Here is a 132,739-nt window from a genome sequence, read left to right on the forward strand (position 1 = left end):
AACTTTTGTGCGGTGTTTCCCTCGCGATAGCACCAAATTTGCGAGAGGAACAAAAAAATAACCCAATCTCGTACTATCGCAGCCGTTCCGAAGCATTAGCAAACACAATCACGCGCATAGTGATAGAAACGTCCTCGCATGGGAAGCAACAGTAAATAGGATGGATCAATTTATTTCTGGAAACTCACTGCGAGACGGTTTGTCAGATGTGTGATTTGCTTATCTTGCACAATTTCTTCAGTTTCTCTGCATTTCGGCTGCCGGTCGGTGTGGTGTCACCCAACCGGTTGGAAAGATCCGGTTCTACCATCCTGTTTTGCAGATTTGTGTCAACTGGACGACGAAAAAAATGTTCCTTGTCATCGCCGATTCTAATCCGAAAGCAGTTCTTTGGCTTTATTTTTGGATTCTGCAAACTTCTGCCGGGTGCTGTTAGCCCAAAACACTCAAACGCGTGACTAAGGCTTTACGAGCGCTGCATGATCGTAAAGTAGATCAATGACCTGTTTGGAAATGAGACGGTCGAGAATTCAGTTTCAGCACAAGAGCACAAGAGCAGCATTCATCATCAACGATTGTTAGCTTATAGATAATTATTCATTATTTATTCTCCTGAGATGACTGTAATAACATAGCTTATAGTCAATGAAATTTGTTTAAAACCTCATCACATACCATCGAAATCGGCAAAACATTTTGCAAACATTTAAATATGATTGACTAGAATTAATCATGCCTCGGGAGGGAAACGAGTTTTCGGAGTGGAACTTGTTTTCGGATCTTATTAAGGCATACGAAGGACAATCGATGCAGCTAGTCGGAGGCGAAATTGTGTGTGTTTTTTTTTTGTGTGATAACATAATATTTACGAACATAAACATGAACTGAATAGAATGCAATCAATTCTATTTTACTACACAGTCGTCCAAACCTTTTTTCCCCCAAATAATACTAGCCTGGTAAAGAAAACCGAAACATTTCGCAACATAAAATTAACACATGAGACGTGGGAACCGCTAGCTAGGACCAGGCGGACAAATTAAAATATTGCCTTCAAGCTACCCGTTCCAACCAACGGCTTGATCCAGCTTGGCAGTCCAGCGGTTGATGAAAGGCAGTGAATTTGAATTTTATCCATTACATCCGGTGAAACAAGCTTGATTGAAATGGTCGAACAATGTTGGAAATGTTTCTTTTTGCGACTCTCAAACCCGGTCAAAGCTCAATCAATCGTCCACCAACGGAAAATCGTTAATTATCACCCGTGTCCCCACAGTGCACCGCAAAAGGAAATGGTTTTAGAGATTCCTAAAATAAATCGTTTATCAGCAAGATAGCGCCAGGTTTTTTTCGCATTATTTACATTTTAATGTGCTTACCTTGATATTAAAGATAGACATCGGTTTATAAGCGGCCCAGTTTTCTGTTTGTGCACAACGGCTATTGCTGTGCGAATTAGCAACACGATCACATTTACTTGTCACACAAAGCGTAACCGATCGCGCATGATCCGCAAACAGAACGAATGCAGTCTAAACTGCTAGATTAAAGTTTGATTCCCCACAGGTGGTAAAGCTTCCCACCAGCACACCGGAGAAGAAAACAACCACCAGACAAAACCATCAACGTCCTTCACCTGCAAGGCGTGGAGAATTAATTTTGGGATTATGATACCAGCTCCCGCGCGGTACGTCACAGACAACGCGTTCGGCCCTTTCCCAACGCGGTACGTCATGCTGCGCTTTTCTTCACCACCACCGTTGCAACCGTGAATTTTTTTGGTTGTCCCCCCTGAGGGAGAGGGGTTGTTATTTCGGCTCCATCTCCCGCTTCTAGGCATGAGAGATTTTAATTAAGACATTGGGCAACTAAGAGCCGTTAGAGTTTGGCCCGAACGGCTCCGGTGCACTCGCGCCACCCACCGGACAGTTCGTGCGCGGGGTTCGATATGAGGTGGCATTTTCAATTTCATTAAACCCCACCAACCTGCATCCATCATATCACGTATCACTGATCTTGCGCGAGATTCGTAATCGTTTCGGGAATACAAATTGCTGCTAATGAATCGTGTTTTTTTGCGTTGTTTCTGAAATGCGTGAGGGGTTTTCCGTTACACGTGCAGCTATTCTTGGGTGGCCTTAGGAATGACCCTCCGGTGCATTGGCGTCACCAATCAATCGTTGGATTAAGACAAAAGGCCGATGCTTTAATGTGGCCTTCTGGGTGCTATTTTAGTAAAAAAAAAACGTGACATGTTACGCACAATGAGTGATATCTCATTTCAAGTGAGTGATTCTTTATCGGTCACAATCACAAATTAATTTATTTATTTCAATGATTTGATCGTGTAACGACGCTTCCATTGCGCAAGCACCAACCTCAATGAACATCTGTGGAATGAGGAAGACACTCAATTCTCGAGACTGTTGAACTTCAAAGCTCGTCGGAACAAGTAGCAGGAAGCGCAACATAATTGAGCCACAATCGAAATAATCCATCATGAGACACCGGCGTCCATTGCCGCGACGCATCTGAATAAACTCATTAGCGTCCTCTGCGTCCTTCTACCCTTGCGATGGTGGCACGCAGTGCCTTAACTCGCTTACGGTCGCGTAATCTGAAATCAAATCATAATTTATCACGAAATGCCACTTCCATGCCCAGTCTACCCAGGCCGAACAAGGTCGCGCCTCGGTCTCGTACAGGCCGAAACAGAACTCGAGAAGACTGTGTGTTGTGTGGCTGTTCTACTTCTTCAATCAGATTGTCACGCGTCTCATCATTCTGCGAATACTTAACCGCGTCGCAGTGGAGCTTCGCATCCGCGGCAAGCGCACTGAAGAGGCTCCTTTTGCAGGAAAATCCCCAAAGGGTGAGGTGAGCGATCCTACACAGCAGTACCTTCAGCGTCAGACAAAAAATAGAAGCGGACGTTCAATAATTCCATGCGTGCCTGTTATGATGACATTTAGATTCACGGTTAAGAGGCGGAGTAGCTCTGGTACGCCGTCGTCCAACGGTTGGTAGCGGTGGTTAAAGCTGCCTGGATGTGGTAAACACCTTCTTTAAAAGCTATTCCGACACCATCGCACCCATTCCGGTACCAATTGCTCCCTTCTGTCCCAAGTGACACTGTCCCAAAAAACCTGTGACGACAAACGGTGCGATGACTTGCCGTGGCCATTGCGATGGCTGTGGGCGAAGAAGGCAAAACAAAACAAAAAAAAAACAACCATATGACCGACAGCAAAAGGAAACCGGAGGCTACGCAGACAAAAATGCCAAATTGAACGATTAGAGATGGCAAAGTGATCAATCATAATGATAATGCATTATACATTCATGATTCTTCCTCACACTCACGCCAACTGCGATCGGTGGTTAACGTCGCCTTCTGGAGGTCATCAGTGATCCGCCTTCTTCTCCACTGGCCATCCTGCTGCTCTCAAGCTACACATGGTCCGAAAGGCTTTTTCGATTGTTTCTGTCTACTTTACCTTCCCGCCTTACCTTCACGCTAGGCAGAATCTGATCTGCAGGATATAATCTTCAAGGAATCGCATGAAAAGTTCACCGCGACAAGCGACGCTCAAGTGTCTAGCGACTTTGGTGCTTATGGCCATTCTAAGCTGCTATGTGAGTCACTGTCATACGGTGGGGAAACACTTTGCGTTCATCTGCTAAAGGCTCTCCACTGTCAAGGGTGACGGTGACCACGGTGGAAGTCCCAGTGACGGTCTGCCTTTCCCAAAGCACTCATGAACAAAAGTCACTGAACTGTCCATCCAACGCATTTGCAGCTTCATCGTTAAAATAAACCAACAAGTTTCGTCCACCGAATGCTATACACACGCTAAGAACCCTTACCGAGAGTCTCCACGGAAAGAGTTCCCGCAATTCTTTTCCTTTTCGCTTATCTCATTTGCCCTCCAGCACACCGTTCGCGATCATTTGTAAAGTCGAACGTGTGGGAAGTACCCGAATTAATTGGTTCGCACACGTTGCCTGCTACTGGTATATTAATCTCAAAGAAGAAAAATATCTCCATGACGGAGGAAATGCAGAAACTCGCCTTAAGCGTTGAGCTCCAGCTTTGGGCAGAATTGTAATTTTTCAGTTTTTGGAAGAAGTTTGAGGCGCATATTAAAACGTCTTCTACTACATGCGTTCCAGGAACTCAGCACGTTCGTCAAACGTTGCTTGAAACCCATATTTTCATTGCAAATCGAATCAGTTCTGGAACTTTCAAAACATTCGCCATTAAAACGTCCACGAAATTTATAGCTCCCATTAAACATTTGCTAGTCACAACAAGTCCGTTTTGTCCGGTTCTTTTGCGCTCCTTTGTTTTGATCATCATCTCCATGAGTCATCCCTTTCCGGACCGCTCGTCGAATTCGCAATCGTCAAAAACAGACGATACCAACGGCATAATTTACAACCGTTTTGTCGAATTATACATCACCGCCGATTTTGTTTGATTGACCTTGTTTACCCCCGCTGCGGTGTAGTTTAGCGGTGAAACTAAAAATAAAACCAGAATCCTTTTTAGAACGCCTACGGCACTTTCGTCATCGACCGGACGGTTTAAACCAGTTTCGTTCTTCCATGTGGATGTCTTCTTGCTTCACACAGTCGCAGGAAGACGCAGCATAACTTCACCGCCGATCGTGAACTCGGTCCTCTTGTTTCGGGTCGCCATGCTTCGCCTTCTGTACGCACGAATACTGAACGTTAGATCCGGTTCGGAGTTCCGCCAAGCGTTCCAGATATGGGCACCGGTACTCTGGCTTGGTTCTGGTTTTGTAGTGCTTAACGTCCTCTCGATCCTCTTCATGTGCGAGCGGATGCTTCACATCAACGATGACGTCATGCTATGGCGCTACCGATGGCTTAGACCAAGCGTAACAATTTGTAGCTGGGAACTTCGCAATCAAGAGCTGGTGGTTTTATTACATTGAATCAACATTAAATGTTTAACTCCCCTTTTAAATTATTTTTAGTGGCAGGTCGTCTAGAATATCATTAAATCAGCAAGATAAAGCACCTCCCAAACTCTGAGCACCTGTGACTCCAAGTAAATATTCCTCTTCCAGAATCTCATTTCCATTTAAGGCCAGAAGACACAACTCAACTCTCTGTTGTTGTCAATCAACAAAACGTTGCAGCTGTTGTTTTTTGCAGTATTGGTCACATTTCATCATTTTTTCTCATAAATTTCGTACAATGATTTCTCTTCTTCACGTGTATCAGTTGCTACTTTCTTCAACTTTTTTAATGTTCTTTTGGTAACTTCGTGGCAGTTTATTTAATACGTGTGAATAAATACTGTCCATTTGCTGTCCAAGTTTCTGTATTTAAGTACGATCTTCCAGCAGCAGTCAATACGCGAGATATTAATCCTGTTTGGAGCTCAGATGACCTAAAAATATGAATAAAATTTGATAACTCTGGAGCATACTGGGCATTTGTTAACACTTTCTACTCGTGGTGAAAGCTAACATGAAAAGTATGATGGATGACAGGAAAGAACTCTTTAGCCTTTTTTTTCACGTTGCGGATAATTATATCTTTATTTGTTTGATGAATTCCTTTCAACGTATAGCAATTTTTAAACTTAATTATGTATGTATTTTAGTTATTTATTAATCCACAATTATGTCCCTTTAGCAATACGGCCTGGCCGTTCTTATTGAATAAAAAAAAAAAATTATGTCCCTTTTAGAAGACCCGTTCTATTCTTCATCAAATTCATATTCTGACAGCACTTAAGAACATCAACCAACTTTTCGCATTAATTGAAAATCATACCGTCAGCACTCAACCATCACTTTGCTGCTGTAAACCGTCGCGAAAGCTTCCTCAACGCGTAATGAATATTAAATTCAAAATAAAACGATATTAATTACTGTCAAGTGATGCGACCGGTCCCAGTATCTCTTCGGTGCGTTTAGCGCTTCTACGAATACCCTTCGCCCAAACCATTCGGCAAGGACCTAGCCGATGGACCTGTCCGAATCGATGGTAATTTACGTTTTTCAGCAAGCTGCAAAACGCAAAACGATTATCCGCACAAGACTTCTAACGCTTCTTCTTCCACTTTAAACGATCGACGATGCGTGTCGGCACACACATCCGTCCGAAATATGGCCATCCACAAAACCGCAACTGACACCGGTTGTAACTTGGCCGAAGCGGTTAGATTTATTGCCTAATTAATAAATAATAATCGTTGCGGCTGGTAGTGCACTTTGTCCCTTTGGTTGCCTGCCGGCAGTCCATGGAATGCAAGAACTGTAATAAGCAGCAATCGCCGATCACACTCGCAAGTGTGGCTCGGTTCCATCGGTATTTCAATTAAAGCTGCAGACAATTTTTGGTTAACCGTTGGTGCTATCGGATCGCTCACTGCGTACCACGAGGACCACCAGCCATGCGATGCGAATCTCGACGACAAAATGATTCTTGTTTGCGGTACATCGACGCTGGGCAAGCACCACGGATGATTTATGCACTGTGTTGACACCGGACTGGTCACGCTGTTTATCAAAGAAAGCAATCCACGGTTGGACGCACCACTGTTCGAGTTCCCATGAGAACACCTCGCCTTAGAAGACACCCCAAAATGAACACCCCGTGCCGGATCTTCTTGCCAGCGTCGGCGCTGGACATTCCTACTGTCGGCGTAAGGACACCACACCAAGGGAATGCTTATTTATGACCTACACGATCCTCGGACGGTGTTCGATGACTATCAGCCTCGATCGACGTTCCTGACGCCCGGCAAACGATGGTCCGATGATGAAACGACCAAACGGTGCGAGTCGAGTTGAGTATTCAATTTTTAGTACCGTCTGCCGCCATCGATCCGGTGGCGCCACCAACTTCATCGCCGGACAACCCAACCGGCCGGACTGCGGTCGAAACTTTCATGCAATCAACGGCTCGGTGTACTCAGTAGGTCAGTAAAACAGTCTTCAACAGCGGAAAAAGAAGGTGACAGTTTCGCCCCGCGTGAACTATCCGTATGATTAAATATTTAGCACTTGTCGGGTATTGAGAATACGGATTCGCATTTCGTTTGGTACGCTGTCACATTTTGCATACTGTGCGTCCTTCTTCAAGCTGGAGCTGCCCGCCTGTAGGTCAGTTCTTGTAGGTCGAAGAAGCGCATAGAAAACTACACCTTACGCGCTACAATGAAGTCACCTGGAGGCTCTCGGTGGGACATACGATTGAAATGTCAAATGAAGTACTGCAGCGTCAGAACTTTACAATAAAACCTTGTTCAATAGGTTTGCCGTCTGTGCGGTATTTGTGTAGTGCGCTATAATCGTGTTTTATGTCGCTTTATTGATCGTGAATGCAAATGTCTATTGCCACGCTAATGTCCATAATATTGTAACGAAACGATCAAACCCGCTATTGATCAAGACGATCAAGTATTATTGTTTGGAAATTTATTTCAGTGACTGTAGATAAGATTTGATATTCATTTGATGGCTTCAACTGATGTTTGCAATGCATAATAACAATTCTGAATAATATTGAATGCACATAGTTCTGTATTGTTGCTTCACATCTAACTGAAAGACGCTGCTATTTCATCACAATTAAAACTCCATTTGTGTGGGTCTCACATTATTTCTAGCCTCAAAGCGAGTAATTTAATAGCGAACCGATTTGTAGGACAGACCATTAACGCGCCCAGGTGAGGTGTTGCTCCGTTGCAACACGCTTGCATTACTCATGCACCAAATCGAGGATGCATTCAATAGAAATCGATCCAATCGAGGATGTTGATGAGCTGACGCGCGGCTGCCTAGAAACTTATCTTCCGCTCACGAGCGCATATTGTCACATGCGCGTGTGGACACGGTTACGTTTTCTGCAAGGGCTGCACGGATCCATGCCGCTAAGCAGTTTCGTCACCGCGGAATTAACCGACTGGCCGTTCAACCGATTGCCCCACACTAGTTGTGCGATTTCGCACCTATCCTCGGCCAGCGCCAAAACGCGACCGCTTTGCCAGCCACCGGAATGCACCATAAAGCGTGCCGTTTTACTGCCTTGACCCGACAGGAGGGCGTCCCCCGTTATCGCTCGGGACAAGATATTTAACCTGTTGCACCATCCAAAGCAGAGGGGAGACCGATTGAAGCATCATACCTTCAACGTGCCATCCGCTCGTTGGTGCTGACCTCTTAATGTAACACTTTCTGCTGTCGATGTCACTTTGGGCTTCCATGATCGAGCGAGGGTTCGCCGCCTGGCTGCTACGGGTCGGCACGAATCTTTCTCTTTCCCGCCGTCGTACAGGGGATGGTAGCTATCTCCGCCGCCGTCCGTAACAAAACGGATTGGCTTGGATTATGATAGACAATGCGAGGGAGATAAGACGGCTAAACGGACCTCATCCATCGGTGACATCCCCGGGGGGTGTTGATTTCACGCTGATCGTGAAACCGACCGGTCCTTATCGTCCGCTTGTGGCTTACTCCCGTATGGGGGTCCGTATGCTATGATTACAAATGTTGATGCTTTAACGCTAAAAGCATCCCGAATCGTTCCGTTCGTACATAGAAAAAAAGAAACACACACAAACACAAACAAAAACCCCCAAACCTCAAACGGGTGACGATGGAGAAATTTGAATTTTTGATTGATTCATTTAATTAGATTATTGGCAACCGGCCTAATGATCGAAACCGAAACCCGAACAGGCAGATTCCCCCTGGTGCCGGTGCCGAGAAGTTCCTGCCTGTTTTATCACTGTCAGGTTAAACCTTTTCCAGGGAACCAAAAAAAAAAAACAAAACAAAACGCGTGCGGATACTAAAAGTTCCCCATCAGGATTCATCCATTCCCGCTCGATCAATCGATCGTTTGCTCAGGACCCGTTGACTCTGTACCGTATCACACCCATTGTATAACGTGACTTTTGGAGGCTTCATCTTCCACAGCGCGTTACAATAACCGTTTCATCAAGAGGAACTGGGCAGCTCGGGACCGTGTGGCAAAGCGGGCTGAGGCGAATGCCGACGTTACAAAAAAAAGCAGCTCAAACACCCCTAACGAAACGTATCGGAATGTGCAGTCAGCTGATTTTGCGAAGCCTCATCCCTCTTTTGGGGGCATCCTCCCGAATATCGACAGCTTATTCATCTTCCCCTTCCCGTGGGCTATGCGCGCGCTGATAGATTTTGTTTTCTGGTGGCCGTGTTTTGCTTTAACGACTTTGACGCCATGTCAACGCGCCGAGGCGAGCGAACCACGACGTTGTTATGTTGACCGTACGCCCTCGCCACTTCTTGCATGGTTTTCTTCCATTTTTTTGCCATTCACATTTTACACAGTATTTTTTTTTTTCTAACAACACGGTACAGCATCTTGTCTGCTTCATCGCGCGTGTTTGAGTACCGACTGCCATCACTGCCCTTTACGAGTGATACGAACAAATCTCACTAATTTGCTAGAGGTTAGAGATCAAATTTATGTTTTAATTATAAACATTCTCCTCACCCTCCGCTCCACCATCGATCACTATCTTCGAACGTTTGTTTGATTTGCGTATTTCGAAGCGAAGCTCCCTCCGGGTGATCCACACTTGCGTAGCCATCGCAATACAGCACCACAAATCCATGTCGCATCAGCTTGTCATGCCGGCATGTGTGCAAATAATAGCTTTGTCCCCCTCGCAACCACCACCGCCCCACGTGTTAAGGGTGAAAGATGAACCTTTTGGGGGGGGGTGGGGAGTTTTCTTTCTTCATCTTCAAACACATTGGTAAACGGTTAAGTTGTCATTTCTTTCGCGGCCAGTGCGCAATCGTACGCGCCATTACACTTGCGTTTGAACATGGTTTGTAGGTGCGGAATGAGATGCGGTTCGAAAAAAAAAACCGAGGGTCACTTGGAATGCCAATTGCTGGCCGCGGATCGATTTTTGGTTGTTACCCGGGCACAAAAGGTGGCACACGCTGTCGTATAACAACCGGCGCGAATTGAACGATCACTTTCAGTTTTGTTTGCGTAGTCAAATGCGTACGCCAAGTACACAAATTTCAAGGTAGATCTTGTTTGGCGAACGAGCTGCAAATACCTTCATCCTATTCTGTGTTTGTGCTTGCTTTGCAATGAGCTACGCGCGTAGGACGACACTCCAAATCTCATTTGATCGAGTTAAATAGATTCAGAGAACCGTTCTCCATTTGGTCCATGTGCTTCTGCGTTATAATTGCTATATTTTATAAACACTCAACTTCACACTTAGTGACTGATTTTTTTTACAATTACACACTTTTACACCTTTCAAACACCATGTAGAAAATGTCCCACTCCCTCAACAACACGCGCGAACTCCAGAATAACTACACCAATGAACGAATCCATACAACCTCGTGAACGATGTAGAGAGATAAGAGTGCTGCTTCATCAATAAATGTCAAAACTAAATGCAGTTCCAACCTTCTCGGCTACTCTATTTCTCAATCTCTGACTGCTCGTAATGAAGATCCTACAGAATTCCTCATGTCTGAAGCAAGACTCTAAAACATTCATCACACCTGAACATATTATTATACGCGGCGTCAATGGCTACTGTGCTTAACGAGGAATTGCCACCACTGGAAAAAAAATCCGTTAGCCACTTTTTACAAAACCTAATGTGCCCAAGGTCATCCACCGACTAGCGAGTCGTAACCAACAAAACTCACTGGCAATTATTGCTCGATAACTCATGTCACTGGATACTATAGCCACGTGAAAACGCATGGGAAACTCATGAATGGCTGGCTTTGCTGTGCGTAGCTAAATATTTCCCAGGCTTATACTCTTCCTCGTGTGATGTCTTTTTTTTCTGTTACCTTCGCGTACATACGCCGAATAATCACATATTAAAAGCGAATCGCAAACACTCCCACCGTGTTAGCGAGTGTTACCAGTTTAGATCGCTATTAAACGAACACTTCGGAATTTAGACCGCGCATAATGCTCACATGATGTGGAGCCGAAATGAGCGACAATATGCAACAATGAAGCATGTAAAAAATGCAGCTACATAATCTACATGTGTATCGAACCACACGCTCCAACGTACGATACACATTTGGAGGCGTTGGAGCAAAACAAAAACTCCAACAAGCTTCTGAGGAAGGGAACTATTTTTGCGAGCGATGCAAATTACACCCGTTTGCTCACACGTGTACATCAAACATGCACGCAACAGGGCAATTGCATTCTCACGAATCGAATGATAAAAAGTTCTCCCACATGGGAAAGAGCGTGAAGCGATCGGCAAGATGTGAGTTTTATCGATTGGAGAAATAATGGAAGCATTTGAGATGAGACTGATTGAATATTTCGTACAAGTTTCTTCGATTTTTCTCTAATACACGTGAAACTTAAGATAAATTCTTGTATTAAAAAGAAACAGTTTCAGCTACTGCCTACACTGACCATTGTCGTTTTCCCTTTTCATTTCACCAACACACTCTATGCGAAACAAACCTCGCTTGATAATAGACACATACCACTATCAATCATAGTCCTACCAGCACCGAATCCCGCCAAAGTCTACGGTGCCTCCAAACGATGACGCTTCACCTTCGGCTGGACCTCCAAAGACGAATCTATTGAGGTGCTACCAACCGATGAGCCGTCAGTCGGAATCCGGTGGCTTCATCTTATCCTTTGACCACCCACTGGGGCTCCCACAGCGCACACACACACACACAACGCCCCACAATAAGTGCCAATGGTCATAGTCAAAAGTCAAAGCAATTTCAATTCGGCAAGAAGTGCCACTCAGAAAACATTCCTAATTGGGAAGGTTCGTCGCCTGTGCGCTCCGCGAGAAGTCTATTGTTTCCGCCATGAGCTCAAAGTACGAAAACATTCCTTCGCAAAGCAAATCGTAAAATTTCAAATCCTCTCGTGTATTCAATGCGTTCAAGTGAAGGTAAAGGAAAAACACGAAGCGACTACAATCGGGGTCTTCGCTTGGAATGTGGCGAAGAAGAACGGCAAAGATTGAAAAAAAATATTGACACAAACACATACGCCAGCGGGAACGTTCGAACAGATGAGACAAACATACTGCAGCTCCCTCCAAAAAAAAATCACCAAAGATTAATGCAAACAAATCGAATTCCGATTGACTTCGAGTGGAACCTATTAATCATTACGGTTTTGTGCTAAATATCATAGCGAGCGCAAGCTGAATAGATCATGACTGAAGATGTCCGGCGAGGCACCTGGACTAATCGAACTGTACACCACGTGGGCAAGCGGATCTCTGGCACTGTTTCATTCATGGTGAGTGATTGACAAGGCTGAAAAAATAGTCCCACAAGGCTTTAGTTTTACATACGCTTCAGGAAATCGATATATCTTGCCAATAACTTAAATTTAAAGCTAGTTTTTTGTTGTTTAAGTCAATACTTTGCTGATCGATACTCGAAACAAGGTACTTAACATTCTCTATTTATTAGAAGATTAATGCAAATAGTTTCGCTAACCGCGAAGAACGCTTTATTTTAGTATCTTCATATTCATTCCAATGCAATCCCCGCACAGCACCGACATTCTCTTTAATTATTGTCCACCAAACCCCAATGGACAAGGAACAAACAAACCGCAAACAGGCATCCTTGTTCGCCATCTTCAGATTGAAGTTTAATTGCTTCTCAACTGTCAACGAACGAAGCTATCAACGAGAACCACTTCCTGACAATCTTGTAAAGTCTTTCGGCATCCGACACACGAAACACTGGTCTGTTATGTGACGGTTTTTGCAGTGACCCTGTCACACCAGAGTCAGAAGCAATCATATTGATGAGTCTCCTATCGGACGCTTCTGTGCTTGTGCGCTCGTAAAAGCGACACGATTTGGAGCATCATGCGGCAAGGCCGAGTAGGAAATCGATCACATCATTTGTTTTGAAAAATGGCCATTCAACATAGATTGCAGATCGTGAACGATTAGATCAAAACGAGCGAAATACATGCTGCATACCGTATCAAGGCTTCGTGAAGGCACCGGATACCAATTCGACAGGTTAAATCGCTACATGGGTCCACGCAAAGAAGACGTTAAAATCAGCAATCCCAGCAGGCACGCATCGTCGACAGGAACTATTCGACTAATTGGATGCATGGATAATGGATAATGGTCACTGTGCTGAGCTGAGCTCGATAATCAATATCTCAATGGTTAAGAATATTGTACCGATCGATCACAGCGGGACGCTTGAGTCGCGGTAAGGTCACTCCAACCCTTGTGGAGCATTCCTGCGGAGACTCTTAATGACGTTGAAAGTCACTGCCATGGTACTTAAAGCTCTACTGACCTACTCCCTCAGTAAAGACGACGGTGTTCTACACTGACAGGCCATCTACTGGAAACGCCTTGTACTAAGTGAAGAGTAACCGACATCCAACCCTACCAGTACGGCAGAAGAAGGACGCTTTTTCTGGTCTTCTGCCTGGTGGTTGCTGTATTTTTTTTTATTATTATTTATTATTTCACAGCAACGATCACCCCCTCCGAGTTAACGGACGGTTAGCTTCTGGCCTTTCGAAGCTTCCCCCGATGATCGCTTAGCACTGCAATTAGCGTAATCTTCAATCGAAACATCTCAAACGAACGAGACTGACCGGCACTCTGTGGATGCTGATGCTGCTGATTATGCCCTTCGGATCCAACAAACTGACAAGGTCCCTAGTGCAAGAAGCAGCAGCCACAGTTAAACAATATCGACCCCTTGCGTCTCGTTTCCATCCCGGTAGCATACGGCGATAATAATTTTGGTGACCACCACCATCATTATCTGAACGCTGCTGGTCGAAAACGCACCGAAATGAACGCGACAGAAGCAATAGAAATGTTTTCGACCACCGATCGAGCGCGAGATCGTACGTCGATGGTCAGCATCGGCTGGTTGTCGTTCACGCATCAATTATATTATCGATCGGATTCGATTCCCACTCGGCAATGAAGAGCTTCGGCAAGCAAAAACACATTCTACGATTATTTTTTTACATTTTTGTTTAGCTCCAAAGGGTTTGCTTAAGGGCAGCTTACCAATAACCTTTCATCTGCCTCATCTTCGGTTTGCCGTTGCTCGTTGTTTCTATCAATCCCTTCGCAGGAGACGAGTTTTGAACCTGATCGTTTGGATGTCTTGCCGCTTCTATTCACAACCTGCTCGATTAGTAACGAATTAGGACAAAAAGGCCCTTTCACGACCCACAATCGTCCGCGTCCATAGTGATCGAGGCGTGAAGGTCAACCTGATTTTTTGAACATAAACAAACGCTGCACCGAACAAATTGGGAACAAGCGTGCAGATGATCGACGGTTTAGTATGAGTACATTCTGCACCCAACGCTGACAACGATGGTTAGTGTTGAAGATTTTAATTGCAACTCGAATGGGTCTGCATGGTTTTACTTTGATGCTTCTCACCGTCCCAGTCCTATGGTGGGTTTCGTTTTTTTTATACTTTTCACTCATATTTCGACAGCATTAATGAGCGGCCGGATCGATTCAAACCTCGTGGAGTGTTTGGAAGCAACGTGCACGTATGCCACAAGGAAAACCACCAGCAATTAGGGTTAGGACTAATCGTATGTGGAAGAAAACTGCTTTTTTGTCGGCATATTTACCGTGCACAAGTATGATGTGTGCATGGGATTAGTTACTATTAGGAGTTACTAATTACTGCCATTTATTGAAGAAATATAAAGAATGTCTCTTGGTGAAGCAGGATAGATAACATTCCTATCATTCATTCGTCGAGTATGCATAGACGATTTACGACGAGTTTTGCAATTCAATAATAATGTACATTACGCAACCTTAGTGCTATGTATTGGGAGATCTACAAAGTATCTAAGTATTAGTATTTTTTTGCAAATCCAAGAATAAATGATAATGTGAAGGTAGTGTTATGCTTATTGAATCTTTGAAGAAGAATCATTCATGTAAATGTTCAGTGAAGAATCATTCAAATTAGACGCAGACTCTTAATGAATTCATGAATCCTCAAAGATTCGACAATCATAAAGAGTCCACAAGTCTTGGATGACTCACGAATCTTATGATTTATTAATCTTAGATGATTTATTAATTTTTGAAAAAAATATTCACATTCTTCATCAGTATCCCATCATAGTCCCATCTGGATTTATGAATCCGAATCAATTTCATCCAACACCATCTGAAGATGCAAGGCTTCAATCTGAACTGGGGTGTGATTCTAAATTGATAATTTCTCTAACCTCAGAAGCTCAAAATACACTTCACCTTTTCAGATCCCACCAAATATAAAACAAAGCCTAGCTGACGTTTACCCAAGGTTCGTAAAGGTCACTTAATTCGTGTTGACGTTTATTCTAGGTCGAATGCTCCAATCTTCGAGCACGTACGAGTAATACGTATCTGATTCTCATTATTACGCGCATTATTAATCAGAAATTGATTAATCTCGTTTCGTTTCTCGAGCTTTGCAGAAATCAACACTCGATTAAAGCTATTCAAAACACTTTTTCTTCTAGTTCTTCTAGTTGTACGAAAAACAGCCAATCGACTCAACGATTTAACTAATAACGTACTTTATTACTTGTGTAACCTTACTCTTTACTACTTTACCGTTCAATTTTGCCCTCTATTTCTGTGTCACACATTTTCGGCAGGGTACGTTTGAACCCAAACGAACAGTCACCCGTTCAAACTGTTAATCAATGAGCTCGTGATATTTCTGACCAAATTACCTTTTTTCCCCGCGCAAAGGTCAAACCCATGCCCCGGTACGATAGCAATCCTTTCTTTTCGCTAATGTCGCAAAAATAATCCAATATCGCCCACTCGTATTGGTTTGGTGGTTGGCAAAACCGTGCTGATTAGTTTTTATTCCCGCCGTCTGGGTCGTATATTTTTCAACCGCACGTCAGCTCGAGCCGGGATCATTTTGTTAGTCCCCGTCCCGGGAGGCACACTGTTTTACTTCATTCCTTGATTGCGCCTATTGTTTGAACCACGATCGCATTTGCAGCGAGTGGCGAAATGGGTTTCGCTCAAAGCAGCAACTGTTGGAACGTATTTCCATCCCCAATTTCCAATCACTATTGGCGTGTTCCTAATGTATGCATGCAAAGCGTACTAGGTAGATCTTTAACTGATCGCCCTGAAGAAAAATGAACTCCAAGCGTGTGTCACTTCAGCACGACACTCTTCGGCAAGCGTGGTTGGAGAAGCCGAAACGAAGCTCCTTGAAAATAAAAGCAATCACGTTCCCAGCCATCCACAAGGAACCGGGGGCAGTGTAGGTCAGTAGTTCTGCTATGCCTTGGGTAGCTGCTAAGGTTCGGTTGGTTAAGGAGCACTCGAACCGCGCATCTCCGACACGGCGTCAACGGCGACAGCACTAATGTAGGCAATTTCCGGGCCCACATAATAACCGTCACGGTCTTCAATTAAAAGCCGATATTTTACCTCATTTGCATTAATTTATGACGCATGTTTTGCGAACACTCTCACCGTAGGCGAAGCGCCAAGAAAAATGGACGCGATCAGAACCAAACCGGTACAGCACTGGGTCGCTGCAGATCTTGCAAGGAGGAACAACAACAACAAAAACCCTCCTCGTAGAAACATTGTATGATGAGGAGAAAAAAGAAACATTATCCCTCTACAATAACACCACACGACGAATTCTGGCCGATGCGTCCTTCAACGTACTTCAACGCAACAATCGGAGGCGACCAACATGACGCTTCTCGTTTCATGCGCACTGGCAACACTGATGATTTATGGACGCCGGTGGGAAAGTAGTTTTTCATTTGACACGCGATCATTTCCTTCGGCACTTTGCCCGTTTCGTCAGGACACTCCCCGGTTTGGAATGCTTCCATGCGCCATGTTTTATGGCATTGTGGCAGATTGGATTATAACCACACAACTCACGTGCTGCCGTACAACATTTCCCCAACACAACATTTCTCGCCGAGAAAGAAACCTTTTTCTCGGCGAGAAAAGAACCCGCAAACTTGGAGGGGGGAGAAAAAAATATCAACACGCACTCGCGACCATGCAGTGCGCGAAGAAGCGTAATTTATTTGTGCTACCTTTACGAGACCGTGCACCGCGCAAGGATGTACTGGCAGCTTCACCAGCAAGGTCACCCACAAACACACACACACAAGAATCAATCGATTACCGGTGCGGCCACGGGGGCCACAACTAATGGCAGATGGGTACTGCCCGGTACCGTACACTTTGCCGAGCTGGAAAGCGATATTTTCGACATAAAAATCGCCCGTGCCAGCCAGGCAAGAGTGTCCTTCTTCAGTGCCATCCCGTGGACGCAGCCTGAAAGTACTGATTTTATTATTAAATTACACGACCAGGGGCGGCTGGGACCGAACGATTCGGGCAGGGTCGACTCCCCGCACGCTCATCCGATCGTCAGCCGAAACACATTAAATGCTAATAAAGTAATTTATCGGAAAACTATTCCCCTTTCGCCGCCGCCGTGCGATCTTCGCGCCAGTGTGAAGGTCGGCTAGGGGTTTCGTTGCATAACATCCCTTTGGGGTGGTTTTGCAGACCCTTAAGCGAGCTGTATGGAGCTATAATCCAACTCGCGCTTTAAACCTTCGACTCATCGAGTTCGTCGTTCGATTTGTGTCGGAGTGTGAGCGTATGCTTCCATCCCCTTGCGAAGAACCGTGTGGTTTTATTTCATTTTGTACAGAAACATTTTTACGAGCCCTTTTCATAGACCAGAGAACCTACAGCTTGGGCTACATCGGGTCGAATAGACATTGGATGTACCTGTAGACGCGATTCATCTCGATATTTATGGTTACCGTTGGCTGACAAGTACACTGACATGGACGACATGCGCCGTGCGCAATGTCTACTTTGCTGCAAACAGTGATGCATTTAGTTGTACGCGCATTTCTTTGTATTTAAAACTCCTTTCCCATCGCGGGCAGAATAGGTCATTCCGTATACATCATGGGTTTATGGGGCGCAAGCATTAAATAATTTTTACGACCCCAGCAAATAAGCTCACTCGCAAGGTAGTTTTTAAAATTTATTTAAATACGCTTAATCCCCGGCACTTCGTCGTTGTATATGATATACCTGTTCGATGAAGAAAAAAATATGCCACAAAAAATAATACACACGCACGCTGAACTTTTACTTGGTGCGTTATTTTATGAATATTACTTCACTAGTGACAAATTTTTGCTATCTCAATCATCAGCCAATCATTTGCCGAGAGAAATGGCGAGTTTAAGTGGCGCTTTTTTTTGTATTGTCTTGTTCTTTTTACTTAGTTTCAAGAGTTTACTTTATTAGGCATCGAGTCCAACGCATGGACGTACCACCCATGCGCGGAAGAAACCGAGAACCGCCAGACGATCGAAACACGCTCGATCGGGTGACCGCGTACGAACGTGTGTAAAATTATGAAATTGCATCATATCCATAAAATAACTCACTTAACACCGCGCCACCACCCTCGGCGCACAGGGTGAAAAAGAACACGCACACACACCGTATCCTTGCGCACCATCACCGGCATCGTTCTCGGTGCCGCCGATTGCCGCTCCTAGCGTTGCAAAGGGGTGTATTAAAATTTATAATCTGCGAACAGGACAGGCGCACGTACGTAGCGGGCAGCAGCAAGATGCAGGAAGTTGGTCAGTGGTACATCGGAAGGGTTTCGTCGCTTTTGGAGGTTAAATCTCGTCGAGCGGTCCGGGCAACGGGCAGCCAACGGCGGTAAGGACAACGATGACATCGCGAAACGATGCGTGAAATAATAATTGATGAGCCACGATCGAGCGCGCGCGCGCCATCGAGAACCTTACGAGGCGAAAACATTCCTTTCGTTCGTGTAACGTCGAATGTTGAGTACCTTGTCACGATCCGTAGCGATTGATAAACAGAAACCGCTACCTTTGCCCGGCTGCTGTCGATGAAGTCATTCATTCAAAATCAGATCGTTTCACAACAACAATTGAGCCATAATTCATCGGCTGAGATCATGCCGACGTAGTCGCCTAATTGAATACGCACATCTGGTAAAAGTGCATCAACTGCGAGGGGTATTTCGCGACCCCCTTGCTGAAACTTGCCCAGTGTGTGCGGGTGTAACGGCACCAACCTCAAGAACGTTCGTTTGCCTCCGTTGTAATGGCCGGTAACGCCTCCTGATAGTCGGCAGTCCTTGTAATCGATACGGACACGCGTGGCATTGGAAGATGTGCATCAGTTAATCATCATCAATGCCTTCCCGTTTTCTTTGTGCAGTAATAAGGTTATGCAGATCGCAGCTTCGGCTAAGAAACAGAAGAAAACCAAGGGACTTTAACGCTCGCCGAATGGGACGACATTGGCGATTGTAGGTGAAGATGGATTAGGTGCAGTGCGTGGTATAATCGATCGTGGCGGTAATCGGATCCAAGATCTAAGAGAATGGTCTTTGGATGCCTGGAATTCTAACAGGCCCGTCGGCAGATAGGCAATTACTTATTTGTTAATGCATACTATTACCGATGCTCACCCAGACCTTGCGCGATGATATTTCGCGACAATGTGTTCATTTAAGTATGGCTACTGCCTAGAGGAAATGAATGTCTGGTTACGCGTTCTGAATAGTAAATATAGTAATCTCGGTCAATTTGCATGTTGAAGCTGAATCGCGGTCAAGATCGTAACCTAGTAGACACATATATATATATTTTTTGTATCGAGTTCTTCCTACTCTTGTACGAATTTCTTGGATGAATTTCTTGGTTGAAACTTCAAGAATCAAGATGTTGCATTCTTATGCAATCACCACCCTAATATACGCCTCTCCGAATCAACAATTTTATGATGAAATTCTTTTTAACTACCCTGCATTAACACTTCATCTTAGGCAGAGGTAAAAATTTCATTTAATAGCTTGTTAATTTGACATCGACGACGCGTATCGCTTCTAATCATGCCTAACGATACTGAGCGGCAATATCGTACCCTCGGGTACCTAGGCTAAGCGACGATGTGGACATCCACGGTAGCAAAATTTTGTAACTCATCCCAGCCTACCCGATTGCCAATACCGATCGGCGTCGCCACTTCACCGTTCCACAAGAAGAAAGCAACGTGACCCCACCGAAACCCCGAAAGGTGGTTGAGTGTTCTTTTTTTTTGCTGTAAACAAATCCTCCAAACGACACTAATTTGTTTGTTTACCGCGCTCTTCATCATCGTGCGTTTGGCGCGTGAGCATTTGCCAGTTTCAGGACACTCCTGGTGCCCCCGGGTGCTTGACATCGAGTACTTTTGCGCACGGTGAAGATGATGTCGACCAGGTTTGTGGTGGATGCTTTCTACCAAACCGTGTTGCGCTTACACCGGCCCCGTGGAAGGTGTAATGGCATGTTTGTGTGTATGCCTATTGCATCACTTACAAAACCTCTTACGAGGCGTGTTTTTAACGAAGCTTAACATGCACATTCACAGGCAGGAAAAAAAATGGACGTCGTAGTAGGTCGAAGTTTTTGCAAAATTATAAGGCACGCGTGCACTATCTGTGTGCTGGCGAAGAACCACTCTGAAGGCGTGTGGCGTTTGCAAAACACTAAAAGGTATCTAAACGGATGATAACGGCAGGTGGGGAGAGAGAGAGAGGGAGATGGCCAGTTCGTTGCATTGCGATCTTCCTTCGTATCAGGATTGCTATCATTAGACTCGCCTGCTGCACTTACCTGTTTGATTCATCGGTTTTAATTACAGCACTAACGCACAAGTTTCCTCCCTAGCACCTTACGCAAAATCAGTACCTCCAGTGACAAAGGATTTCAACGAGCGAAAGATGTGCGCAAGACGCAACTGAACCGTGGATCGTTGAGGATTATCAAAGCATCAGATGTGCATCCTATCAGCTATCGTGATTTTGTCTCATTCCATTACACTGACGAACGCTTTTGCGGCCTGTCGAAAAAAAACCCGATGCTTCTTGGCTCAAACGAAAGACTTGCGCGGTTGCATAGGACACGAACCCGCCTTACATAGCTGGGTACGAGTCCCGGGGGTTAAGATGATGGGCAAGCATCATGAATGATGTCGGGTTTCGGGTTTTAAGATGGTACAAAACGGGGAAAAACGAGGTGGCAATGGGTTGCGGGAAGGCGTCCTCACACACGAACGTGCACATGCACGACACCATTGATGGTGACCCGCGCGGATCGATGAAAAGTTGGTCAAACACAGTGCGCGGGAGTTAGTGATGTTCGGGAATTTACATAATCGCTACCGCAAACGAAAGCCGTACAGCCGCTTGTCAGCGACATGTCGTTTGCAGTCCTGGCTGCCAATGTTCAGCTAATCCGAGCTTGCTTCTCATGCAACCGTCGCTCCATCTCTCCAGGGAGAAGATCCTCTTTATCCGGACTAGGTCGTTGATGTGCGGATCAGATGCGCTGAGCTTGGTAATTGTTGATTGCTCGACGTGCAACTATTTCCCCCATGCAATGGAATTCCAGAATGTACAGTGTCCATAGCGCCTCAACCCAACCAAGGAGAAATGGGATACTGAAGCGGCCTGTCGGGACGTGCGATCGAGAGCGGTGATCGTGATGAGTAACACTTTTGTGCATGTGTACAATTAGAGTCCCCGGTTGCACGTGCGCGATACTCGTGCCTTTCCATCATTAAACACCTTCCAATCAGGTGTGTTTAATCGGTCAGTTTTGTGTTTTGTGAGCACGGACGTTGTTTCATTTATTATACGTTCATATTGCATCCATTTTGCAACATTTTAAAGTCCACTGCCCTCATCTCGTTGCATCTCACCCAATCCGAGGCACCTCCTAAACCGTTTATTATGCAACGGTGCAAGCAATATTGAGTAATATTGCAGCGCATACACGGGTGCTAAAGCTTCTGCTACTTTCTCGTGCAATGGATGACTCTCGCCATTCGTTATCTCCTTGCCTTTTACGCTTCGTTCCTTGGTGGTTCAGCACCTCGGGAAGGTTACTATCGAGGATGGGACACTCCATTTTACCGCCCGAATAGCGAACACCGAAAAGTGTGTGCTCCTGTGCCAAAAGGAACGGTAGTGTTGAGTGAAAAATTTGCATTCCTTTCGCTCCTTAACAGGCGAAAAGAGAAGGTGAGAAAAACGCAGGGTGTCCAACCGTGTTTTGTTGCTCCTTCCAACTCCAACAGCTGGAAATAATCTTCACAAAACCACGGTGGGTGGACGCGAGCTTTCAATCGGTTCCTCGCGCGCTCGGTCTATCACCACGAACGATCTCTGCTCAACGATTTCGCGCCCGTTAATAGCAGGCATTTTTGGCCAGCCAGCATTCCCGTTCCTTACCACATGCGGTAACGCATGAAGCAAAACTGCAGTAATGCACCACACTTTTGGCATTGTTTTCCAGCGATCGCAAAAAGAAACACGCTTACTTTCTCACTTGCATACGTCCGGTACGCGAACGAGTCTGAACCGCAAGGAGTGTACCCAAGTGAACCCATATCTACGGAACCACGGCGTTTCATCGCGTTAATGAGGGCGCACACATTCGCCGTTGGCTAACGAATTCGTAAATGATCGCAAAAAATTACAATCATATGTTGACCTCGGCAAGGTTTTTCTATACTGCCACAATCTACTTGCCTTGACGTCTATCGGTGGCTATCATCTTTTAGGCTGGAGCAAAACAATGAACACCATAAAAAGGAACCCCAAAAGCAACGGTAGCCTCAAGGGAAAGCTTTATGTTCTTTTAAAGCGTTGGATAAAATCAGCGAATGGCATTGAAAATGTTTGCGGAACAAATCACACATTAACAGCCCGGTTTTTTTTAGTTTAAATAATGTAAAGCAATAGCTTACAGTAATAGTTGATCGCGTAAAATGATTTAATCCATCCTTTAAAGTATCTTTTTGCTGAGGTTTTATAGCCCTACTGTGCTCCATCCAGAGCTTTCCTAATCAAAGCTAACGCTTTGCTGCACAAAAACAAAACCTTCCGAAAAATCGTTACGCCTGACATCGGGAGGAAAGGCAGAGAGTATTTGCAAATTTAAAAAAATAATCAGCCTGTCATTGACGCCGACACAAACAAAAAAACAGTGTATCTGTAACCGTTTGTGAAGATATGGAGCAATAGAATGAGTGTAACTTTAATTAAAAGCTCACCATCCATAAGCCCACAGCTCAAGGTTCAAGTTCAACATAAACGAGCAACGAGGTGTGTAAAACCTTTGTCCCGGGAATGGTCCGGGACCGGGTGCCGGAGGGCGGAAAAATGCCTTCGATGCCATTGTGGGTGGGAATTTTATGTTTCATCTTTGGTGAAATCCATTCATCGCATGCACGGCAGCATCGTCGCATCGCTTGCATCATCGAGAAGCACGACGGTAGCGTCTTCGTTGCGTGTGATGTGGCCTTCGTTCGGGTTTTGTGTGTGTACTGGTAGCACATGCAACCGTGTAACTAGGGCAGTAGGATCCGCTCGTGAAGAAATTGTTGTACAGTTTCGGGATAGGAGATTTTATTAATATTTTTTTTAAACATTTCTTTTACATACTTTAATGGAACTTTATAGTAGTAAACAATTTTATAATCGTATTTATATATTACTGTTTCGTTTGTTGTGTACCACTGGAAAAGAAAGAAGCTCGTGGAGATCCCTCTCAGTTAACCTATTTAGCAATGGCGCCATCTTTCGGCAAAGTAACTGAACTGTCAAATGAACAGGTAGTGTCAAAGTTTTGACGATTATTGATGGCTGTTTAGGAATGTATTTATATAATTCTGACCTTTTTCTCCTAATGTAATCAAATTAAATTATTCATATGGGTTAAATATATAATAAGTCTCGAAAAAAAATTAAAATAAACCTGCTAACCCTATAATAAGCCCGTCATTTGTTTGTTGTAGCGTGGCTATAATAACCCCTTTTGCTTTTATATCCCTTCACTAACCTGCTAAAGCGTAAGATCACCTCGATTTAACGATAGCTCACCGGACCTGGCACAATATAACATCTTAAAAAAGAACCATATCGCCATACAGTGCCATCTTCACGAGCCGTTTAATGCTGTATTTATTTTTTATGAGCATTAATAAAACGTTTGCTTTTCGTTTCTCACCCTATCAAACCCCCCAAAAATGGTTCCCGCCAATAAAAACCTCCCAAACATGGTGGACCCTTCACCCGCAACGCAAAAAAAGGGCCTCCACCTTCGCAGGTTGTTATTACGACAATTTCGGGAAATGCGCCACCATAGATCATCCGAACCATCGGCCGGTTCCTCGGCACAAGTGTGAACAATACAGCCATCATAATAAGTGAGCGTGAAGGAAACAAGTGCCAGATCCACCTCCACCACGACCCAATGACCCATTGAACCTTTTTCGGACGGGGCGGGGGGGGAGTGTACATTCATAACTTTCCCTTGCTCGTCCACCCTGAGGACACCGATAATTTACCCGGCGCCCAATTAGTTAGGCACTGTTACTAAACGCACCAGTCATTGCGTCTGGGAATGTCCGCCCATGATGATTGGGCGGCCCTGTTGATGCTACCTGAAGGGCAATCTTCCAAACACTGGGGGTGCTTTCGGTGTACGACAGGCACGCCACGATTGTGTGAGGGTTAGCCACCAAAAATATACACACACACACATATACCCACCCTGGAGCTAGTCAGATCAACAACGGTGGACGTAAAGCTGCATACAGTTGACCGTTTCCTCTGTCTCCCGTCATGTCGCATCAGTCGTTCGCTTAGGCTAAAGCTTTTCGAATCGAAAACACCACTAAATGACAGCCACTGGGACGGATAGTGCGGTTCGGTCGCCGATGGCGCATATGAATATGTAAATCGGATCGTTTAAAGGATTATTAAAAGCGAATGTGTTTGCTCGCGAGCGAATTTCACCATTCGTTTGATTAAATTTTATGCTCCCTTCGGTTGCTCGCCGTACCGTGCCGCACGAAAACCGTGCGGATCGGACGTTTGTATCAGTTGAATCAAATGCGTGGCGTGTTAGAATTGCTATTAATAGTGCGTCGATTATCATCTTCGGACGCACAAAAAACGCGGCACACGCTATACTTAGAATCAATATCGCCCCGGATGCGATAAAACTGTGGCTTACATCGAAGGACGAGCTTAAGGATTACTTATCGCATGTTACCTATTTCCATAACCATGTGCGCTGTTGGTTCGTTGTCTTCGTCCACCCGGGGTGTGCTGGATGATAATTTTTCTCGCCCTCATTGCCATTCAAAGGCAACCATTTAGCGAAACACCAGCCCGTAACAGGCAGGCTTTCCTTTTTGCCAGCTAATATGGTCACCTTTGAAGAAAAACACATCACAAACAACAAAGTGTGCCGGACCTGTGAGGGACCAGAGCTTAGTGTCATTAAAACAAAAAAACTCTAATCCCTGTCTACCGCTTGACAGACCACCCGATGATGGACGTAATCGTAATCCATCGATAGGAAAATTAACAGCAAACATCTGCAAACGATTCCGACTTCGTTCGGTCGCTATTGCTTCCCTCCTCATCTGCCCAGGCGCCAGTCGAACTGCCCAAAACACTTCGGCTTGCGTAATGGGTTGAGCGAATTTTCCAGGATTACAACCATCGCGGCCACCCACATAACCGAGGCTCTTTTTTTAACGGTGGCTTTCAAAGTCCAGGGGTGACTTTTATTGCCGCGTCTTCCTCCCTACACTCCGAGCTCACTTCAAAGGTGATAATGGCGATGGGACGTCGAACATAATGGTGATAATGGGGAGCATAATAACGATGATCGATTGGTGCTTTGTTTTGATGTCCCAACGGATCGTGATCGATTTTGGCGTTAGCCTCAGGGTGTTGGATGTTGAGCCGGTTGTTCGATCACTATAAATTGAGTAGAGTAGAAGGTAAAGACGAAACAGAAAACATTATTGATCATGGTGGAGAAAATGGAATCGCGCTTCGTTCAGTTACTGCTTCTAGTACTGAAGAACGTTTCCCAACAGTTTAATCAAAGGGAATAGTATCTGATCTGACTAGTAACTCAAAGCAAACCCATTTTAATGAATGAATTTAAAAAAATGGACTTCAAATTGAAGTCTTCTTCTGGAAAAAAAGATTCTTTCTTCGAAGTTTTCCAAAATAAACTTTTCTAACTTCTAAACTAAATAAATCGCAACAATGTCCAGGTACTTCTTCTCCATTTGCCAGATTTTTTGGGACAGTCAAGAGGAACGATGAAGTAACTTTGACAGAATTATAGTCACACTTACAAAAACAAAAAAACAGATTTCAAATTCCAGATCAGTTATTTCCAGTGGATGCAAAGTACCTAACGATGTATTCACAATTCCTAAGAGATCCTCAGAGATCCTCAGAGTTTCATGGATCTCTCGGCAAACAAGATTTTAGAATTATTTTTAACTTTTTGCATGTGAAATAGGACTATTATGAAACAAAACTATAGACGATCTCCAGCAGAAAAAATAGTGTTAGAGAATATCATCAATGATTCCATCCGAATATAAATTAGAATCTTAATGGAATTATGTATTAAAGGGACATGCACTATGGTTGTTCATAATTGATTCAAAGCGATTAAAATGTTTCACTTTTCATGAAAAATAGCATCCAATTCAAATGGATCAGCAAAGCTTAAGCACCTTCGTACCAAAACGCACCCTCAATCGATCAACCAATATCGAACCTTATCAAGCGAATTGACCAACGTTAACCAGAGCATCCCTTTAGCGGTTGCAATATCTCAAACAACCACAGCACAGTCTCATGTTCGAACCGATAGGGTTAATGCTGAAATCATTTAAATTTACATTTATCTTCAAACTCCCTTAACTAACACGCGTACGGTTCGGCTTGGTTCGCGCGGTATCGTATCGGTTTTGTCGAACTGAGCAGAAATAAATTATGAGATAACTGCCAGACAAAGCGACGATAATGATCGACCCGCCATTAATCTAATTTATTTTTTATGTAAATATTTATTTTCATTCTCTTTCAAATTCGAGCCTCCTGTCCGGTGTGATATGGAGGAAATGTTAACAAGAAAACAACACAACAAAAAAACTTGGTAAGAAATAACATTGCTTTCCTTGAGGTGATGGCGCGCGCAGCTGCGCATATAAACCAGAGTTCGGGTTTTTTAACAACCTTGACACAATTTTCATGAAATAATGTAACTGGTGAGAGAAGCAAAAATTATAATCCTATATAAACTGACCATTTAAATCATGTATTCGTGTTGATAGCCTGGTGACAATTGGATCGAACGGCATAGTTTCAATGTTGTCCCGCCCTCGGTGTTCATTCTATTCTCCAAATAATTTGCTAAATTTGGGTCAAATTTCAAAGCCACCCGGCCGCCCACATTCCATACAACACCCGGCGCCATTCTTGTGCCACCGAAAGGCCCTTTAGCGCCGCTCCGTCCCGGGTTTTTTTATTTTGTGTACGGCCGACCGCGTGTCAAACACCTTTGCCGTATAGATTTCGGATGAAAAATGATCGCACACACAACACCAAGCGAGCCCAAATTCCAAATCTGCATTCGACACACCGACGTGCCCTTACTGCCCTTTTAGGACTGCCCTGGAATGCACTCCGTACCGTTCGGTTGGGGGTATTTCTATTTTCTTTCCATCTATCCACATCGTGTAACACATTCCAAAAGGGTTCAAAACCGGACGAGCTAGAGGATGAGTCCAGTCGTCGGATTGGTCGTAATTAATAGCGCCGACAAAAAAAAAGCCCGAATGGCATCCGTTGAAGGTCACGTTTAGTAATATCACAAAGGTTTGGAAAACTACATCAACCCGATATGTTAGCGGAATCGCTACATACTTCTTCAATGTGGTTTTCCCCACCCATCTCCGGCCTGATTTTGGAGCTTCCATAGCGGGGAGTTCAAAATCAATCACCTTCAAAACGCAGAAAAAGAAACAAGAAACTCCGACAGCCACTCCGAACCTCTGGGAACCGGCAGAACTGGCGCCATCTTTCGTCAGCTGGTTCGTCGGAGTTTTGGAGCCGTGAAGTGGCGAAGATGCACCGTACCTTTGACAGTTCGGCTAAGCTGTAGCGACAGGCCAGAAATTAACCACAGCCACCTCGCGTCCCCCCCTTTTATGTTCATGCGGCTAATACAAACATGAATTGGCTCGCACGCGCCTTTGGGTACGATTGCGCTGCGAACATTAATTATGCTGTTGGGTCGGGGCAAGGGACAAGGTAAAAAAAACCATATGCATCATCCATCCAGCGACTCATCGTAGGGATTTTCATCCCCTACTTTCCTGTTTCTATTGACACTCCCTCCTCCTCCCGCGCCACCCGTTCTGGTGGTGGGACAAAAGCGGGTGGATTTAATGTTGCGACTGAGCGCTTGCGTAAACACGTGCGTTCCTTCGGGGGAGCCTTTTGCAGTTGAATTGGTGCGTGATCGAACGATGATCATCTGCTTTCATCCCCTGCTCTTTCTTCGCTCTTCGTTCCCCTGCACAAACCCTGTTTTCTTCCTTTTTTTATTTATGATGTGCGACAGCAGTGCAAAAGGCCCCACGGCAGTAACCTGTTCCCGCCAGACATGGCCACTTGTTACCACACACAGCCACACGGGCAAGTGCCGCCAGTATCAACAATCAAACACGATTGGATTCCGGCTCAAGGGTTCGCGATGGTGGCGAGAAACATATTTCGTTAGGATGCATCTTTATCGCAACCGCGTTGACAAACGTGGAATGCAGCGGCAGATGAAATGCATCGTATAATATGTGCTCCCCCTTAAGGGTAGTAGCTGCAGGGTGAAGTTTTACTACCATTTTACACGCCGTTAATATTGTTTCCCGAATTTATTGATATTGATTGAAATTGGTCCACCTATGTCAGGGTGGGAGGGCTCTGGTCCAGCCGTCTTGTGAAGATAAACGAAATATTTTCCCTTATCTTATGGCTTTTGCTTTCGTCAATCGGAATGAAATGGTTTTCCATAAACCTTATTTATGTGTGCCGCCAACTACCTACTTTATGGGTGAGGATTATGGCACCGAAATGGGTGGATCAGTCGGCGACGAATGGGTTGCATTTGGAATCTGCATTTAAATCAATCAAATAAAGCTTTACAATCAAAATGTTCACGGGCGCTGTTTGATTGACTGAATTTAAATATTTGTTTAGCTTTAGTTAATATTTAGTTTGTATTTATTTTATTTTAAAATTTAGGTTTTATATATTTTCCTAGCTTAGCTGGAGTAGTTCATTTCTTCACAGGAGTAATTCAACTATTGACCTAAACCTTACCAAACTTTAAAAGCATCTTCTTCCATACTGACAATCCATCTCACTCTAGTTTCCGCTTTGGAAAGCGTTTCCAAACGCTCCGCAACATCCTGGAAGCACTTGGCCATGATTTATGATGATTAATGAACCGCGACCGTTCGCTAATGCCCGAATCATACTCTCCAAGCGCCCGTAATCTCCGGACGGGGTGAAACATAATTTTGCACATAGCTCAAGGTTGTCTGCCGCATGACAAAAACCATCCTCTGCATTAGCGGGCGAATCGAAAAGGGAAATCATTAGGCATCGCACTCCCCATTTGCACGGTAGCTGGCAGACAGAAGCTGTCAAAACCTGCCCATGGCCGGAAGTATTGAATTTCCGCCGTGTTTGATTAATTTCGGCTACGGGTATGATGTGGATAGATTTTTTTTTCCATTATCAATTGCTGTCACATTTATTCACGAAATTGTTTTATCTGTCATCAAAACATTGTCCGGCATCTGGTCGGTTTACAAAAAAATGTATTTGCCTTCTATACTCTACACTCTTAAGAGGAGATTTACAGTCTACATGTTGGAATGCAGATGTCTTTGATGTCTTTGGTTTCTCAAATATGTCCGAATGCCCAATCAGAATTCTATATACCAACAAAGATTGGAGTATCCGCCCAAAGAACAAACTCAACTCCATGTTACAATTCGTATATCTTCAATGTCTAAATGCGTTTTCCTCAAATAAACATCTTCTTAAGAGGTAATCAGAATTTCTCAAGTCCCAAGAACCGATTGACCTCAAATGCGCATCAGGAGTTCTTTACACCCTTCTCTAGATACTCTTCTGGGTATAAGTTCTCATGAACTTGTGATACTTCTGGCGAAATACTGGAAAATTCTCAACCTCAGTTCAACTTCAATAAAAAATTTTAACTTCTCTATTAACTTCTCCTCTTAAGAATATTTTTTCTTTCCTCTCGAGGTCTCTCTCTCTCTCTTTCCCTATGCCTCTGTAATTCGTATTGAGAGTTCTTTACAGCAAACTCTAGGAATTCCCAGGAACTTGTGATACAACTTTCGACATGAATAATTCTCAACCTAAGTTCAAATTCAATAAAATTTTTGATCTTCTCCTTGTACATCTCCTCTGAAGGTTCATTTATTCTTTTCTCGCCCAATAATGTTAAATTGATATCTGGCCTGAAAATTGAAAAAAGTTTTCTCAATATATTGAAAACAGTTTATTACAACCTTTAGTGAGTAATTGAGCTTAAAAGCATGTTTCCCACCCTTATTATTTCATAAGCATAGATTGCTATATCAAATTTCTCGATCATCGGATTACAACGCGATTGCATGATCATGCGATCGGATGGAATGTTTCTCGAACGCGAAAATCTCCCGCGACAACACGCTGAAATATCTCCCCACCCATTCCAGTCAACAACGGCCTCCAGGTAATATCACCCTGTACGCCTCACCAATGAGGGTGATCACCCCCGAAGAGTGAGTCTCAGGTTGCGCGAAGAACTTTATCCGAAACGTGATTCCCCTCAAACACTCACACCCGTGGAGCATCAGGCCAAAACCTGAAACTCCCGAAAAAACAAAACAAAATAAAACCTGATTGTAAACCGTGCCTCAACCGTGCTGCTTGTATTACGCCTGCCGAGTGCGAGAAGCCGAAGATATCCGATCATTTTACGCTGCTTTGTTTTGGCGCTGTAGAATGTGGACGAAAATGTGTTTGTGCAGGACCCAAGGCGTTTTCACATTTAAGCTATCAATAATATCTGTTTATTTGGTATCCCCGTACAGCCTCCCATTTTGGGAAGTCATTTCTTCCTGTTCCCGCAAAGAGTCCACCATTGAACACCTCTTACTGGTTTCGTATGATAATTTGCACCATCAGCGGCAGCTGGAATGGCGTGCGGATAACTGGGAGCAAAATATCCGCTCACCGACGCGTCGGCTAAACCGCGCATCAACCGCACGTCACGTTCGCTGCCCAGCGTCTGAAGATGACACCGCGGCGTCGGGTTTGTTTGACAAGCTTGGCCTAATTTGTTTGACCAATCAACAATTATGCAATCAAAATCGTTCAAACCCGCCCGGACGCGACCGCCAGTTCCTTCCAAACCCGACAGAGAATTCCTTTTCCCGCCTGTCGCCCAACCGGGTAGGTGACGTCCCGGCGCCGAAACTGAAGCGCGATAGTTGCAGGAAAGCAGAGGAAAAAACGCCTCAAACGAATCGTTAACATATTTGCATACATGCATTTAGCGCGTGGTAGTTTTTTTTCTGCTGAGTTTTCACTCGCCGGAACAAGATAAAGCTCCCCGAAAACTTCAAGTCATACTCACACCGTGTTCGGGGCATGATCGAGACTCCTGAAGCAAAGTGCATTTTGATGGTGACATAAAGGCGAAATGCAAAATTTACTATCAGCAATTGGGCGCGGGAGAGGAAAAAGAAAGTTGCCCCACATTAGCTCCAAATTTAAGCTCAGCAAGTCATTAAGATTCTATCTGTTCGCCTCCGAATCGAAAGGAAGTTTTACACCTTTCGCTCGTATCGGCAAAAGGGTTTCTCTACGACCGGGTTCATAACTTATTTACCCCTTAAATGTACTCGAAATAAATTCGCAATATTTAGTGATATTATTTAATTACCCTAACTTTGGGGCGTTGCTGGGCAATTACATCCCAATTCTCCCACAACCAGCAAGCAAAACGTGTCCAAATCAATCGTTTTATTGTGGATTGGCAAAATAAAGCGTTTTATGCACTTGGGATACTGTGCCAACTTTACGATCGTATCGTTTAAAAACGTTCAACTTAAGCATCTCTTTCCTTTGGTCTGCTCGGCTTTATTCACTCTCCTTTTCCATTTATGACCCATCCACATTTGATTGCCCTACGAAACGGCGACGTCGTTTCCTGTTGTGAGTTCCAAGCAAAAGGCACAACAAAAAATTCGCAATCACTTACCACCAACAACTCCAACGCTTCACCGCGCCAGAGTGCATTAAATTTGCAAAACCTATCAATTCGCGATGGATGTCACGCTAATTGCCCGTAAGTGAGTGTACGCCAGCCGGACCGGGAGCTTACGGTTGGAGTTCTGGTTTGAGGGTTTTTTTTTTTGGTTTCCCGCCCGACCCATTTCCGACGGTGTGAACGATCGTCAATCTTCCACGATGCACCCCGAACCGATGGTGGGCAGATTAATGAGAGCATCGGCTGCGCTGTTGCGTACAGCGAATGAATCACCCTCAAAAGAGCTGGTGTATGGCATAAGGCAGAAACCCCAAATAAGGGCTTCAGGTGCTTTCTGCTTCGTTTATCGGCTTTCAGGCTTTCTGAAGTGTTGTGATCGCATTTCCGTCCACTGCCGTGCGCTGCCGATAAGCTCGGACAAGTCGGAAAGACAAATGAATGATAAGGCGTTGGACATAAAATCCATTTTTTCGGCGCTACAATGTTGGAAAACAGGACGCAAAAGTCTTTCAACTGCTTTAAATACCACCAAACAGCTTCTATGTGAATAAAAAAAATGAATACCTTTAAAACTGTCAAAATAAAACCCAATTTCCTCGTTCGCACTGGAACCCGATGCAAGTTTGCAAACAAAATTAACACACTTACCAGCGAGCAGTTGAATCACTAACGATTTGACAGGTGACACAACAACGAAGCAAACGTCAAAGACGCCCCAAATAGCTTTAGCCGAATGCTCCCGGACCGGGGCACAATTGCGTACACAATCGCACACAATAAGTTATCCCGTGCGAAACCGTTTGTCACAGCACAACCTGCCCCTCATCAGAAGCTTCATAATTAGGCAGCAGGGCAGCAACATTTCGCACCACTGCCGGACGGCATCAGAACCAGCGCTAAGGGAAGGTGTGACGGTTTTTAGATCTGCGCATGGTGCAGAAATGAATTATGCCACGAAACATCGGCAAACTTTATGAACAAAAGCGTAACCCACCAGCAGGTTGGTTTGAAATTTAGAATTTAAATTTACTGTTTGATTTACGTGCCGGATAAGTGGACTGTTGGGGTTTTGTTTTCGCGCACGCGCAGTTCCCAAAGTCACCCGCTAACGTGTTTGCCATTTGCGGGTAGCTTCCTTGTGCGCGTGGTGTCTAAAATATGACAACATATCTTTTGTTTTTTTTGCATTGTGGTGCTCGCGTTGAGTGCAATTTATATTTCATCTCGTTCCAAAATTTATTATGACAAACGTTGGCTTTATGGTGCTTGAAAGGCTCAAACGATTCATCAACAGGCGTGGATCGTGATGTTTATCTGTTTTTCCCCTTCTTTTTGTAAGATACATACATTTATTAAGTCGTCTTTTATATTGTTTTATTTTCATCTGCATGCCTGTGATAACATAATTCGTTCAAATTTAATTGAATTACTTATGATTCACTAACATTCTTCTTCTAGAAATGGGAGCTTTTATATTCAAGTTGAATAATAACGCTACTACCTTGAGAAGAACCCAACACTGTTTTGTGTTTTGTAGCCCTATACAACGTTAGCTATGCCCTATACAACGTTAGCATTTAATTTGCAATGGCCACTACTAAAACTGTGTGTCAATTGCTTCCAGGCTTTGTTCAAATTACATGCATCTGGTGATGTGCTTAATAAATCTTTTGGGAAGCGTCATTAATATGAATCTTTTGTAAAGAGTCATTGGGGTCAAGAATCGAATATTAAGGGTTTCATAAAGCCTCAATGATTTATAAATCCAAACAAAAACATAAATCCTTAAATATTCATGACACGTCAAAGACTCATGAATCCTCAAATGAATCCTTAATGAAACATGATTTTAGTATTCTTTTTTCTTAAATAAGATTTTGGTCATGTCATGAATCTTGAAGGATTAATTTATATTGAGAATTTATGAATCTTTGGAATAGAGATTCTGATTGATTCATTCAGTTCAAAGATTCCTTCAGATTCACCCAACTACACATCCGTTACATCGAACCGAAGTAGTTTAACAAATTAAAATCTTTTCGTATTCACCCGTCATGGTCGATCTCTTATCATTTCTTCTATCTGAAGAAAGGTCAGAATGCCAAGTAGTAATCATGTCCTGGCTACCGCGGTAGTTGACATCACCGTATAGTACAGCAGAACCAACATGGAATAAGATTTGATAGAAAATTTCGTGAAAAAACTAAAACAAAAGCATGGTGATAGCTTATCAGCCCGATAGGGCTTATCGCGATTTATCCGGGATGCTTATTGAACATAGGAGTCGAGCAAACTCTTCCGCATGTAATCATCTTTAATATGTTTTTTCATCGTAGTTTTTTTATCATGATCTCTCAAGATTCTCGAAGTACCTCTTGAATAATAAAGGAATTAATGTCATATAAATAATAGAACGCCCTTTAAGAAATATCGTGTGTTCAAGAAGCTCCAAAAGACTCCTCCAAAGTCGCGGCATCTAACGGTAGTAGTGTAGTTGTGACGTTTCTTTAATAGCAACTTTGTGATGAACAACATTTGAAATAGTACACTCACGAGTTTTATCGCAAATATTGCCGAATTCATCGACGATAATGTAGTTCAACAGATCCCCATATAATCCCCAGCTATCTAAAAATGCCCAACAGTGCCGGGAAGATGGCTCAAGATTTTTTAACTAAGGTTGGGCATCTGGACATAAAACATCGCGAATGGCTTGCGACACGAAAACACATCAGTAAACTGCAACTTCAATTTGCATTTTGGTCGATTACGCAATATACAACCTTAATCGACAACGATACCTTTTCTAATCAACTAGCTACATGCATAATGCTGAGCTCAATATCGTTTTTAAACTATTTTACCAAACTTCATTAAAATTCCAATAGTTCCCGAATAGCTCTCATTACTTTAATAGCTTTCCGAATGAAAATTTACTGCCTATCTTTGCGCATCTGACCCACCCAAGTGATGCAGTGATGCAGCAGCGGACAGTGCAGCGAACCTCCGCGAGATCTATCGTATCACCTTTGACCTAATGGACTAATCGCCATATCGAATAAATTCAGTAGTTCGACGGGAGTCACCTTTCACGCGGCGATACTATCCTTCCATCGCCAAGATTGTCCGATACCGCTGTTGCGACAAGAGATTTCGTTTCATTCATCTTCGCGGATGTCTCCGTCGGCTCGGTGCTAGTGTGTCGTCCGAGCTCTTCGCCTCGTGGGTACAGTAGTACGGTACGAATTCTTCGATACGCGCTGAGCTGCGTTCGGTGGGCAGGCAGACCGATCGCTTCCAGAATGGTAGATTTATCTGCAAACCACCTCAATGACCGTAAATATTCGCCTACTGGTGTGGGTCTTGTGAGCCCCCGGGGACAGTAACGCTGAATTATTGAGATGATTAACCACCTCGAAGGGGCACAGTAATGCTGGAGGTACCGAAAGTTTGAAATTGAGCTTCGGTCCAACCATCGAGGTGTGAAGAAATTGCAAGCCGTCTTAGTATCCGAGGGTTCTCTAATACCAAGATGCAATATGGATCGTTAAGTTTGGTACAATATTGCATTATGAACTTAGCAGAATGATGAAGTCTCAATAAACAATTTCAAAAGGCTGTGGTAGAATTTCAATTTCGTATATTGGACGAGTAATGGATTGGGAAAAGGTTAAAGAAGTGCTTTATATGACGCTTTCTACAGTTAGTTGTCTAAAACGAACCAAAGCTAGTGTTCGCTCTTGGTTCATTTGGAGGAAAGATTTGCAGATATAGGATAGACTCGCTGCCTTAATCGATTCGTTCTTAATTCCATAGTTTTGATGAAAGAAACCCCATTTGAGACTCTCTTCATAACGAGCACTCCTACCTGCTGCTCACCTACAGACCACCTCGTAGCACCGGATCGTGATTCAGTGATCATCTCTCGCATCCTGCACCGTTATGTTTCGGCACATGGTTGAAAGATGGGTTAAAGTGACCGCACCACCAACCCGTCAGCCCGTCAGCAAACGTTCGCCGAAACGGTCCACCTCGATCGAAACGCATCTTCGTGATGTGATGTCGCGGTTTTAATTGATTCTCTGACATTATATCCGCGCGATAAGCGATAAATTTTTATATAATCAGCACTTATAAACGATGACTTTTATTGATGAAATCGCTGTCGCCACACGTTGCCGTTGTCTCCTGAACCCGGGTGGAAGGGCAAAACACCGGGAAGCGGCGCAACAGCTTCTGATCATGAGCATTCGATGCTTATCACCGGTCGCATGAAAAGCACCTTGCGCGATGCTTCTGTGTAGACTATGCAGCATGCTCCTTTGCAAAATGAGCCAATGAAATGTGTTTGATTAGAAGCATTCAAAAACCAAGCATGTCAGGGAAAGAATTATACATTTATTCATTTAATTCAATAACAAATGGATCTTTTTTACATTTCTACAATTTTTAATGCCACATTTGAGTAGTTCCAGAAGATGTGCAATGTGAATTAAAGTTAGGTTCCTTTTTAATCCTAATTGAAAGATAGAAACCCCCTACGTGCTATTTAAACGAAAACATCGCCATGTGAGCCAGCAGCGTGGGCGATGTTAATTCGACATATTTTTGTAGTGGAACGAAATCAATTCGTGTTTAATTCGAAATTGAGAAAATTTAATCAAATCGATTGTGAGTTTTTCACAAACGATTGCCTAATTTTGCTAAATTTTAAGAAATGTGTATGTTTTCATAACATCGCAAAATATCGCCAACGCATGACCGAAGGTTCGACCAAGTGCATCAGTTTGACAGCCCAAACATTGGAAAAAAGCAAGTAAAGAAATTCGTTTGCCGCCTGTTTGTGTGCGGGTTGTTTCTCGCACTTAAAACGTTTATTTTGCAGTGAAATAAAATCGGATTTGTATTAAATACGCCTAAAATATACTCATCCGGTGCTCTGCCACGTTTTGGTTTGTGGTCTTGTTAAGTGTACAAACGATGGCCGATGGTAAGTGTTTGGGAATCGTTTCCGAACGACGTAAACCGGTATTGTGAGGTTAGGAATCGTGAATCAACAAACGCTTTGCTTTCACGGTGCTTGCAATTTTCTTTTTTCCCCCAAGCAACACCCGACGATCTGTGGACACCGTACAAATGCTTGCTGAACAACGTTGAAAATTATCTACTCCCATCGAGCGATTTCACCGATACGTCCCATGCCGCCAGCTTGGAAGCGTTGCTCCGAAAGCACAAGCAAAATTTCATTTCACTGTTGAAAAATCCACCCAAAAATGCGAAATGTCGCGAAGCGATCAAACAGGGCATTACCGAGGGTATTACGCTGCCCGAGTTTGGCCACACAATCCTGTCCAAAGAGCTGGTCGACGAAAGTATCATCATATCGGACATGTTCGACATGAACGAGTATGTGGCGCTAGAGCTGCTGTGCACCTCCCAGCAGCAAACCATAAACCATCCGGGTTTGACGCGTGGACTGGTGGCGGTGTTGCTGTACTACGATGGACGGAAATCACTCGTGGCCAGCCTGAAACAACTGCTTAAATCGCGTGCCGGCGTGTCTTGGTGCACGGATGCACCGCCCGAGGTGACGCAAATTGTGACCAGCTACACTGACGGTTTGGTTGCGGACGGTCTGCTCGAACGCATCATCGATTTGCTGCAGGAGCTGGACATTACGAAGGAGCTCGACATTCTGACGACAAATCGTGCGCTTGGTCCGCCTCGGCACCATCGACAAGTGTTGGATTTGTTCGAGGAAATAAGGTTCTTGCTGGCCCAGTGCATCTACTATTACGCCGCGCAGTCCGGCTTGCCGCGAAACGCAACGATGAAGTTGGTGCAGTATTTACGCAGCTACAAGTGCACCGAATCGAGCGGTGGAATCGATGATGTTACGGTGACATTACAGATGGGATTACTATACGCACTGGATTTAAGTGTACTACAGCGTAGGGAAGATGGCGAAGAGTTGGTCAGAAAGCTGCCCATGATCAAAGACGACCTTTACATCGATTTCCTCATGGATGCACTTTCGACCGGTTGGGAAAACGATGGCCTACATGCGTTGACACTATTCGCGTTCGGCCTGTCGATTGCCACACTTCGGCTGGCGCCTCAAACGCTCGTGCAAGATGCATCGAAAATGATCGATCAAGACGAACTGCTCGTCAACGGTGCCCTCCAGGGAAAGGTTTTCGATTTCATGTACTACACGTTCCTCGAAAGTGAACTCATATTCGATACGGAGTTCTTCTACCGCCGTCTGCATACGCTGTTTGCCGATTTCATCGAACTGATGCACTCGAAGGTGACGGAACTACGGGGCCGAGCTGATGAGACGGCACGTACGGTGCAGGTTTACCAGCAGCAAGGCATCGAACCACCGACGAATCTCTGTCGGAACTTTGAAATGTTGCTGCTGTCGGTGGGAAAACTCTACGCAAACGATCGTCAGCATTTGAACCTCAGCATGGATTACTGGGGACCGACCGAGTCCGCCCATAGCTTCCCGGGACACCGGATCTCGTCACGATCGGTGTGCTTGTTTAAGTTCATCCGGCTAGCGGGTGAATTGCTGCCACCAACGCTGTTCATTCCCTACCTCAAAATGCTGTCCGGGCTAAGCTGCAACCTGCAAGCGGCACGTAGTGCGTTCAACCTCCTGAAGCAGGGCAGTGCCTATTCCGGTAGCAGTACAGTTTCGTGGGACCACTTTTTTAACTCTCTTAGCGAGTATTACTTCAATCTCCGACAAGAGCAGAATCCACAATCCGAGACGGTGTACCGGAATCGAATGATTTGTCGAAGCATTAGTCCACAGGAACTGCTCGGACTGCAGGCCGTTCTGCAGGTAGTGCAATCGGTCGCCCGTCACGACGAACTGTCCCGCATTGCTCTGTGCGAAAGCGACAAATGGGCACCATTGAACGTGCTGGTGGGGCTCATCAGCTGTTCCGTTCCGATTCAGCTAAAAGCGGAAATTGTCCGTACGCTAGCCGCATTGGCGGGAAGCTTGGAGAATGCTATCAAGCTTTGGCACAATCTAGAAGATTCGCAGATCATCAACACGGTACCGTCGACGAGTAATTTTAAAACGCGTGGTGTAATATCCGAGCTGGAGGAAGTCGAAAGCCGCAACGAAACTTTCCCACTTACGCAAGCCATGCTAGATTTGCTCGCTGCGCTGATGAGCACTGCCATTCCGGACGACCTCGGCGAAGGTTCGCGTGCTCCCGGCATCCATCCATACCTTTCGTACGTGGTGAATACCGTCCTGTTACGACTGTTCAGCAGGAATTACAAGGACGGTGCGGAGAAATGGCAACTAGCTCAAAAGTCTCTCCAGATTGTGCATATGTTTGTAGACAGCTTTCACTTCAATCCAGCTAATGCAAACCTGATGAAGGAGCTAAAAGAAGGACGAACACCTCCGGCGTACCGTATTATGCTGCAGCTGAACACAAAATCGGACTTGCTGCGTTTCATACTTCACATCGTCGATGAGTCAATTGTGTGTTTCGATTCCTACACACCGTTCCCCGGCAAAGGTGCCCTCGAGGCCGCTTCCCTGCTTTGTCTGCAAATCATAGAAAAAGCACTGAACCTGCAGGAAGAGTTCTTCAATATGCACCTTAGCACACCCAGCCCGGTGAATCTGAACGGCATCAACAAGTTGCTGCTCGGTGTGAATCCACGCAGCGGTACGGCCAATCACATGCTGAACATTATGAAGCACATTACCTACAGCACGTGGCTGCCGGAGAACAGTCTGGTAGCGTTACGCATCCTTTCCATCATTATGACCCTACCGGACGTTAATCAGCTCATTCTCGGACTGGTCACACAGACGGACGAGCTGAAGAACGAAATAAGGCAAGGGTTCGTCGAGTGTTTGGAGGCGGATTTAAATGTCACGGAAGAAGCGGAACCATTGCCACTGATGGAACAGACGAACGAGGCGGCATTGATACTAGGTGGCGGAGCAATGGAAGAGGAAATGTCAACCAAATCTTCCACCACGGAAACCTTCATAACTACGAGCATTAAGACTGCTGTAATACAAATAATTCAGGAGTGCTTACAGCAACCGATTGTTCCGAATCTGGCCCACTATCTGTTAGGGTTTGATCTTGGAAAGGATCTGCATCTGACCAGTCTGCAGCAACCGGGTATAATGAATTTCCCAAGCCATTGCTCGAAAACGCTCATCACTTTGCTCGATCGGCATTTAGAGGTAAGTTGTATTTTGAAGAAACTATATATGACAGCAGTATCAATTAACATTCCACATTAATTATTTGTAGCACATCAAAAGCGGTAATGTACTTTCGACCAGCTACAACAAGCTAATGGAGTACGCGTATCGATTGTTGTACCAAATTTGTCGCAACTACCACACGTCGGAGGTGTTTCTGCGCTTTCTGCGCTCTTGCAACGATTTCCTCTGTCGGCACACTGCATCACTGCCTTTTCCGGATGCGAAAAATCCCTTCCTGCTGAACCAGATGACGTTCCTGTTGAAGTCGATCGTAATCGAGCTGAAACTAACGAGTGAACGAAGTCAGGCGACCCAGTTTGAAACGATTTGTAAAATACTGCTCAAAATTATAAACTCTCCATCGGTCGAACCGGTAACGACGGGTCTGGGTGATTACTACACCAACACGAATATGAGCTTCTCGATTAATGGTACGGCCGACCTTTCAACGACTGCGATCGCCGCCACAAAGGAGTCCAGTGAAACGGCCAAACGATTGCTGTGCATCTTGCTCGATTGTGTCGATTTCACCATCAAGCAGCTGGAGGAACCCACGTGGAACTATTTCAACGTGACGGTCCTTCATGAGTTGCTGCAAAGCTGCGAAATGCCCGCGTCCCAGACGACCCGGATGCGGCTGATCGATACGCGAAAATTGCATGACATTCTGCGCGATGAGCTCGATTCAGTACAGACGATCGCTACCGGCCAGCGGGCGCATGTTGTGCAGGAAGTGAAAACGATCTTAAAATACGCGCTGGATATGAACACACAGCGCAGCCTCTGCTCGTCCACGATAAAGTTCCTGGAGGCATGGGGTCAGGTGGCGGAGGTGCTTGTTTGCGTTACCCCCACCATGATCATGTCACTCGACACGAAGCAGATTATCATCACGGAAATCTTGCAGATCATGCTCAGCAAAGCGGTCCCGAAACAGATCATCCCGGAGCTGGCAAACATTGCTTCCTCGACCATCTCGCTGTTGATGGTGAATTTGAGAAGCTGCTTCCTGCTTAAATCGGAACAGATGTCGCTGCACATGATATCGGAAAGGCATCAGAATGGTAGCATGAATGGGTCGAGTCTCACGACGGTCGGTGCGAGAAATGGTCTAAACGGTGAAGCGAACAATAGTGCACAGAACCGGCAGGATGGTGGTACGTACGTCTATCTGGAGCGTGCCAACGCGCTTAGCTTGAAGTTTATCCTGAAAAACATTCTCGACTGGTTGCTGATCAGTAGCGATGGATCGCCACAGTTGAAGATGAATCTGTACGTAGCCCTGCTGAACTACTTGTACATCATCAAGGGCAATCGGGACAGTTTGGAGCGCAGCCAGAAGCTGGAGAACGATAAGGAAGAGATGGGATCGTTCCTAAACCAAACCATCAGCAATGCGGGACGGAAACCGTTCGGCACGGAAACGGAAGATTACAAACACTTGACAATGATTATGGACATCTTCAACTCGTTCGGTGATAATCTGATCGATGTCATATGTCAAGATTGTACGACCGGGCATGATATCTGTAAAATGTTAGCAATGTCCTGTCTCGACATGCTGCTCAGTATGGATGCATCGATCGACATCGTGGAGTTTATCGCTCGGCACGGATATCTGTCGCACATCATCAACAGTTTGCTGAAGCGGGACAGTGATCTGTGCCGAATTCTGCAGACCAATCCCAACACCTTCCGGGCGCTGTATGTTTACGAGTCGAAGATGGCACTACTGACGCGTTTTGCTCGGTGCCAGATCGGTGCCCGCATGCTGCTGGAGGAACACATCCTGGGTGTGTTGGGCAGCATGAAGGTGTACGATCTTCATCCAGATGTTCAAATCCTGAGTGGTGGCAACATCCAGCAGCAGTCGTACGCTTCCGCTATGGCCGTAGCAGCTGCAGCTGCATCGGCCTCGTTGTCCTCCTCTTTCATCCCACCGGTTGAAGCCCGGTTCCAGCAGATCCTATTTCCCGCGCTGAACCTCTGCGACGCTATCCTATCGACGCTGGGACACGAAAACAATTCCGCCCTCAGCCAGATCATACACTTCTTCCTTTCCCACAGTGATATGATTGAAACGGTGCTGCGAGCAGGGTCGCCGAGTATGAATTTGGGTCTGCTGAAAGAACTCGCCGGTATAACGAACCTGATCGCACGATCAGCAAATCAGGAAATTTACGAACTAACCGATCCGAACGCTAATCAAGCCTTCGGTATGCAGCTGTACCGGATGCAGAAGTTCATGTTGGCCCTGCTGCCCCGATTCATCGTATCGGAGCAGAATCTGAAAGAGTTACATCAGAGCAGTATGATCCTGCATCCGTACGGTAGCGGTGGCATGGGTATTAGTAGCAGCGTTAATTTTGGCAGTGCGCTCAACAACAACACCGCGAGTGGACACGATCATAAGCAACGCAGCCAGTACGTGAAATACTTCCTCGAGGTAGCGGCTAATCTTGCCCTGTACACGCGCAACTGCATCTCGAATCATGTGGTTGATCATCGGACGATTAATGTACTGTTTTCGCCACACTACAATCCGGACGGCTCGACAGCAGCGGGTACTGCTGGTTTAACACCAACAAAAGCGACCGCACCCACATCGTTGGCATTGATGCGCCAGGAAACGTTCCGTTCGGCTACGGAGACATCCTCGTCGGATGTACCACACAGTCTGTACGTGGTTATTACTCAGCTTCGTTGTACGGTGGACTTTTATCACAAAGAGCGAAGTGTGCTGGAAAGTCTACAGCAGCAACGCAACTCACTGCCAAGTATCGACTTAGATAAAAATAGTAAGTATGCAAGAGAACGGCACGTAGGCAAGATTTTGTTAATCGGAAAACCATTTATCCTGCTGCAGTTCAATTACAATACAATTTGCTGACCGAGCGTGTAAATGGGAAGCAGGAAGAATTGCAGCGCAGTGTTTTCATTATCGAACACTACCTGTATATTCTGTGGGCACATCTGGACTTCTTCATGTTGCGCGTTTTGCCCGTGAATAATCGCGTCGGAAGCTCAACATTTACGGGACACAGTAAGTCGCACAAAACTCTGGAACATGTATGCAAAAGCTCGTGCTAAAATAAACAATTCTCTTCCTTTTCTTAGACTTCCAATCCGACCAAACCGATTCCAGCTGGCGGGTGTCTAACGAAGACATCATCGCATTGAAAAAGACACTTATCGGTGTGTTTAACGAAACGTTCTGCAAACAGCTGATCGAGATGGAACAGAAACAATCCGAGAAGGGTTTTGTGGTATCATTTATTAGACGAATTAAACAATCCATACAGTTTGTGCCAGTAAAGTGAGCAGTGGGATGTTGGTATAGTGTTTAAAATGACCATTTGATAAAGTTTATTTCTTTCACGCTAATAGCCGCTAATAAGAATCGCCTCAATTAGCGAAAATGTATGTGCATAAGTAAATAAAATTAGGAGTAATAATGGAAGAAACGCGCACTGGTTCTCATTAACGCCATAGTTTTAATCCCCATAGAGCTGGAGTGTGTCGCCTGGTCGCCATCGCTCTCGATTTGATTGGCGTTGAGTGACTAACAAATTATATGCTGTTATGTGGCGGACGAATCAATATCAGCAATGTTCCGTAATTTTAACCCATTCTACCCAGGAATTGATTTTAATACATAAAATCTCTGTAAAAAAGAAGATACTGGGAAGGATTTTGGCTTCGTGCGTTTGGAAGGGAAATAGAGTAGGCACAACAATAACGAGGTGTATTATTTACTTATTACGGGAAAGGGAATTAGATTCGCCAGGCTTCAATGGTTAAATACGAACGACCCAACCCGTAACGTTATTTTAAGTCGTCGACATAGACAGCGGAAATGGGGTGAGTGTGTAGATGCAGTGATGGATTTAAAGCATCGTTTTTGCAACCATTATAGTACACGAACAACATGAAATACAGCAAATTCTATCCCTTCTAAAAAATGTTTTAACGGCAAAATTTGAATCGCACCACATCTAAATCGTCACGCGCGAACTCCGAACCCGCCAGTATAAACGCTGTCAAATTCCAAACACACGCCCAACTGTCAACGCCAAAAGCGACTCTTCTTTTATTGTGGAATAGGTTTCCCCGTTTCGCGCTGCATTTGGTTCGGTTCGCGAAGAAAAACGCACGGAATATACGCGTGCGAGTGCAGGAACTAGATCACGAAATCGCCCTCTCAGCTAGTAACGCACGGACCAAAGCGATTAAGCCTTCGGAAAGTCAAAGCGCTCTTTCAAATTGATTGGTTTAATCTACGGTAAAGCAGCCAGAAAAGGGGAAGGAGGGAAGACAACAACAAAAAATCCCGTGACCGTGAACGGCCGTGATCCATTCCGTTTCATTGTCCATAGAACACGCTTTAAAACACGTAAAATTCATAGCTCATCCATTCGTCGTTACAGTCCGGTTCGTACAATTGCGTTTTTGACGGGGTTGCAAGCGATGCGCTGAGTGATTCGCCAGTGTTTTCCACTTGAACGCAACGTTGAAAAGGTGAACAAGTGCTTGGGCTCAAATCACAGCAACCTGTTTTTCTCCCCGTTCCTCATCCACTTACCACCCCCACCACTCCCTTTGGTAGGACGGGGTTGAGGCGACTGGCGGGTGCCAGCGGGAAGTGCGAAATCCCATCGATAGTGAAAATGATAGTGAGCGCAATGATGCTGCCCGTGTTTTCCACTGTCCGCTGCCGTAATACCGTTGTCGACACCCCGACCGTGCACCATCGTTACCGATGAACCGGGCGGAAAAGCGCTCGAAGGAAAGCTCGTGGTTGAACGATAGCATCCTCGCTCGGTCGCGGTTGCATCGACGTCGCCTTTCGTAGTCACCGTTGTACTCATCGTAGCAGTCGTGGTGCCTGGTGTGGTTGTTTCGAGCGTGTGGAAAAGCCGAAAAGTGAAAAGAAAAAACGTCGGCGGTTCATCTGTGTCGAAGGTGGTGATGGCAGCATAAAGCAATACATGGTTCGTGTGCCCGTGCCGATGCAGGCGGTGTGCTGTGAGAAGTGCAGTGAGTAAAATAGAGAAATCCCCTTTTTCTGCGAAACACAGCCGAAAGCGCAACGAAGCAACGTGAAAGAAGGGGCCACATAATTTTTGGGGAGAAAATCAACACCACACGCCACACAAGAGCGGTCTCATTCGGGTTTGCGGCAACTATGCAGTGCCTAACGGGGCGTCCGGATTTCCACCGTGGGCACCATCACCATCGACCACAACAACAGGTAGGTTGGGGGTGGGATAAGGGTGCCATTTTTTTCCTTCCCGGCCTGAGAAAGAGCTATCACTCGTTGATGATGGTACAAACTGGTTCGAATTAAACGCAACCTTTTTTCCCGTTTATCCTTTCTTCGCCAAAACATCAACATTCGCTATCACCGTAGGTAAGCTAGAGCAAAGGCATGTGAGAACATATTTAGACACGATGCACACACACAGGCATGCCCGTACAACAGGACACATCATTCCCGGGGCGTAAAAGAAATTTCCACATCATTGCGAATTGTGCAAGAGAGATACATATTGCGGTGCGGATTCTGTCAACTCTCTGGCAACATCGCAGAACCCTGACATCGGTTGCCACACAGCAACCGGTGCGGTCGTTATAGTGCTCCGTCCTTTCGTCGTTCCATGCCGCACTCACTTCGACGGACCCCGGGTGGTGTTTAATTAAAGGGTGATGTGAGATTACTCCACACCTGCCACCGGTATAGACCCAGCCGACCTCATTTAGCATATTACCGAACGCGGGTGGTAGTGGAAGGCCGGAAGGTCGCCGCAGCATCAGCGCAACGGTCCATAACTTCTTCAGTGTGCGAGTGTATATACGTATTGCGGGCGTTGTGTTGTGAGCTTTTTCTTATCTTTCCAAAGCTCGAGAAGAAATCTTATGAGTCAACTTCTTAGATTGTCAGCTATTATAAATGCGCTAGCTAGAACTGTATGCTGTAAAAAAACTGATAGCTAGTACTTAGTTCCATTACGACAAGTAGGAAGTTATGTTCCGCCTGTGATTCACCTTCCAGCACTTCCTGTCAGTGGCTGGGTGCCATTGTTTCAGTAAAAAAAAAACCGGTGGAGACAACATGTGCATGATAAGTTAGAACGGTTACCATAATCAGACATCGGAACGCGTAAAGGCCCAGCCCGGCTGTGTGTTTACATAATCCCCACATCGATGACGGGCGGAGAATATTCGGAACCATTCGATGATTAGCACATTTTTCGGTCCGGTGGACTGGCCTACTGTTGCTGTCAAGGCAGGGTGGGGAGGGGGGGGAGGGTTTGGGAAATGTTCCGACAAAGAAACGCGTTATAATTTTTCGTTCTCGCTGTTCATGGACTTTGAATCGCTACCACCCGGGGGTTTCACTGCAGTGGTTCGTTTCGTAAAACACAATTCAATAACTAGAGTACTGTTTACCAAACATTAAGTGTAATGTTATTTGTTTACATGCTGATAAAATTTGTTTTTTATTTGTATTTGATTACAATTGTTTAACTTAGATTAACATCTAAGCTGTTGGAGTTCTGCAAGGGCATGACACGGTCCCCCCAATCGAGAGTTTAACTTAGACTAAGCTTGTTGATGAGTCATTTATTGTTATAAGAGTTATCGCCTTGTTTTGATTTCTGTGTGTAGCAGAAGTTCATTCCTATTAGTCTTCAATTTATTAAAACACTACAAAACAACAATAAACTTCATTTCTTTCTTCTTGGTTTAACGACCTACATTCCTCTTATGGTCAGTTTGACTTAGACTTAGAGAACGTAGACGGCTAGTCATGACCAAGACCTTCGATGTATTAAATCGAATGCCGAAGAACGAGACTAGCGTCGGGTAAATCTGATTCGGATTCATCAATCTGAATAAACCTTTGAACTGGATGAATGAATCAGAATCTCAATTCCAAAGATTCATGACTCCTCTAAGCTTCATGAATCATCCAAGATTAATGATCTCGAAGGAACCTGTCCGCTATGTTTAGGGCTGATGATTCATTAATCCTTTGAGAGTCGTTTCCTGACTCGAATAACTCATCGTTAAAGATTCATATGAATAACTCCTCTCAAAAGATTAATTAAGCACAACACTGGACAAGACCATGATGTCACCTGCATAAACTGTCCTCTTCCTCAGGGAAGATTTAAACTCAGAAGCTGGAAATTTTTCAATAAGTTTATTAACAACTAGCTTAATTGTTCGATCGATTAAACCGTTAATGTTGAGATTTTTTGTCGGCCGTTCATCAGTCGAAGGATTTAAACTTGTAAGGACCCCAGTCTTGCCCGATAAGAATAGAAATTATACCCAAAAAAAACAGTAAAACTGAGAGTAACGCTTATCATAATAGAACGATAGAACTGAACAGATAGAACGCTCAAAATCATTATGAAAAAATGTATTTTAATCTCCTTCTTCTTTTTTACCGGCATAACAACCTCATGAGATCTAGGGGACTGCCATTTCAGGCCATTTCTCTGGCTTGGCTAACCCGTAGCCCGATTGGTAGTCCTGCGCTACTGTTCTGGAAGCGATTTTGGACTGGCCCTGTCGTGTGAAGATCGGAGCCCCCCCTAAAATACACCACCCACCCGCTGTCCACACGTTAGATTAAAGTACAGGCAGTCCCCGAGATACGCGGTTTTTGGAAGTTTGACAGCTGAGTTAGTTTATAGCACAAAATCTAAGCAAAAAGGTGTAAAATTAGTCTAAAATACCTTCTTTTGTCATATAAAACATATGATTTAAATTTATTTTAAAATATTTTTTTCAAAAACTTGCCTAATTTGCTGATTACATTAGGTGCAGAGAAGGAAGACAACTATCCAATTTTGAAGCATAAACAATTTTAATCCCGGATTCGACTTAAGCGTAAATTTGAGATATGTGATTTTTTCACGGGTTATAACGATCCGCTATAATAGTGTTACTCGGATACTGCCTGTATTCAACAAATGCTGAACCTTCTAGGTCATGCCGCGATATTCCAAAAAGCGGATTTCTCCGAGACACTTTATCTCCTCAGGAAAAAAACCCTGCATAAGATTCTGCGGCTTTCCTTCGTGTATTACTTATCACACAATGTAAATCTTCCGTATCAGCCCGGAACAAGCAGTTGAAGTAGCAGCAACCTTAAGCAAAGACACATGATAACAGTAAACGGAACAGTAGACGGTGTTGCATTTTTATTGGACCATCGTGCAGCTCGGTCGGTTCGAGCCGGAGAGCGCAGATAAGCGCCACGAGGGAATCCTACTTCTACCACGGGTACGGGAGCATATCGCACCGCATCATTTTACTCCCCGGTATTTACTTCCTCGAGTGCGATACCTCCACGCGATAATTAAATCTTGTCTGGCTGGGAAACTTCTGGCCTAGTCGGGCTGCCCGAACCTGATGTTTACCCTGTCCGGGGTGTCTATCTTGCCCACAAGCCAGAAACATCTGACAGTACCTTTATTATTTTTTGGAACGAAATAGTACGTAAACTCCACTCGTTCCTCGTGTCGGGGCACGTTGCACTCGTTGCGCGAATGTCCCGTCTGGAGCAACAGCGCACAAACATCTCCCAAAGATATGTATTCCGAACAGGAAAAAAAAAAACATTTCCGAGGGCCGGTAAAAGATCCGACCGTGCCGGGCAGTGTTAATTAAGTTTATCCAAAGTTGAGACAACACGTACACGGTGGCATCCGTTGATGGCATTCCGCAATTTGCTCACCACCAGAAAAAATTAAACCGCACTACTTGTTGAGTACTTGCCACCGAGCGCGAGTGCGCTGAGTGGTGTGTCGTTTGACGGGCTGTCGAAACCGTCTCACCGGACAGACATCATCCGTCACACATCGAGCAGCACGTCACTCGGACATGCAGGACCTAATTAAAGGACACTCGCTTAGGAAAATACAAATAAATGAAATCACCACCGGTCGCCTTTTGGAGTTGCGGGCGTGTGTGTCTGAGCTTGTTTCGTCAATTGGCCCTTCGTGACTTTCCGGACGTCGTGATGGGACTGCGGCCGAAAAGGGGGGGGGGGGGGGGGGGGGGAAACTGTGTAATCATTTTATTTTACACAGACCACCACCCGGTCTCAGTTACAACCTTCTGCATCGCGGAGACCATCAAACTATCATCGGGGGCACCAGGTGTATCTTCCTGCCAACCGAAAAGAGAGTAGTTTGGAGTGGTAATAGAAGTGTGAGCTGCTGAGAAGAGGGGGAGAATAAAGCAGGAAACATTGTACGGGCGACGGTTTGGCGGGCTCCAGTTCAATTACCCAGACCGCTCGAACTGACGCACTGCGGGGAAAGAAAATTGGACGGCCACAATGCGCGCTCGTCTACTAAGTGGGAAATTCTAACGTCCTGAAATTTCATCACGGGCTACGGGGAGGATCTTGGTGGGGCGGGGAGGGTGGCAGGGTGTAACATGCAATCTTTAGTTGTTTTGTCCACACGGTGTTTAGATTGCTTTTCCCTGCTCAATTGAGGAAAGCCTTTCGTGTTTGGGCAAATCCTTGGGCATGGATGAAAGCCGCCTGTCCCAAAATGGAAAAAAAAGAAAACCTTTACTGCACCTGACACGCGCCCGTTTGTGTGTCCGCCTTTGGATTACATCAAGCAAAACCGGCCAGCCAGCTCCCTTCCGCCCATCGAACCTTCGATGTCCTGTGGTTTCCTGTGGTGGATTTGTTTTTTTTTTCGGTGAAATCCTTGCTTCCCCTTGCCCATGACCACTGACACCGGTCTGCGTTTGAAGGTAGCCGCTGAAGGGCACAACCCGACTATCCCCGAGCCCTGCAGAAGGCAAAGGTGTCCGGTGTGGTAGCATTATGGAACGTTACATAATCCTTTCGCTTCAATCGATACGGTTTCGGTTGCCTTTTTCGTTGTAATGGGATGCCTCACGCTGGGCCTGGCTCTGTTCTACCTGCCCCTCCCTCCGGCAGCCGGATATCGGATTCTTGCCGGATTGTTGTGACATCTTCGGTGTGTATGTGTGTGTGTGGTTTTGAGGTGGAAGTGAACCAACGGACGGTTTTCGTGCTCTACTGTGCCGCAGTTCATGTACAATATCCCTTCCATCCCCCCCCCCCCCCCCCCTCCCACCACCCACCCCCCACCCTTTTTGTGGCACAACAGTTTCTATTTTGTGATTCATTGTCGGCGAACTTCATTGGAAAAGTTTCACAAATCTTTTGTCATTTTATTTGCGTTTTTGGCTGGTTTTGAAGAAAGAAGAGGTCTGCAAATAGACGAAACCGCGTCTGTGCTACTGCCAGAGGCACCTTTAAGCAATAGCCCACATAGTGATGGGAAAGTTTCAATTTTGTTCGGAACGGAACCAGGTTCTTTCCTTAAAGGAATGCTGTGGAACTTCCTCCTGAAAGTACCAAATAACACGTAAATCACTAGCGAATGATCAGTGCAACGTGTTATAACCTTTTTTTTGGTCCGCAGAACAACATATTTGCCATATGTTATGCAAAACTAAATTGTTTTTGTTTTTACAATTGTGCTCCAATTCCACACATACGGGGCCAAAAATCCTTCTGAGCATCTTCCTCTCAAACGCCGCTAAGAGGGATTCGTCAGTGTTGGACAGAGTCCATGTCTCAGAGGCGTATGTGAGTACTGGAACTATGTAGGTTTTATATAGTCCCAGCTTCGTTCGACGCGACAGGTCTTTTGAGTTGATAAGATTCCGCAGAAGTTTCAGATTGGCAGACATCACTCTAGTGCATATCTCAACATCAATGCTGTTGTCGGTGTTGACCTTTGACCAAAGATAAGGAAAATTTTGGGATGATTTTTAAAGAGCGCTCACCTATTTGTACGTCACCCCTGCGTAAGTTAGGATGTGTTAGAAGGGCCGGTGGTGGTGCAACCATCAACTTAGTTTTTGCCTCATTAATCTCCAACCCGAGGTTTTCTGCCTCCAGCTCAATCCTTTGATAAGCATTCGCTACTTAGGAGAGGCGTTAACCAATGATGTCTATGTCATCAGCGCATACCAGGATCTGGATTGACTTATAGAAGATGGTGTCCGAAGTTTCCACCTCCGAGTCGCGGATGTCCCTCTCTAGCGCTAGATTGAAGAGTGTGCCATTTCCTTGGTGGTAGCAAAGGACTGACCGGACTACGGGAAATAAAGTCAAAGAAAGCCAGAAATGGCAGCTACGCTTTTCGAGGTTGTTGTGTCGATTAAGAAGATGATCTATGAGAGCTGATGAGATGATGAAAACGTTAAAAATTGGGATCAAAATGCCGGGACATGACATTTGCTATGCATCGAATTCTATATTGCTCCTTGAGACCTTGGTTATAATCTTCGCAAGACGAACAAAACATGCAGGACCAGAAAACCTTCTTTGTACGTTTTTAAACACCTAGGTTCGATCGTTCCACAGACGGAACGGTACGATCCTAGTAGGTTCGGAACGGAATTCTCATCACCACACCCAGATGAGGGATAAATTCTTGCGAAAAAGAGTTTGTTGTGTTTTTTTTTGGCAAACAAATTGCACAATTTATCCACCGTTTTGGGGTGGAATGCGCTGACGTTATCGTCTGCGAGCATTTTGCCGGTAGCGTTTTAGATTTATATCGGTGGTACAGCATTGGGGAAAAGAAGCCTCGAATGGTAGGCGTCCAACATCTCGGCAAACAAAGTTTAAAGATAAGAAGCTTTCGGAAGCAAACACATGTTTTAAAATGTGTTACTTTTTTTTTTGGCTCCACTATGCCCTTTCCCTTTACGGCTCTCCGATAAGCGAATTCAATGCTTCACCCCCAATTGCCTTTAAGAGAACAGATCCGTTTGTTGTGTACGATAAAAAGTCAATAAACGCGGCAGAGCTATCAGGTGCGAAGGGTGTTATTTTGCGACCAGCACCTGATGGCGATTCCCGCAATGCCAGACCCAACATTGGGATACCCCACGAACGGTAAATCCGATACAATACCGTATCGCGTTAAACTCTTTGATTTTTTTTATTTGCTTTTGCACCCTTATCGTTCTACGCCCGGGGGCCAATACTGGTTTGCAAGTTGAATTCCTTGAATAGTGATGCAATGCTGTAGGAATCCCTGTCTGTTTACGCTTTCTGTTCGCTTTTTATCAGTCAGCTCTGGTGCATACGGGTTCATTTTGCATTACCAACACCAGACAAGCAGTACAATCGTTCGCCGAGAGGTTATGGAAATGTTGTCAAGTTGTGCCATTACTGCAAACACACTCGCCCTTACAATTGATAATAAACTTTTTGGTTGCTATTTTAACGATGTCGTACATCGCACAAAGAACAATATTGAGAGAATGCGACGCACTTGCACAGGCCACACTGGGTTGGTTAGAATTAACTGCCATTTAATTACCCCTCAGACTGCTGTAAGGCATAGAACCGGGGGCCCTTGTATCAATTACAAGCGGGCAGTAGTGAGTACATCATCAGTGAGCCAACACCATCACCGTGGTTGGCAGGGTGAAACAACACCACTATAAAGTACAGGGTTCCCCATTAGGGTTCTATTATATCTTTAGTTACAAAACTTGTTTCTTAGGACGGCATCTGTCAAAAAATCGAACGTGCTGTGAGTTGTAACCAGATTAGATCCTTCTGAAGTGTTATTCAGCCAGGCAAGTCCAATTTTGTTTCATTTTTAAATCATCCTTAATTTAACTTACTTGACTTGCAAGACTGTCATTAAATTAATAATATACGTTTAAAATCACAGACTCAAAATTTATACAGAAAAACGATTTAAAGCTGCCATTTCGATTGTATTTTCAATATTTCTAAAGTCATTAAAGTTAAAAAAAACCATATTACACGATGGCTTTTTGGCTGGTCTGTCATTGGGTGATCTGTCAAAATCCACACTTTGATGCAAAGATCCATCTGGAACGTGTCATTAAGTGAAGCTAGAAAGAAGGGTTTATCTGTCATTAATTTATTTCTAAAACAAAAAGCATGGTTTATTCACATCTAATCGAATAAAGTATCACTGTTGAAATGCCGAATGTCATTTTTTCGGGCTGGCCAATATCTGTCAAACGCGAGTAGACAGAAAATAACCCAGACCAGAAGAAGAAGAAGAAAATAACCCAGACAAGAAATCATCGTGTATTACGATCATAAGTGTATTGTGCTCGGTGCATCCTTAATGTATTGCAAAACCCTGCAAAATCCACACCGAGAAGAACGCAGGTGCACGAGGTCATCGGTGCGAGGCACGATTTGCATCGGTATGGGAGACCGTGAAGTTTTTATTTCCACTAATAAACTTTATCATTTAATGAGCATATCGTATCACGGGCGACGCGGAGAGTCAAGTGTCGACTGGGCGGACTGTTGGGTGGATTTGGGTGAGCTGTTGAACATAATTTAATTTATTGTGTGTGCCGTCCGTTGTGGGTGGAAAGCTTCCTAAACGAGCGTTGTTTAATTTAGACATGTATCTAAATTTATCGTAAATCTAATCATATGCATAAAGAAAAAACCATCCCCAAGAGATAACAATTATCGATAAAATATTGGTATTCTGCCCGCTTCTAGCATTACATTCCTGTCGCCTGTAGTCAACCTTATCACATATCTGCCTTCCCTCGATCTCATCAGTCGACCACTAATCAGAATCGGCGGGAACATTACTGTCCTGCGTTCACAGTTTTCCACCGCTCCGGGAAATGCTACATTAAATCACTGTTTTCCGACACGATGCCGGATCCACTTTCCACAATTCCCGCCCGTCACCTCACAATGCGCCTGCTAAAGCGTTAATAGATGGCTGCGAGGTGCCCAACAGCGGACCGGTCTATTGCTTGCCAAGCTCATGGGTGTATATGATGAAACCGATGACGGATAAACACGCACCTTCAATTTTCCAATAGTTCGGGCTGTGTCTATTGACTGGCTCGGCCGACATGGGACACCAGACCAATGGGACCGTTTGTTGTGATATGCTCCCCGACCCAAAACGGTATTAATGGTAATGTTGTACAATGCAACCATCTGGTCTATAATCAGTGCACAATGTTTCAATGCACTGAAGAGCCATTCATTGTCGTAAGTGGAAATTTAAAAATTACTTTCGTTTGGTTTACGATGTGTGGCGTTATCTCGTTTTAGTGAATAAATAAACATAATTGTTTGTAAAATTGTTTCTAACCAATTTATATGTGTGCGTTATAGTGGAATTGCTTTGAGGAGTCACCCATGCTATCGTTGCGTGATTCAAGAAATTGTACTCTGTTCTCCACGATCCTCTCCGGACGTACATCATAATTGGACCAGTCTAGTCAGTGATTAAATGCGTCTCGCAACTAACGTCGCCGATGGGGAGAATGTCGTACACTGATGGCTTTAAACACTTAATGAGTCATAATGCAACGTTAAGCTAAGAGAGGGACATAACTGACAATTTCTTACGGTTAACGAATTATGCGTACATAAATCAAACTGCCCACAATCGAACTGTAAAGCCAACTTAAGCATTACAGGAGATTACTGAATTACGCATTACTGAACCATTTCCATCATTACAGGGTTTTACGTTAGATAGGATATGGTGAGCTCAACTTCCTGCAAAACGTAAGACGGTGAGATTGATAGTGAGACACAAAACACTTTACTAAATCGCTTCCGTATGAAATGTCGTTAAATTCTGAAATGTAAATGTCAACTCTTGAATCCTTCTATACGTAAACTGCCGGTCCGATTTGGTATTCAAAAAATTGTGTACGCGATTCCATATCCAGTTTTTGCAATTCAGTAAAGTTTTTTTTAGTTTTTACTATTAATCTTGCCGTTCATCTTATTCGCTTGAGCGATACAGTAAGTTGGGCTCGCCATATCCTATCTATTGTAAAACCCTGTATGCGAACTCACCTTTTATACCCGGTCGAAGTTTGCGTTGTGCTTTATCATTAATGTTGTTTACATACTGATATACTGAGTAAATGTTGGTTTAATTATCCGTTGATTCATTTTTCTCTTTTCGTTTATTTGCATGTCCATCTTCACCAACCCTGGATCGGTGTGTAGTATCCGTTCGCTGGGCCCGAGTTGGCCACATTCGGGGAGCATCATTAAAAAAACTAGGAAGGTCTCTGTCTTACCCGTGCTTGAAGAAAGCATTTCCTTTGGGAACTACACACCTCTGCTACAGAATAATAGGATAAGACAACTACGGCAATCGCAATAGGTGTGAAAAACTGAAACCATGAGAACGAAACCATTCCTGCTGATACTGACGTGCGTGATTATGATCACTTGTATGACCATCCTGTTTGGTTCCGCCGGTCAGCAGAATGATTCGTTGAAAAACATCGTCACCCAGACGCATCAGCAGTTTCGCAACTTTAAGGTAAACGTTGGAAGCAGGAGTCTGATCCATTGGATTCGTTTGCTCATGTCTGACCTTTCTTTTTCGCTTTTTTTTTTTTGTAGAAAAATCTCCGTGAATCCAACACCGATCCACGGCCAGAAGTCGATCCAAAATATCTCGCCCAGCTCGGCTTCACGCAACCGCTCTACAATGCAAGCCAGCGGGCAAATTTCACCATCGTCACGTACGCCCTGCCCGGTGACATCGCGTCCGCGCTGCTGTACGTCCAGAATGTCGCTATGAAACTTCCCGCCCAGCCCCTGCTGGTGTACGATCTCGGGCTGGCCGAGTCGGATCTGCACATACTGCAGGGTGCCTGCAACAGTACCTCGACCACACACTGCACTGTGATACCGTACGATCTGAGTAAGCTGCCGGCCCATGTGACCGACCGAAGTATGCACGCGTTCCGTCCAATCATCATCCACGATGCGTTGGCACGGTCGAAGCTGATCCTATTCACGGAGAACAGCGTACGGCTGAAGGGTAGCAATACGGTGCGAGAGTTCGAAGATGTGCGGTTGCGGGCAGAAAACAGTAGCTCCGGTGTGCTCGGCTGTGCTACGAAACAACCCGTCACTAGCCGGACCCATCCGAAGATGTTCGAATACTTCGAGATTGCGGTCGATAACTTCTACTTTCTGCCGATGATGTCGCTCGAGTTCCTGTTCTTCAGAGATAGTGCGACAGTGAACGACAAGGTGCTGCTGCCATGGGTACGCTGTGCGCTAACCTTGGAGTGCCTGCATCCAATTGGTAGGTGTTTGTGTGAATGTTGTATGGAAAGTTTAAATAACTTTACAATGCTTTTTCTTGTAGGAGCTCAAACAGGTGGCTGCAAGTACAACAAGAAACCGCTGTATCGATACTCGGGATGCCACGAATACGACACGTGCGCATTCAACATCATCCTCGGCATGACGTTCGGGTACGACGAAAGTAACTACTCCAACCAGGAACTGGCCAACCTGTACTACCTGGAAACGCTCGAGCAAGCGACCAAGATACTGGAAAATCGACGTAAAAACATAAGCGATACCTCGGAGCACCCGTTTACTGAGGATTAAAGTTCGCACGCGGATGTTGATGATGCTGTAAGGTAGATGTTTTATGTGCGCCATGCAGCAAGTCGATCCTTTTTGGCATTTTCTCGAATTTCTTTAGTTTGCAGCATTTGCTTTCCCTACAATTTTCCAATACGCAATACGATTCCTGTCGTGAAAGCGTCGTAAATTGTAGCGCAGCATGTTAAATGAAAAATTTCCTAAGGAAATAGGCATAGTGTGGGAAAAGATCGTAGGAAAGGTTTGCCAGAGCGTTAGACGAAAATCGTCCTACCTGGAAATAAGTATTATTTGCGCAAGAGGATTAACGAGGCAACGCAGCAAACAAATTTCCGTCACTTGTGTGATGTGCGCCAGTACATTATAGCGAGTGCTGGTCCAGGGATTTGTATATACGTTCCAAGCACAATCGAATGCAAATATTCATGAACGTAGCACACATTACTTTACAAACGATCAGCTTAAAACCATGGGAAGGATTAGTTTTGATAACAGTTTGTCGCGCTTAGTTTTTACAGTAAACGATTCCCCTTTAGAAAACGGAGGTTCATAGTGCTTTCAACTAATTTGCTCTAGACATTTGCAGGTGCGTGTACTATCGACGAGTACTCAATGTTTATGCTTGGTTTGATTTGTTGAGTTCTAGATGATAGTAGAATGAACTAAAGAAGGGTAAAGTTGTGGCAACGCAATAGATAGGATTTCTCGCGACAATTCGGTGGCATGGTACCGAATCGAAATGCGGCATATTTCAGTAGAACAGATTGATTCTGTGCAGTTGTGATCAAAACAATCGAATGGCCAAGGTTTTTTAGAGTAAGGATAATGTGCGGGTGTATGTTGTTTTTTTCCTTTTCTTCTTTCTGGTCGTGAACCTAAACTTGTGCCGTCTTATTTTCGTCCTTCCCGTTGTGTGCTGTGCGTCAACCGTTTATCATTTTCGCGGCTTGTGCATGTATATAATTGGCCGCACAATTTGAATGGGTTTTCTAATGTTTAGGGCGCTTAGTTCTTACCATAACCTGTATATGCTTTGTATATACGTTGTACGCTTTGGTTATACTGAACTCGTTTACTCAAACACTAGCGAATTAAGGCAGCATTATACGTGTAAAACGCGATACGCGTTTATTTAGACTATAATAAGCAAATGGGATGAATACGTGTACGAATGTGTGCGAACGGGCGTGATAGAAAACCGTGATTCGTGATCGTTCACTCATTGACCGGCACGGTGAAAAGTATGAAAGGAGAACTATGAAATGCAATTGGAAGGCATTCGAGTAAATTTATGCTGAATTTGCTTTACAATTAGCCAAAACACACGTACATTTGTTGGTTTTGTTTCAGTTACAAAATGTTTAAACAATGCAGATTGTCGATTCAAACAAATGGCTTCAAGCATTTTCAGGTAGATATGCGCCAAAAAGCAAACAAAGGAAAGCTAAAACAAAAGACTAGAAAGGAAGAGCGTTTGTAACGATGATAAGTCGCACAAGTAAATTAGTCTATCGTTTTAAAGATCGCATTGGGATAGTATCGCTAATGTTTTAGATCTTCTGTGTATAGATATCGGTACGTAAATATGTTTCAATGCTTACCATGCTTACATCACAGTAAAGAATCATCTCATCTATATATATATATACACACATCTGATCCGAACAGGATCCTTGGTACACCGATTAATTGACAATCATTTTAAACGATTTCACCGCTTTCATGTTCATTTTCCCCTTTTTCCCACGCCACAAGATCTTGCGAACCGGTGAAGTGTCTGGAATTGAAAAGGGATGATTTTTTCTTAAAATACTCAAACTGCTGGTTAATCCTTACCGGGTTTGTAATGTGCAGTAAATCATACTTTTGTTCCGGTCGTTTCGGATTGTTCTATTACACATTGTTTTTTTTTTCGTATCCATTCTATTGCTTTCGGACAATCACAGAAACACAGGCTTTCCTCGATATAGCTTTGTTTAATATTTGGCTTTGTTTGCGATATTAACTTCAAGTTGCGATAGAATATATAGATAGATTGTAACGTTTTTTTTCGGACGGTTTCTAATGTAATGAGAAGCGCTGCAAGAAGAAACGGGGATTGGTTTTGCTTGCGTACGCTGTGCAGCAGCATAAGTAATATTTGTCTAGTCAATGATCGTCCGCAAGATCCATTCCTGGTTACGAGACCAGCATACACCACGTAAGCATATTGTTGCTGTAGTACGACTTTTTTGGCGATAGGCGACAGGTTTACCGGTTTCCTGTGATACATAATATTATTGATTGGTACCGTCCACACAGCACACTCTGAACGCAAATTCCGTGTGGGAAAGCACCGACCTAGCACCGTTTTCCTGGCGATCGGTGCGTCGGTGAAGTTTCTGCTAGGGATTTAGGTTTGCGCTGTTTGTATAGTTTGCCTGGTATTTTTTGTTGTCTGTTTTGTGTTCCCATGCACTAAACGAAGGGTCCAGTGTTTTTCGTCCTTATTTATACACGCTTGACAATTTAATCATGCACACCAAATGCTTAAACTCGAACTCGGCCCCAAGAAGTGTTCAAAACTGTTGTATCAAATGACCAATGGCTGGGAGGCAAATTTGCAGGCACCGACAGTCAGTAATTAGTCACGCGTGGCTCTTATTTCACACGACTAATGCCCTTTGCATGGTTCAATACTCAAGAGGCCCCAAAATGCGGAAACGCATTGCGAACGAATGGCTTCTTAAATGGTGCAATTCATACCCCCAGCCATATTTTGGCTTACCTAGACGAATGGTGGACCACTAAGCAGGGCACATTTCAGAGCCCTTTCAATGGAGGAAGCTATCAGGTCCAGAAAAGATACATAAGGGATCCCTGGTAATGGCAATTTGAATCACACGTGTTACAGGAGCAACCACATCCATTAGTAGGACAGTCTAACCAGAAATGCACACATACCATTCAACATATCTACCAATACAAGCGAACTCTGTCTAATGTAAGCAATGTAATAATGTTTGGGACGCGAAAAAATTACGGATAATTATAACAAACAAAACCAATTATTACATAATTAAACCAGCTTTAATAAGTAAGAGCCAGTGCGCAGCGAACGAAAAACAAGCCAAACACACAACAAAAACACACACACGGAATCAGCAAACTATTACTAGCAGAAATGAGGTAGTAAGACATAAGCATAGTAAACCAGATTAAAAAAAAGGTAAATTTGGCAACACTGAACAATACGCTCCAGCAAACAAGCGTGCGCAATACGAAAAAAGGGTTGGAAAGCAGTGCAATGATGGTGTTTTAATGCATTTTGTTCCGAGCATCAATACAAATATTTGATGATAGTAAACAAAGCGAAATCGAAAACCAAATCCATTGCGGCGGAAGGTGGACATAAACTATTAGCATTTAACGCAGCAAAAGAAGAATCTCTTAGCAAAAATCTAACGGAACGATCAAGAGAGGATTCTTACTTAACCGTACCATCACAACACCCCCCGCGTACGCCCGGTGTGCCGTGTTGCATATTTTAAGCTGCCCCTAAATCGTACGATAAATTTATATCCCATAATAATATGAGGCACACACTAGGAGGACCAGTTTGTTATCAAAAACACACATAAAAAACCAAAAGGAGGAAAACAGGTGATGCGCACGTGTTTCGGGCCACACAGGGGTGTTTCGGATTTTTAGTAAATGTTATGGGCATACTTTAAAACGACTACAGCACGTGGAAGCGGCAACAACGACGTTCGTGTTTTAAATCGATCGAAAGGTGTGGATATACTTACTCGAACATTAAAAAAAAAAACAGGAATTGCAGGAAATAAATGGAACAAATGTAAAACAAGCCAAAAAGGAAGGAATATAAACAAAAGGTACACGTTGCATTGCAATGAGAGTAAATTGCGTTTTCCAATTCAGTAGCAAAATATCGACGTTACAATAAGTTCTATCAGGAATCAGGAAGATTGTACGATAAATTCTTCAACCCATTGAAAATTGAATCACCTCGAATGAAAGCTTCCTCCGGGTATTATTGTTAACCATCATAAAGGGGCAGAATATGAAGTCACCGGACAAGGTTGGATGTGGGGCGCACATGTTGGACTAATTTATTATATAATGATGCGTGGGATAGGTTTTGAATTAAAACACTGGTATTTTCTATCTGATGTTAAGCTTTGTTCCGACGTCAATCGCTTGCTTGCGGTACGAGTTGGGGTTCTCGATGCCTTCGAGTCCTGTCTGCCGATGCGGATTACATCTCATCCACGATGCGTCCGGTTTTCCAGAATGATCTACCGCTTTACGTGGCTGCCCTTGGTATGTTATGCTGCTCAGTGACCATCAATGAAAGGGTAACCATATGTCGGGCTTGTTCACATTTAGAACCTCTGTTCATTTTCCTCACGGGATCTATTTTAGATGATTTCAGCATTTTGCAATTTATTCTCTGGGTGATCCAAGCACTACCTTTTTGAAACGCATCTTTATCGGCTGCTTTTCTTATTCTAATCTAACGCCCTTTACTCTCAGCCTGGAAAGACTACTAAAGGGACAAAAAACCGCGAAAAACCAACAATAAGAGACTTGTGCCAGACCGGTGACATAGCAAGATAGATCAAAAAGTGTGCAGGGAAAAGTAAAGTATAGATATAAAAACTTTGAATAATCAAACAAGTAAAACCAAGCAAAACATGTAGCAAAAAGAGAAAGATACAAATCGAACAAAAATATTAAGATGGCAATGGTTCAAGAGCAAACACAGGTAGAAGCTGTGTGTAAAACCTTAAGTCACCAAAACCATGAACGCTTTTTCGCATTAAATGAAACAAGATGTGCTGTTTTAAGCATATAAATTGGATAGCCCGCAAAGTATGGAATAAATCCCTTAATACCTTAATAAATCCCGGCACTGAACCTGCACGGGATCTCATTCTCGCAACAAAGAACGTCATACAAGAAGTAGTAAGAACAAGAAGAAAACACATGCATTGATAAGTAATAATTAGTAACGTTTAATAGTAAGCTAAATAATGGAAGAAAATAAAAACTGGAACCACGAGCATTCGACTCAGAAAAGCGAAAACAGCAAGGGTGAAAATGCGCTATTTAATAAAATTTAATTACACTTTCTCATAGCGTTTCGTGTGTATGTTTATTTCATAAAGAACCCGACAAAACGATACATATTTCTAATTCGGTTTCGAACCTCCTAACGTCGCTGGTTCCGATACATTTCGGAACCCTTGCGAGCCAGCTGATCCGCCCGCTCGTTACCCAGATTGCCACGGTGTGCATCGACGTGATTCCACTTGACCTGTATATTGCCCGTACGCAGCTCGCGATCAAGCTCCTGGAAGTCGGCTTTATTCTTCACCGGACCACCGTTGGCCAGTGTCCAGTCGCGCTCCTTCCATCCCGGCATCCACTTGGTAGCAGAATCGATCAAAAACTTTGAATCGGTGTTGATGGCCAGACGCTGAACGCCGTTCTCACGAGCAGTCTTGATGGCTGAAGAAGCGGCCTGAATTTCGCCACAGTTGTTCGTGGCCCGTCCGCTCACCGGCTTGGAAGTATTCCTGCGTAAAAAAAAAAAGGAAAATGGCGTGTGCTAATCATTACATGCTTAGAAACCACTAAAATGCACCACCAGTTATCCTTACAATGCATGTCCTTCGTCGAAGTACACCCCTATACCGGCGGCCGCTCGTGATGTTCCGTTGCCCTCGCACGAACCATCCGTGTACACCTGCACATATCCATCCTTGTCCCGCTGGAAGCTGTGTCCTCGGTAGTTGGCCATTTTACGCGAATCAGGATAGATGATATTTGCTCCAACGAAAGATTACTCCACTTGCTTGATACTTGATCGAACGGTTGCTACCATTGAACTGGTAGAAGAACTGTGCTTCGAATTTCTTGTACCACCGCTCTCACCAATACTAACACGTGTTCGATAATAAACTGTTGCGCCTCAGAAACACACTGCGTTCCAAAGTTAAAGCTGCACCGGGTATGTTGCATTCATTTTAAAATTAATTAAATTTATAACCAAATGAATTCTGGGCGTGTTGACGGAAAATGTCCCATGGTAAGGCCATAGAAAGGAAAGGCCATTTAAGTCCTTAGTTCATTCCAAAGGATTTTTTATTGAAGTTGAGTTTCTACCCGATTATTGTTACAAATTGTTACTCAAACTTCCTACTAGTGTTCTCGAGACGTGGAAACCTACGTCACGAAAGTGTAGCATATTGAAACGATAACTGTCCGGATAAGGACAGAAGATCCGGATGAGATTCAACCAACTCTTAGCAGAGGCATAAAAAATTTCAACGAAAGTCGAGACATTTTCCGATAAGGTATTGAATTCAATCTAATTTAATTTAACAAAATCTCGTGGCATTATGGGATTTTTTTATCCAATGAAAAAAAGTGGATTATCTTCATCCGAGTAGGAATATCATTTTGAAACGCAGTGTAGTGCGAACGCGAAGAGAAGAAAGCAAAACATTATCCTATCATAATAGGCTCTTGGCGCAGAGAAGGTTATTAGAATTTAAGCGAAAACGCCTTGCAAAGTTAACCAACACAAGGCAATAACGATTTCATCCTTATTATAAAGCGAAGGTTCATTGTGCTTGCGGGTAATTATCTGTATTACTATTACAACGAATTGGTAGCAAAGGATTGAAAAGACGAAAGACAATAGAATAGATCGTCCTATGTCCTTCGAGCTGCTCTTCTAAAAGATCCGTTCGTGATGTTGGTTTTCCAGAAATCCTATTTTTTTCGGTAATAAACATCACAGAACCAATCGAAATTCGGCGTAGTACAGTAGAAAAGATTGGTTCTACGCAGTTTTGATCCAACAATCGGAGGCCATTGTTTTGGTGTTGGGATTAGGGGCATCTTAACGTGTTTTTATGTTTCTTTCTTTTTTTCTCCCAGTAAAAGCATCATGTTGTGGTAAAACATGAAAAATAATTTGTATTTCACATAAGTCTAAATCTCTCAACTCTCCTGCTGGAACTAAATGCAACGATGTTTTGTTCCCAACCCAGCAAAGGGCTGCTTGGATCGGAAACAGTCTTGAGTTGCTGCGTCCGTAATCTGATCGTTGCTTGTCTGAGCATGTTGAGACGCGTTGGCTTTTTCGTTTCGAGTATGGCATGTAGCGGTTCGCAATTTGCTTGCACGTGGCCTGCTGTGTTTCTGGTTCTGGGTGGTTTCACGCGTTGCCATCGACAATTCTTTCCCATGCTCTGCGGCCAAGTTGTTGGAATACGTGACAACATTATGTATGGCCCTACGTCCGTAAATGCCCGCTATTTGAATGGGTTTTAATGTTGGGGGCATGATTTTTGGAACGCTTCTACACTTCGTCTGCCTTTCGTCACTTCGAAGACCACTACTACTACTTTCCCTCGCAACAATGTGTTAAAATATAAAAAAACGAAGCACATACAAGCTTAATGGTAGAAGAAACAACAAAGAAAGATCACATTTCAACGAACATTTTTGTTCGGACCCAAGTTCGATCACATCTGCATCGATGATCCTGGTGATCACCCGACATCTGGAAAAGATTTCTTTTATTGGAAACATTGGAAGCGTTGAACACATCGACAACGCTTCTATAAAAGAGGAGTTTGGCCTGGCTGGTGGTCTGAAGGACATAGCTGATGGACGGATCGGTTATGTTTATGCTTGGTCTCTAGTTTATTTTATTCTTATTAATATTTTTATATTCTAGGTGTTGTGCGAACTCAAGCAATATGCTTATTATAGTCATAGCCTCCAAACATGCCTTGATTATCAGATAATAATCATCAACGACCTACGATCGAATTATGGTACTTCCTGCGGCGGTATGGGAATTCTCTGGAAAGCTAGTGGGGTTGTAGAGGGCCACAGTGTACGCCGTGAAAGTTTCCGACATGTTGGACGATACCACCGGTTAATTTTGTACATTTTCGTTTTCAGTTACAAAGAATATTGACAATCTTTATTCTGTTTTAAAAATCAAACAAAACTATATAAATAACACGACTACCATCCTAGCGTCGTTGGTTCCGATACATTTCGGATCCCTTGCGGGCTAGCTGATCCGCCCGCTCGTTACCCAGAATGCCACAGTGTGCATCGACGTGATTCCACTTAATTTTCATACCGCCCGTACGTAGTTCGCGGTCAAGTTCCATGAAGTCAGTCTTGTTCTTCACCGGACCACCGCTGGCCAGTGTCCAGTTGCGCTGTTTCCATCCCGAAATCCACTTGGTGATAGAATCGATCAAAAACTTTGAATCGGTGTTGATTTGAAGCTGCTGAATGCCTTGCTCACGGGCGATCCGGATTGCCAAAGAGGCAGCCTGTATTTCGCCGCAATTGTTCGTGGCCCGCCCGCTCACGGGTTTGGATGTGTTCCTACGAAATCAAAATTGTGTATGTAGAACATTTCTTTGGAAATAACCGAATGGAACCATTTCGCCTTACAATGCATGCCCTTCGTCAAAGTACACTCCAACACCGGCGGCTGCTTGTGCTGTCCCATTGCCCTCACACGATCCATCCGTGTACACGTGCACAAATCCATCGTTGTCCTGCAAAAAGTTATGCTCTCCGTACTGGACCTTTTTGCGTACCGGAACTGGTACCTCCTCGAGCAGAATGGTCTTTTTCGCTTGCTTACTACATGATGCAAACGTTGAACTGCTAGAAGCACTTCGTTTACCCTTCCAGTTCGTTGAAGGCTGCTTGTTTGCAGTGAGAACACTGCCTGTATTGTCACCGCTACCTGCGTGAGTTGTAATGAACTGTTGCGCTTCCGCTTTTGTGGTAAACTTTTTGAATCGAGCACCGGTAAATCCATTCACCTGAGCCTGGCATTCGGGCCTAGAAAAACAAGCAAGGTGTTATCATTCACGAAGCTGATGTTTGCAACAAATACACTGCTTACCACGTTGCGAAAATACCCACTTGGCGTCCTTTGGCAACCGCGTAGAATGGCATCGCGCGTGATGCGATCGTACGCAGAAGCATGCAGCTGTGCAAGGATAATGGTCGATCAAAGGGAGTTGGGAGCTTGTGTGCGCCCAGCTGACGTATTTCTCCCAGAACAGAAGTCCCACAAATTGTTGTTTGTTTACATTGGCACAGCTGACAGTTTGCGCCCAGATGACTCGACTGGATTAAAAAGACGCTAAAAAGAAACACGTGCAGGTTTCGTCGATTCTTCTTTCAGGTTTCGTCGATTTAATGTTCTGCTGATTTGATCATCGGCCGGGATCGTGTGCTACAGAAGGAAGTACAATTGAGCACCTCCATCACGGTATAGTCTAAAAGGATATTTTATTTCCAATTCTCAATCATCGCCTACAACAAAAAAAGGCATCTCCTGTCGATAGCCGACACTGGTATATTATAAACACTAGCTAAAATTGGAAAGCAGCATCAACAAAAACGTCTTCGGTACATCTAAGAATTTCATCTAGGCATAATATATAGGTTGTCGCTGTAATTATCATTCATTTTTGCCCCAGGCGTCTTTATCGAAATAGCGTCAACCGCCGATTGCCCGGAAACCGTCCTTCGTTTGAGAGGGCCGCGTGAATATCCTTCACCTCCGGAATGCCCTTAATTTCCCCGCGGGCGGCCATTGCTGGAGCAGATGCGAGCATATTCCGTGCAACGTTTTGCACATCTTCAGCGGTGATTTTCTCTACAAATGAAAGCACATCCATTAGATGATGCGTTGCTTTGCGTACGAAAATGCTTACCAATTTCTTGAATAAAATGCTCCGGTCTGCGACGTTCACCTGTCGCCAGTACCTGGCGGCCGATGTCCTCAAACACGACCGGTCTCGCCTCCAGGTTCATTAACAGCATCGACTGTAGCTGTGTCTTGGCTCGTCGCAATTCCTGATCACCGGGCCGGGCCTGCATCGTGTACAGTTCTCGAGTGATGACCTCCACCAGGCTGCGGACGTGTGTCGGTGGTGCGGTGGCATGAATGCAGAACAAACCTGTATCACCGTACGCATGGTTGTACGCGGTTGCACTGTACATCCAATGGTACCGATTGAGCACGTTCGTGTAGAGGCGCGTGTACATGCCCTTGCCAGGGCCACCGGCCGAAAACGATCCACCACCGCCCATCATCATGTTAAGGACGCAGGCAGCAATGAAATCTTTGTCCTGATGGGAGCATCCCTTCAATCCAATCACAACGTGCGCTAACTCCGGGAGACCTACAGCCGCGTACACCGGGATGGCACATTCTTCCACCTTCGATCCACCGGTGTACTGTGCCACAGATGTGTCCACACCTTTCGGATGGGGCGAAGCGCTTTTTTCGTTTTCCCATGTGGCCGAACCCTGCACAAAGTAGCGTTCTGCCAGTCGGACTAGCTCATCGTGCGGAACGCCAACACCGGCTAGTACCATCCGTTCCGGGGTGTGATGTAGGCTTAGGTAAGACAGCAGCGTGTCACGATCGATCTTGGGAACATTCTCGGAAGGACACAGTTTGGGAAAACCTAGCGTATTGTCACGATAGGCGGCTGCATGCACCATGTCCATCACAATCGGTTCCTGTTCCGGACGCATGCCGAGAGTTTCCAGATCAAACTGTACCGCTTGCCGGGCTAGCTCTACCTCGTCTATCGATAGCTGCGGACGGAGTACGACCTCCGACAGAATGCGCGTCACCGATTCCAAACCTCTACTGTCCGCGCTGGCCGCGTACACGAACGTGTCCCTAGTGCTCTGACAGTCACAAATTCCACCGTGTCGCTCAAGCTCCCGGAAGATTACATCACGCTCCCCGTACTCGGAGGTCGACTGAAAGGCAAGCTTCTCCAGGAAGTGGGAAATGCCGCTCGGGTATGCCAATTCGTACCGTGGCCCAGAATCAATCACCACGCCGACTGTGCAGAACTGTCCGAACCGATTCTCGGACGCTACCCGTAGTCCGTTGCTGAGCCGTGTGACTTGCGTGACATTACTCTGATCTCCCGGCCGGGCGTACTGTACCGGTGGCAGGTTGGGAATGGGATGCGACAGAGGCGGGAGTGGTGTGACGACGTCTTTCGAGGGCACATTAATTGTGGTCCCGTCGGGGTCGCTTGCCCGCCCACCGGAGGTTTCGCTTGCAAACGAACGCCAGTGTAAAGTGTTGCTGTAGCTACAAGAGAGGGGAGAAAAAAACAACAACCATTATCGCACACTTCACGACAGACGAAATTTCTTGTCCGGGACATTTACCATTTGTTCAGCAGGATTCGCTTGCTCAGCGCACGCACGTTATATGGCAGAGACATTTTCTGGCTGCAATCGATAGAATTTGAGGATATCGTTTCAATAAAATTAACACAAATTCACGGTCGATAACGTGCGCAACTTCTGGACTTTGTTTTGCAATTCGGAGAACAGTCTGTGTTGAAGATACGCGGTAAATGCGTTCTGAAATGATGGTTGTCACATCGTTTATACTTCGTCTTAAGGAGTTCAATATTTAAATTGTGCATTCCGCTATAAGATTGTAGCTTTAATATTGGAGATTTACACATTTATTATTTATAACAATAAAGTTGCAATTAAAAAACCCCTTTTAAAACACATAATGGGAAAGCATTGGTGCGGAAATTTGATATTTGAAGTGTGGAGAAATAAACCCAACGCAATAGATGCAATGCATTGTCAAATTTCAAAATCCGCGTGTACTGCGTATAGCGAGAACAAAGTGTATTTGTGTCTGTCTGTCCGGTTTGTGTCTAGCTGTGTCTTGCGATTCGTTTAATTATCTTCTGTGTAAAACCGGCACCCATATTCCAGGAAATAGTGCCTCTCTATTGTAATAGCCACGCTCAATACCGACCCAAAGGTTTGTGGTACGCGTTGGGTTTTAGGTAGTTTCGCACAAACGGTACAAACTGGATGACGCTACGGTCTGTACAGCCATGGAGTACTACGCCATTTTCATACCCAACAACACGTCCAACTTCGGTAAGGTTTGCGGATTGACCGTTGTGGTTCAAAATGTGTACTGATTTGTCCGCTTCTTGTAGCGATCAAAAGCTTCTACAACAATAAAATCGAAGCACTGGGTGCATTGAAGCTGCACAAAGATGCCCGAATGAAAGCATTTTCCACGAGCGAAGAAGCGGTCTACTTTTACCTGCATGGACCATCTGAGGGAGCGGCTACTGTTGGTGGTGGTGCTGCTCTAGCAGGTAGGTCACGTTCGTTTGCGATCCTGAGTGCAGAACACTCTGTCGTAATCAAAGTAATGCACGTGTTCGCTTTTCATTTACCAACAGCACCCGGTAGTCCGATACCGACCGCCGAGCGTAAGGTACCGAAGTCACCATTCGTCGCCCCATCGAGCCAGAAGCTGGTAGCGTTCCGGAAGCTAATCGAAGCCAACAACATCGAAGAAGTGCGCACAATGGTTCAGCAAAATCCACGCTATCTTATCAGCTCAGGTGACACACCAACCATCCTTAAGGAGGGCCCCCGGTACAACGCCCTGCACATCACAGCTATTGAAGGACGGAGCGACATATGCCGACTGATACTGCAAACGATAGAGAATCCAGCCTACATTGAGCTGCTGCACGGACAACGCACATCCTCGACCGATGAGGTTACTGCCATACTGCTCGACCTGTATCTAAACACACCGGATAAATGCCGGAACGAAACGCCACTCCATTTTGCCGCCAAACTGGGCTGGGTGGATGTAGTGAAGGAACTGATTGCCTTCCCGCAGTGCCAGGTGAAGCCAAACGCGGACGGGTTGTATCCGCGGGAAATTATCTGCAGCCGGGCCAAGCAAGCTAACAACACGATCGAAATACGGGATGCTATCTACGCGCTGTTGAAGGAAAACTTTTTTGTTCCGGTGATTCGCACGGAAGACAACAGCATACCGCCCACCGTGGGTGAACCGTTCTCACCGACCGGACTGCCCAAGCTGGATGAATCGAGGGACAAATTGAACGCCCGTCGGGAAATTAAAGCGTACGCTGGTCCGATGGATCAGGAAAAGGCGCTACGGTTTTGTAAGCGTTGGAAAACGCCACCCAGATTGAAGATTCTCGGAGCGGCAATGGTGCAGAGCGATAGCAAGCTGTCGGAGATGAGAAAAAGTTCGACTCCGATCAAGGCCGCCGCTCGGCGGCTGTTTGCGAACCGTTCGTTCGATGGCAGGCTGGAAGAGGAACAAGACGGCGCACAGGAGCAACGTAACAACAATAACACGCTCGTCGATTCAAGCCTGGACGAAAGCCTGGAGCAGTTGGAAAAATTAATCCCCGACGACAACGGCAATCACTTACGAATGTCTGTTCCGTATACGCCCAATCGACTGTTCTTCTCGTACCGCAATCATCTAGCGAACGATAGCATCGATACGGAAGATTCGTACTGTGGCAATGACGCGGACGCTGCCAACTTTAGCTACGTATGCGAGGAAACGCAGACGACGTACGAGAAAGCGAACGTGACGGAGTCACCCTCGTTCAAGGAACGTTCCATACGCATCACAGACCCGACCAAAGGGCTCGAAACGGTCGGGCGTATGTTGGCCGAGAAGGAGCAGGTCGGTTGGAAGGAGTACTGGAGCTTTTTGGGCACATTCTGTAACATCGCGGATGAGACGGGTTTGACGATGCTGGAGCAGTACCTAGCACAAAAGAAAAAACAGCAGGAGGGTGTGCTGGAAGCGGAAAGCATAGCCGAAAGCGATGGAAATTCGACGTGCCAAAAGGAACGTTCGTTTAACGAGGTGATGAACATGATTTGTGAATCGACCCAAAAGATGCACCTCAATATGGCCGATGAGTTGCAAAGAACGGCCGTATCTAACCCGTATCGCTGCCTTTTGAATTCATTGCACGTCTTTGGCACACGTTTGGTAAATAGTGTACTGAAACCGATAACGAAGAGTTCCGACGAGTCTGTCGGTGAAACGTTCCAAGCCCAGATCCGACAGCTGGAGAAGCTGCTGGAGAACTATCGTAACGACGCGGCATTTCGGATGATTAATTTTTCCAAAGTACATGCTCTATTTTCGTACTTAATCGTTGCGAATGTGCCACAGAACCGTAACGGAGATGCGAAGTCGTCCAACATGTGGAAACCTTTGCTGCGCAGCGATTCGTTGAACGAAACCGCAAAATGTGTCGCAAAGTTTCTGTTACAATTTTCCGACAATCCTTCGACGGTTGCTCCCTTTGACTTTGGCGATGAAGCAGAGCGGAACTGGAAAACGCTCTGGGAGGATAATGCACACATTCTGCCATGCAACTGCCGCACCGATGGACCGACGCACATCGCTGGCAAAGGTATACTGGAGCGAATGAACAAACGGCGTGAAAAACGAGCGATTCGCACACCGTCATCGTCGGAATCCGTGCCGACGAATGTAGTGGTTGACTTCCACACATATCGCAGTGCCGGAACTGGGCGTGAACTTACACCGGATGGATCGTTCGAGGAGGATGAACGATACTATAGCTGCAGTGATTCGGAAAACGAGCAGGAAGACATGTTCTTCACGCCACCATCCAGCCCCAAGGTGGTGCGAAAGGATCACAATGGAAACAGTCCTGAGGCCGCGACACTGCTGCAGAAGCTGAACAGCGCTGGAACACCGGACGACGGATTGATGGACCAGAGTGTGGAGGAGGACAACGAGGGTTATGCGGTGTTCATTTCCGGGCCGTTGCCAACCCAGCCCGACACGGACGTTTGGAATGTGTTGAAACTGATCGACGTTGACCAGGCGTCCTATCCGCACGTGTACGCCTGGAAGTGTGCGATGGCTGAGTATGAGTCGTAGCTCGTGGTAAAGTGATGCTTTGTGTTCATGTCTCGAATCTCCCAATAAAGATACCTTTGTAAAATTGTTAGACAAAAGCATGAGATGCTTGAGAACCAAATAAATTATTATTGTTTCTGTCAGGCATTGGTACTACCCTTTCGCTTGCCTAATGCCTGTAAATCATTCCAATATATCGGATTGATGACAAAGAACGTCTTGAGGACTGATTCGTTAGGTCCCGTCTCAAGACTAGTAAAACTTTTATATTTCTCATATCAATGAATCAGCAAAGGCATCTCATGCGGGTCTAGTATGTAAAGATGCCTGAAATTGACCAAAAAGTAGGTCGAGGTCATTCGCAACGCCGGAAGTGCTCATTGCGTCGCGAATAAACCATTTTGCGTTGTCCTGTAGCACATGGATCAAGGTTCATTACGGACGATGATGAATTTCAATTTATTAAAAATGCTTGCAAATTTTAATCTGCAATCAATCATTTAACTTTAAACGTTCGTTCTAGAATCAGTTAAATATAAACATACGATTTGAAGAGCGCTGCTTTCAAAAATTACAAGAAGAAAACACGATGTTGAAAGAACGTTTCAATTGTGAGATATTTTTCACCGGGGTTTGTTTATATATCGTTCGATTGCTGGGACCGGTCAAACAGTGCAGTGTTTTGTGGAGTAAAAAGCGCTAACACAACTTGCGGGCGATAAACCAAACATAATCGTAGTGTAAATTCATCAAAGTAGTCATTTGGGGTGGAATTCATTGCTTACAATCCGCGTAACAAGCGATGAATAACCATAGGCCACCGAGTTATCCACCTCCGTCTCGTCCGAACCATTTTGTACCCCGGGGAAATACGGCATTACCACCGCCTGGAAATGTTGGAAATGTCCACAGTAGTTCAGGATTTACAATGCCAAACTTCAACTTTCCACCGCCGAATATTCCGCCCTCGTTAACGAGACCACCACCAGCGACATCCTACTATTCTCGCGATCGTTCGGATAAGAGCCACACCAACAGCAGTCCGTATCACTCTTCCGGCCCGCACCAGACGTACAAGCGTCATACCCCGCACAACCCAGGCGGAACGCAATTCACCTCCCAAGGAAGGCGCTCGACCAATCCGGCACCATCCCATTCCGGTGGATCATATAAGCATTCGACCCCTCATTCGTATTCATCGTCGGGACAGAAATCTTCCTCATACTCACGTTCTTCGGCACCCCGGTATGGTTCCAGCGGTAGATCACATTCAGTACCAAGCAGCTCAGACCGACTGGGTCGATCTCGTACGGATCGTTCGGCTTCCTGCAGACGAGATGCAGACAAACCTTCCTCCTCCGAACGAAGCAGTACTCGTCACTCCCGGTTCAAAGTGGCAAGTATTAGTATTCCTCAAAACAAACCTGCTTGTATAATCATCGCATATCTTATCCTCACATCCAATTCAGGACACGGAGCGTGCCGAAATTCTGTCCAAATGGTGCCGCAACTATTGTGAAACTTCCGAGGATATTGCACGCAAACTGGCGGAGATGGCCAACGATGAAGAACGCACCCAGTGGGTACGTTCTTCGCCGGCCGAGCTCTACTACAGACGAGTGTCGGAAAAGGTGGTCGAATCGACTGCCCGCCTTGACGCACTGTGCACCCTGTTCGAGGAGGAGCTAATCCAGCGCTCGGCACGGATACGTGCCACCCAAACGCCGTACAATCCGCCACCTCGCAAGCGCAAGATGAAAATGTGTCGCCACAAGCACGACAAATGTTCGTCCTCGTCGGAATCTTCCGACGAAGAGTTGGAGTTCGAGGATGAGTGCAGTATGGAAGAGCTGACGGCAAAGATTAAACATCCGCTCCGGCTGCATGTCGATCTGTGGTACAACGATCCGGGCGAGATGAACGATGGACCGTTGTGCCGGTGTTCGGCCCGTTCCCGTCGGACCGGCATACGGCACGGGAAGTATCCGGGTGAGGAAGCGTTCACAAAGTGTGTCCCCAACTCGAACAATGCGGATAAATTGTATCATTATCGGTAAGTCTATGCACCGAAACAGATATCCGGAACTCTGCATTACGACTATTTCCTGGGGTTTTTTTTTCAGTATTACAATCTCTCCTCCAACGAATTTCCTCACGAAAACGCCCACGATCATAAAGCATGATCAGCACGAGTTCCTGTTCGAGGGGTTCTCGCTGCTTTCACACGAACCGATCGGTGAGTTACCGACCTGCAAGGTAATTCGCTTCAACATCGAGTACACGATCCTGTACATTGAGGAGCAGATGCCGGAAAACTTTACCATACGCGAGCTGAACCTGTTTGATCGGTACCTGTTCCGAGAGCTGCTCGAACTGGTCGACTTTACCGTACAGCCGTCCGGTTCCGGGGAGGAGAGTTGCTGTCCGTGCTATCATTTTCTACCGCGCTTTGTGCGTGATCTACCGGACAACGGCAAGGAAGTGCTTGCGATGAGCGAAGTGTTGCGCTATCTGTTGGATAATTCGGGTCCACTCGTACCACCGGACATGCTGAAGGAGATGATGGACATGAGCCAGAACGAGTGGCAGGATTACGTCGACTACGTGAAGGGTATGGTCGTGACGAACCCGGGCATGAAACCGTGTTCGGTGCGGGTCGATCAGTTGGATCGAAACGTGGGCGATGTGCCGGAAGCAACAGCGATCGATGAGCACGGTCTGGTGCATCCGGTCATCGTACACTTTGGCATTAGACCACCCCAGCTGAGCTACGCCGGAAATCCCGAGTATCAGAAGGCGTGGCGAGAGTACATCAAGTTTCGCCATCTGATTGCCAACATGTCGAAACCTTCGTTCGAGGACAAGCGTAAGCTGGAGACGAAAGAGAACCGGCTGCTGGAGATGCGGATGCAGGGCAGGATGAAGCGTAACATCACGATCGCGGTCAGTGCGAAGGCGTTCCACCGGACGGGGATTATGTGCGATATGGTGCAGCACGCCATGTTGATCCCCGTGCTGACGGGTCATCTGCGGTTCCATCGATCGTTGAATGTGCTCGAACGGTACATTGGGTACACGTTTACGAATCGCTACACCTTGCAGTTGGCGCTCACGCATCCATCGTACAAGGAGAACTTCGGTACGAATCCGGATCATGCTCGGAACAGCCTGACGAACTGTGGAATCCGGCAGCCGGAGTATGGCGATCGTAAGATACACTACATGAACACACGCAAGCGTGGCATCAATACGCTTATCAGCATTATGTCACGGTTCGGCAAGGAGCACGAAACGGACAGTAACATCACGCACAACGAGCGGTTGGAGTTTTTGGGCGATGCGGTGGTTGAGTTCATTACCTCGATCCATCTCTTCCACATGTTTCCGGATCTGGAGGAAGGAGGGCTGGCGACGTATAGGGCCGCAATCGTTCAGAACCAACATCTTGCCGTACTGGCAAAGAAGTTACATCTGGAAGAGTTTATGCTGTACGCACACGGATCGGATTTATGCCACGAACTGGAGTTACGGCACGCGTTAGCCAATTGTTTCGAAGCGTTGATGGGAGCGCTACTACTCGACGGTGGCATCGAGGTGGCGGACCGTGTCTTTGCCTACGCTCTCTTCCAGGAGGATGATACGTTGCGCGGCATATGGGTAAACTATCCGTCACATCCGCTGCAGGAACAGGAACCGCTCGGTGATCGGCATCATATTGGATCGTTCGAGATGCTGAAAACGTTAACGCGCTTCGAAGATTCGATCGGCGTACAGTTCAACCACATCCGACTGTTGGCGCGAGCGTTCACGGATCGTTCGATCGGTTTCACCAACCTAACGCTCGGTTCCAATCAACGGCTCGAGTTCCTGGGCGATACGGTGCTGCAGCTGATCTGCTCCGAGTATCTGTATCGTCACTTCCCGGAGCACCACGAAGGACACCTGTCGCTGTTGCGCAGCTCGCTCGTCAACAATCGAACGCAGGCGGTCGTTTGTGACGATCTCGGCATGACACAGTACGCCGTCTACTCGAACCCAAAGGCGGACCTGAAGACGAAGGATCGGGCCGATTTGCTGGAAGCATTTTTGGGCGCACTGTACGTCGACAAGGGGCTCGAGTACTGCGAGATGTTCTGCCATGTGTGTTTGTTCCCGCGGCTGCAGGACTTTATCATGAACCAGGACTGGAATGATCCAAAGTCTAAGCTGCAGCAGTGCTGTCTCACGCTGCGCACGATGGACGGTGGCGAGCCGGACATTCCCGTGTACAAGGTGATCGAATGTACCGGACCGACGAATACGCGCGTGTACTCCGTTGCGGTGTACTTCCGCGGGAAACGATTGGCGTGTGCGGATGGGCATAGCATCCAACAGGCGGAAATGAACGCCGCAAAGCAAGCGTTGGAAAATTCGAAAGATCTGTTCCCGCAGCTCGATCACCAGCGACGCGTGATTGCGCAAAGTCTCAAGCGGCAGAAGGTACCCCGGTCAGCCGGTGGGTCGGGTGCACGGAGTGGTGCGGGAACGGCCGGGTCTTCCGGACCAAATGGTGAGCAGGATGTGCCCGGGGAGGATGAGCTGGAAGAGGATGAAATGATGCAAAGCGCCGCCGATCAACCGCCAGAAGGCATGGCAGCGAAACGTAAGCGTGAACAGAAGAATGCTTCCGTGTTTCTGCCAGAATCGGCCCGGCTTCCAAAGCAGTACCAGATACGCCGCCGTTCGCGTTCCAATAGTAATAGCAGTAACAGCAGCAGTAGCAGTAGCAGCAGCAGTAATGAAAGCAGACGTAAAAGTAACCATGAAACCGCTGCTCCCAGCGACATCAGTTCCGAATCGGACGAACCGGTGATTGAGCATAAAACAGAAGATAATGAAACTAAAGTGGTAGCGGAACCGGCCATGCAGGAAGTGGAAACGATGATGGAAGAAACAGTAGATGTGGCACCGTCGTATCAAATGAAGTTGGAACCGCTGGACGAGTGCGAGTATAGCTCCGTGTCGGATGACGAGGATTTGGGCCTGGACGATATTTCCGACGGCGACGAACAGTTTACGGCTGAGGTGGTGACCAACACTATCTTAGAAATAGTAGAAGATATTAAACCCTGCGTTGAAGTACTTCCAATGGCTGCAATGGATGGGATTAAGGTGGAAAAAATGGACCCACCAGCAGAGGATAGCACTGGTAGTGGCATTAACGCTGCTGGATATGTGTCCATGCTGCAGGAGTATCAGATAAAGGTAGAAGGAACGGATGAACTATCGTCCGATTTAGAGGCAGGAGAAATTGATGAATCCATGGAATAGTAGCTCAGTTTCGATAGAGAAGGAAATCTAGCTTCTTGATGCATTATTACCAAATAAGAGTTGATGTAAGAATTGCCCAGTGTTAGCATAGAATAAACATAATTGAACAATTAAGGACTTGTAATGATACATCTCCGAAATTCTTTAAAGGATTCTTGTCGGAGTTGTAGGTTAGAACAAGCTCAACATTTTCTTCTTGGTTTTTGGTATCGATTTGCTCAGGTAATTTCTGGCATAACTGGCATAAGAGACCGGTACGGTATTATACCGTACGGTAATGATTCATTCCATGTTCGATTTCCAGTACTTACAAAAGACGGACTTTCGATTCGAATCCTTTACCGTAAGCTGACTGCACTTTCTTTCGGACAATCCTTCATTATGCATCAAGTACAACAGTCTGTTTTCATGACTTTTCATTCAAGAGAGGAAATTTGTCCTCTGGTTTTGTTCAGTTTATCATTTCCATTAGTACTATTATTTCTTGCACTGCAACGCCGTCGTTGCAAATCTACATACCCCACAATGGTTTGCATAAGTCTTTTTCCCACACGCGTTGACAGTGCATACGGGCCCATCCCGAACGCGAATTATTTCTTCCTATCAACACCCCTCGGATAATTCGTAACAGGGTTCTACACTCGTACCGGAATTCGACTACAAATGCTCGCTAGTTCGTATCAGTTAAATGCTTTTTTTCACTTCTTGGTCAAATACTCTGTTTCAGTGCAATGTAGAACGAAATTGAACTAATGTTGCCTTTGGTGATGGAAAATATAAAACGGTGGAACAACATTTAAAACTTACTAGAGCTCAAGTGACGGTGAACAACCCGATGAGCGCTTACGGAACAGGTAAATGCAACTAAAGTAAACTATTCTAGCCTTCTTGCTGGATCTATATTGAACTGATTCGAATTCTCTCTTCCACACCAAATCCCTAGAGCAGTATGTTGACTAATCTTCTATAAGAAACAGAAAAAAAGATCAGTTCAACTGGTCCACCTGGTGGCCGCTGAACGGATGATCAATGATGTCTTTTCCGAGCAAAAACTTATTGCGATTCATTCCGACCGACAGCTTCATAAACTAAACCACGCCCAACGTAAGATCAACACCGATCAGTACGATCGGGTGCATATTTGTTGGTTGCTTTATCTGCATTAACCTGCGCGTCCAACGTTGCTGCATTAAGTAATAATGTCCGACTTGCCTCGCGTTTCACCGAACAGAAACGAACAAACGCGATCGATTAGGTACGCTAGTACCATATCCGCTATCAGTACGCCAACGAGAATTCGCCGAAACTGCAAGCAAAACAGAAACATTGGATTAGGATCTAAAAAAGATAAAAAAAAACATCACGTAAAACTATAAAAAATCACTTACATCGGCATCAAAGTCAATCACTTCAAACATTTCGAGCAAATCGGGCACGATACCTAACGCCAGGCACAGCACGATCGCGCTCGAACTGAAGATCGCGTACGAAAGTAGCCGATTCTCCCGCAAACTCTCCATAAACGGATGGCCCTTGTAGTTGACGGCTACCGTGGCGATCTGCATTGCAATACCGATGATGTACACCGTGCTGTTCACGATGTTCGGTTCGAATTCTTGCTTCTCATCCGGTGCCAAATCTACGTTCAGTTTCACTTTTCCTTCCCTGTAACATTAACGAAAAATGCTATCAATTATGAAGATGAGGGACAAATCCATCCGAACATACCGTGGAGGTGATCGTGCGTTGGCTTCGTGCACCATGTAGATCAGCGCCGAGAAATGGATCGCAAACTGTGCCAGGATTGTCGTTACCGAGTACAGGTTGAAGATGTTCGGCAGGGGCGCTTGTTTCGACAGCACCTTCAACGGTTTCGAGCGCGTAATGAACAGAAAACAGGCCGCCGTCAGCAAGCCGTGCAGGGTGAGTTGCGCATCGCTGTGCTTCACGCCGTCGATGTACAGTACCGACTGGCAGTAGGCGGAGATGAGTGCATTCAGGGCAAGTATTTTGAACATCTGCAATGTCGTTACCAACGTGCAGCGGCCCTGCTTAATTATGTGACATACTGCAAGTAAGGAGGGTATATTAAAGAAGCGGCACCGCATTGCACATTCTACTGCACCAACTTACCACAATTGATCGAAGTCAACCGGCTTGTGAATGGAGCCGCAATACTCGCATCGCCCAGCTTCACTATCTGCACCTGCTCTTCGTCCATCTCTTTCAGCGCTTTCTGCAACCGTTCCTGGGCCGCACTTTGATTTTCTCGCGCTCGCATAATGGCTCGTTCACGAGGCGTTAGCTGCCGACGGTTGTTACCGTCCTCGGTCGCACCCGCATTTGAACTGCTTGTTTTGAGTGCCTTTTTCTTCTCCTCCTTGTCGTCCTGCTGTTCGCGCTGCTGTTTCCGCTCCGACCGGGATGGCATATGGCTCAGCAATGACACACCGACGTGGGCGTGCTTCAGCGCCCCAACGTCATTCGTGCCATCGCCACACATAAGCGTGTAGTAGCCGAGCTTCTTGAGCGTCGTTATCACGTACTCTTTCTGCTTCGGTGCAAACCGCGCAAACACGGTAGCGTACGGTATCAGCTGCAGAAGGTACGGCTGACGTTCTCGATCGAGATACTGCATACCTTCGCCGGTGATGCAGAAATCATACTCCCGGTACAGCTCCTTCACGGTGCGTGAATCAACGGGCAGCTGCACCTCACGGTTGATTGACTCCCAGTGCCAGTCGCTCGCACCCCCCTTCTTCCCCGTGCTTCCGTTCAACTCTTCCGGCGGTGTTAAGATGACGATCGTACGCCGACTGAACCGCAGTTCCTTCGCGACGTGACACGCCGTCAGCGGGTTATCGCCGGTAATCATCATCACCTTGTGCGATGCCTGTATGATCTCCTTGATCGCGTACTTCGAGTCGGGTTTCAGCGGGCAGGAGATTATGATGAAACCGGCAAACTCGAGATCACGCTCCACATCGTCCCGCTTCAGCTCGCGCACCGTGTTGTTGTCGAGCGTACCGAAGTTCTTGTAACCGAGCGCAAGCACCCGAGCACCGCGACGCGAATATTCCAGATACGTGCGTTCGTAGTGGTCGGGGACGGTTTTTAGCATCTTCACGATCACTTCCGGTGCTCCCTTTACCGTGCCGATGTAGCAGTTTTCATTCGTGAACGGTATCACGTACCCGGCCAGTACGGACATGCGCTTCAGAGATGATGAGAAGTGAAAACGGTGATAGATACGGAGGGCTTTGAATTTTTTACGCTTCGGAACGCAGGAGTCACCCTTGGTAAGGTTCCAATCGATTGCCGTCAGGGTGGCTTTCTCCAGCGGGTCACCCACCAGACCCTCGTCGAGCTGAACCAACGAATGGCAGGAACCGAGCACGTGAGCTGTCTCCTCCGGAATATCTTCGATCGGTACGATCGAAGTGTCCTGCTTTAGCCCGGCAATACCTTCCACCACCAAGTTGTCGCTCGTCAGCGTACCCGTCTTATCGAAGCAGCAAATTTGTACCTTTCCGGCAAACGGCATACGGAACGGCTCCGTGCAGTACACGTACACCTTGGACAGCTGTAACAGCGATGTATTAACAGCCAGTGATAGCTCGATCGGTAGATCCGGTGGTATGATCGACGTGAGAATGAGTGTACACTCCAGGAACAGCTTGTATCGGTTTCTTTCCGGATCTTCCGTGCCCTTGATCCACACGTACGTAGCGGCCGCAATTGCAAACACAAGTAGAAACAGTATGAAAGCAAACGTTTCCAGGTTGTTCTCGGTAACGCGCTTCACCCCGAACAGGATCGTGCGGAGCAGTTTGCCCTGGGAGGTGTTAAAGCCAGTACGCAACACGTACCCGATGCAACCATTGTCCGGTGATCGCATTGCTCCCTTGCTCGGTGCCGAATGTTGCACAACTTTCGTGCCACGGAACAGCACGTGCAGCTTCCCGTCTGCCTCAATATCCAGCACCTTGTCGTGTTCGTCCGTGTTGTTCTCCAGCGATTCCTTCATCTGTGGGACCGATTCACCGGTCAACATGCTCTCGTCCACGATGCACGAACCGCGTATGAGCAGCAGATCGCACGGTACGATGTTTTCGTCCTGTGAGCGTGTTACCGACACGAGATCACCCGGCACAAGCTTCGCAGAGCTGATCGCACGCCAGCGCCGGTTCCGGAACACGTTGATCTGGTACGGCTTGTTGCCCATCTTGCGGATCTCCGACAGGCTGCGGAGTTGCTGCTGTACCAGCACACACTCGAAGATGACGAGCATGCAGAGCGTGAACAACGAATAGTACATGTACTCATCCAAACACCACAACAGCACGGAAAAGATCTGAAAGACAAAAAACGGTGCCGTGGCACGCTCTTTGAACAGCTCGAGAAATTCCGGCACCACCATCTCCATCTCATTATCCCCGTATGTAGCTTGAGCGAGCGTCACGTCCGCATCGTCCAGATGACCCTTCGACTCGAAATACTCCTCGTACGTACGGTGTATCGGGAACTCGACGCTGCGGAACAGGGCCTTGTTTGGATCCCAGATGTATTTGGTCTTTTGAAACAGAAACCAGTACGTAAGCTCGCCGTCCTCTTTCGCACCGTCCTCCGGTTTCGTCTGCCGGATGCGCACCAACTCCGATGTACCATTATTCTCCGTCGGAACGACCTTTACAATCGCACCGGCACACGGTGCCTTCGTCCGTCGGCAGTTTAGGAACGTCTGTACGTGAACGCTCCAGAAGCAGCACAGGCACACGAAGATTTGCGTGAAGGCAATACCGGCTAGAAACAGTAACCCGGCATCCTGATACTCATCGATACCGTAAACAAACACCCACAGGTACAGCCAGAGTGCGTACACCACCATGAACGGCATTACGGCACCGCTCAGCACGACCGGCAGCGGGATGTGGATCGTTACATAGTGGACCAGCTCGTCCAGTGAGCCGCTACCGGTGGCCGTCAGTCGCTTCGCTTCGTAGCCCATCTTTGTGACGTGTACGGTGGTCTGCGGTGGCTGTGCAATTTCCTTCCCGTCCGCTTTCCTTACAAACTAACCCCGCCAATCCCCGGTGCGCACGTTGGGTTTTGGGGGAATAAATGCTTTATCACAACCTCGTCGTTTTGAAGGATTTGCCCCGGGGGCGAAGAGCTGATGAGGATAACACACACGCACACAATCCTCACACGGTTGAAGTACCCTCAAACCGGACCATCGTACACTGACTCCCGATGAACACCGCAACTTCTCCAACACGTGATAATCGGACCGGGGCAGCGAGTGGGTGGCAAAGGGTGAAAACGATTGAGAAGAAAATTGTCTACCCCACCGAGCACGGTGCTGTGGTGAACGGCGTTAAGCTTTTCCGATAGTAATTGTAGGGAAAAATAATGTTTTCACCAAGAACAAATCGTCGTGGCAGTAAGCTCGTCACTACTTTTTGGTTGCTTTTCTACGTTTGACAGATGACCGCACAAAGCTCTGCTTACACGGTGCATCCTGTATGACAGTTCAGTGTGGTGTCAAAAATTAAATTCCTCAATTTTCATCGTAAAAGTGTTTTCGTTCTGAGGAAAATGGATAATTTTTAATGCTGAAAGGCCTATTACATATCGACTTCTTTCCGAAAAACGTTACAAACAATCCCCATAATTCCTACTCACCCGGTATACGTGTAATCGATGCTCTATACCATTTGACGTTTCTTTTTTTGTTTTCTTTCGTACACATAAATAAATAAAAAACCAACGTAGTCAACTATTCGTTGCCGGCTCAATGGTTTTTTGGTGGATTTATGAAAGAAAAGTAAATAGTCCGTTATCCGTACACCAGCCAAACGATTTGTTAGTCGAAGATGGATAAATCGGCGCCTGAATCCCCACTAAAAATGCTGCTCAACTCCACACCACGACAGACGAGCAGCTCATTAACGCAACTGGTGAAAGTAAGTTCGGTTTTCTCAATTGCGATTGGTTGCTATGTATTACCTAGTGATTGCTAATCGTTTTTCGGTTCTAATTTGCAGCAACCACCACAGGCTGGGATACTGATGCAAACACCTGTTCCGACCGGGCCACAGGAGGCGATCAACTCAGTGCTTGTTAGGTAATGCCTCGCACGGTCTCTTGGAGTTTCTATTATTTTCATATTTCATTTTTCACGACACCTGCTATGGACCCAAGTTGAAAAGAGACGAACATCTCTACAATATTTTCATCTCCACGTGTGTCGTCGTTTATTCTTTTGAATTTCCCGCTAGTTGGTTTAGACTCGATTCACACATTAGCATGTGGCATTATATTGTGATATGATTTATTGTACAACGAAAGTCCCACAGAGCAGATTACATAAATGAGAAGAGCAATAATACCGTATATGATCATCCCGCACAGAAACTGCGTGGCAACTGTAAGCGTGGGCTGTGAACTGAACCTTAAAACTATCAACTTCCGTACGCGCAACTCGGAGTACAACCCGTCCCGCTTTCACGGTGTCGTCATGCGGATACGTGACCCCCGCTGCACCGCACTGATCTTTCGCTCGGGGAAAGTCATCTGCACCGGGGCGAAGAACGAACAGCAGGCCCACCTTGGCCTTCGCAAATTCGTGCGCATTATCCAGAAGCTTGGCTTCGACGTCAAGTTTCTCGACTTTAAGGTGCAGAATCTGGTGGCGACGGCCGATTTGCGGTTCCCGATACGGTTGGAAAACTTAAACCAAATGCACGGCCAGTTTAGCTCGTACGAACCGGAGCTGTTCCCGGGGCTTATCTATCGGATGGTGAAACCGCGGGTAGTGTTGCTAATATTCGTCAACGGTAAGATCGTGTTTACGGGTGCCAAAAATCAGCAGGAAATCATCGATAGCTTAAGGAACATCTATCCGATACTGCAGAGCTTTCGTAAAAATTAATTCTTTTGTTGCAATACATACGATTAGACTCATTGTCGTTTGATAATAGTGCATATTATGGTAATAAGTGTGTTTAGTAATATGTTTTATGTTAACAATAATAATTTGGCGTAAATAGGTAATAATTTTAAATAATAAATCGTCTCACATTTAACATTTACCATATGTTAAACGCATTTTAAAACCCGGATAGATTTTTCTTTAATTCGAAATTTAGTAAATTATTTTCCAAATATCGCATTCATAACCGGCGCTAGTATCAAACCCGAACCAATCAATTCGGTCCCCGAACGGATGGGATGACAAAAAACCAACGCGTGACAAAAATAGAACCCCAGTACTAACCAACTCCGAAATCAATTTCATTTTGGCGACGGAAGTTGAATGAATTTGTTATATCCCTTTTTTTCAAGCCTCGGAAGCCTCCCAGCCCCCCTCTCGTACGGGTTGTGTTGTTGCCTGATGTGCCGTTGTGGCGTGTGCCATCCGGAGTTGTGTGTATGGTTGCATATGTATGACGTGGATTATGCTGCAAGACGCATCGCACACAGCAACACGCGATGCGAGCAGAGTGTATAAAATCTTCTCCGAATAGTCGGAGCGAAGAGGCTGCGGGAAGGCAAAAAAAAAGGGAACTACCATTGGCTCCTCGAAGTCTGAAGTCGTGCAGTTGACTGACGCAAAAGTTTTGTCACCAGCATTTGCCATCATTGCTATGCAATGATCCGGCTTGGAAGTTGGATGAAAAATAAGGGGTGAAATTAAAAGAAAAAAATAAACCCAAAACGAGCGCGTGGAACATGAGCTCATGCTGTGATTTTTGTCCCTGTTGTCGTGGTGCGCTTCCTCTTCGGGGTAAGCTCAACCATACTAAAAAGGGAAGTGGTTCTCCACAGTGCCATTCTAGAATGGATGGAGCACACAGCCACACAAAGGATACAGACACTTCAGAAGCGGTTCGAAAGTGTTTGCCAAATTGCAAGGGAATCGGACTCGGAGCTTAGTTCATATCTTATGCTTCCCGAGTGGAAAGGGAGTTTATGGAGCATTGGACAAAAGCTGAAGTTCGATTTTTGGTGTTGTCTTCTCCCGTACCTAAGCAGGTGGTCGCTCGGATTCTGAATGCCAAAGAAGGAGGCGACCAGTAAAAGCTGCGACTCGAAATTGTTGCTACTTAAAAATAGCTTTTCATACCAAATGTGCCTGTGTGGGATGGCACAGGGGGGGCGCAGTAGAAAATCAATTTAACCCACACGATTTGTTAATAAATATTTCACACCGTTTGGAAGTGTTCGCCGTCCAGAGCTAGCCAGGAGCAAAGGCATTCCTGCTGCAGGTCGTTGAACGTGGTTTTGCAGCAAAGGGAATACACCCACACGACTAAGCCAACTACTAAGTGGTAGTGCAACAGCAAAAGCATAACAGAGTGTGATTTCGATTGGTACCGCGGGAAATGCCATTTGCAATCGGGAAAGCATTAATTTCATTTTTATACACACGGATATGATTGGTGTGTTTAACTGTGTGTTTTTTTTTCTACGATGAAGACGCAAAATTGGGTCAGAACGGTAGTCAAGTAACGGCTCCGGTACGTCCACGCCATCGTCCGCGATACGATGTATTTAAGTGGGCAGTTAGACGGTGTCATCAAATGCAAGTCATTTCCGAATTACGGTGCCCCGATAAATTGGAGGAAATTATTACTGCCCGCAAGGGTGTGGAAGGCACCGTTTTACGAGTACACATCAAGCGTTTAATTAGTGGTTCCGCTTTGGTGGACGCCATTAACGCTTTCGAAGGTTTTCCCGTCTGTAGATTAACCGGTAGTAACTTATATCCGTTATCGGTGGACGGTTTTAATAACTTATATTTTGGAGAAATATGAGCTTTTATTCAAGCTGATCTTAAGATTCTGTTCGGGTGTATGAGTGCAACTAATATTCCAAGCTATTCTTTTATATTGTTAAGTACGGTAGAAGGTCGATTATCCGGGGCCTGATTAACCGGCGGGTGGATTAACCGTGAGCTATAAAATGACAGCTAGTAGAATGGTTTTGTGACAGTTTAACCGCTTGGCCCGAGAGGAACTTGAGAGTTTTTTTTTATAAAGAGTTTAACAAGTTAAAACCCTTGGCAAATATTCCATATTGTTAATAAACAAGCTCTTCTAGTATTAAAAAAATATGAATGCTTTTAGAGTTACCTGATGACTGTGAAAGCTGAAGGACCTGCTATCCGTGGAAACCGATTATTCGGGTCGCAGCTGCCCGGATAATCGACGTTCTACTGTGTACTAATTTGACCTGTTGATTTGTAATATTTATTTTATCATGTTTCTCTATCCATTTCTGAGTTATCTAACAACATCATCAACTACGTGGGAAATTACACAATCGGGACCAAAATCTTCGATCAAACCCTGGCACGCCAAATGGTCAACGAATATCCGAATAGGATCACGTTGCCAAACACGCAGCATCCATTAGTGTGCCACAGCACCGTGGAAGATACTGCGGCCTGGGTATTAGATTTCGGAGCATCGCGTAGGCTGCCGTCGTTGACCTTTATATAGGCTAGCGTTAACGGTCCTGATGGGAATGTCGAGTACCGGCCAGTTGGAATGTAAGTACAGTGGCAAGTTTTCGTAATAACCTTCTAAAGTTGCAACTCACACGCTGAGATGCTGAGGTGATCGATTATCTTCAAATCATACATATGGTTGCGGAGTTTCCTTCACCTTTAGAAGTATTTGGAAAAGTGTATCTTACGCACAGCTCTTCGTTAGGATACAGATGCACATGATCCTGCCTTTTCCCGCAGAAACCAGTTGAGCCACAACGTTCATCGCCAATGTTCGCTGTCTCTTTGGTCGCGTAGGTTGGATATTATTGGGTCGAACGCAGCACCACATCTGTCGCGGCATCTGTTGCTGCTCAAGGATAATTCGCTATGTGTTTCACCCGCGCTCAGCGGTATGATGTATGTTTGTGATATAGGTTTTATTTATTTTTTTTATTCTACCATACCGAACGAACAGGTTGTCACAACATTTTACCGCTGAACGTTCATCCATCTTGCTCCCTTTGTGGGGCGTGTATTTGTTTCGGAGGATGAGATAATGTTGAAATACAAATGTCCACCATTGTGGTACAATTTGTGTAGGATTGTCTAAGCTGCATGTGGGTAAGGATCTTCAGATGAATTGTCCTTACACAGACCACAAAGGGTTTAGATAGCGTACCTTTCGATATGGTATTTGGGGAAAACATGATGAACTTCTTATCTAGCTGTAGTCTTACCTGTTACGTTATAAGTGTACATTAGGTATTCCTCTTCATGCTTCAAGGAATACTGGACACATAATTCAGTCGTCAGAATTCATCAGAATCAGTATCGGTTCAGAATTCATTCAGTCGTCCACGTTATCTTTTGTATGCGTTAGAGACACTCAATCAATTGGCGAATGAACTGTGGTTTTTTCATTTGTTCCAGGAGTCCTTTGTGGAATTATCGATCACGCTTTAATACACTAGGATGAAAAACGACCACTTAGACCGCTTAGATATCATCAGCTACAACACCTTGAAGTTACTCTTCTATGTCCAAGGTTGTTAACAACTTATTAGGGTATTTAACACTTCGAGTTTTACGAGAGAAGTTTACTCCTTTAGTAGATAATCTGTTAATTGTATTTCATTGTAAGTCCTAATCGACTTCCAAGACTTTTTCAATTATCAATTTTTAACCTATTTTTCAGCTGATTTTAACAAGACCCAAAACAGGCTAAAACTGACCAACAGATGGCGCTTCCGGCGGAGAGGAGAAATCATATTCGTCGCCAACAAATCGGATCAAGGCGATGTATAACGAAGAGAAAATTCTTGATTCTACAGATATTGGGCAATTAAAGTGCTTGAAGAAAGCTACCAATTATTCATTGTTACTTTCGCACTGTTGTGTAGTGTGATGCATTGGATGCGTTCTTATCAGCCCGTCTCAGCATACTGCGCTATTTCTCACGATCATCGCCGTAGCAGTATCTCACATCCAATATATGTGTTGGAGGTCTAGAAACATCAATCACTGCGTTCAGGTGACAGCTGAAATTAAACCCAAATCCCTTCTGATGCGCCCGGTCTATGAATGCGGTAATGAACGTTCCATTTTTTTGGTTTTGTTTCACTTTTCCATCAATTGGCGCCATGAAAAGCCAAAAGTCTTAGCGTAGGCACGGTTCGTCCGATCATCCCACGCGTCATATTCTTGCAAACTCACACATTCAATTGGACGGCTCGGGTTAAGCAGCGTTGGTTCGAATTCGAAAACACTCTCCAAAAGCATTTGCAAAAACACCAACCCCGGAAGACACACCAGTTGCATCGCGTTATACCATCCGAGAGCACTCGCTTACAATGGTTAACCGCATCCAGTCACCCCATCAAACACGCGTATGATAAATGGTGCGCCGCGCGGTTGGTTCCCCTGGAGGCTTACGGAACCGGATAACCGGGAGTCGGTAGCCCACGCATCCGTTTGCATCAATTTGCCCGCACTGTTTATGTGGCGCTTCGACATCGTTTTGCCAGCTGGCATTATTGCTGTCGTACATACACGCGGTGGTGAGCAACTACTGTTTATGGTGGTTGTAGAGTATATCAGTACACCTTACTGCACTGGCGGAGGCAATTTGCTGCCGAGACCATCACATCCCGTAGGTAAAGCACCGATCAGCATAATAGAAAGATATGCATTTTCTTAGCGGCGAGCATATCCGCGTGGGTTGTTCTTCCTTCAAGAATCTTTGTACGGGAGTCCTTTTTTTTTAAACTTGACTCCATGAACTTTCCTATAAAAACTCGCCCTCTCTCCCACCTGTCGTTAGATGCGTGGGTCTATTGTTTTTCCCTCAGCCGACCCGGGGAAGCTTCAGGTTTCGAGCTTGGATCCGTTTTACACTTGATGGCCTCTTTTTTGTTTCGCTTATCTAAAGTGAAACCGGGGCATGCTAACCATTTATAAAAAGGGCGACCAGCCCTTTTTCTTTTGCTTTTGGATCATTTATTTAACGGAACGCTCACTTCCTTTCGCGAAACAATTCGCTCTTATTGGTACTGCTGCTACTCGCCATTGTGCGCCCTCGTGAGCGTGAGTGAAACGGTAATAGAAGCTACAGTTTACGCGCTTTATTTCGCCTTTTGCTCCAAACACAACTCCCGGCGCACGGTTTGGCAATACCCGGTTCGACCTTTGACATTTAGCTACGCTAGTTCCCTGGTGGGTTTTTTCCATCGGTCGCTTCGGCCCCGATGGAAAATGCGGGGGGGTGAAGGCAACGTTTCATCAGCATGTTGCTTCTGGGAAGCTGAACACTGAAACAACGGTACGCTTCGGAATCTAACGCGGTGTTAGCTGACCTCCCGGGCAACCATCCCTGTAGCTTTAGCATTTGCTTCCCCCAACCCTCCCGCTCGCGATTCTGTTCATTTTCTGGCGCCTTTTTGCCTTTATCTTCCATGTCAAGCAGTGTGAAAAAAAAGTTTTGTGTCATGAGAAAACTTTGCTCTTAGTTCTTCTTATGCAGCTCATGGTCCGCGTGGCACGTTCCACCGAACAACGCCAGTGGAACAGTGAGAGAAGGTATGGCCTTCGTACAGAAGCCACAATCGTGACACACAACGATATCAATTTCAACCCATTTTTACCCCGTTAACACGATGGTCTTGTCGATCGTCGATGGCGCACGGGTGTGTGCCGGTCCCCGGTCCATTTCCCAGGATCATGCCCGGTCCAAGGAAATTTAAAAGCGGGATTTTATAGCACAAATGTACCGACCCGATCGTTCGCTGTCCGTTCTTGCTAATTGTTGCATGGGAGAGCAAATGATTGTGAAACGTCTCATCTGCACGAATGCACACTTCGAATGCAACGAGAGGGGGGAAAATGGGATGAATAAATTATTCAACATACCTATGGGTTTTACCCGGTATGGGTGTCATTCTAAGAAGCGCATCCATTGCCCTTTACGGAAAGCAGTTAACATTCACTTCCCGGTAAGTTTTTATATAATTTCATTCACTGGTATTTTACCGACGAGGTGAACCGAAAACAATTTCCCGGGGAAATGTAATTTTCTTCGGGCATTCATAAACGACACCGGGCTGGAAAATGTATTTTTCCAGCTTAAACAAACACATTCCTCATCCATCGGAAGCTAGGCAACACACTTGTGCCCGATTCCCACCGAAGAACCGCTTGATTCTGTGGAGAGGAAAAAAAAACCGCGTCCTACCTTACAATGTTTGATACCAATTGTGTGTACGGGTCTGAAATAGGGATACATCTGGTGTTTGCGTACCAGAACATCGAACCCTTGAATTTCCATCGTTTGTTTGACCTTTGCAGGGCAAGCAGAACGATCACAACCGGTTTTGGGATCGTTTGGAAATTGGGCCCAATTAGGTGGTCAAATTAACATCTCCCTTCGGCAGCCAGTTCAACTTCAACCCGAGTCCCTTTTACGACGGATGGCTACTCGCACCGACGGTGGGAGCAAAAAATGACACAATGTGAACACGAAACCGTGGGGGTGGATAAGGCAGGCATCGTTATCGGTCACACAGGGAAAAAAAAGTGTAGCATAAGCTGATTTGAAATCATCAATGTTTCGCTACTTTAACTACCATTTGACGGATGTACAAAATGTTTGTCCATTCCGATCTATTTCATCGAAAATTAATGTATTTAGACGTGATATAGAACAAAATCACGATATTCAATTGCAATACCACAATCGTAAATCAATTAAAAAAACACACCTAATGACACACATATTCGACACCTTCACGGAATCGAGGACACTTCACGCAAATAGGCAGCTTTACCCGGCGAAATGCAAGCATCATGTTAATTTCGCGGAATATTATTCGCATCTGTGTGCGCGCATGTTGGGGACCGCATGTGGCTAAATGGAAAACTCCTGTTGACAAACGTAATAGGCGTCCACATGATAGTTCATGGAACTAGGCGTAACGTAACTCACCCGCCCTTTTAGTGGCCGTTTCCATTTTCATCAACTGTTTGACTGTGCGTTTTTCACCGTATTTTTGTTGTGGCATGTTGTATACCATGCGGTCAGGCTGGCAGTGGTCCGGGTGGGTAGTGAGGGAAATTATTCTTCCCTTCCTTGAGTTCCTGCCTTCTCCCTTTGGGTGAGGAAGCTCCACCTTGATCGACCTTCTCTAGCGATGGTGATGAAGTCAAAAAGTTTCCCAGGAATTAACCCATTCCCCCATTTTCACTCACACACGCACATACACAATACATGCACAATGGCGTGAGGATCGAGTGGAGCATTAAAGCGTTCAGCGGTGGATTGGCGTTACACCGTTGTAGCATTTCGGGTAATCACTTCTGCACGCCGTGCTACATGTGTTTCATGCGGACTTCCAATTACGGCATGGGAAATTCCCGGAAAACGGAACCGGCATGGGTGAGCCCTTTATTTGTTCGAGACCCGGTGGTCAGCTGGGGGCATGCCATGAGCATAAACTGGTTGGCATAACGTGGCAGCGAATATTGCTTAACGGAAACAACTGAATGGGATGCAACAGAATGGTAGAGCGTTTCCGATACCGGTGGCGTATCAGTACATAAGCAGTGTTTTTTTGACTTATACAATTCTTTAAGGGGTGTTCGATTAGAAGTGGTAAAGATTGAGCCTTTTTATGCTTCAAGGTTCAACTGTAAATAGCTGGATGAATTGGTCTGGAACGAACTGGAATTATTCTGATTTAACCATTCCAATATTTTTGTGAAGAATTCGTCTAATTTCGTTGTCCAATTTTGAATGAAATGTCTTGAAAATCTAGAATTACGATCAAAGAACCATTTGAGAAGAATGATTTATATGAATCTTCTGTCAGAGAGCCACTCAACTCTCAGAAGTGCTTGATTCGACTCTCAAAAGCTTCACGAATCTCTGATGTTCCATGAATTTCTGAAGAAAAGTCCTTGAATATCTGAGAATTCGTGAATCTCTGGATTTACAAAGAAAAATTGTGCAAATACAAAATATAAAAAAAAAAAACTTTAGGTGAAAAGTTCACCGGAGTCTGGTGATTTTGACATCTGGTTACACGATTTAGTGAAGCAGTTCCTTATTTTGCTCCAGAGCCCTTAACATTTCTTGTATTATTTCATCCTAAGTAATTTATAAATACTCAATAAACGTGGAACCTTTGAAGATCTTCATAACAGCGGTACAGAGCTATTCATTCCGTTCACAGATTCATCCACAAAAAGTTTTATTTTGCCACTATGTCGAATTCGCTTTAGAATAATACGAGCAACCTCTGTTTGACTCCAACGACTCGGATGATGATCGTCATCAGATGACGAATATCTTCCAAAATAATTACATAATTTTTAATAGGAAATCATGCAGTTGAGCTTTATGCTGTTAAACCCTGTTTGAAAACAGAACAACCATGAAACCAAAACAGTCGGAAAGCTGTTCTAAGTACAAATTACAGTAACTGAGTACCGCTTACTGCCAGAAGCCCGCCCAAAGCCTAAGTGAAATGATTTGTTAAGTATGTTCCATGAAATGAAGCCCTGCTAATGCAATCAATAATTCACTTCCATTGATTGATTGCCAACGTTCGGCCGTTCGCTCGTGGGTTCGTTGCGTCGCCCGTATTGAATGTTGAAGAATTCTGTGAAAAATTTGCTTCACATCATTTGCGATGTGCATTAGCCATGTTTCGCCGAACTGCGACGAAGCGAACAAAAAAAAAATTCGGAAGATCGCATTTTGTCTAAAGCGTGAAAAAAAAGCACGGCAACAACTAAGGCGCACACATCTAGCCACAGGCATAGGCATACTGCAATGTGGCTTACATGGTGCTTTTCGCATTACGATAATAGTGCCCATTAATCGCATGTTATATCAAACAACACCGGTTTGTGGGGAGAAATGTTTATGATTAAAACACATCTCAAGCAAACCAAGACTTCCGGTGGCCTCCGGTGTCTCCGGAAAGCCCGAGAACTTGGCATAGCATGGAAGTTTCGAGCTGCAGGAATTCTATTACCACTACCGCCCACTGCAATCTGTCAACGCCTACAAATTCCGACCCGTTCCCCGGTACCGGCCGGATAAGAAGAACCGCTCACAGTCACGTACAATCGACATGGCAGGCTGATGAAGTTGATTGAAATATTACAAGCGTGGGCACGCGTACTGTTCCGCTGCAAGCACGTCCTTCCGCTCAGCTTCGACAAGCCCAAGGATGGACCTCGGGCTCAGGAACAACGTCGCCCTGAACGGTGAAAAATGACCTTCCCAAGTGCCGGGAAGCAGTGATGTCTACGCATATTAGTGCGCTATCGCAATTTAATGAGCAACCGCGCGATGCTAAAGGTTTAACCGTGTATTCTGATATCGTGGCGTTAACAGCTGGAAGGAGTTTGCGCAAGATAAATAGCTGCTCTTTGTGATGTGAAATCAATTATTAATTCGAGCAAAACTTGGAATACCTAAACCAAACCGCAAATACGAACTTTGACTTACCACCACCAGGGAGCGCCACTGTTTGCCTTAGAGAAAACAGCCAGACACTGGCAGTAAGCTGGGGGAATGTTTGTGCAAACTCGGTAGAATATTGTGCAATACCCGTTTAAAGTTTGTTGCTGTGTCCCACACACTCATCCACGTAACACATCATGGCTGTTCGGGCAAACTAGAAGTTTCTGGAAAGATTTGCAATCGTACAAAATGTGGAAACACGTGCGGCGTTTTTTTTTTTCTAGTGGGGTTTTTGCAAAAGTTTATAACTTGCTCGATCACCCAGCGACACGGTGTCCCGCCCGAAGTGGCAATAAAATATTGCAACTGTTTTAAAAACTGTCCCACACTTTTGATGTAGATGTAGTGCAGCTTACTAGACATTTTTTGCTCATCTAACTTTCCCATCTGGGCGTACCGCTAGGCACGCTACTTACCTTACGCACAGGCACACCACACAACCACATGTTGCAACTCCATTCGGTGGCCATTTTGTGCTGGCTGACATTTGACCTTTTGGGCGAAGCAACAAGTAGAATAAAACGGCTCGAAACGAGAGCGCTAGCTCGCTTCTCTCCGGCCCCAAACAGGGATCCCCCATCTTTCTTTCAGATTGTAACCGTTCCCCGAAATGAAACGCACACAGAAATACCGTTTGTGTATGTATATAATATATATATGTATATGTATATATTTGTATTTATTCTATGTACAAAGCTGCTGATCGGAGTAGTTTGTTTGGTTTTCTTTTTTTGCATACTCACGTATAAAGATCGTAAATTTGGTTTTTTTTTTCTTTTGCATAGAGAGGATATGTACATTTGTAGTGTTTTTTTTTCTTCTCCTTCATTTGTTTTCACTTTCGTTAATCTCTCTTTTTGTTTAAGATTTGAAGTTATGTATCTGTGTTTGCTCGTGATTGGAATGGTTTGTAGTTTTGTTTATCATTGTTTTGCTTCGGCTTCTATCAGTTTCATTTTTTTCTGCTCAATGTTTTTGCTTCTGTTTGCTGTTGTCTGACTTATATACGCCCAAACAGTTCCTGCCTTTCATTTGCCGTTTGTTCTTGCTTTCGGTCTAGCAATTCAATTCATCGCAGCATTTATCAATACTATCACCAACAAGATTTCATTGTCTATGTTATGCTTGGTTTGTAACGTATGTTTTTTTTCCCTCCACCCAGTTTGCGTTTGTTTCGCTTAAAATTACATTAGCTCGCGGTATCTTTCACCGTTTCCTTCCGCATTTCTTGTGCGTGTTTGCTTTGTTCGCCCATGGTAGGTGTACGTTAATTCATATCAGATTTTCATCATTTTAGACAGAAAAATATGTATAATGTTCTGTTACTATGCACTCAGCGCGTCGACTTTTAGCAAGGAATCATGCCTTACGGACAACCTTCCGCTAGATTGTAGCATCGTGTACTGTAAGGGGTATGCGATTCGTGACGTGTTTTGCAATTGTAATATGTAGTGGTTTCTATTTATATTCTGTATTTTTTCTTTGTTTGCTCATGTTTTGTTTGCTGTACTATTAGTCAATGTTTTTTATCGTTTAGTTTTATTATTTATCTGTACCATTCGTTTCTTCATTTTGTGATTGCAACATTATCAGATGTTTATTCCTTATGTGTATGTTGGTGTGAGTTTGCTAGTTTACCAACTTAACATAATCTTATCTCTTGCAAATTAATCCTTTTAGTTGCACGGAAGTATGCTTGAGATGAGTGTTAAGTTGTTAGCATTATGTTGGAATGATTCTTTTAGTATGCATTTTGGAGAATGTAAAAAAATACACAAGTATCAATATATAACTTATACTCCTTTGTCTGCTAATTCTAGTGTTCCTCTCCCACTTATGTCCCATTTACAGCCATTTGATTTACATCGTTCGTTTGTTGTTGTAGCATCCATTGAAAAAATGCATATTTGTTTTGTAATGATTAGAAAAGTTGGCACTATTTCAAGTATCTTTGTTTTTTTTGTTTGTAGCTTCAAGTTGCGTTTGAGTTGCGTTTAGATATTCGGTAAAAGTTTAGCAAAACAGGACAGCACGATAAGCGCAAAAATTGGCATTAGAAAAAAAGCGTTAAAATTAAGAAAATAAAAATAAAGTTTTAAAGCGATTTATAATCGCCATTACTAAAGAGTAGTTTAAATGGCGAAAAAGTAGAGCGAAAAGAACATACAGGATGAAACATTAGTAAAAAACAGTTGCTTATTAGTATCAGCGTTCTCTCTTTCTCTCTCTCCCTCCCTCTCTCTCTCTCTCTCTCTGTCGCTATATATCTTTTCCTCACACATTCTCTCCCTTGTTATCCCTTACAACACACACCCATCTCCATCTGCTCAGTATTATCTAATGACAAATAGTTTTGTTTATTTAAAAACGATGCAATATTTATTGTCAAATTTGTGTATGTGATCCTTCTGGTTTTCCAAGCACGGCTACCTTTTTTATTCCATTTACTAATCCTGTCTTTCTACTTAACTTACGTCTCTCACTGTCTCTCTCTCTCTCGCTATTTCTTTCTGCCTCTATCTCTCTTTCTCTATATCGCTCTCTTTCCCTCCTGATCATCTTGGGCTCCCTTTGTATTGGGGTTAAACATAGGGATATTTCATTCTTCCCACAGAAATTAGGAATCCAATTTCAATTATCCCTCCGGTGATATTGTTCTGTCCAGCCGACGGGAATATTGTTTTATACTTTTTGCTTGCTGGAATATTGTAATCTGTGGTTTGGTTTTGTCCCATGCGGAACCCTTTAATGCCACCCTTAACCCTTTTCTGTGCAAGGAACGCCAAGGGAAGGAAATGTCTTGGGAAGATATTTTGTGGTCCGGCAAATTCTTCATCCCAGCTCCCTTTTTTCCCCCTTTCCAAATCTCATTTAACGGACGCATTTTGGGGAACCCGGCATAAAAATGTTCACCCTTTGCACCGATCCGGTAAAATAGGTTTGTCGTGATCGAACTTGAGTCTTTTTTGAAAACTAAAACAAAAAAACCCCCCAATCATCAGATGCCTTTGTCAGCGCGCATGGCACAAGGATGTGGTTCCTGTATGTCATCCCCGGTCCGTGCGGTTTTTGCGAAACCAGTCCCGGCAGCCGTCGGCTAGTCGACGTCCTTTAGGCTCCCCTTTCAGGGGTGAATGTACTGTACGCTTCCGGCAGACTGGAAGCAGCCCCCGGATGGGGGTTCAGTTTTTTGGCACGATGCCAACCTGAACCTCTCCCGTCTGCCGTGGACTCGCCTTTGGCACAGAGGGGTTCGATCACAAGAAAACTATTCCCCGCACCGGGGGCAAAAAAAAATTCTTCCCGAAGGAAGAATTTCTTCTATTCTCCCTTTGCACTCACCATCCATTAGCTGCCATTATGATTGGTTCGGTTGCTACCAATGCTGGCATGGGGATCGGTTTCGATCGATGCGTTTGTTGTGCTATTTTTTGGTTGCAAATGTGAGTGGTTTGTTGGACAATAGTTTGCCTGCTTTAGCCTGTCGCGACACAGTTAATTGTGTACAGCGGTATCGATGCCTGTGATTGGTAGCAAGCAAAGGAAAGCTCCATCCGTTGGCACTTATACTGTCGCTTGTGGTGTGTTGTGCCATTGAAGTGCCTTTCAAAGTTTGCTTCTATTGTATGGTTTTGTGCAACAGCGTGCAACGAATATTGAAATATGCTTGCTGGTTGAATCCAAGTGTCTTTCGCTCTCCTATTGTTGTTCTTGCTACTCACCCCAGCCTGCTATTTTATTTATTTCCTTTTTGTTAGCTATATTTATAACCGAAATTTCCCTTAGGTATATGGATTCTGTGATCTATCGTGACGTGCTTTTAGTAGTGCTTTTAGCATTCTGGTTGTTATTCATAGACTTTGCATGACTTTTGCCGGTGTAGGCAACTCGTGCTATTGGAGTAGCCGTAACGGGGTTAATGACGAAAAGCACCACGCGAAAGCTGAATTGCGGATGAAACTATTTTGGGAACTATTACTATTTCGGGTACAATTTGTCTTTCGGGTCAAGCTCTAATCGGTGGAAACTCGATGGCGCACAAAAACAAAAAAGCAACCACCTTTGGTTTGGTGGTCAAAGCATTAGCGTGATGAAAGATGGTGAGCTGGCAATGAGGAAAACCTCCCCATACCATGGGATATAGTGTGCTGGCGAAGTTGATGTGCGTGCTGGAAGTGAACTATAATTACGCCATTCCATCCATCCCTTTTCACCACGGTAATAAGACTAGGAAATGGATAATCATTAAAGCGAAGTGAATCCTTTTGGCTGGTGAGAAAAGAAAAACCCCGTACACTCGGGGGTGTGTGTGTGTGTTTGTGTGGAAGCTCTTACATCTAGGTTTGCAACAGGAGGTGTTGTAACTTGTGCCGGTTTGGGACAACATGGAAAGCTTTGTACAGTGGTTAACAATGCATGGCCATACTGCAGCAGTTTCAAGTGGTGTTTGGACCTGATCACACATCGAACCGCCTCCGCTTATCGATCGACACAAAGCAGTGCAGCCATTTTTAACTGATAAAGCAACCAAATACCCTTTCCTTGCCCTTTTATTGCGGCGTTCGTGTTTGTGTGCGTTTCCTTTTCCTTTAAAGCTTACTGCATTTTCCGCCGCTGGTTGTTCCTTTTTGTTTTGCAATATTTAAAACACTTTGTTTAATAGATTTGTTAATAGCTACATGCAGTCCATGTTCTCTGTTATGTTTGTTGCTACGTTATGCAAGGTTTCGGGCTAACGTTTTCCGTGCCTGCCCAAACGCTTTAAAAGTTGTGCATTTTTGCTTCATTTTTTGTGTGCTGTAACGTGCGGAACACATCGTATAAAAAAGGGACGCGAAAGCAGAACATATGGTGGGTGCAGACGAGAGGGCGGTGAGGGAATTTAAAGGAACGCAGTAAACGTTCCCCCAAAGGATAGTAGTGCTGTTCTTAATTAGTGCAAGCGCAATAAGCTTATCTGTAATGCGTTTGGTGGCTTTTTGGATGCTTGATTTGTTCGATTAGGTACCTCAAGACGAATAAGGCTTGCTTACAGTATTTATGTACATATATTGTGGCTTAACAAGAGCTAACCAAGGCGGCAGTAAGTGAAATATATTATTGACAAGCATAAACTTAAAGAAAAGCTTTATCTGTAAACAAACCTTAAGTAATTCAATAAACAAGCGCAACTAACAGAAAACAGCGAAAGAGCTAACAAATTTGCACAGCTTCACTCAGCGATGCAAAGATAAGCTTACACATTTTGAGACCGATTTTGAAAGCTCTTGATTCGTTTATACTGTGCGCTGCCTTACTTCATGTGACACTATTTACATCTGTACACTTGGATTTGCATGTGCCTAGGTGTTAAGTACATAAATTTACATGATATCTTTACCTCGGCGAATGCTGTGCATAATTGTAAATAAATATTCTTGTTTTTTTGTAATTCCCCCAATCCGAAACTTCTTCTGATTCTAGCTGGATTTTGAAGTCTTTCTCAGTTGGTGGAATTGGAACGCAATGCTTGTGCTTGTGTGTCCTCCACTGTCGGAACGAATGAGCGTGTGTGTGCGTGTGTTCAAACATCAATAAGTAGACCGGTTAGAGTTATTTGCTTTCTCCTTTGTTTGCTTTTAGTGACTAATACCGTTTTGCTGAGCGTTTCATACGATTTCCCGCATGAACTGCCCGTTTACAATAAGTTCTCTTCGCTGTTATATATATTATTATCTAAATACATCGTTGCCCATCGTCCGACTCCATCGCCATTTCACACCGGATCGTGCAGGTTTCGCTGGATCCTGGGGGCACCATCCCGGGCCTGGTTAGCGAAGCTTAATCGTTTGTGCAAACGAACCGGCCTCAAAACCCGCCCTTTCGCCCTTAGGTCGCTTGTGCCAGCGCGATGGGAGGTTATGATCGTGTTAGACGATTATGTCCCCGGGTGCCCCACACGTAACCACACGCATACTTTGCGATTATGTGTGTGTGTGCGCGGTTGGAGTAGACTTTGGAGCTACCGAGTGTTTGTTTGCTTAGGGCGCTAGCTGCCATTTGGAAGGGACTTTGCCACAAAGTGTGTCCTTTCGTTACGTTACTGAAGAATCGCAATGCGAATGGTATCTTCCGCCTGCCTTACATCTAGAAAGTGTTGCGTTCAGTTCAAAGTGGATGATTTTCCAACGTGTTTATCGTGCAACGATGGGTTGCATTGCGCTGCCACCGTTTTGCCATTCCGCGCGCCCCGGTTTCGTCCTCTATTTTGCTCTGGTTTTTGAATGTTTGTTATCGTTTTGCTTGATATACGACGGTTTGCACTCCCCGGGAAGGTTTGCCACTGCTTGTCTTCTCGTTTTACAGTAACAAGAGAGGGAAAACCCCATGCAGACGCAGCAGCAACATACCTTTCTGATGAAGGCTTTATGTTTTGTCGACTTTGCATTTCTCCCTTGCGTTTTTTTTAGTGAACAGTTTGAGTGTTTTGAGCTCTTTTTTTCTACTGTACATCTTATTGTAGCAAACAAAATTACGTCAGCAAAAGATGGAAAGTAAAGGTGAATTGACATTGTTTGACTAGTTGCTAGCAAGAATCGATTGTGCAAAAGGAAACAGGCAGCCTCAGTAAGAGAAGAAAAGTGAGTACCGTCGTAAAGAAAAAAAGTAACGATCCCAGTCCGTGCCCCCTAGGGGTAGGCACTGTTAATCCCAACTTACACAGTTGCTAGCCGTCAGCAGAGGGTTTGTTTTTGCGCGCGGAGTGGTATGGTCACTTTTTGGGGGAAAGTAAATAGTACAACTATGTCATAGGGTGGCCATTTTCACTGTAGTTTTTTCTTCAACCCACTGCCTCCCAAAACACCTACCTCAATCACATGTGGCCTGTATAAATATGTATAACAAGAATCTATCTCCCACCGTGACTAGCGCCGCCTGGTGTTCGCTTTGCGAACTTGGTATAATTGGCTGTTTGCAGCCTGTATAGTGTTGTTTGCTACTCCATATATACAAGATTTCAGTCTCAACCTTTTTATGTTTGCGTTTTTTTTTCTTCTTTTTATCCTGCATCAACTATATCCTCAATGTGTTCTTTAACTAATAGAGCAGAATTGTTCTAGTAGTGCTACATTCGATGCTATGCTGTATAGTATGTGAAACAAAGGTATAACATGTTCAGGCATTAACGATTCATAACAAAACCATAGAAGTTTTGAGCAGTTTGTTAAAACATAAAGTATTGACCGATGATAAAATTCAGCTATTTCCATGTATGAGAAAAGTCCTCCTAACCAACATAAAATCAGAACTCACTTAGTGCGTTGATGCGGTTGCGTTTATACTGCTGGATTCACTTAAGCCGCCCGCTTCAATCCGTCCAGCTGCTGTACGAGCGATTCCTCGTTCGAGACGAATCGCTTATGAATGTGGGCAAGCTGCTTCTGATGTTCTAGCTGCTGGCGAAGATCAGCGTCCTGGAGGTAGAGAGAATCAGAAATAAAACGATAAACACTCTTAGCATCATCTTGTCAAGCAAAGGTCGCACACCACCATCAAGATACGCTTAATTCAATGTCTGAAGCCTCTCTCACTTACCTCAGAATCTTGCTTCATGTTGATCATAGCCCTGAGCGCATCGTAGATCTTGCTGGACTTGGGCTCTTTCTGCTTGGAACCCTCATCGCCCTTCTGCGTACCCATCTGCATCCGCGATTCGTCCACGGCCTGGATCAGGTTCGCAGCGAAGAGATTTCGCGGGTTGGTGGGTCTTGGCAGTACGACCTCCTTCTGACCGTGGCCCGCCTTCGACGATTGTGTAGCAGGTTTGACTGGCGCAGGCGTACTGGTTGTGCCGGGGCTGACCGCTTTCGGTTTCTTCGTCGTTGTTTGCGTGGTCGTTTTGGTGGTGGTAGAGGAGAAGGTGGCCTTCTTCGGCTGCACGTTACGCTTGCGATCCCAGTGGCTCCAGGAATCGTCGTACTCGTCGGCATCGTAATCGTACGCATTGTAGCTTGGGCTATCCTTCGGCCAGTTGTCCGTCTCGTACGTCGGTAGATAGTCGGAGGAAAGTGTACGGAGTAGCTGCTGTTGCTTCTGCTCCTTTTGAAGTTGCTGCTGAGCTTCCAGCTGTTGTTGCTGTTGTTGTTGTTGTAGCAGCAATTGCTGCTGTTGCTGCAGTTCCTTCTGTCGCTGTTGCGTTTGTTGCTGTGGTTGCAGCTGTTGGTACTGTTGTTTCGATTGCCGCTGATGTACCTGCTGGGGCTGTGGTTGAGGTTGTGATGGTTTCGGTGCTGCCGGATATTGTTGCTGCTGCTTCAAGACGAACGGTGCCATCTTGTCCATCAACATGGGTGGTAATCGCTGGCTGTTTTTCTGCTGATGTATGAGTGACTTCAGCTCCGCCACCTCCTCATCATCCTCGTCAATTTGATTCTTCGCCATGCTGTTGCGGAAGCTGTTTAGTTGGCTGAATGTGTTCCGACTGCTCGCAGGCCCTACTCCCGCCGGTCCGTAAGCTGGCAAGCTCTCGGCTCGATAACCATTGCCATAGAAATTACCATAGCTCGGGCGAGTGTCAGCGATCGGCACATCATACTCATAATCAGGCTCGGCATCATCGTACTCCTCAAAGTCTTCCTCGTTGGACATGTCCAGCGGGGGAAGTTGTCTACCGCGCCCAAAGTTCTGCAGCTGGCTATTGTACAGAAGGAGATTGCGCAGGAAGGCCGAATCTTGACGCGACGGACTTTCGTACCACTGCTCCTGCCCGACGGGATAGTAATCACGCGCACGTTCCCGCTCGTCTTCCTGCAGCATCTCCTCGTGCAGATCGTCGAGCGGATTGCTTGACTCGTGATCGTCGGAGTAGCTGTAGCTCGGTCCGTGTGCGTAGTAGTACGGTGTCGGTTTGTACTCGCCTCGATACGTGGGCAGTCCGTACGATGTGTAGCGCTCGTTGTTACGCTGATACCGGCGGTGTTGCGGCTGTGGCAGATAGTAGTAGCTTTTACCGGTGTCTCCGTAGTATCCGGCATCGTCGTAGTAGTCGTTGCTGGATGGTGGTTGATACGGTGCGTACGGGAAGTACTGGGCCGGTACCTGTGCGTCGTAGTACCGGGCATTTGGCAGGTGATACACCGGCACCGACAGACCCTGTCCACCGTACTCATTCGAGGGGATCAGATTTGAACGAGCGTATCGTTTGGTGCCGAACACCGGAAAGCTGTTACTACTACTGCTACTACCGCTGTTCATACTACTACTGCTGCTGCTGCTGCTACTGCTGCTACCAGGCAGTGAAGAAGCCGCTCTTCCCAACGTCACCAGACTACACAGCGCAACGGCCCACGTCAGCATCATTGCATTGATCATTCCTCCAGCGACGAACATCTTCGTTCTCGATCGTGTAAAATTAGGATGAAACTAACGAACCGTGGAAGCCTAAGAATAGGATCAAGGGAGGGAGAAAACAGGATAAAAAGATATATTTAAACTTCCAAGATAAGAAAACTCCAATTTCAGTGCACACAATAGCGGTGCAGATGAAGTCAAACAAGGCGAGTTGATAATAATCGCTTCCCGCAACCGGTTTGGCCTGGTAGAGCAGTAACTTTTGACGCACGAAACTGTTCCCATCCTCACTCACGGTGAGATGAATGGAAGGACCGGACGACTGGGGGCCCGGTTCGGGACGGTCTGATTATCAACGCTGTCGAGCTCAAGGATAACGAAGGATTCTTTACCGCATGGATGGGAAACCGCCGACCCGGTCGCGCGTGGTGCGGGAAGGCACCAGGCGTTACGGCGGACGCGATTTGCGTCATCGGCGTCAGACAAAGACCGACGGATGTGGTACCGTCTAGTTCCGCTCGGTGCGCTAGTGAAAAACGGCAACAGTCACCACTGCCTACGAGAAGTGGCCCGGTGGGAAAGAGCACACTAGCTGCACAAGTGTTGTTACTGTGCCAGCAACTAGCAAACGAGCAAACCCGCAACCGGTGACATTCCGTGTGACGCCAAACCGCGACTCCCCAAATGCTCCCGGATTAGTGTGTGTGTGTGTCTGTCTGCGTGTGTGTTTTTCGGTTTTGGGGCCGGTTTTTCTCACCCTTGAGGGGTTTATACCGGGGCATCGGGTTCGGGTGGTAGACCTTGGTAACCCTTAACCTTTTGTTCGGTGCGCGTTTTGCCTCGCATTCTGGAAAAAAATGTTTGCCTACAAGGAAAAGCGTCGGGAAAATCCCTGTACATCCCTTTAACAACAGGGGGGCCGGTGGGGATGGTGATGCAGGGACAATTTACCACGCGTGTTTCAAGTGGATGGCGGAAAAACCAACATGAACCAACACACTTTCCGCCCCCCAACCCCCTCCTCCCCCTTCCTTCATCCCTTTTTCACGGGATTGAGACGACAAACATGTAGACACGCCGGGAAAGCTGATGCGGACATGAATCACGCAGTTTTATTTGACCATAATCATTATCATTTATCTTTCGTGGTAGGTTCACTTGCGTCATTCGGTCAAAAGTTTGTGGCCCTCCCCCCCCCCCCCCCTTCTCTTCCGACCGTTGTTTGTTGTTTGGCGCGCCGTCAAACACTTGCGTGCCCTCGTTTTGTGCTTTCGTGCCATTTCGTGTCAACCCCTCCCACCCCCGCTACTATTGTCAGCTAGTGCTGTTGTGTGTGAGGTTTTTCCTTTTTTCTCTCTTCTCACTATTACTATTGGTGCAGCTCTCCAGAGACGGTAGGTTTTCCTGAGAGCCACCGGTTGTTATTTCGAACGGTAGCGAGATCCGATAACGATAGCACTCGGGAGGAGGGAAAAAAAGGAACTACTGTTTGCGTTTTTCCCATGTGTGTGTGTGTGTGTGTGCTTTTATCTACATAACCCCCTCCCGCCACTTTCACCCCACATCCAAAATTGGAAAACGGAATCGTGCCATCGGCTGATAAGAAACCAGGCAGAGTTGGGGAGACAATTTTCCTTCTCTGTGGCTTTTCGTTTCCTTGTCACCAACGGTTTCGGTTCGATACACTCCACCAAAAAGAGAGACACTATTTCTGGAAATTGTCTTAATTTCTTATTGTTTACGGCCAACTGGAATGCCCTATCTTCTTCTAACCGTGTCGTGCCGATTCTGTTGGTGTAGTATCCATTGCGAAAGGATTGCTAGTTGCGTGTGGTTTCCCCGCTGCTGCACTGACGTTCCGGTTCGCCGGTGCCGCTTTTAGCCGTCGGAATGGAATATTAAATTAATAATCCGATAGCAGACAACGGTGGTTATGTCCGGCAGTATCTTACTGGCAAGGACACTGGATAATATATGGGCAATGGCGCGATGCTGCGGATAGCGAAACGCAAAAGGTGGGACACGAGAAGTCCCACCGAGGATGACCTTCAGAGAGAGAGCGAGTGAGCATAGCGCTGCATTCACAGTGTTTGGAATCCGTTAGCCCAGAAATAAGGAAACAGTAAACCACAGAAACACACGCACAGAGATTCTTCTTGACATACACCAGAGTGGCATCTAACCCTATCTTTGTTCGGTCAAATGCCTAGCGAATAGCGTTCCCATTCCGGTTTTCTATGGCTTGCTTATGGGACACTTTATCTTATTAATTTGTATAGCCAACGCTGTTAGTTGGGTTGGAACAAAGACCAAAGAACCGCAGAAGAAAAGCTGACAAATTGTCTTTCTTCGTGCTAGGTGCTGTCCGACAAACAGGTCCATGCTTCAGCGTAACAAATCATCAACAAGTGCGCAAATCTAATCTTACCATCACAGAAGACCGACGCGGGCAAACATCAAATGAAAGCTTAACCTCCATTTGCAAGCTCTTCCCGTTTTGCCGACGGTAAATTCCTGTAACTGTCGGAGCAATTTGGACGACAAAATAATTTTCTCTCCGTATATTTCGTGTTCTATCGGCGATGATAGCCAGAAGGGCAAATGAAAGCGACCTTTTGTCCGTGTTTGCTCTGGAGGATCTATATTTTCGTACTCGAGGGCCAGAGATGGATCGGTTGATGGGTATCTGAGCCGATTTTTTTTTCCCACGTACAATCCCACAAGAATCAGGACTTTTGGGTTGGAGTAAAGGTCGGTGCCCGTATCCACTCACCCCCGAAACGTGTCAAAAACTTTTCCTCGGAAAATAAGAGTTTTATAAAAAGCGCACTTGGGAAGCCTATTGGTAGCCGTCGGTAGGCCCCATTGCCACGCTGGTGTGAAGCGGTCAGGTTAAGGATTTAAAAATCCCAATTACCTTGAGCCGCGCTCAAGCTCGACCAGGTCGTGAAAGGTCATATCAGTTGCAGAAACGTGACAGAGATGCAGAGGACTGGGTTCCCCATGGATAAAAACCAAGGCTGTTCACCCATCGGCGTTGAACCCCGTTGCTAACAAGGTTTGTCAAAACGAATGCCCCGGTGTGTCACACCAATTAACGTTTTCATTTGCTTGCCGGGCCTTTTTTCCCCCTCTCTTGGAGCGAAAAAAGCTCCCCTACCCGGGGGTAAAAAAGGGTTAAATTGAAATGGTAAAATAACGTCAGCCATCATCTAACTTTCCGTTGATCGCTGATTACGATTTTAAGCCAACAGCAATCTGTTTGTCCTTCCCGGCCGGAAGCGACAAGTACCGGGCACAAAGTAGTACCGAGCTCACCATGGACCGTTTAGCGATTAGACCGGCTTTGGCAAATAAATCCGTACTGGGGCTACCGAAGAGCTCGCAGATAATTGCGAGTCGGATTTGTGTACTCGGTAAGCTTCATTTGCTGGCTATATAGCAAGAGAAAAATCCAATTCCGACACTGACAGGGTGTGCGAGAGAGAGAGAGAGAGAGAGAGAGAGAGAGAGAGAGAGAGAGAGAGAGCGACAAAGCGTGCCAACACAATGCAGGAAGGACAGGGTAAAGAAGTGTTTTATTTGTAGAGCAGGATAAAAGGATCTCGTTACCAAACATCCATCCCCAGTAGGCGAAAGCTCTCAAGGAAAACAGCGGCTCGGCTGTTGAATGAAGCACTTGTCTGTGGGTGCTATGAATGAAGAAATTTCTGCCGAAATTGATAGATTTTTTTTTCCACCGACTGCTTGTTCTATTTTTGGCAGCTAGTCGATCAACTTCACTGGGTTGGTGAAAGTGAGCAAAGTGAGCAAGCACCTCATACTCATCAACCGAAGGCAGCAGGATTTGTACTAATCCGAACAAATTACTACGGTCCGCAAAGTCCGCTACTAATTGTCCGCTGCTTCGGGGTGACTTCTGCAACTGTCAAGATAAGCCTTGCAGTTTTCCTACCCCCTGTCTCTCTCACACACATACTTTTTCTCCCCTTATCTCCAATGTTTTTTTTTCCCCCACACGTGAAGGACATTCTGCGGATAGGCTCACGAAGGCCACACACGGCCACAAATTGTTGGTGCAGTGTAGCGTGCTGAAACAGCAATGCTCGAACGTTCCACTTTTGTTTTGTTCGTTCCGTCCGGTGTACGTATCTCGTTTATCCCGGATGCATTTGGGGCGCACATACACGAAGGCCGGGCACGAAACAACACGCCGCTGCTGCTGCATACAACATGATGATGGTATGCGGACACGCTATGACCTCCCCAAGCGAGACGGTAACCATATCGGTGACCTACATTACCTGTCAACAGGTCAACAGGCTATAGCTGCCGGTGCAGGTTTTTGGGTGGTGCGATGACCGAACACCCGGACCCGGCAGTTCGGCAGGGTGCCAGCAGACGGCAGGACGGCAGCAAAAGGGAGAGAGGTTGCAACTTTACTAGCGCAAAAGCGATTACATGTACGTGAGGCCTTTTGAAAATGGACATCAACACACACACTCAAAAAAACTCCCTTTCTCTGTGTTCGCTGGGCAAATTCTAGAGTGCCTGCTGTTGCAGGAGCATGGCACAAAAATAGGTCAACCGGGAGAACAGCGAGTTATGAGGATAACTAGGAGCCGAGTTCGGTGGGTATACGCGTACATGCTTTGCGCTTTATTGTGCTCGTACTGCTCTGGGGTTGTCTGAAGATTAATGGGTAACACTTACTTGATGTTTTGAAGCTGAAGGTACGCTTTCACACGCTAGCAACCCTGCGAGGGGGAAGCTAACTGATTTGTTTATGTGCGGTTTATCACTCGGAATTGATGTCCCGGTTAGATGGTTTTCCAGATAAACTTCGCTTGGAGTTACTTCCTCACTTTAGTCTTACACTAGCTCACTTTTAGCCACAAGCGCTCAAAACACTCACACTATCTTCCCGGTTTTTTTTTTTTGTTGGTGAGACACCTCTAGTGTTGGTGGGTTCGTTCCGCGTCTGATCGTATCGAGCGTCGGGAACTGACTGACCGGACTCAAGTCCCCAACTCGTCCGAACTGTGCCTGGACGGGCGCACACGGACAACGCTTCCCGTGCGTAGGTGTTTTCGGGGGTTCGCTTTCGTCCTGCAAACACCCACGCGGCGCAGTTCGATGTGTTCCGCACACTGCCACAAGACAAACAAAAAAACTCGTTTCGCACACTGCAATGTCGGACGCACAAAAGGTGCGTGTGCGCGAACACGGGACGACGACGACGACGACGAGTGGAGCGGTCGTACTTCGGGGACGCTCACTTCGGGAAAGATCAAACAACAAGTTGATCCACCAGCACCACCGCCTAAACTCGACCCCTTTCTGGTGGAAGCTGTGCTGCAATGGCTTTTATCTGGCACCGTCTAGCTGGCCACTGAAGGATTACTGTTTCACCTAGTCTCGTGAGCTTCGCACGCTCACTGCAACGTTTCGCAGTTCGCTGTTTCGCTAGCCAGAATGTTGGAAAAGCGCTTGGTGACGGTTCCTTTTATAGACTTTCTGCCAACCGACCGAGACACACGGGTCGCGCTGCTTCGGGTGCGGGGATTCGGTTTCGCCGCCGCTTCGGGTCTGCCGTTCGTGTTCGGGCCAGTCGCCCACACGTTTTGAATGAAATTTCCCCTCACGCTCTCACGCACTCTCCCCCTTCCCATCTTCGTCATCGCCTGCTCGATTGGGGTTTCCACACGTAGTGCCACCGTCCCGCTTCCATTTCCACGAATCCCGGCAGAGGAAAGAAGCTTTTGTGTTGCGCAGTTTGAGCAGTTGCCTTCATTGAGCAAAGTTCCGGGTTGTGTCCTCCTTCCACCATCTGTGGGTGTGTGTTTTTTTTTGCTGGGCTAATGAATGCTACACAGTACCGCTCGAAACGTCATACCTTCGGAGCTTTCTTTCATTTGCAGTGCTCAGCGAAAGCTTCTTCCCGCCTCTTTCTTTGTGTGCGTGTTTGCGCGCGCAAGTGTGTGTGTGGCGGGTGAACTTTCCGACCTGGGAGGTGCCGGAGAGGGTGAGTCTTATGACGTCCTATTTTCTGCACGCTCCACTGCCTATCCCAAAAGCATCGGCGCCGTCAGGGTACGAATTCTTGATGGGGGTAAGCTTCCGCTATCTGCGACCATGGCGCAGGTTCGTTGTGATGCCGCCGAAGCAGAATGAAAACACTCATACTCACAGCCCCAAGACCGCTAAGCTCGGAAGCTTCCGTACCGCTTTTTTGCCTGCAAAGCACGGGACTGGGGGGGGTGGGTGAAATTCGGAAAATTCTCTTCCCTTTGCGGAGGGGGTTTTGGGGTTGAAAGCAACCAGAGCACGGGGAGGGGGTTGCTTTCTATTTTTAGCACAGAGCTGAATTGCGTCGTTGCGTTGCGTTTGCCTGCTCCGATCGGATGACGTTTGCAGGTTTTGCGTCCCGTTTTCGCGAACCTTTTTTTTGTTGTTGTGTGCGTTGGTTGGTGCTTCTTTTCCCATACGAGCATTGCGCCATGTTGAGTTTATTTGCGATTTCTCTATTCTATTCTAGAGCTGCTTGTCTCTTTCATCCTTTCCTCGCCAAAATGTCGTTGTCGGCAATGGAAATAGTTTTAACTCTCCACCGGCCGAAGGGACGATGCATAACAATTCTACCCACCACCCTACCCTCTCCCCCCCTCTCCGAACCATGGCGAGCAATTTCCGAACCGGGCGCGTCAATGAAATCAGGGTTGCTTGGTGTTTTTTTTTGTGTGTGAGTTACTTCTCGTTTCGTTCACCTCTGGCAGCAGTGGAGGAAAATTCTGACCATAGAAGGAACGGTCTCCGGCCCTCGAGCTAGAAACTGTTGACAGTAGAGAATTCCACATCCCTTGGTGTATCGATTTTCTGTGTTCGTGTTTTGCTTGTTTCTTTAGGTTGGGAGTCGGCAAGATAAATGTAGTCCCAATAAGCGGGTGGTGAGTTTTTAAATGGGACATTAGAATAAATTACGGAACCGGTGGGAGGGATTTATTGCGCCAGCAACGACCAGGCGCCTCCATTGAGGATATCATGTGTCTAAATAACAAGAGTTTTAAGATATTTATTTTCTTTTTCTCTGGCGGGTTTTAGTCGAACAGGGCGATGTCTGTTTGCTGTGCCAAGAAACGACACTGCTTGACATAAAATTATTTGTTGCATTAGTTACGCCACAGTGCGCTTTTAATTGAGTGCCGTCGGAAAGGTCTTTCGAACGTTCCTCAAGCTTAATGATGTGTCAATAGAGCAAAGTTTGTGAGTTTTCGTTTGATGTATATGTTTGGTGTCGTTTGATTGAGCTGTATCACAGTGTTTGCTTAATGGAAACATATTTGAACAAAAGGGTAGTTTTGTAACAGAAATCCTGCAACGAAATTGTTGCATCAGCTGAAGGCCACACAACGGTGGGTGTTTTTGCTGCTTTTGCCATTCAAGCCATTTTCGGATGGATTTTGCTCGCCTTTACCCCGTCCCGGCTTCCCTTTCACGACCGTCCCAGGCCACCAGCATATTTTCGTTCTTACCATTGTTGCGGATCGTCTTCATTTTATAGTAGCACATTACCCCTCCGCAGGCATTAATCCTCTACATCCCACCCACCCAGCTAGAACCTTCCAGCTACCACGCAAACGCACAGCGGCTCAGGTTCCGTTTCATTCAACATTATTCAGCATACCATTCCAAACGGAAAACCCCGACTGCTGCAGGGCAGGGTGCTCGGTGTGTGTGTCTGGGGAGGGGGAGATTTGGGGGGAAAGCGGGAAAAGCGCGCAGGTCAAACGCAGTGCACGAAGTACGCAGTGGAAGCTTTCATTCACAAAATTTGCTAGAATTCCGTGCGGAACATTCGCCACCCCATGCAAAACGGGTCGCCCAACCGTTCGGAAAGCTTTCTGTGTAGCAAAGGGAAGGTACGGTTGAGCAAGCTTTCACGATTCTAACCATCGCCTGCTGTGTGTGATGGGACACTTGAAAAAAGGGGAAATATTCTGCTGCACACATTGGCTTACTTGATGGTTGTTCAGGCAAATACGACCGTGGAGGAGGAGGAGTTTGCGCGTGTGGAAAAGCTTTCCAGAACGAATTGCTTTGCAGCCTATTAAACACTCGTGGGGGTGATTTGTGTTTTGTCCATTTCCACCCTTCGCTCGGTGTGTATGAGTGTGGGTGTGTTTTGATTATGAGTGCATTTAGGTGCATAACATAACCTCATCAGGTCAAAATTTGGAAAATTCGCTTCAAAATGCGAGAACTTCCCACACGCGAATGAAGCATATGCATTTCACCTACGCAAGCCAACACCAATTAATATGTGCCTGTATCCTGCGAAGCTATTCGCAACTGCAGCACTGTCCATATGTCAAATTGCGGGCGGTTCTACTGTGGCGAATGGCTCCTTTCAAGCTGAAACTGATGCGATGTTTATGAATTTGCCTCATTTTCGGGAACTCTAGCCTATCGGGGTGGAATTTTGGTTGGGGAGGGATATGTGACTCTAATTAATTCTCGTTTCGCCCCACCCGCCCCAGCACACACACTTAAAGCGAGGGCGCGCGTTGCCGCTGTCAGTGCTGTCCACCCACGCCGCAATCGTGGACAGGGGATTGGATTTAATATTACCCACCGAACGGTGCCACTGGGACCGTTCCACCGTGTGCAAGCTGACGGTCGGGACGCTATTACACTCGCCCACGCATCGTACAAACTCGAACTTCAGCACACACACACAACCGCCGGCCGGAGCGGTCCTTTGTTCATCGCGCAATGCGGGCGTAATGAAGCGGAAAAGCTTCCTTATGGATTTTTGGGATGCTTTTCCGAGCGCGTTGATGGAATTATAGAGGTTTTGTTTTTGCCTCCACTTCGCATTTTCTGCTACAAGCTAAAAGGCCCGGAAAATGGGAGAAGTTTGTGAACTGAAACTCAAATAAACTGAGTAACGGCACTGTTACATGGCTCTTGTAGACATGCTCCGGTAGAAATGGGAGGGTTTTTTTTTTGTTTTTAGCACAACTTGTTACGCTTCCGAGGCTTATTTTTAATACTACAATTGAACAACTTTTTAGCCAGAACTCGGATGGTATTGTCTCACCACAACGTGAGCCTATTAAGGGAGGTTCCATTTGTATCCGAAGCACTACATTTTGGTTTCATTGCACAAAACGTGCATTTTTTTTCCTGGTGAAGAAAAACTAGAATGCAAATGCACTTGCATTTGCATGTGCTGCAATGCGCTTTGCATGAAGTTTGCGATGATGTTTTTTTTTCTGCCTGGTGGAACTATTACCCTTTTCATCAGATTATCTAAACAAAAATCGGAAATGCATGTTACTTAGGCATTCAAATTAGTCAAAAAGCTTCACAAAAGTAACAAAAATGGGAACGTTTGCCAAATTCTTAACACACACACACACCGCTTAGACGCTAAAAATTTAATACACTAATTTGCCCTTCGCATGGGAACTACCCCGGCTCACCATATGGGACACGGCCACAGTGTCCCAAGCGTCTTTGCTGCACAAAAGATCAAAAATAGCAGACTGAAAAAAAAACACACACACACGCACACATACATTTCCTGTGCAACATTGTTTATGCCGGGGGGTTTTCTTTGTTCGCTTGCCGAACCGTGTGTACCGTGTCGGCATTTGATGTGCGAGTCGTCTTTGAGTGGTGTATTTTGTCCTGTTGTACTTCGCTTCGTCTCAATCATGTCGATTATTTTTTTTTTTTATGGGAAAAGGAAGAAAATGGAAGCAACATGCGTGGAAGTTCGCATTTTTATTGAATTTGCCAGTAGAACATGGGATGGTAAGGTGGAGAACGTGGCCACACGAGGGACAACAAACGACGGGCGCATCATCATCATCAACTTCGTCCTTCGTTCTAAGGCAGCACATGTGAGTGAGTCTATTTTTAGCGAACTTTTCTTCCTATCTTTGCCACCGTGCACCATATGGAATGGGCAGATTGTTGGCAGATTTATCCGTTCGCTGGTGGTTCTGATATATTTTTTTTGTTGCCAACTTCTACTCTCACCCCCGTCGGTTCGCTTTCGCGGAAGACGCAGATAAGCATGCTCATCGGGCTCTGGCGTCTGCTTTTGCTGGCAGTGTACGGTGCTGTCGTTGTTTTACTGTAATAATGGGCACAATGGCGATGAAATGTTGCATTGGTACATTGGATGGAAGGTGGAACAAAAGTACTCGCTACTACGCAGTTAAGCATTGGAGCAGCACAAAACAACATACGCCCTCTCTCCCCCCCAGGGGTGGCTTGAAGGATGGTACCCAAACCCCCTCCTCCAAGCACAGTAGGGATGATGGGAAAATCCTTTCCGGAAAACCCCCTCTACGCTCTGGCGAATGGTTGGCGCACGAAACGGCAAGCTCGGATGCGTTGAGCTTGTGCTGCGGTGCTGGATTTTCGCCCGCTGACATTTGCTTTGTTTTGCATCCGTGCACGTGGAGTCCGTGCTGTTTGTCGGGTATTAGAACAGCGCAGCAAAAAAAAAAAACAAGATGGAATAAATACATCTTCGGTAGCGACAGTATCTCCGATTCTTTGCGTCGAGTGCGGCGGGGTTTTATTTTCCGGTGAATTTTTCACCCCCCTCGGGGATAGAAGAATACGCCGCCACGTGGCAGGTGAATGAATGCAGCCGTCTTAACGTATGGCATTGGCGATCCTTTTGAAGCTTTTCCGGTTTCCTTTCTTGCAAGCCGAACCGATCATTTGTGCTATTCAGTGCTTCTTGCTCGCGTGCTTATGCAAATACAAATGGAGCGGTTGGGTAATTTCTGTCTTGGGAGAGAATCTTTTTTTCCCCGTAACATTTTTCATCCCTGATGTCGCAATTTTGGTGATTAGTATTCAGCTGGGGATTGGTTTCCTTTAGATTGGGTGAGGAGAGCGTACTGTCTGTTGGGAAATCGGCTCAAATTGCTAACGAGATTAAAAAACGGAAAGGATGCCTTTTTTTCAATGGCTTCTGTTCGTTTTCGTTGCTAGTCATTGAGCGAATTCCTCTACGTTGAATGAAATTTAGTACAAAAAATACAAATATTTTATAACATTGAATGTTTTTGTTATCTTTGAAAGTTTTTAAACATTTTCTGTGGATTATTAATATGTTAAATATGTTCTTAGGTTAAATATGTTAAAAATGTTTGCTGGACATTGGGAAATTGTTATGCGGATAGAGCTCATCCATGTCTGAACGGCAGCAATCAGTGAAAATGCTGTTGAAAAAAAAACTTTCGAATGAAGTTTGCCGTCGGGATTTTGATGGATGATCCGATCCACTTGACGTGCAATGGCAACAACAGACATCTGAATAGTGTTCTTCGAGTCCTCCACCAAGAAGTTCAATAGTTGAAGATTCCTCGTGACATTTAGCTGGAGAAGGTGTTTTATTTGATTGACGATCAGCACAAAAAAAATTGTTCTTCCTTACGGGACGTCTGGTGATCTTAGATGCACAAAATATCTTCCGAAAATAAGCTTCAGCCAGTCTCAACAAAGGTGCTAGAAAAATATTGGAAGAGATTTGTAGCTAAAAGTGAAGGTTTTAATGACCCTCAGCTGTAGCCGACGGATTTTTTATGGAGACAAGCGAGTCTACAAGAATCTATTTTTTTTTTCTTCTGAATCTGAATCTCTATTCCAAAGAGTTATGAATCCTCAAAGATTTATGACTCATCAAAGATTCATGAATGCTCAGAAATTAACAAGCATGTTTTTAGAATTATTTTTACATGTTTTGCTTCTGAAATCAGAATTTCAATTCATAAATCTTTGATAATTCAGAAATTTCTGACGATCTCTCTGGAGATTCATGAATTTTCAGAGAGTCAATTCCTTAATTTGAATAATTCCTCATCAAAGACTCACATGAATAGCTCTTCTCAACAATCGCCCAATTTCCCAGGACAGACTTCCCAGCTACGGGTAAATAAAAAAAGAGAAAAAAGCCTGAAATGACAGACCTAGACCGCTAGAGGTTGTGATGCCGCTAAAAAAGAAGAAGAAGAAGTCAATCCCCAAGACTGCGGCAAAAGCTGAACCAAGCACTGACATTTACTTTGGAATGTATTTTTTTTTTTCTCAAGATTCCAGCCAACATAGCATTATTAAACATATGGTTGACGTTAGCTTTGTTAAATTAATAAGTTGAATACATTTTTTAATGGCCACCTAATGCCGTCGGAAAAGCGAATGTGACTTCTAAACAGGTATCTTAGCACAAGTCATTTTCACACCACACTTAAAAGCGACATAAAGACACCTTACAAGGGACTGAACAGTAGTTCCTGTTTCTTCCAACCCTCGCCACCTGCTACACTTTATATGGAGCAAAGCGAAGCACACTAAACAGCAAAATGGCGACAGTCGGACTAGTCGTTTTTAAAAATAACTTCACCCCACTTCCACACACAGCTGACAGCCGACGGTTTCGTTCCCATTTCGGTACGGTCTCTTCTCATCAATCTCCTGCCCTTGTACGACGCGAACCTGGACAGCATGCGGTGCGGTAATAGTTTTCGCCTGCCTTTTACCATCGTTATCGAGCTCTCCCGTCCAATCGTGGGGAATGGCGTTCTTCTCGGGAAGTAAGCGAAGAATCGGCAGACACATGTGCGGTAGTCGTAGCAACGTCGCCCCGTTCTGGTAACGGTGGCGATGGCGTTAAGCTTCCGGTTGCCGGAACGTTCCACCAGCTAACCAGGGTCGAGGTTTGATGCTGCCGCATAAAAATGGAAATGTGACTCGATGCGTGAAACAAACTACTCCGCCAGGGATGCCAAGGAAGACAGTTGGGCGTTTGGGGAGATTCCCGAAAAAAAAAATCTTCATAAACCACTCACGTCTCGTGACTGCCGATTCGTTCGGTGTAGCTTGTAGAAATGTATTCCACGTTTGGGTTTGGGTACGGTGGGTGGATCAGCGCTGCCGTTATTGGGTCATTAAAATGGAACTTCTTGATGGGGATGTGCGCGATAAGGGACCGGCCATAAAGATTTGTTCGATAGTGCATGCCCGAGATAAAATTTGATGCACGGAATGGTGATTATGCCATAAACCCATTCTACTGCTCATCAAACTTTATCTATTACAAGCAATGTTCGGTAGACAACCTACAAAATAATGGGTTGATGGAATGTTTTTTTTGTCGCATCACTTCCCCTCGCTTCGAACATCGATTGATACGTAAATAATTGTTTCGCAATCACAAAGTGCACAGTGATATAATCAGCTGTCGCGTCAGTTGCAGAAGGTGAATCCAATCCTTTACACAATCAGGTGACGCAATTGCATCTTTCAAAACCAAACCATCATAACCTTATCGACGTTATGTTGGGGGTTCCATGTTTCTTTTTTTTTTGACAGCACATTTATTAATCTGCTGTGAACAGATACGATGCGGTGCGCTTTGCTGGTGAAGGTGACCCAGGGAAGCATGAGAATTCCCGCTGGGTGAACTTTTAATGTCGAGGTAAAAAAGGGGTTCCCTTTTTTTCCTGAAGGTAAAACTGTTAAGGGCAGAGTACTTCGGTGAATGCTAGGTGCAGAGAACCGTTGGACAAGCTCAACACGGCTGACGTCATAGTTGGGTTCAAGTTGGTGCGTTAGAAAGCAGGTATTCCACCTCCCTTTTTTTTTCGAAGCCCAACAATTTGAAGGTGAGTTAGGCGCTCCTGGAAGTGAAACCATTGAGGCAAGAAGTTGCTCGTCGATGGTTGTCCGGTTTGGTGTGAAAAATGTAATGTCATACACGTGGAAATATGAACCACATGATGAGAAAAAGTGGAAGTTAAAGTGGTTCATCGATTCGCCACAGTGCAAAGGTTAATTGAAACATGAAAGGTAAAACATGGGCATTTTATGCTTAGAATTATGACATTAAAAGTTTCATGATAAACTTTTTTTTACCACGGTGCGTTTGTGGGGAAAAAAATACAAAAGCATAAAGAAGGGTGGCGTCATTCACACGTGCCACACGTTTATGAATCATTCAACGCACGATCCACAGACGGATTGGATCGGAGGTGCGTAAAAGCGTTGCATGTTCACTTACTTTATTCGATTTTCTTCTGCTTCATGTACATAATCTCCGCCTCCCGCATCCCTGCCATCCATCTTTGTTTTGTATTTTTTTTCCTTAAGGCACCGGCCTGAAGTGGGCACACAAGTTTCGCTAACCTTCGCGACGCACCAGTGGGAAAGTAATTTCACAGTGTCACAACGTGACACATCGCCACCAGCGATGATGGGCTTTTGTGCATGCATACAGAGCACCTTCCTGCCAGTGTCACGGCCAGGGTCTTTACCGACACCATATGGTTGGGCAAACAACAGCAAGAGAAAATAAAACCCCAACACCGTCCCGAGATTACACGCGGAGGCGTTCGAGACCGGGAACCGCGGGATCTGTTTTTGGTTTGGTTGGGTTTGGTGCGCATGCCCACCGGTCCGGATTGCGGTCCAAAGCGAGCCTTTCTCTCGCCATGTACAAAGCGGTGCGTGGGCAGCGAATCCATTTCACCACGAACCAATCACCGCACGCTATGCGTACGGGGCCGTTGCCGTGTGAACGCTGCGGTAGGGACGCAAGCGGCTTGCTGCGATCAGTGCAGCACACGATGAAGATGTTTGGTGCAGCAGCTGGTCGCATCAACAATGGAGACGCCCGGTAGCTCACGGTGGCCGGGCCGGTGCGCTTGTCCAAACTGGCCGTGATTTGACGGCGATTATTCAACCGGACTGAAATGGTATGAATAATGAAGCAGGGCGAAACTTCATGCCGTGCAGTTGGGTGGCATTGGTGGCGATTGAATTTCAAATGAATCGTCGTCCGATGTCCATTACAACGCAATGGCGGAATGAATTTCTGTAGCATATAGTGGTCCCCAAGCGCAAATCGTAAGATTTGCCAAGCTTTATATTAAAGATGGATAATTTCTGTTGTTGTTATTGTGGTGCCCTGAAGCTTTGAAGCGTTCCGAGCTGATCGCAAAGAGAAAATCAATTATAACTTCCGCCGGAACGAGGGTACGTCCGAATAGAGTTTTGGGCTTTCGGATAAAAAAAAAAAACAAACCATTCCCAAGCTCGTACGAGCGACGTTTTACCCGCTCAACCGTGCCAATCGTGTGATACGGGTGCGCGCATTTTGTCATCCGAATTCCATCCATGCATGGATCAATATGGTTCGCTTCTGTTTTGGATGTCTGCGTCTGCGGTCGGTTCACAATGCGTGTTGCGTCTGCGGTGGACAAGGCTACCGTGTGGCTATCGATATTGAATTTTAAGGGTCGTTTCCTTCCTTACCTGAGTGCCTAAAGGTTTTCCGTTTTTTTTTGTTGCTGTTGCTCTTCTTCATATTATATGCCAACCCATGCCAAAGGAAACTTCAATCCCCAAAAAAAAACAGGTTGAAAGTAATACAAGATGGGATGGTTCGGAGATGAGAGGAGGAAGAAACAACATTGAACCCACGCCATGCTTCAGTGCCCGGTGAAAGTAGCCCGGTGTGTGTGTGTGTATGTGAAAAGTGCTCATATGCTGAGGAGCAAGTAGGAAGCGCGTCTTACAGGAAGGTCGAGACACGGTTGAGTACAGTTTATTTGAAGTTGTCTTGTGAAGTTTGTGTGCTGTGATAAATTATACGACATACGGAACCGTAAGGGTGGTTTCCCCCCCCCCCCCCCCCCCCTCACTGTTGGCTTTTGTCCAGAATGGATTCTTTCGTGCATTGCTCTGGTGGCTTCCAGCAATGGCGAAAAGCGTATTATATGAAACGATCACCTCCGAATAAAAGCTTCGCCGAAAAAAGGTCTTTGATGAGATTATGCATTATTTATAGGACGGGGTGTTATATGTGTGCATCTAAGGGAAAAAGATGTTGGAAACCCGGTTGCCTCCGTACATAATCATGTAATTACCAAGGTTTGGTAAGTGAGTGGAGCCACCCTAAAGGGAGCTAAAAATAAAATTCGCATTACAGCGTGTTTTGGCGCTTAAGCGTATGATTTATGATTAAATTATTCACTCATTAAAAAATCATTTCCATATTCTCGAACCATAGCTCACGAACGGTACGAAGGGATTGCGTCATCCATCGCGTCCGCTTGCTGCTGAAGGTTAAAGGATCCGTGTGGAACAGTGTGATGGTATCTGGTTTAATCTCAAACAGTACGGTTTATTCGCAACACCTTCCATATTTACATAAACAAGCGTTCGATTTGGTTGCGGTGGCTAAAAATAGCTGTTGGGGAAAACCCGGCGGGGATGTCTATTTTTACCGGCAATGTTGAGCGAAGCCCATCAAAAAGCACCGCACGGTCGGTGGGTAATGCAGCAGGACTTTTGATGGTTAGTGGCAGTGATGTTCCAAGTAGCGCCCGGCTTCCTGGAGCAGCCAGAGAGTGTGCGTCCTATGTTATCTCACTGCATATAGTGTTAGTCAGAGGAGAGTAGAATTTTTTGGAAACTTAAAGACAAATATTTGTTTATAAAATGTAAACAAATATCAGTTTTAGTTACATCAATCTAACCACAGAAAGTAAATGAACATATTTAACAAATTCACTTCTAAACTTCACGATAGATGGCGCCACTAGTGGGTGATCGATCATTAACAGCCCAGTTTGTTACATACATTATACAAATAAACTACCATGAAATACGAACCAAAAAACGTACGTAAACAATGTGAAAAGGTCATAATGTTTGCGCACACCGTACCTCATTATCATAAGCCATCGTTCCATCTGACAGGTGTCAAACGATCGGGTACGTACGGAACCCGTCATCTCCCACACAACCATTCTGCCTTCGCAAGCTCATTCTTCTGCCACCCTGAAAACCACGAACGCAACATCTTTCTAAATATGCAAAACATTGCGTTCCCATCACTTGGGGCTTGTTGTGGCTTGAACACGATACAAGCGGGAGAAAAAGAAAAAGCTCACTCCCTCCGTACCGAAAAATGTAAACTGGAAATAGCTTCTCAGTTTTACCACCTCGACGAGCGGAAAGGATGAGTTTTTAACGTCTTGCCTGGTAACTTTACCATTGGGAGGGGTGTGTGTGAGAGTGGAAACTGCGTTGCCATTCCGTCGACTGTACAAAATTCTTTTATTACCGAAAGTGTGGTCCGTTGCGGGTAAAATTCGCACGTGGGCGGCACACAGTTCGCTAGCGAATTCAGTCCGCTGCTTCGGTCACCAGTTTCGTTTGATGAAAGGGAAAATACATTCCCGTTTGTTTGCACGTTAATTGATTGGTGAAGGTTGAGGTGCTTTTAAGACATAAAAGCGTAGTGCAATTAATTGGAACTCTTTCGCCGGGTGAAGAATTTAATTCAAGACATCGCAATATTATGTATTAATAATCAAACAAACCGGAAGAAATCTGCTTTCATTTCCCTTGCCGTAGTTTTGTGGAGTGAAGGCGTGTTGTCTCTCACACCCACCAGTGTTTAATTTGTTGCGCTGGGAGTTCAACAAATCGTTTGTCAGCTGCGCTCAAACCGTCACAACCATCCGTCGGAATTGTTATTTCCTGCCGGGTGGGAACGTTACACACCAATTCCAAATTGATTGCCGCAAGCGCTTACAATGGCTTAAGGCTTCCAACAAACCCCACCAACAAAGCTTATGTGGTTTGTGGGCAGCTTATTGAGCTTACCGTTCTCATAGCTTCCCGAGAGGAATGAAGTAGAAGCATGGAAACACTTCGGCCAATGCTGCTCCGTTTGACGAATAAAACATTTATGGACTTTGCAACTTCAATCAAATTAAAAAGCTGCTCCCCTTTGCGCGGCAGATGTTGCCTGCGCATGATCACTTTCCGATAACATTGCTCGCAGAGGGAGCACGAAAACGGATAACCGTTCATTTCAATTATCCTATTGCAAGTCTATTTCTGATACACTGTTAACATGACACTCCACTCGCCCGTAGGCAGTCCGGTAATCGGCGTGCTTATTGCTCGCAAACTGAGCTTCTTCGCCAAGTTCCAAGAAGTAAGGATTAGCGAGTGGAAATGTGATACCCGATGCGTGGGTAAATGAGAAAACTCGACCATCACTAGCGCTGCAGATGCTGGTAGCATCCAATAAGGAAGTTTTACCGGAATCGAATCAAGTGTCTGTCCGTTGGCCCGTGCAGCAGTGCTTTATTTATTTCATTTTATATATTTAGCGACTGTGAAGAGAGCACATTTATACAGGCCAACAATTCCGCTCGGGTGTAAGTGACTTCTCGTACGCTTGCTCTATTAGTGCCACGTCGCGGTAATAATGAAAAGCGGATGATAAACAATCGTGTTAAATTAATTACACTTTATCGCCGGCTTGCTGTCGAGAGTGTACCGACCATTCCCGGGCATTCGATTTCCGATCTCGCTTTGCCCGAAGAAGGAAACGGAACACCCGGAGATGAGAAATATTCGATCTCGGAGCGATATTTGCCCTCGACTCCTTTGTGCGAAGTGTTTTTCGTCGAGTAGTGCCAATGAATGGAACTAATCGCGCTCGTCCCGAAACCCTCGTCAACCGAACCGCTCGATGAACTCGATTGTTACTCGAAGCAATGCCACAACCACAAACTCCTGGCCGCCCCCAAAATACCCCCCTTAATTTCCGCTCCGCTTTCTAATCCAATCAACGCACGACACTTTCCGCTTCCAGCGGTGACAATTTAAGCTCAGTCGTCCGTGGCTCAAACAACCGCCTAACGGGGTAGAGGGCCCGTCGATGGTTCCTTTGCGACGATTTGTTCAATCGATTTAAGACCGCCACAACAAACGGCACGGTGCGATATTTTTAGTAGCTTGCTAAATTTAGCATTCCCTTCGGCAGTGTCTCCGTGTGACCGCGGTTTGTAACGGGGAAGTGCCTCCGGTTTATTGGCGCTGTTGGAGAATGTTTGCTTGGTATTTTTCTCTTTTGCGGTAAGATATGGTCGCGATGGAATCACGCAATCCTTCCAACTCGAGCCGATCGATCGAAAGGTAGCTTTTAAGGTTAAGTGTACAGTTTGGGAGCTCAATTTCTTTGCTTCGGGGCTATAAATAATCCACGAAAGTTTGCAAATAAGGATAGAAATTCTGTCAAGACCCATCGGTTTATGAGCTCATGAATGCTAAAACAATCAAGAAACACAACTCAACGTTACGAAAAATTAATTTATTGTTACAACACCTCCGGATAAGACATTACCATCCGCCCGGAAATGAATACAACTGCTCAGCATCTGTTGATTCAACTGTTTGGCAGATGAATAATTGCCTCTTACTTCCTTCTCCCGGAACTAAAATAATAATCTACAGAACGGTAGTGAAAACCGAACAGAAATGAACCAAACCAGTAATTGACATGCCTAGCAAACCTCAACCAATTGCATTCGATTGTGCCATTTCCTTCAGTAACTGGAAAAAGCGCAACGGAACTGTGCGGGAGCCGATTGTCATTTCCGTTCTGCAAAATGGTTTTGTACAGATAGTGTGCAACCTTAACCTTGTACTGCTTACTTAACCCTGAGATGTACCAACCCGCCTAGCAGTGCCGTATCTTGTATCAGCATTCGAATCGATATCGAGCCAGAGGGGCTGTGCATTGTTTACGCACATCGGCAATGAGATAGACGGGCGACCCCCTGTGGCTAAATATGGAACGATATGCAAAATGGAAAAACAATCAACGCGCTATTGTTTGCAGGCTAAAATAACTAAAACCTCCCCAGGGTTGGCACGGTAGTGTACCGCACCATCACGCGATAAGCCTGCGGTGATTGGTCTTTGTCCTCACGCTCGTAAGGTGCATTCGAGCAGGGCCCGATTGCACTGTTCCACATCCTCTGGAATGGATGACAGGGTGGGTAAAGCAATTATATACACACCCGAACGGTGTACAAAGGGGAGTGATGGCTAGGGACTGACTGTTGGAAGCATCATCACAACAAGGCACAAGCGGCACAAAGGGCTGTCGAGGTCCGATTCGACAAGCGAAGCGATTGATAAGCGAACCGAACCCATTGCACCACCGGCACAATGAAGCGGAACGGCAGGCAAAAACTGGATCAGTGAAAGTGGTACGGAAATTGCGCAGATTCGGTCTAAAAATATCCTTGCCAGGGGGTAAAAGCAACACCAAGCTCCATAATCATGGCACAACCACGTCGACCGGCCTGTGTGTGTGGGGGGGGGGGGGGGGGTAGTGTATCCAAACGCCAGGTGGAACATGTTGGCTCGATTGCATAATAGTATCATGTATACACACACACACACCCGTTTAAAGTCTTGTACCTGCCATCCCTACCGATTACAGCCCACATCGGTGTCGTTTATGGTGCCTGCCACCGGTTGCTTTCCACCATGGGCCAGCAACAAAACAGAAAAGGTTTGCACACCGAAACCGAAGCTTTTCCTACCGTCATGTATGCCCACACTTTTGGGCGTGATCGTACCATATTGTATCGGCCCTCGTCTAGGAAATCTGCTGCGCAATAAGTGTGATTTTGATGTTGTGCTGTTGTGAGGCTAGCGCTAAAAATGGCTCCAGTTAACAACACCCATGCTATGCATTGTTTTGTGAACATGAAGCGAGCGAAGGCAAAAGGTTATTTGTAATGTAAAAGGAGATGGTTGGCAAACAACAGAAACGTGTGGGTAGTGAACTTCATAGTGAATGTTGCACTCTACTGTACGCACAATGTTTTTTTGTTGTCAATTATCAATTTTACAACTTTACAGCAAATAATAACACATTTTGTGTAAATAATTGTTTAAATCAATTCTTTGTGTTTATGAAGTTTTTATGTTTTATTTTTGTTGCAATATGATTTAATACTTTTAGCAAAATAGAAATTAAGTTATGGGAAGTATTGGAATTTTCTACAAAAAAGACGAAAATTTTGTTTAAAATACAAAAAACAGGATTTATCTCAAAATGAGTGCTTTACTAATGATATTAATAGTTGAATTAATTAAAAGTTTAAAAGTAATTAAATATGAAAGGTGAAAATTGTGCAGAAAATGTACAACATTTGCCACATAAGACAATTAACCAAGCTTAGCAAAGGGCATTGATTGGGTGTGGTTGGACGATACGATCTCTGTCCGAATTCTTGTAATCTTTCGAGGGTTCACGATTCATTCCCGATTAATCTTTGCTATCCATGGATTGATGGAAAACAGCATTGATGGAAGCCTTCTTTGTACGCTTTTGGCAGCTTCTGACATAGTCAACGGTTACTACGATTAATTATTGGATAGGTACTTATAAAAAAGCTTCAGTATTCGAAGATCATTGTGCAAATTGTGCAATCTTTTCCAGCAGCTTTTGGTCATAGGGTCTGTACCGTTTGTCATCAAAGAATCGTATCGTCTAATATCGTAAGTAGTCTCCAAGCTACGGCACACGGGTCGCATGTCGCACAGTCCTCGAGATACTACAGTGCGGCCCGCGACACTGCTGTTGCCAAAATTTAAAACATAAAACACTGGTTTCATAAAAAATGTTCTATTTTCTAACGGCTCAATGTTTAATAATTATATTCATTAATTAAATTCAAAGATACGAGTTCTTTGAACGCATCACAAATATTGCAAGCGTAATGTCAGTGTAAATGTCTTGCATCGGTAGTTTTAAAAACTGCGTCCCGTGGGATGAAAAGTTTGGAGACTCTTGGTCTAAGTGTACCTATCGAGTCATACCTTGCATTCGGTTAATCTTAACGTAAACGTAATCGCTCTTACAGAAAGAACTAGGAAGATTATTAAAAATTATGCGAATGGTTCAAATGTATAAGAATTTCAAGCCAAAAATGGCTAAAAATGGCATAAACACATAAACAATCCAACTCTCGAACTTCATCACAATGCCCTTGTGTCCAACAGAAGAAGCGAATGTAACAACGTTATCAATTTCAATACTGTCCAGTCTGGCAAGCAGGAAAATTTTTATAGAAATTATGTTACAAAATCTCATATTTAGCGGATGAAAGAAAAAACTTTGTGAAAATATTAATTTGCAACACAGTGTAGTACAATTACCGTCCTTTTTTTTGTAACAACTGCAATCATCATTCTTCGGAATGCGAATCATTAGGAGGCACACCAAAAGCCGATAAATATAAATAGCGTTCCAAGAATGGTGTGATTGATTTTGAACATTTATGGTGTTTGATGACGTTCTGCTGAAACGCTAATCTGGTCTGCAGTGTTTGCCACGTTCGCGAACATCACACAAAATGCCTGAGACGATGGGAGATGAAAATAAACCATTTGCTGCTTTTCAGCGGAAAAGAAATGTTCTATCGGCAGCGGAATGCGTTGTAATTTTGTATCGCACAGTAAAATCTTTTGATCTGTTTGTGTATTAAACGCCTGCCCGAGACAGCCAGTTTAAATGTAGAATGTGCACCAAAAAGCATGAACAAACAGCTGACAATTAAGCACACATCAAATACATATCACCCAAGACCGATCGACATTCCGCGACAAATCCCACGATCTTTCGCTTCTTAGAATCATGTCACTCAAACGCTATCAAGAAACCGCAGAAGAAGTAAGCACGTGGCCCAGCTGCAGCGTAGGAAATATCAAAGGTGAGCAAAATTTCCTACAACCTCGGCGCAGAACGAAGGGAAAATGCCACATATTGAAAAGTGAGACGAAATAGAAAGAAATGGAAAAGAAAAGTTAGGTAGAACAGCAAAGAAAAACCCATCTTTTAAAAAATAGCCCATAAATTTCGCCTCGAAAAGGCTAATGGAGCCTGGGGAGTCGTCGGGTTCGGAATCAAAAGACTTCTTGTGTTGCGCTCGCGGAGAAGCGCCGGGGTGGTGTGAGAACAGTGGGGTAGGAAAGGAAAAATGCTTACCCCATGCCACTGGATAAGCACCGGTGGCCAAGGTTTCCCCTCCACACCCCCCACCCCCATTTCCTCTCCCTTCCCTCCCCATTATCCATCCGTAAGCATAGGGGTTGTTCAGGGCCTGAGCCGCATTTTTACAAAAGCCATTCTGTAGGTAGGCCAATCCATCGAGCTGGCGGTGAACTTTAACCTTCTGCTGATAATAGCGTAGTTGTTGTGTTTTTTTGTTTGTTTAAAAGTACAAAAAAGGTCACCTTTATGACCTTCCCGGAGTACTTTTTTCCCCCCCCCCCCCCCATCCTGGGCAGACGAATTCTGCGCGAACGTCTAGCGTGCATGGTGAAATGGTCTAAATGCGGGCTAAGTAAGGGGATGAGTTGAAATTTTTAGCTTCCAAAATGGCAAACATCTTTCAGTTTCACTTGGAATTTCTGTTCTGTTGCAGCTTTCGTGTTTGATATTTACTGCTGGCAATGCCTTCTAGCCCTCAGATCTGCTTAAGCGAAGTGTAATTTTAATTATCAATTTGCTCAGCTTACCCTAATCCACACGGGAGCGGCCCTGAATGAGGTTAAAATAGATGACTCCATGCCTGCGCTGGGCTCGGTTTATCACACGAGACCTATGACCGGCCTTGTTTGCGACCCAATTGCGCTATATTGAATAATTGCTTTCCCATCCCTTTGTTGTTGCTGCTGCTGCTGGGCTTTCCTTGGAGGGTTCGTTTCCAAGTCACACTGGAGAGTTCGTTGACTTTTGCCTTGCGAGAAAGGGACGGTTGGGCATCAGCAAGGTTCCCAAATGTGGTGGTTCGATCGATTCGATATTGACGGGTCTCGCCACGTGGGGCCACCAGTTCCACCAATTTCGGCTCAATTATCTTGCACAAGGAAAAGTACCTAACATACCCGAATTCGAGTGCTGAGAGATGAAATACACTAGCGACCTTTCCATAGAGGGAAAAGCATCCATCCCATGCGGACACACACACACAGATGTGACACTCCGATGGTGATGGTTTTCCCCTTTTACGGTAGGCAAAACAGTTAACGATTCTCTTGCATACATTTCCCGGGAAAACATTGGCCCGCTGGCGATACACGAAGGACGAGTAGCATAAAACAACGGCCAAATCCCACTGCAACCATAATCCCATCAATGTACCCGTCAATCTGCATGCGGATCGGTGCTAGTGTCGACCCGGTTGTAAAGCTTGATTGATTGTTAGTCCCCGGGACGTCGTTACCGCGTTTAATGCACATTAATTTTTCGGTTCACTCTGCTCACGCGTGGTCGGGTTTTATATCACCCGCCGCCCAAAGTGCTTGCGATTGTAAATTAAGCCAAACTCAGCACCGAATCGGGAACGGTTCCGCATCCCGTTTTTATTGTCCCTATCCATTTGTGGAGCGACCGGGTACAAGCATAAAACAAATCTAGGCCATATCCAGGGTTCCCGGGATTTGGTTTCGCGCTGGCGTTTTTTTTCTTTCTTTCATTGTTTTGTTTGTGCCAACCATTTCCGTGATTGTGGTGGGTGGAACGCCCGGAATCGAAACGAAAGTGTGCACTTTTTTCGCTGCTTCCTGGTGCCGGTTTACGCTTGCATTCCTTCGGGAATCAGACCAGCCGGCGCCGGTACGGGTTCGTCCTAGTTCTTGGAATGTACACGACGACCAGCACCAGGACGACACAGTGCCCCGGGTATGGGCACTATCCATTACTGATGTACATATCCCCAGGTTCTTGGGGAGAACTCGGGTAGAACGAACGAAAAGCGGGCGGAAAACTTGGCAGAAAGGTGCAGTGAGCGGGACATTGTTTGTTCGGTTTTTCGTACGTGGAATGCAATGGTGGTCATTGAACCTTGGGGTGGTATTTTGTACCATAATACCGTTTTAAAATCGGTAAGCAGCGTGCGGTATAAATGGCGGCGGGTGCAGTAAGAATAGGGTTTTTTGCTGGGAATTTGTCGTGCTGGTTGGAGGGGTTTCTTCACATGTTTGTCGCAGTCTTCTCGCTTGTTTAAGGGTTGTTTTATGTTTTGAGCATGAATTACGTATTCCATTGATTGATTTACTTTCTTTAGAGTTTTTTTACAGCATGTATATCTAATGTACCAAGTGAAGTGACAATAATTACGATTTGTTTTGAGTACATTTCCTACATTTGATACGATTTATTTTACTTTATCAAGGAAATATACACGCTTTAAAATGTACAAAAAAGTGTCTATTTTGTAATTTTTAAAACCAACAATAATTCCTCTTTTAGGATTGGCAACATAGAAAATAAACACATTTAAGAGCAAGTTATGAAAAATGAAAGTAATAAACACTAATATTGAGGTAAATTGTGGTAATACTATGGACAATTCCGTGAATGAGTGCTGCTAAATGAATCTTTAGTAAAGATTAAATATTTTGTGAGGAGTTATTCAAATCAGGAGTTGAGTTTCAAAATTCGTAAATTTATAATTTTTCAACTCATGAATTCTACAAAGATTTGATTGCTGAATCTTTGAGGAATCATTAATCTTTGTAATAGAGATTCAGATTCATTCATTCTGCGCAAAGATTCATTTATAAATATGAGTCAAAATAAAATTGAAATTTATTGTTGGTCGGTGTATTGATTTTTTACCCCAATTATTGAAGAGGCCTTAAAAGTTCGAGATCTCTAAAGACCATATTAGATTAGTTAATATTCTTTAATTTGAGCTATACCTTCAGTTAATAAAAGACTAGCAATGCTTACACATGTTTCCTAGTAAACGGTTGTACCCGAATTCATTGAATTAGGCCCTTTTCGAACAAATACTTCGATAGATATATGTTTTTGGTTTATGCCTGTACCAGTACACGAGTTCGTCCTCCGATTGGTCGCTTAAGTACAAACATCAGAGTTTTTTGTACTTCACTCGATGGCCCCTCAAAGTGGACAGGGCTAATATCTTATCCATCAACCGTATGGAATCGACGGATGAAATAAAGGGAGTAGATGCCAGATGAGAACGCAAACCACATTGTGTTAATTCGCATTGTACCGACATTCCCATTGCGAATGTTTTACAACCCCTGCTTTCCCATTACAGCGTTTCCCACATTTCGCGCTAGGGGCGCTGGTAGCAATTTATCCAAGACAATAACCACGCTTTAAATCAACCGTTAAAAGTTTTCCATCCCCCAAAGCGCAGAAGACATTGAAATTTTCCATTCGCAAGTAGCACTTAAAAAATAATGGGAACAAATAAATAATTTAGTGAATCATAACTCTATAAACCCCTAAAACTAGCTATTTATGCGCATGTTGACACGAGAGTGTGGCTCTCGTGTGAAGTTCTGATGCAAATAGTGATTATTTGTCGCTAAAACAGCGTAGTATTGTTGGGACAATGATTGATACAGACACATTATTTAAGCCGAACAACAGAATGCGACCCTCAAGCATATTATGAGCTTACTTCCAGGGGTTATGTACACCCAAAACTTGTATCCGAAATCTTGTTTTCTTTGCAAACTGTAATCATGGAAAAGCATCGTTCCTGTTTTCGCCCTTCGTCACCACTCGTGCTCCTCGAGAATGAAAAAAAAAGGCACACCGCAGACGTGTCGGTGAGGCACCCACGTTGTCAGTGGTCGTAAATTACGGGCACCATAAATTTTCCTATATCATCATCAGCCCCACTGCAAGATTACTCGTCTTAGACAGTGTGTTGTTTCGTGATGTCGATAGTTTTTTTTCGTCCTCTCCAATATTTTTGGTTCCTAAGTATATTTATTTTGCTTCTTTTTTCCACTTTCAACAGCCACAACCGATCACCGCAAACTGCCAACACACCCTCACGATGGTTATGCTTAAGGGTGGGGGAAACAAAACTGGAAAGTTATCACGATGGGGTGGTTTTTTCTCCCTTTTGTTGTGCGCTTGTTTGTATTTGGAAGCACGGTCTGTCGTGTGTTTCACTCCTGTTTGTTGTTGGTATCCTTGTACAGTTGGGTGTTTTCTGGTCTGTTTTATCTCCCTTCCGACGCACGGTTTGAATTTTGTGTTCGCCCACGCACGAAAAGTCAAATGCCATCAAAATCGCCCACATACACACACACACACACACGTTGTATGTATGGGAGTGCTTTTCCGAGTGGATCTACCTATCAATGAAAAAACTACGACATGGCACAAGGAAAAAAAAGACGAAAAAAAACACACGCACACATGCACACCCAAGAATCCAATAACTGCCACCGGTTACGAGCACCTTTGGACGTTTTAACGAGGGATGCTTCTGTTGTATGGTATTTTCCAACCCTTGCTCCAACATTTTTCACACCCCGCCCGTTTTGATTCATGAAGATTGCGCTTGTTTCGATCCGATAAGATAAAATCGGAGGGTTGGAAAAAAAGGTGTAACACAGGTGATTGAAACAAAAATGTATCATTCCGCGTACATTAGAGCTTGTTGTGCTTTTAGTCACCCAAAAAAAAAAAAACAAAACAAAAGAAACCTATCCTCACAGACGCACACATACGCTGTTTGGAAGATGAATGAAAACGGATCGTCGAACCGTCTGTCCTTCGCGTGAAAACACACGTCCAACATCTCCGTTACAGGTCGTATGGGGCTAGCGTTTCAACCGCAGCTGAGACCCTTAAGAAAATAAAGCCCCAGAGCACGTCTCGCGACGTGATCTTCGACAGCGTGTTAGCGGTAAAGTCGATGAGCTTTTGCTTTTATTTTTTCGCTCGCCAAGCTCGCGGTCGCCTTTGAATAGCGCAGTAAGCACGATGGGAAATGGATGCCATCGCTACGCTCCTTACAATACCAATACGAATTCTCGGAAAGATATTCCAACTCATTGCATGGTGAAAAGCTGCAGCCAACCAGCTGCTCCATACCACATGAGCGTTGCTCCATTCCAACAACGGTAGCCGCATGGAAGTTTGGTAAAATTATCAATGAAATTCGACTGCCTTCCAAAATCCACACTCTGAGCGAAGCGCCGGAACGCAAAGGCACTGTCCTCGGTGCTCTCTTTCAACGTAACCATTTTCGCTAGATGGCAATTTGGCAAGGTTATAGGCCAACCAGGACTGAAAGAACGGTTCCGTGGAGTCAAAGCCGTAGGTGTAGAACGTGCAGAGAGTCGCCTGTTTTTCGCTCTCCCAAACATCGTGGGAACTGGTGGCCTTGTTGGGTGGGCGTAAGCATGAACGGAATAAGGCCCGTGCCAAACTAGTTGTTTGCACTGTTTGGCAAAGGGCAGCCCGATGGGGACGGATCGGGCGGAAAAAGTGGACAGTTGGTTCAGACTTCCAACATTGAGCGATGGGTAAGTAGCGACGGACGAAGTCATCAGAAACGGCACTCATGGCGAAAGTCGATGGAAATGAGCTCGACGGGAGGCAGCGTTTAATTTCCCGAGAAGTAAGACGCCTCCATGAAATGGAGTTTCCGACGATGTGCTGCTCGGATGAATGTTTTTGCGAAAAGTGTCAGCGATTTTACCACCTCGTGGAAAACAAACTGTTCCCAGAAATTGCCGAGCGCTCTTGGTACACTAAGGGAAAACTGCATCAATTCAAACGTTGATTGGAACACTTGTGGGCTATTTAGGGAGGCCTTTTTTTCATTATCTATTAACAATGTGGAATTTACCAGTAATGGTTAAAAATTCCTGTAGTCTACTCCATTACTGGAGAAGAAGTCTTTGGTCGACGAGTATTTCATCAATTTCAAGTGGAAAACATCTACCATCGCGCTGGGGTATTTTATGACCAATGGGGATGTGGGATGTGGAAATCTCAGGGACATTGCAAAAGCAAAACCTCAAACAATCCTTTGCAGCTTCAGTGCTCTCTTGCATGTTTGTTATGAATTTATCCACAAAGGGGGTTTGTATATGGAATGGAATTTTTATGTACAAATAATTAATTTTATATTGTTTTCCTCGCGGTTTTTTTTTTCATCGGTTGGACGTGATTTTTGCTTCCAGCGAGTTATGTATTTAAAAGACATGGAGCAAATGTAAACAATCAATAACGAGATCAACACATCGTTTTAATGAGTTCTGAAATTGAATCATTCTTGTTTGGAAAATACGAATTTACTCACAGCTCATCAACAGAACCCAACGCTTTCCCATCTTATCGTGCTATTTTCGTGCTAGAAGGGCAAACATTTGCGTAACGGGCGCACTCGTGTCAAGCGCCGGAAGCGCTGCAATAATTAATAACCGTTTCGTAACTTATCTCATCCAAAACCACCGAATGATAGTGTGCCGGATGGGCAGTAGGGACGAGCTTCAGCAAACGATGTCTGAGCGTTTAATTTGATTCCATTCCTTGTCGTAAAAGCTGTACCGTACCGGTAATGGGTCGAACATCGTTGAGAAGGTTTACGGTTTTAGCAGCTCTTAAGTTTAGCTTTGTGAGCCTTGGTCTCGGAAGTCTGTGCCTTTTTAAATGAAATTGAAACTAAAAGCGTTTGAAGTGATGTATCGCCGAGTTTGGCTTGTTGCGGGCTGTCAAGATGATGTTTAAAGCTTTTATATTATTAAATCATCTCCATACCATCATATTTTTCATCCCGAAAAGCTTCACATCCTACATAAAGCACGTAACAATGGAGCACATGTTGCCGAAAAAACAAACAATGAACTAAACAATGCCCGAAATAAACGTGATCAACCAGCGCCAGCTGGCAACCACCGTTCTGGTTCGTTTTGCACCTTCCGCTTTAACAACCCACCATCCTCTCAGCAGCCTTAAAAATCCACCCCTCCCT

The 132,739-nt window shown here is 45.2% G+C and overlaps 10 protein-coding genes across 11 annotated transcripts; 5 read left to right on the forward strand and 5 right to left on the reverse strand.

Annotated features, from left to right (window-relative positions):
* The first annotated feature begins 37,317 nt into the window (after positions 1 to 37,317).
* On the forward strand, positions 37,318 to 43,917 carry LOC128711749 (nuclear pore complex protein Nup205). The gene is made up of 5 exons (XM_053806635.1): positions 37,318 to 37,327; positions 37,443 to 40,573; positions 40,644 to 43,395; positions 43,464 to 43,640; positions 43,715 to 43,917. The coding sequence occupies exons 1-5, from the start codon at positions 37,318 to 37,320 to the stop codon at positions 43,915 to 43,917; spliced, it is 6,273 nt and encodes a 2,090-aa protein (XP_053662610.1).
* Positions 43,918 to 55,851: 11,934 nt separating this feature from the next.
* On the forward strand, positions 55,852 to 57,083 carry LOC128713894 (uncharacterized). Its single transcript, XM_053808765.1, has 3 exons — positions 55,852 to 55,995; positions 56,079 to 56,772; positions 56,836 to 57,083. Exons 1-3 carry the CDS (start codon positions 55,852 to 55,854, stop codon positions 57,081 to 57,083), a joined length of 1,086 nt encoding a protein of 361 aa, XP_053664740.1.
* Positions 57,084 to 62,295: 5,212 nt separating this feature from the next.
* On the reverse strand, positions 62,296 to 62,886 carry LOC128712303 (ribonuclease H1-like). The gene is made up of 2 exons (XM_053807199.1): positions 62,747 to 62,886; positions 62,296 to 62,662 (listed from the first exon to the last, which is right to left on the reverse strand). The coding sequence occupies exons 1-2, from the start codon at positions 62,884 to 62,886 to the stop codon at positions 62,296 to 62,298; spliced, it is 507 nt and encodes a 168-aa protein (XP_053663174.1).
* Positions 62,887 to 65,140: 2,254 nt separating this feature from the next.
* On the reverse strand, positions 65,141 to 66,122 carry LOC128712304 (ribonuclease H1-like). The gene is made up of 3 exons (XM_053807200.1): positions 66,040 to 66,122; positions 65,577 to 65,975; positions 65,141 to 65,507 (listed from the first exon to the last, which is right to left on the reverse strand). Exons 1-3 carry the CDS (start codon positions 66,120 to 66,122, stop codon positions 65,141 to 65,143), a joined length of 849 nt encoding a protein of 282 aa, XP_053663175.1.
* Positions 66,123 to 66,628: 506 nt separating this feature from the next.
* On the reverse strand, positions 66,629 to 68,401 carry LOC128713641 (mitochondrial-processing peptidase subunit alpha). 2 transcript variants are annotated; one of them, XM_053808504.1, is made up of 3 exons: positions 68,346 to 68,401; positions 66,860 to 68,259; positions 66,629 to 66,801 (listed from the first exon to the last, which is right to left on the reverse strand). In XM_053808504.1, exons 1-3 carry the CDS (start codon positions 68,399 to 68,401, stop codon positions 66,629 to 66,631), a joined length of 1,629 nt encoding a protein of 542 aa, XP_053664479.1. The 2 variants fall into 2 exon arrangements, with proteins under 2 accessions (XP_053664479.1, XP_053664478.1); XM_053808503.1 differs by having other exon boundaries at positions 66,860 to 68,265.
* Positions 68,402 to 69,040: 639 nt separating this feature from the next.
* Positions 69,041 to 71,925, forward strand: LOC128713739 (ankyrin repeat and LEM domain-containing protein 2 homolog). Its single transcript, XM_053808606.1, has 3 exons — positions 69,041 to 69,086; positions 69,149 to 69,313; positions 69,401 to 71,925. The coding sequence occupies exons 1-3, from the start codon at positions 69,041 to 69,043 to the stop codon at positions 71,923 to 71,925; spliced, it is 2,736 nt and encodes a 911-aa protein (XP_053664581.1).
* A 781-nt stretch (positions 71,926 to 72,706) lies between these two features.
* LOC128715832 (ribonuclease 3) lies at positions 72,707 to 77,214 on the forward strand. Its single transcript, XM_053810750.1, has 3 exons — positions 72,707 to 73,300; positions 73,374 to 73,957; positions 74,028 to 77,214. The coding sequence occupies exons 1-3, from the start codon at positions 72,707 to 72,709 to the stop codon at positions 77,212 to 77,214; spliced, it is 4,365 nt and encodes a 1,454-aa protein (XP_053666725.1).
* A 1,189-nt stretch (positions 77,215 to 78,403) lies between these two features.
* LOC128715833 (endoplasmic reticulum transmembrane helix translocase) lies at positions 78,404 to 82,222 on the reverse strand. Its single transcript, XM_053810751.1, has 4 exons — positions 79,348 to 82,222; positions 78,943 to 79,282; positions 78,603 to 78,879; positions 78,404 to 78,520 (listed from the first exon to the last, which is right to left on the reverse strand). Exons 1-4 carry the CDS (start codon positions 82,220 to 82,222, stop codon positions 78,404 to 78,406), a joined length of 3,609 nt encoding a protein of 1,202 aa, XP_053666726.1.
* Positions 82,223 to 83,090: 868 nt separating this feature from the next.
* Positions 83,091 to 84,148, forward strand: LOC128715740 (TBP-related factor). The gene is made up of 3 exons (XM_053810651.1): positions 83,091 to 83,180; positions 83,262 to 83,341; positions 83,629 to 84,148. The coding sequence occupies exons 1-3, from the start codon at positions 83,091 to 83,093 to the stop codon at positions 84,146 to 84,148; spliced, it is 690 nt and encodes a 229-aa protein (XP_053666626.1).
* A 16,920-nt stretch (positions 84,149 to 101,068) lies between these two features.
* LOC128714961 (probable serine/threonine-protein kinase fhkB) lies at positions 101,069 to 103,085 on the reverse strand. Its single transcript, XM_053809843.1, has 2 exons — positions 101,310 to 103,085; positions 101,069 to 101,188 (listed from the first exon to the last, which is right to left on the reverse strand). The coding sequence occupies exons 1-2, from the start codon at positions 103,083 to 103,085 to the stop codon at positions 101,069 to 101,071; spliced, it is 1,896 nt and encodes a 631-aa protein (XP_053665818.1).
* Positions 103,086 to 132,739: the final 29,654 nt, after the last annotated feature.

This window comes from Anopheles marshallii, chromosome 3 (genome assembly GCF_943734725.1).
Source record: "Anopheles marshallii chromosome 3, idAnoMarsDA_429_01, whole genome shotgun sequence".
In the NCBI taxonomy this organism is placed as follows: Eukaryota; Metazoa; Arthropoda; class Insecta; order Diptera; family Culicidae; genus Anopheles; species Anopheles marshallii.

What these genes read in the sequence shown, in the direction of transcription:
- LOC128711749 (XM_053806635.1), top strand. An exon ending in TGCTCGATCGGCATTTAGAG is followed by an intron (nt 40,574 to 40,643) that starts GTAAGTTGTATT and finishes AATTATTTGTAG; the next exon opens with CACATCAAAAGCGGTAATGT. An exon ending in CTCAACATTTACGGGACACA is followed by an intron (nt 43,641 to 43,714) that starts GTAAGTCGCACA and finishes TCCTTTTCTTAG; the next exon opens with ACTTCCAATCCGACCAAACC.
- LOC128713894 (XM_053808765.1), top strand. Translation starts at nt 55,852, where the DNA reads ATGAGAACGAAACCATTCCTGCTGATACTGACGTGCGTGATTATGATC. An exon ending in AGCAGTTTCGCAACTTTAAG is followed by an intron (nt 55,996 to 56,078) that starts GTAAACGTTGGA and finishes TTTTTTTTGTAG; the next exon opens with AAAAATCTCCGTGAATCCAA. An exon ending in GGAGTGCCTGCATCCAATTG is followed by an intron (nt 56,773 to 56,835) that starts GTAGGTGTTTGT and finishes TTTTTCTTGTAG; the next exon opens with GAGCTCAAACAGGTGGCTGC.
- LOC128712303 (XM_053807199.1), bottom strand. Translation starts at nt 62,886, where the DNA reads ATGGCCAACTACCGAGGACACAGCTTCCAGCGGGACAAGGATGGATAT. An exon ending in TTCGACGAAGGACATGCATT is followed by an intron (nt 62,663 to 62,746) that starts GTAAGGATAACT and finishes TTTTTTACGCAG; the next exon opens with GAATACTTCCAAGCCGGTGA.
- LOC128712304 (XM_053807200.1), bottom strand. Translation starts at nt 66,122, where the DNA reads ATGCTTCTGCGTACGATCGCATCACGCGCGATGCCATTCTACGCGGTT. An exon ending in GTGGGTATTTTCGCAACGTG is followed by an intron (nt 65,976 to 66,039) that starts GTAAGCAGTGTA and finishes TTGTTTTTCTAG; the next exon opens with GCCCGAATGCCAGGCTCAGG. An exon ending in TTTGACGAAGGGCATGCATT is followed by an intron (nt 65,508 to 65,576) that starts GTAAGGCGAAAT and finishes TTGATTTCGTAG; the next exon opens with GAACACATCCAAACCCGTGA.
- LOC128713641 (XM_053808503.1), bottom strand. Translation starts at nt 68,401, where the DNA reads ATGTCTCTGCCATATAACGTGCGTGCGCTGAGCAAGCGAATCCTGCTG. An exon ending in CGAATCCTGCTGAACAAATG is followed by an intron (nt 68,266 to 68,345) that starts GTAAATGTCCCG and finishes CCTCTCTTGTAG; the next exon opens with CTACAGCAACACTTTACACT. An exon ending in GCATTTTATTCAAGAAATTG is followed by an intron (nt 66,802 to 66,859) that starts GTAAGCATTTTC and finishes TTTCATTTGTAG; the next exon opens with AGAAAATCACCGCTGAAGAT.
- LOC128713739 (XM_053808606.1), top strand. Translation starts at nt 69,041, where the DNA reads ATGGAGTACTACGCCATTTTCATACCCAACAACACGTCCAACTTCG. An exon ending in CAACAACACGTCCAACTTCG is followed by an intron (nt 69,087 to 69,148) that starts GTAAGGTTTGCG and finishes CGCTTCTTGTAG; the next exon opens with CGATCAAAAGCTTCTACAAC. An exon ending in TGGTGGTGCTGCTCTAGCAG is followed by an intron (nt 69,314 to 69,400) that starts GTAGGTCACGTT and finishes ATTTACCAACAG; the next exon opens with CACCCGGTAGTCCGATACCG.
- LOC128715832 (XM_053810750.1), top strand. Translation starts at nt 72,707, where the DNA reads ATGAATAACCATAGGCCACCGAGTTATCCACCTCCGTCTCGTCCGAAC. An exon ending in GTCACTCCCGGTTCAAAGTG is followed by an intron (nt 73,301 to 73,373) that starts GCAAGTATTAGT and finishes CATCCAATTCAG; the next exon opens with GACACGGAGCGTGCCGAAAT. An exon ending in GATAAATTGTATCATTATCG is followed by an intron (nt 73,958 to 74,027) that starts GTAAGTCTATGC and finishes TTTTTTTTTCAG; the next exon opens with TATTACAATCTCTCCTCCAA.
- LOC128715833 (XM_053810751.1), bottom strand. Translation starts at nt 82,222, where the DNA reads ATGGGCTACGAAGCGAAGCGACTGACGGCCACCGGTAGCGGCTCACTG. An exon ending in GTTGACTTCGATCAATTGTG is followed by an intron (nt 79,283 to 79,347) that starts GTAAGTTGGTGC and finishes CCTTACTTGCAG; the next exon opens with TATGTCACATAATTAAGCAG. An exon ending in TGATTGACTTTGATGCCGAT is followed by an intron (nt 78,521 to 78,602) that starts GTAAGTGATTTT and finishes TTTTGCTTGCAG; the next exon opens with TTTCGGCGAATTCTCGTTGG.
- LOC128715740 (XM_053810651.1), top strand. Translation starts at nt 83,091, where the DNA reads ATGGATAAATCGGCGCCTGAATCCCCACTAAAAATGCTGCTCAACTCC. An exon ending in CATTAACGCAACTGGTGAAA is followed by an intron (nt 83,181 to 83,261) that starts GTAAGTTCGGTT and finishes TCTAATTTGCAG; the next exon opens with CAACCACCACAGGCTGGGAT. An exon ending in ATCAACTCAGTGCTTGTTAG is followed by an intron (nt 83,342 to 83,628) that starts GTAATGCCTCGC and finishes CATCCCGCACAG; the next exon opens with AAACTGCGTGGCAACTGTAA.
- LOC128714961 (XM_053809843.1), bottom strand. Translation starts at nt 103,085, where the DNA reads ATGATCAATGCAATGATGCTGACGTGGGCCGTTGCGCTGTGTAGTCTG. An exon ending in ACATGAAGCAAGATTCTGAG is followed by an intron (nt 101,189 to 101,309) that starts GTAAGTGAGAGA and finishes CTCTACCTCCAG; the next exon opens with GACGCTGATCTTCGCCAGCA.